The sequence below is a fragment of the Gymnodraco acuticeps genome, unplaced genomic scaffold (assembly GCF_902827175.1).
Source record: "Gymnodraco acuticeps unplaced genomic scaffold, fGymAcu1.1, whole genome shotgun sequence".
Taxonomy (NCBI): Eukaryota; Metazoa; Chordata; class Actinopteri; order Perciformes; family Bathydraconidae; genus Gymnodraco; species Gymnodraco acuticeps.
The window spans coordinates 309,395-431,915 of NW_022992186.1; the positions used below are offsets into that span (position 1 = coordinate 309,395).

At 41.9% G+C, this 122,521-nt stretch overlaps 7 protein-coding genes and 1 long non-coding RNA gene across 13 annotated transcripts; 4 read left to right on the forward strand and 4 right to left on the reverse strand.

Annotated features, from left to right (window-relative positions):
- Nucleotides 1-10,629: 10,629 nt before the first annotated feature.
- On the reverse strand, nt 10,630-12,546 carry LOC117539081 (mucin-5AC-like). The gene is made up of 3 exons (XM_034205107.1): nt 12,495-12,546; nt 12,100-12,165; nt 10,630-11,998 (listed from the first exon to the last, which is right to left on the reverse strand). The coding sequence occupies exons 2-3, from the start codon at nt 12,146-12,148 to the stop codon at nt 11,076-11,078; spliced, it is 972 nt and encodes a 323-aa protein (XP_034060998.1). The 5' UTR covers nt 12,149-12,165; nt 12,495-12,546; the 3' UTR covers nt 10,630-11,075.
- A 39,408-nt stretch (nt 12,547-51,954) lies between these two features.
- LOC117539088 (E3 ubiquitin-protein ligase RING2-A-like) lies at nt 51,955-61,865 on the forward strand. Of its 4 annotated transcripts, XR_004567937.1 has the most exons (8): nt 51,955-52,202; nt 53,231-53,328; nt 53,995-54,155; nt 54,227-54,442; nt 58,662-58,961; nt 60,009-60,276; nt 61,065-61,324; nt 61,700-61,865. XR_004567937.1 is itself a non-coding variant. In XM_034205114.1 (7 exons), exons 2-7 carry the CDS (start codon nt 53,251-53,253, stop codon nt 61,209-61,211), a joined length of 1,170 nt encoding a protein of 389 aa, XP_034061005.1. In that variant the 5' UTR covers nt 51,955-52,202; nt 53,231-53,250; the 3' UTR covers nt 61,212-61,865. The 4 variants fall into 4 exon arrangements, 3 of the variants coding, with proteins under 3 accessions (XP_034061005.1, XP_034061007.1, XP_034061008.1); XM_034205114.1 differs by having other exon boundaries at nt 61,065-61,865; XM_034205116.1 differs by having other exon boundaries at nt 53,236-53,328; nt 61,065-61,865.
- Nucleotides 61,866-64,206: 2,341 nt separating this feature from the next.
- Nucleotides 64,207-68,554, reverse strand: rps18 (ribosomal protein S18). Its single transcript, XM_034205120.1, has 6 exons — nt 68,266-68,554; nt 67,149-67,247; nt 66,865-66,951; nt 65,454-65,555; nt 64,708-64,799; nt 64,207-64,324 (listed from the first exon to the last, which is right to left on the reverse strand). The coding sequence occupies exons 1-6, from the start codon at nt 68,266-68,268 to the stop codon at nt 64,249-64,251; spliced, it is 459 nt and encodes a 152-aa protein (XP_034061011.1). The 5' UTR covers nt 68,269-68,554; the 3' UTR covers nt 64,207-64,248.
- Nucleotides 68,348-96,097, forward strand: vps52 (VPS52 subunit of GARP complex). 2 transcript variants are annotated; one of them, XM_034205118.1, is made up of 20 exons: nt 68,348-68,683; nt 69,596-69,677; nt 69,976-70,028; nt 71,537-71,612; nt 72,604-72,671; nt 72,960-73,135; nt 73,865-74,015; nt 75,917-76,017; nt 76,283-76,415; nt 79,454-79,511; nt 82,979-83,112; nt 86,331-86,486; nt 86,609-86,727; nt 87,398-87,521; nt 87,602-87,697; nt 88,737-88,844; nt 89,921-89,986; nt 90,594-90,705; nt 91,206-91,324; nt 94,173-96,097. In XM_034205118.1, the coding sequence occupies exons 1-20, from the start codon at nt 68,591-68,593 to the stop codon at nt 94,317-94,319; spliced, it is 2,172 nt and encodes a 723-aa protein (XP_034061009.1). In that variant the 5' UTR covers nt 68,348-68,590; the 3' UTR covers nt 94,320-96,097. The 2 variants fall into 2 exon arrangements, with proteins under 2 accessions (XP_034061009.1, XP_034061010.1); XM_034205119.1 differs by having other exon boundaries at nt 69,599-69,677.
- A 1,250-nt stretch (nt 96,098-97,347) lies between these two features.
- On the reverse strand, nt 97,348-106,435 carry lgals17 (galectin 17). Its single transcript, XM_034205109.1, is given in 10 exon segments — nt 97,348-97,352; nt 97,479-97,586; nt 97,710-97,763; nt 99,580-99,758; nt 101,163-101,253; nt 102,345-102,401; nt 102,404-102,491; nt 102,493-102,710; nt 105,281-105,324; nt 106,301-106,435. Coding segments are annotated over 10 exon segments (864 nt in total). The 5' UTR covers nt 106,321-106,435.
- Nucleotides 106,436-107,204: 769 nt separating this feature from the next.
- LOC117539091 lies at nt 107,205-108,064 on the forward strand. The gene is made up of 3 exons (XR_004567938.1): nt 107,205-107,482; nt 107,607-107,687; nt 107,911-108,064. It is a non-coding gene; the product is annotated as an uncharacterized LOC117539091 (long non-coding RNA).
- A 1,206-nt stretch (nt 108,065-109,270) lies between these two features.
- LOC117539094 lies at nt 109,271-112,374 on the forward strand. Its single transcript, XM_034205123.1, has 8 exons — nt 109,271-109,326; nt 109,433-109,630; nt 109,724-109,810; nt 110,102-110,352; nt 110,696-110,824; nt 111,026-111,166; nt 111,463-111,574; nt 111,763-112,374. The coding sequence occupies exons 2-8, from the start codon at nt 109,471-109,473 to the stop codon at nt 111,981-111,983; spliced, it is 1,101 nt and encodes a 366-aa protein (XP_034061014.1). The 5' UTR covers nt 109,271-109,326; nt 109,433-109,470; the 3' UTR covers nt 111,984-112,374.
- On the reverse strand, nt 112,319-116,191 carry LOC117539092. Of its 2 annotated transcripts, none has more exons than XM_034205121.1 (6): nt 115,738-116,191; nt 115,124-115,257; nt 114,823-114,970; nt 114,118-114,366; nt 113,135-113,402; nt 112,319-112,682 (listed from the first exon to the last, which is right to left on the reverse strand). In XM_034205121.1, the coding sequence occupies exons 1-6, from the start codon at nt 116,094-116,096 to the stop codon at nt 112,485-112,487; spliced, it is 1,356 nt and encodes a 451-aa protein (XP_034061012.1). In that variant the 5' UTR covers nt 116,097-116,191; the 3' UTR covers nt 112,319-112,484. The 2 variants fall into 2 exon arrangements, with proteins under 2 accessions (XP_034061012.1, XP_034061013.1); XM_034205122.1 differs by having other exon boundaries at nt 112,463-112,682; nt 113,161-113,402.
- Between the last annotated feature and the right edge of the window lie 6,330 nt (nt 116,192-122,521).

A 122,521-nucleotide genomic window follows, 5' to 3' on the forward strand; every position in this document is an offset into this window, starting at 1 on the left:
TTTAATTTTTTTATAGTCCTGCCTGAGTTTCTTTATTTTTACCCGGCATCCGTGTGCACTGTGCACGATTCCCAGCTCAAGTAGCTTTTGCGAACATCGCTCAAAACATTTGGAGTTGGGAACTGCTTTCTGTAGAAGCTGCTGCATCCCGTCCTCTGAGTAAATTGCCAGAAGCGCCGACACTTCCTCATCATTCCACCGCTCCGGTGTTGTAGTACGTGTGGTCATAACTGCTTTAAAGTACAAACAAACTACTCGCTCAGGTGTGGATGTGGTTTTGTAGCGAGGAAAAAAATGGCTGCCTAACATAAAAAATTCAGAGTCTAACGGGGCGTGGTTTGCAATTCGCCCAGCCAATAGAAATAGAATAGAAATTGGCACTCTTTTATCACCAGGTTCGTACCACCTCTCTAGCAGGGACTGAAATGGCCAAAAGAGTTCCCGGCACTGAGTAGTCCCGCGGTGTGAACGCGACATTATTGGTACTAACGGAACTAAAGAACCAAAGTACCAGGGAAAGTCCTGCGGTGTGAATGCGGCTTATGTTTGGTGGATGCAGTTTGACCAGAGTAGCAGCATGGAGGTCGAATCGTCACAAAATAAATAAATAAGTGGTCCGAAAAAGGTTAATGACAAAAAAAATACACATAGCCTTCCTCAGGCAGTGGTGTTTGTACCGGGGACAGGAGACACCCCCTTGATGAGAGACTGTAAGAAGTGATCGGGGAATCCCTCCGGAAGTGGAGTCATGACGACTGGATCTGAATTATGTTTTTGTATTTTGTGGTTTGTGTCCCAGCTGTCGATCAGCTGTGCGCAGCGTCTCCACTGCAGCCTGTGCATATCTCAACCCTCCCCCGCAGCAACTCTATACCACCAGTTAAATGAAATTACAACTAATGTGTTGTGTTATATTAGCTGTACAATTTACCACATATGGTGTTCTTAGTTTCCGTACCTCCTGTGTTTTACGAGCGACTTATCAAGTCTTGGCAACCGGCATAAAACACGATTAAACGTGATTAGTATATAAAACCATGCTCGTAACCTATAGAAATGCAAAATGGCGCCAGTCTAGACGTAATTCTGTCCTCCTGCTTACTGCATCATTTATGAGAAAACATTTCATAACATTAACACAACATATTCGAGGTGGTTTTAAATAACATTTCCGTATTTATTTATTTCTCCAAGTTATGTTTTTGTGTGCGCCGAGGAGTCTCAAACAGGCGTTTGTTTAATCTTTTAAGATTGGCTTTAATCAATGTTTGAAAATGAATTCTTCATATATGATAAATGAGAGGTAACATTTTATTTATGGTATTATTTCCACATATTTCTCTCCATTCTTCCTTCTGCCAACGGTGTCGCAGTTTCTCGTCTCTCCCGTTTTGTGCTTAGTGCGTACACATGGGTTAGAGTTTGCGTGGAGGAACCGCACATTTTTCCCGTAAAGTTAGTATTTTTATAAATCACAAACATAGCGTAGAAACTGGCGTACGCCATTTTCTGAGCGTATATCCCTTTATAAATGAGGCCCCTGATCCCATTTATTGTGTCCTGATTTATTAGCTAGTTTATAGGTGTTTCTTCACTTGGCCTTTTTATTTGTGTCCTTGTTTGGATTGTGTAAGAATTAAGGCTTCTGTACACTGTAAGCCACATGGCTCTATGAAAGGTGCTGTGTTATTATTAATAATATATATTTGTTTTATCTTACAGGTGATCGTCAAAGACATGAGACCTTTGCCATAGCTGGCAAATAAAGCTCCCAGAATAGTAGTTAAGAGAGTCAGTTTCATTGTGCATCAGGTTCTGTGTTGGGACTGTTATAATTGTGTTAAACACTCAGGCATTTCTGTACTGTACACGGTAGGGGGTGTAACGTTCACAGTAGTCACGGTTCGGTTCGTACCTCGGTTTGGGGGTCACGGTTCGGTACGGTTCGGTACACAAGAAAAAGCAAAAAAAAAGTCCCCAAATGCATAATTTCAGGTTTGTTGTTATTTATTTTTTAATAGTGCAAGTTTCAGTTTAAAAATAAGGAACTCTGGCATTTTGAATACTTAACTGTATTAAACAGTTAAAAACAAATCACAAACAGCACCACACACACTCAGATGGCCATATTATCTATAATGACTGATGTCAAACAAAAAGGTTTCATTAAGCTGTAAACTAAAAAGAATGTCTTGAAAAATATTACATCATAAATAATAAGAAAGTGTTTCAAGAGTGCAAAGTCGTTGAAAAACATATGCCAAAAGCTTCCGTTATTTATTTTGGTCTCACGGCTCTCATGTCTATTGGCTTCTTAAAAACAGCGGGGATAAGCTGTTGAACTGCTGTTGTCTTTTGCCGGGCTCCGGTGATTGGCAAATCTGGGTGATGCCTTCTGATATGATTTAGCATGTTTGGCGTGTGTTACCATTAGCATACCGCACCACTGTCTAACAACGCCGACACACCGTCCTCGTCCGATCCACCACTCGCACACTTCATCGTTATTGCAGTCCACAGGGAACCCAAAATGTTCCCACACAGCTGATTTAAAAGAAGCAGGTGGGTTCTAGCTCCTGTGTGTTATCTGAAATCGCCATACTAACTTTTCTTCTTCTTGTATTTTGTTCTTTTTGTTGTTGTGTTTCTTCTTGTTCTTCATTTGTTGTTTAAGGGCGGCTGGCAAACAGCTTTTAGGCACAATACCGCCCCCTGGACTATAAATAGTGTAGTGGATACTGCCCTGAATGACAGACTTTTTTCCCACTCGTAAAAAAAAAGGTGTATTCGTCGTGTGACTGCATGTGCCGAACCGTGACGTCCGAACCGTGACGTCAGAACCGTGACGGTACGGGACGAATACGGATACCGTTACACCCCTAGTACACGGCACAGTTTGTTTTTGCACTACATTTTTTATCTTTTGTAATTTTTTACAGAAGAGATTTTTTGTTGGGCTGTAATGGCGCGTTTCCACTGCAGGCCTCGCTCGGTTTGGTTAGGCCTTATTAGGCCCGGCTCACTGCCCGGCCCGGCCCAGACAGGCCCGGCCCGGCCCGGCTGCGCTTCCATTACAGTTTAGGAAGTGGGGTAGTTACTATAGTAACGCAGTGTAGGCGGAGCCGTGACGTCATCTTCAATGAGAGCCCCAGAAAAACAACACAGCCGTTAGCTCTTAGCACTCAGAGCTCACAGCTCTTCATATCTGTTCAGAAACTAGACAAAAGTTAAACAAGTACAAACCACAGACTGCCTGTGTCATGGTGAATACAGTCGCTAGTTTATTTACGTCTGTATAGGCCGTTGTTGTGAGTGTGGACGGTCGGAGCATATATAACGTTAGCTTAGCCAAGCTCCATTTAGAAAACACGCATTTTAAAAGGGTTTTTCGCCTGCCGTCTGTCTGCAGACTTGTAAAAGCATTAATTCATGGTTTTACTAACCGGTATCAGTATGTTGTTACTTCGGCATCATTTTGAAACGTGTATTACAATTAAATCACGGTCAAATATGTTCATCTTGTTGTAGTTGTAGCCCCCTTGCCAGCGATTCTCCTCTCTAGTTTAGCATACTCAGCCCGACTCAGCCTGGTTGTTTCCTGGCCCTAGAACCACGATTTAGTCGGGCAGAAAAAAGGTGAAAAAAGTAGCCCCGGTCCAAAACGAGGCCAAGTGGAAATGCAACCAAAAACGGGCCCCGCACGGCTCGGCACGCTTAAAGCGAGCTACCCGCTGCAGTGGAAACGTGCCATAAGAGTAAACAGGCTGTGTTATGTTTTTGCATGGGGTTTTTGTTGTTGTGTTTTTCTTGTTGTTTGCTACCTTTTATCCCTCACTACTCTGTCTCTCCGTCTCTGCAGGGCTGGTGTGTGACAGGGGGCGTGGCTGGTAGACTCCTGGCTGCAGATGAGGCACACCTGTCCCCACTCACATGATCAACCTGCTCTTTAAGAGCCTGGCCCTCACCTCACTTCTCTGCCAGAGAATTACATACTGTTCCGCGGTCCGGAGTAGTGCCTTTCTGCAGCCTGGAGTCTGTTTTGTTCAACTTCACAGTTTGTTAAGGAGTTTTCTTTTGAGTTTTTGACGGGAAACGTTTCTTCCCGCAGCTTTGTTTTTGGACTTACTACGGCCAGCCAGCTCCCTGTCGTCAGTACCTGCCTTGGACTACCTCGTTTATTAAACACATTGAAACTTTATTTTAGTCAGTCTCTGCTTTGGGGTCCAAGTAATATCCAAACGTCACAGAATTCTCTGGCCAAATGGACCCCACAGAGAATGAGAGACTAAGGGAAGCGCTTGCTGCTCAAGGGGTAATGATAGGGCAACATGACAGAGCTCTGCAGAAACTTATGGAAGCGATTCGGTATTTAACCTCCGGTGTGACCAACATCGGAGGCCGTATGGATCAGGTCGCAGCACTCTCCACGCTCCCGCTGACTGCCGATGCTCAAGCTACAGACCCTGCTCCTCCACCTCAAGCTGATCCGGAACGACAGCCCGGCAATCCTCGTGAGCCCTTTACCCCCACACCCGTCAGGTATTCAGGAGATTTAGGGTCTTGTAGTCAGTTCTTACGCCAGTGTAGTCTTGTTTTTGAGCAACAACCATTCACTTATTCCACTGATAGAACTAGGGTTGCTTTCATTATGAGCCTACTGAGTGATAAAGCAGCAGCATGGGCCCTTGCCATATCTAACAGCAACTCGCCTATCAGTCAGTCTCTGTCGTCTTTTACTGCAGAGATGCGTAAGGTTTTGATCATCCAGTGAGGGGGAAGGAGGCTGGTAAAACTCCTTTCACTCCACCAGGGTTCAGGCTCTGTTGCTATTTTGCTATTGATTTCCCGCATTCTTGCAGCTGAGAGCGGTTGGGAGGACATGGCTTTGCCTGGGAATTTTTTTGTAAGGGCTTAATGATGAGTTAAAGGATGAACTAGCTGCTAGGGATGAAACCTCCTCCTTAGAGGAGTTGATTTCTCTAGCGACACGACTAGATAACCGCCTCCGCGAGAGGCGCAGGGAGAGATCAGGAAAGCATAGCTCCACCCCTTTCCCCCTCCGTCCAAGTTTCCTAGTCGGCCGGCATTCTCTGGACCTTCTCGCCATCCTCCTGACTCCGGCCTCCCAGACCTTCTCCAGCTACCCAGGTCTCTCCCTTCTTTATGGAGGAGCCCATGCAGCTGGGAAGGATGACGCTTACTCCATCAGAACGTCAACGCCGTCTTCGTCAGAGACTCTGCTTCTACTGTGGCCAGGCTGGTCACGTCAGCGCCGGTTGTCTCTCTCAGCCAAAAGACCTGGCTCATCAGCGACAGGGGGAGCACTGATGAGCCATACATCTATCAACTCAGCCTCCTCCAACCGCATCCCAGTCAAAGGTACTATTTCCTGGTCTCAGAACTCTGTTCCGCTGCAGGTCTTGATTGATTCTGGTGCGGATGACAATTTCATTGACTCTGACTTTGTGATGCAGTCTAAACTCCCTTTTGAGCCTCTTCCAGAACCTAAGGATGTGTTTGCCTTAGATGGGAGACTCCTAGCCCAAGTCACTCACCGTACTGCTCCAGTTTCCCTCAAGATCTCTGGCAACCATCACGAGATAATCTCCCTGTACCTTATCCCCTCACCCATGTCGCCACTCGTTTTAGGTTTTCCGTGGTTGAAGCTCCATAACCCCCACATAGATTGGGCCAACTCGTCTATCGTTAACTGGAGTTATTCTGTCACTCACATTGCTTACACTCTGCTGTACCCCCCACAGTTACTACATTACATGTTACTTGTTAGACACTTTTATCCAAAGCGACTTACATACTCATTACTGTTGGCAATCCCCACAGGAGCAATTTGGGGTGAAGTGTCTTGTCCAGGGACACAACGACATGCTGACTGCAGTGGGGTTTGAACCTGTGACCTCCTGATCCCAACACCAAGGCTCACTTTTTGTGGACAAGAAGGATAAGACCCTACGCCCTTGCATAGACTACAGAGGTCTAAATGAGATCACAGTCAAGAACAAGTACCCCCTTCCACTCATAGACTCAGCCTTTGTCCCCCTCCATGAAGCCACCATCTTCACAAAGTTGGATCTTCGCAATGCATACCACTTGGTGAGAATAAAGGAGGGGGATGAGTGGAAGACTGCATTCAATACTCCCCGGGGACATTTTGAGTATTTAGTAATGCCTTTTGGGTTAACGAATGCACCAGGTGTTTTTCAAGCTATGATTAATGATGTCTTGGATGACATGTTAAACAGGTTTGTTTTTGTGTACCTTGATGACATCCTAATCTTCTCTCGCACTCTTCAGGAGCATGTCCAGCATGTAAGGCTGGTACTACAGTGACTTCTTGAGAACAGACTGTATGTTAAGGCTGAGAAGTGCGAGTTTCATGCCTCTTCTGTGAGTTTCCTGGGTTTTATTCTCGACAAGGGACAATTAAGGACTGACCCCGCCAAAGTCCAAGCAGTGACCGAGTGGCCCACTCCCTCTAACAGGAAGCAGTTGCAAAGGTTTCTGGGCTTTGCCAACTTTTATAGGAGGTTTATTCGGGACTATAGTAGGGTAGCAGTACCTCTGACTAAACTAACCTCTGTCAAGTTGCCTTTTGAGTGGTCTCCTGCAGCTGAGGCAGCTTTTGTAAGACTGAAATGTTTGTTTTCCACTGCTCCTGTGCTCTCTCATTCTGATCCATGGGTCCAGTTTGTGGTGGAGGTGGATGCCTCTGATTCTGGAGTGGGGGCAGTATTATCCCAGCGTTCCCCTCAGACCAGAAGCTCCACCTTTGTGCGCAAGCCCGCCTTAACCTGCCATCAGGCCCTGGGGCTGATTTTGTAGGCCCCCTATTTAAACAACAAATCAAAGTCATTTATAGCCTCGGCAGGCTCTGTGATCGCACTTCTCCACTCTGCTCTACGCGCGCCTGGTCCTCTCCTCCAGATGAGTGACGTATCGGGCCTCCCTCATGTATTTGTCCGGTTGCCGTTGGCTCCCCTCCACGTAGCAAGTCCTCGTCGTCCTCTCTATCTCCTCCAACATCCCTCCTGTCTCTTTTTCCTCTCTCGCTACTCCATCGCTATCAGAACCAGACGGTCTACTTGGCTCCGAGGCCCCGCGGCCGGCACCGCTGCCGCTCGGTACAGAACTCATCTGTCCTTCCTCCTCATCCTGGAATGCCGAAGCCTACAGGTTTAAAATAACCTGTAAGCTTCGGCATGTTTTGTAATAGCTGCTTGTCTCGAAACTCCTTTTTCCCTCAACAATTTCCTTTCCCGAGCGCCACTCTCAAACTTTTTCTTCTCCGACATTTTCTCCTAAACAACCTTCATCTGTCACTCAATCACTCGGAATTTGAATAAGTCACATGTGAAACATATTCTCATTCTGATTGGCTGTTAAGTGGTGCCCACTGACTGTTTTCAGAGTCATCATTTTTGAGAAAAATCTCTGGAATCCATCGATCTGATTGATTAGCGGAGCAAATGATCAAATACTACGGAGGGAAGATATTTTCCTTGGATTACTGGTCTGGGGGGTAGCTCACCGTGTGTGTGTGTTTGTGTAATTTTGCGTTTGTGTGTATTGTGTTTGTTTCCTCCCGGGGAAAACACTCACGAGAAAACACCGGCTGTTGTTATGCCTGCTGTGACGTCAAGTTACTCCGTTCTCCGCTTGTAATTATGGCCGTTACAAGCGAAGAAGTTGTATTTATCATCTGAATTTGCCGAAACAAGTTAATATTCTGAAAGCCAAGACTTTGTTTATTTGAAACCAGATGAAAACAAACTAACGGACCCTGCCGTGTTATCTATGATTACTATCAGGGGCGGCGGGTTACTGTAGGCTAGGGAAGGGCTAAGCCTTCCCAAATATTTGTGCCACTGCATTCTGGTAAAATAAAAATGTGATGTATAATGTTTGTGTCTTTGACATTAGCGCTGCTATGCAGCCACCTGTGCCCTGTACTACGAAGCCAGTTTCAACAGAACCCTGGATATGTTTGAGTTATCTAACTAACCCTAACAAACGAGATCTCGCTAAGCGGTCCTACGACGCTGGTTATCAACTCGGTAAATCAAGCCAGGGTTTCTCTCTCCTCCAAGCTGAGAGCGCATTCCATGACAGGGGCGGGGTTAGCAACATTTGACCAATCACAAACGGGGGACAAAGACGGCACAGCGTCCTACTTCATTAATGAAAGTAAAACTATTATTAGACAAATATGAACTTTAACCATCCCTGACGTAAACATATAATCCAGGATACAAGCCACATAGTTGCACCTGCAAGGAGAATTACAGAACAACTGGTCGGCGTCTTCTAGCATACGGCAGTTTAAACTGTATTTCCTTTATCCTGTAATATGACTTGAGATATTTAAACTCCCCACACTGAGCTCTGATTGGTCAGCAGGCGGTGCTTTCACTGAAAGTTGATCTCTTTTTCTATAGACGCCGGAGGCGCGCAGCGTCATGGTAAAAAAAAAGTGATTTAGCCTTCCCAACCTGAGCCTCACGCGCCGCCTATGATTACTATACGCCTTACATTCATAATTTCAGCGGAGGGAGGGGAGCAGCAGAGTGGCGAGTGGAGAGCTGTCTTCTTCCCTTTACAAGCTTCAAAAATGTATATATCGTGTGATTTTGGAAATAAAGTTTCATATCTGAAGCGCAAGACTTTGTTTATTTACCCAGCTTCCCCAAATGTCTTTCTTTTTGGTGTCTATCTACGGCGGGATTCCTGAGTCGTGGCTGTGCCTGTTGCTGTGGTCCTGTGATCATAGGTCCTGGATGCGTCTATCGTTTTTCCAACCCAGTTTAGATTTAACCACGCCCACTTCCGCATTACGCAAGGATCGACATACCTCTACGCTATAGCGTCATAGACGCGGCACACCTCGCAAAATCTGAATCTGACAAGCGAAATACCGTCCTTTAAACGCCGCATAATAATTATACAATATACAATATAATTAGTGCTTCTTTGTCAATATGACTGACGACCACACTTATGCAGTTGCTGAGGTAATGTTAATTACAGTACAGACAGTAATACAATCTCAGGACTCTTCGATATGGCTTTGATTACAGGATCAAACAAATCCTTTGGAAAGACAGAAAACAACTATTCAATATCCTGCTTTACCGCGACCGCTAAACTGCAGAAGAAGAAGTCTATGACGCTATCGCGTAGAGCTACGTTGATCCTTGCGTAATGCGGAAGTGGGCGTGGTTAAATCTAAAACTGGGTTGGAAAAACGATAGACGCGCCTGGATGGATATCCTCCGTGGATTCATCTCCTATTACAGACCACATGCCATTTCCAAACATTTAGACTACCCTATGTTGCAAATGTATTATATCTTTTCAATTTACACACGGCATCTATTGCACGTCTGTCCGTCCTGGGAGAGGGATCCCTCCTCTGTTGCTCTCCTGAGGTTTCTTCTCCCATGTTCCCCTTAAACTGTGGGCTTTTCTCCAGAAGTTTTTCCTTGTACGATGTGAGAGTCTAAGGACAGAGGGTCTAAGGACGAGAGGTCTAAGGACAGAGGGTGTCGTATTGTCATACTGATATTCTGTACAAACTGTGAAGTCCACTGAGACAAATGTACATTTGTGATATTGGGCTATATAAATAAACATTGATTGATGGATTGATAATGTCTTAACATATCTTACAAATTACTGTAACAATTTTCTGATATGACATTTCACATTTTAAACTGACGGACCAGGATCTTGAGTTTTGTTAGCTTTGATTACTGTTCTTTGTTACTATTGTACTGGTATTATTTGAGTCATCAGAATATTTCAAATGTACTTCCTTACTGAAATCTGCAGGCAAAACTTAAAATGGGATGAAAAGTTTCCTCTTCCCTTGTTCAGTATCTGTCAGATTCAGAATTGTGAGTGATGATATAAAACATCTCAAATCAGTGTATCTTTAGCTTAGAATTAAAGGTTTTTAAAGGGGTGGCTGTGCTTTGGGGGTTAAATGGGCTACTAGGATACTTACTAGGATGTAATTAAAGGTAGACTTGAGGAATTTGTCAGTGGCTCCTAATAACATTCAAAGTTGGCCCCTCCTTCCACACTCAACCAGATATTGAATGAAGTGAGGGAACAGCGTTACAGGGACAGAGCAGTGACTCAGAGGAATCAAATGTAATGTTCTACATACATAACCAGTTATGTATCAGCTTACATATATACACCACCACACCTCTACCCCACCCTGCCATATATTGTGTGAAAGCACAGACCTTATTAAAAAGGTGCCATTGTCGAATAAAGTGTGTGTGGCTCAACCCCGCCCTCGGTTAAATAGACCACAAAATGGCAGCCTCTGGGCCTTAAAAGGGAAACCATTGCGTAAGGACCTTGCATTCTCTCTGATGGCCAGATGGTTATAATCCAAATATGTAGGAGTCTATGAAACATGTGCAGAGACTATGTCTACTAGGAGTCTGTAGTTTGACCCCCAGCTCTTACAGTCAACAAGTGTCCTTGGGCAGGTACATAACCACAAATTGTTTATTTTTTTATGGCTGAATCATCAGCCCAAGACATATGTCCCACCCTGTGGTACAATAAAGATTGATCTTGTATCACTCACATGTTCTAGATGTAGCGGGTGATTTTGTTGATATAGTTATATATTTTAGCCAAAAGCAAAAGGTTTTCTTCAGGTTTGAACCTGTGACCCCCTGATCCCAACACCTACGCACAACCCACTGCGCAACATGCCTCCTATACTTATTGATCTGTCAGACACAGCTTTGGTACGGCATTGAACATGGAGACAATCTGTTCATGACACTTCTCTGTAGCCTAAACTAAAACATATCAAGTGTTTCACGCAATGCCATTATACAGGTACAACACGCTTTTTTTATGACAAACAACTATCATCCTGCATTAAAAAAAAGAGGTACACTTCCGTTCTTTGAATTTAAAACTTTAAAGTCAATCAGTGCATAATAAGGTCTGTTATAAAATACATGTGTGTTTAGAGCAAGATCAGTCAAAGAATGCTCAAATGCAAGACATCCACTTAGGTATATGATCAATTATGAAACAATGAATAATACATTACAGGTTAAGTTAAATCCTTCATAAATACTCAGTGTGTGTTTTGAGTCTCTTGTTCCAGTTCTTAACTCAAAGCCGCAGTGAGAGCTGCAACCACTGACAGGAAGCAGGTTCTGATGACCGCTGCAGAGGAGGCCGCCGTGGCAGCTGCAGGGGCCACAGGGATCACTCCTTGGGCCATTGTGGTTTTGACTGGAGCCATTGTTGTTTTGGCAGGGGCCAATGTGGTCTTTGCTGCAGGGGCCACTGTGGTAACTGCTGCTGGGGCCACTGTGGTAACTGCTGCAGGGGCCATTGTGGTAACTGCTGCAGGGGCCACTGTGGTTACTGCTGCAGGAGCCACTGTGGTAACTGCTGCAGGGGCCATTGTGGTAACTGCTGCTGGGGCCCACTGTTGGTAACTGCTGCTGGGGCCACTGTGGTAACTGCATGCAGGGGCCACTGTGGTAACTGCTGCTGGGGCCACTGTGGTAACTGCTGCTGGGGCCACTGTGGTAACTGCTGCAGGGGCCACTGTGGTAACTGCTGCAGGGCACTGTGGTAAACTGCTGGCTGGGGCCACTGTGGGTAACTGCTACAGGGGCCACTGTGGTAACTGCTGCAGGGCCACTGTGGTAACTGCTGCTGGGGCCACGTGTGGTAACTGCTGCAGGGGCCACTGTGGTAACTGCTGCTGGGGCCACTGTGGTAACTGCTGCAGGGGCCATTGTGGTAACTGCTGCGGGGGCCACTGTGGTAACTGCTGCTGGGGCCACTGTGGTAACTGCTGCAGGGGCCATTGTGGTAACTGCTGCTGGGGCCATTGTGGTAACTGCTGCTGGGGCCATTGTGGTAACTGCTGCAGGGGCCACTGTGGTAACTGCTGCAGGGGCCACTGTGGTTGTCTGTGCGATGCCTGAGGCTGTTGAGATGTTTTGGATGATCAGTATAACATTCAGATTGTGATTCTTCATTTTAAACTCATTGTTTGTGAATTTCTGTGCGTTAATTACTCAAACTTACCAACACACAGCAGAAAGACGACACAGATCTTCATCATCATCATCATCATTATGGCAAAGTGTTATGCTGTCAAAAAAAGACATGATTTTAGTTAGATTCCATTAAGTAAAGGCAACTACTTGCTTCATTAACTACATTTGTTATGGTCTCTTCTTATATTCAGAGTCCTATTCTAAAACGCTAAATTCCTCACAACTGTATTAGGTTAGTTCAAATAAAAGTAAAATATCAAGTTGAACCAAACCAATTTTTACTTAATTGTACCTAAACGTTATATTATTGCTTTCAACCAACCTAATACAGTCATGTGAAATCTCTTGACATGATAGATTTAATTAAAGTCATCGTTTCAGTTTTTCAGTAATTAAATAATAAATTCAGCATTAAACACTTACTTTTGTATTGTGAGGCGTTCAGGTGTCTTCTCTGATCAGCTTTCTCTACCCTCTGCTGCTTGGTGATCTCTGATGAAACACACAGCAGCTTTTATATCCTCACAAAGCAGGTGAGATGACATCAGGCGGTGAACGGAGACGTAGATGATCTGATGAGTAATGCTTATCCCCTCTAAGGTGTGGCCATACCTTTAATAGTTCATGCATGCTACTTTTTAGGTTTCATATATTTAGAGAACCTGTCAAGTGACATTGTTCTTAGACAGGACATGTACTTATTTCTGTGGGGAAATATGTGGTGTCATCGTAACACTGTTTGTTTTCGTGCAGTTGTTTTTTGTTGAATTCTTATTTGTTTATGGATAAGAAGAAGAGATAAGCAAGTTTTCACGCGTTCACAAACAGAAGGGGATTAACTCTAATTCAGAACAGCCAAATGTTTATTTGGTCTGGAGTTGAATAAATATTACTTTCTACAGCATTTATTGAAAAAACCATTTGATACTTTACCTAAGTTAATACAACTCCATTATGAAGTAAAAGTCCTAAGTTGAACAATGTTACTTCAGTCAAGTACAAAAGTATTATCACATAAAAGGGTTACAATGTACTTAATACATCAAAAGATAGTACTCAGTATGCAGATGGCTCTTTTGACACTATTATAATAGATTATTCTATCTTTTATTACTAACAAAAACATGTGAGAGCATTTTACTGTGTAGTCAATTGTATATACTTTGTTAAATAGTGGTTTGATCACTAGTACAGTTTCTACATCATACTTAACTTAGCTTATTTAGCTTATTATATTACTGTGTGTTTCTATATGTAAAAGGTAATATGAGTGTTGAATAAATGTAGTGGAGCACAATACACGCTGAAAAGGCTTTTGTAATTATGGCTAAAGTAAACACATTGTGTGCCTCCAGTACACTGATTCAATATTGAATTAAGATAAAGTTGTATAGCCATTGTTTAGCAAAATGATTATAGGTTGGTCAACACAAATATATTAAAAATATTTTTTCATTATATCCACACAAAGCAGGGCTCTGAAAAGAGTCGTAGATGATCTGATGAGTAATGTTTATCTGCTCTATGTGAGGATGGCCATCCCTTTAAAAGCTCATTCAAACCACTGTTATATCTAGAAACCTGTTGCTTAACATTCTATTTGGATGATTGGATTTTACTGCACCCAGCTGTTTTGTCCTTGCACAGATTATGATCTGTCTTATATTCAAGGGGCTGGTCCTCTTTTATCTTTAGGCAAGGCAAGGCAAGGCAAGGCAAGGCAAGGCAAGGCAAGGCAAGGCAAGGCAAGGCAAGTTTATTTATATAGCACTTTTCAACACAAGGCAATTCAAAGTGCTTACAAAAAATGAAAGAGATTAAGAAAATGGCATTTAAAATCAGTCATTAAAAAGAAAAGCTAATAAAATAAACATTAAAAGAAAAAATACATGGGATAAAAGTTACGGTGCAGTCTAAGATATGAATAGTTCAATTAAAAGCAGGCGACAAAAGAAAAGTCTTCAGCCTGGATTTAAAAGTAGTCAGAGTTGCAGCGGACCTAGCAGGTTTCTGGGAGTTTGTTCCAGATATTGGAGCATAATAACTGAACGCTGCTTTACCATGTTTAGTTCTGACTCTAGGGACAGAAAGCTGACCAGTCCCTGAAGACCTGAAGAGGATCTGGATGGTTTCATATTTAGCAGGAGGTCAGAAAATGTATTTTGGGCCTAAACCATTCAGTGCTTTATAAACCAGCAGCAGTATTTTGAAATCTATTCTTTGACACACAGGAAGCCAGTGTAAAGACTTCGAGAACTGGAGCGATGTGATCCACTTTCTTAGTGTTAGTGAGGACTCGAGCAGCAGCGTTCTGAATTAGCTGCAGCTTCCTAATAGATTTTTTAGTGAGACCTGCACAGACACCAATGCAGTAGTCCAGTCTACTGAAGATAAAAGCATGGACAAGTTTTTCCAAATCCTGCTGTGACATTAGTCTTTTAATCCTAGATATATTCTTTAGGTGATAGTAGGCTGATTTAGTAACAGTTTAATGTGACTGTTGAAACTCAGGTCAGAGTCCATGACTACACCTAGATTTCTGGCTTTATCTGTTGTTTTGAACATTGCACACTGAATCTCAGCGCTAACTTTATACGTTCTGACTTGGCTCCAAAAACCATTACCCGTCAGTTTTATCTTTGTTTAATTGGAGAAAGTTCTGACACATCCAGTCATTGATTTGTTCAATGCACTTACTCAGTGTTTGAATTGGAGCATAGTCTCCTGGTGAAATTGTTACGTAAATTTGTGTGTCATCTGCATAGCTATGGTAAAGAGAAGAGGCCCCAAGATGGAGCCTTGAGGAACCCCACATGTCATATTTGTCAACTCAGATGTGTATTTACCTATAGAAACAAAGTTGTTTCTGTCCTTTAAGTAGGATTCAAACCAATTCAGAACTGTTTCCGAAAGTCCCACCCAGTTTTCCAGTCGGTCTAGTAATATGCTGTGGTCAACAGTGTCAAACGCAGCACTGAGATCTAATAATACTAACACTGAAGTTCTGCCACTGTCTGTGTTTAAGTGGATGTCATTAAAGACCTTTACAAGAGCAGTCTCAGTGCTGTGGTTTGGACGAAAGCCTGACTGGAACACATCAAAACAGTTATTTAAATGCAAGAAATTACTCAACTGTTGAAAACAAACTTTTTCAATGATTTTACCTAGAAATGGCAGGTTTGATTTGGGCCTGTAATTGTTCATTACTGAAGCATCTAGATTATTCTTTTTTAAGAGCGGTTTAATGACTGCAGTTTTCAGGGCCTGTGGAAAAATACCTGAGTGAAGAGATTTGTTTACTATATGAAGTAGATCTGAGGCCATGCAAGGCAAAACATCTTTGAAAAATCCTGTTGGAATAATATCAAGGCAGAAAGAGGAGGATTTCAGAAGTTGAATAATGTCCTCTAGGTTTTTATCATTAATCTGATGGAATTGTGTCAGATGTCTGAATTGATGTTAAGTGGAGATAGGGACAACACATTTGCTGTTCCTGATGCAGAGGCACTGACTGCTTGTCTGATTTTCTGAATTTTGTCAGTGAAAAAGGATGGCAAAATCATTGCACGCCCTGGTGGATAGAAATTCAGAGGCTACTGACACTGGGGGGTTAGTTAGTCTTTCGACGGTAGCAAACAAGGCACGTGCGTTGTTTTTGTTTTTGATAATGATGTCAGAGAAGAACGATTGTCGTGCGTTTTTCAATTCCAAATTATAAAGGCCAAGTCTCTCTTTATAGATTTCAAAGTGAACCTGGAGATTTGTTTTTCGCCACCTGCGTTCAGCTTTCGACATTCTCTTTTTTCTGTTTTCACGGTCATGGCCTTTCTCCATGGAGATATTTTCTTGCCAGACACTTCCTTTACCTTAGTTGGAGCAATGGCATCTATAACATTTTTAATTTTTGAATTAAAATGATCTACTAGCTCATTTACTGAGATGTTGGCAGGGGCAAGTGTGGAAGAGAAATTCTGAGTAAATATTTCCCTAGTATTTTCAGTTAAATATCGCTTTGTGATTACCTCTTTTTGAACATTTTTGTGAACAGAAATAGAGCTCTCAAAGAAAACACAGGAATGGTCAGAGTGCAACATCAGTCACCACAACCTTAGAGATATTCAGACCCTTTGAGATAATTAAGTCCAGAGTGTGCCCCTTATTGTGCGTGGGCTCCGTCACATGCTGAGTCAGTCCATAGCTATCAAGAACACAAAACAGTTCTTTAGCCCCTCTGTCCTGGGGGTTGTCAACATGGATGTTAAAATCACCAACAATGACAAGACGGTCAAAGTCAATACACACTATAGACAGCAGTTCAGTAAAGTCATCAAAAAGCTTGCACAGTATTTGGGTGGTCTATAGATATTTAGGAACAGAGCTCGAGAGGAGCATTTCAGCCGAAGGGCACATATTCAAAAGAATCAAAGTTTCCATACGATTGTCTTCCTGCATTGAAGGGAATCATTGAACAGAATAGCAACTCCACCCCCTTTCTTATGCATTCTTTCCTGACTCATAAAACTAAAGTTGGGAGGGGTTGATTCGATAAGAACAGCTGCACTGTTATTTTGTTCAATCCAAGTTTCTGTTAAAACATAAAATCGAGATTGTGCTCAGTGATTAAATCATTGATTAAAAATGTTTTTCCTGCCAAAGACCTGACATTTAATAAAGCTAGTTTAAGTTTGTTAAACACACTATCAGTCATGTTTTTTTGTAACAAGCTGTGGCTGACATGGAATCACTGCTAATTAGATACACTCACACAAACGTTTGAGCGCTTCCTGTTTCTATGATTCACCGCTCTTAATCTATTACCTATCAACACAGATATCGGCAAAAGCTACTGGCAGGCAGGGCCCCGACATGTCCTGGAAAGAGTTGAGAGTGCCATACGCCCTTGAGCCTGGACCCATCACATATCAGTAAGAGTTGTTGTGTTTTGTACACACACATCCTTATCAGGCCTTCGGAGGACTGGCAGATGCCCCTCGAAAGGAGGGGAGGTGGTCGACGTAGGCACGGTGATGGAGACGGGCTAGATGGTGCAGGGGTAGAGGACATGCTGCCAGGGGGGGGAGGTGGTTGACGTAGGCGCGGTGATGAGGACGGGGGAGATGGTTCGCGTCTCCGCGGTGATTTTGGTGGGGGCGTCGTTGAGGAGCGGGGGTAAAGGACATGGTGCCAGCCCTGCGTATCGCCTTCGTTGGTCTTTGAACTCCAGGAAGGAATCGGTGCCAACCCTCTGTATCTCCTTTGTGTGTTCATCGATCTCCAGGAGGGTGGGCGAGGGTGAAAGGGTGAACGGAGTATCCTCAAAGGCGTTGACAGGGGGGGGGGGGCAGTGGAGACTCCTTCCATGTGTCTCATATGTCTCCATAATCAGAACATTCCTCAGGCGGGTGCAGTGATAATTCTTCAGGGTTTTCTGCGTGATGTGTTGTGTCTTTCTCGTGATTTGATTCCTCTTGCCACTTGTCCTTGGCAGAGGGAACAGATTGATGACGCAGGCAGTTGAATATGTAGAGATAAACAATTTCACTCCTGACTTGTTCAGGCAAACTCCATTTGCCTTGAAAAGATGTCTGCGATCCCAGAAAAAGTTAAAATTGTCAATAAAATGAACAGAATGGTCAGTTACAGGCTGTTGAAAGCCAGGTGTTCAGTGCAAACAATCTGCTGAATCTCTCACTCCTCTTCTGACTGGCGGGTTAGAGGGCCACTGATGAACACCTCTGCATTTAGAGAGCTGTCAGTTTCCAACAAACATTTAAGTCTTCTTTCAGCACTTCTGACTGTTGTTTCACAACATCATTTGTTCCAATGTGCAGTACCACATTCTTCACAATCGGATGTTCAGCCCCAATATGCAGGATCTTCTCAGCCAAGTCAGAGACCCACATCCTTGGGAAAACAGAGTACTTTGGTGTTGTTCTTATTACACAGACCTTTTACATCTCTTACAGCAGAGTCACCCACAATCAGAGTTTCAGGCCCAGTCGTTAGCTTTCCCTCTAGCTTTTTACTTTTAGAGTAGCTATTGGTCCTTACCCTGCTGCGTGAAGAGGACAGGTTATCCAGGTCATCAGATCTCCGGTTCTCGGTCAGCGGAGCGTATCTGTTCTGGATTGGCACATTTGGTGGTTTAGGAGGATTGTTTGTAATTCTCCCTTTAGCAGCTGTCCACTGCTGTTTCCTAGTATGAATAGGGGTTGAAGAGGCGCTCTTCCTGGGTGATAACAATGCAGGCCAGCCGGTCGCATCACAGATTTCGGAGCTCTGGGCTCTGCCTGTTATCCGTCCTCCCAAATCCCATGGAAATGATTTACTCTTAGGCTTTGCACCCAGAGAGTTCCAGGGAGGACTACCACTTGTAGATTTATTACCCGGTACACAGCCCTCCTGTTCCTTGGAATCCTTGTAGCTGCTAACTAGCTGTGAGTTAGCATACCCTTCTCCATTACTTTGCAACACTGGTAAAGTCGTGTCATTCCCACGCCATAGTCCATTCACTTCCACGTTAACTTCCAACCGTTGCATTTTCATTTCCAACACAGCCATCTTCTGTATAAGTTTCTGGAAGTCATCTGTAGAGAACGGAGGCATTTTGCTACCAACTAGCTTAAGCTAAATAGCAGTAGCCTACCAGGCTTTAGCTGTAGTATCTTTGAGACTCGTTACCTTCACATTGTCCAACCCCATGTTTTATACATGGTCTCTTTTTTTCAATTTACATCTAACTAGGGCTGTCAAGTTAACGCGTTAATAACAAAAAAAAATTAAAAAAATTAACGCCACTAATTATTTTAACGCGATTAACGCATGTGTATTTTTTTTCCTCGGCCGCCCCGTAGTTTCAGAGCGCATCGAGTTTAAAATACCATCTACAAGCTGATGCTGACAGCCCCTCTCCTGCCGCCCGCTTGTGGCAGACCACACTTCCACGCTCACCGGCAGGCACCGACTGGCCATCTGGAGGACCGGGAGGGTGTGTGTATGTGTGGCCCGAGCGAGCGAGAGAGAGACCTTACGTGCATTGTTGTTGTTAGCATCTGGTGCTAGCTAGCTGCGCTAACGGATATAAGGAGCTGTTTAAATGAAAACAGAGGAGCGACATTTCGCCACAACTGCGCCAAGCACTTGACTTTATGCAGGAAGCCAGACAGTGGGACATTGTACGAAAAGTCAGCACACTCAGCACAGATAGTGCGCAACATGATTGCAGCGTCCAGGCAGCTCCCGTTCGAGCATATGCCTTGAGTTGCACATAGCTCCAACGATCCATCACACACACACATACACACACACACACACACACACACACACACCACACACACACACACACACACACACACACACACACACACACACACACACACAAGCACGCACACCATTTGTATTGTATTATTGTATGAGAGAGGTTCCAGGTTGAATTGAGGCGAATATTTGTAATGTTCAGAGGTTGTTGTGTTTAATATTCATGAGAATAGTTGTCATTGTTCAAATGATAATAAACATTAGCATAAAGCATATTTGTCCACTCATATGTTGATAAGAGTATTAAAACTTGAAAAAATATTCCTCTAAGGTACATTTAGAACAGATCAAAAATGTGCGATTAATTTGCGATTAATCGCGATTAACTATGGACAATCATGCGATTAATCGCGATTAAATATTTTAATCGACTGACAGCCCTACATCTAACACATGCATATTTTTATTTGTCATTGAATATTGTGTGACGCTTCCGATGCCTTGCTTTGTAACAAAGATATAAATGATTCGTATGTGTAATGTTTTTTCCCATATGTGTAAGATGTGGCCACCCCTTTAATAGCTGATTCATACTTTACGGTTTCCACTAGAGAAAGAAACCTGTGGAGTTACATTCTATTAGATATGACGTATGATGTTTTTGTTAGGAATATCTAGGGTGTAATTGTAAACCTTTGACGGCATTGCAGACGCAAGGTATTAACTTGCTTCATATCTATTCTGACAAACAGGGTCAAAATGAGTCAGTCGTATCTTCTAACTTCAGTGTCTCATTTACAGATAGGAAATGTGTGTGACCGTTTATCAGACTTTGTGAAACCCAGTGTGGTGCAAGTTTAATACATTTAAAAACTGTTTTAATATTTCTGAAAGGAAAACTAAATCATACCATCTATCTACTACTAGACTTAGGTATTCACTGTTTTAGTGAATTTGAATAACAAAATAGCTAACGTACAGTAAGTGTTTTTCAAACTTGCAAAATTCTGACATTAACCTGTGGGGTATTTACTGACATATTTGATGACAACGATCAAAACAGCAACAATCTCCTCAGCTCGTATTAACCACAACACTTATTATAGGCATTCAACCAAAAACACATTCAAGAAACAGTTGACTTCGAGAAGAGGGAACTTGCGATGCGATGTGGTAAAATGCTGACTCACTCCTGTTCCGCTCTGATAAGGTGGTAAGGGAGCATGCGGCGAGATAATTTATTTGTAGGGTGTGCCTAGAATTAATGTAATCTTACTGATACAAAATAATTGTAAGTAAGGGTACTTAAAATGTCAATAAAAAGATCTGCCCAGAAATGCTGAAGGCTCTGGGTGTTGAGGGACTGTCATGGTTGACACATCTCATCAACATTGCGTGGAAGTCGGAAACAGTACCGAAGGAGTGGCAGACCGGGGTGGTGGTTCCCCTTTTTAAAAAGGGGGATCAGAGGGTGTGTGCCAATTACAGAGGCATCACACTACTCAGCCTCCCCGGGAAAGTTTACTCTAAGGTACTCGAAAGGAGGGTCAGGCCGATTGTCGAACCTCAGATTAAGGAGGAACAATGCGGATTCCGTCCTGGTCGTGGAACGACGGATCAGCTTTTTACTCTCGCAAGGATCCTGGAGGGGGCCTGGGAGTACGCTTATTCGGTCTACATGTGTTTTGTAGACTTGTAGAAGGCGTATGACCGAGTTCCCAGGGAGTTACTGTGGGAGGTGCTGCGGGAATATGGAGTGAGGGGGTCTCTACTCAGGGCCATCCAATCTCTGTACTCCCAAAGCGAGAGCTGTGTCCGGGTCCTCTGCAGTAAGTTGGACCCATTTCCGGTGAGGGTTGGCCTCCGCCAGGGCTGCGCTTTGTCACCAATCCTGTTTGTAATATACATGGATTGGATTTCGAGGCGTAGTCGCGGGGGGGGGGGGGGGTCTGCAGTTCGGTGGGACTAAGGATTGCACCACTGCTTTTTGCAGATGATGTGGTTCTAATGGCTTCATCGGTCTGCGACCTTCAGCACTCACTGAATCGGTTCGCAACCGAGTGTGAAGCGGCTGGGATGAGGATCAGCACCTCCAAATCTGAGGCCATGGTTCTCAGCAGGAAAACCGATGGACTGTCCACTCCAAATGGGAATGAGTCCTTACCCCAAGTGAAGGAGTTCAAGTATCTCGGGGTCTTGTTCTCGAGTGAGGGAACAATGGAGCGTGAGATGGGCCGGAGAATCGGAGCAGCGGGAGCGGTACTGCAGTCGCTTTACCGCACCGTTGTGACGAAAAGGGAGCTGAGCCAGAAGGCAAAGCTCTCTGTCTACCGGGCCATTTTCGTTCCTACCTTCACCTATGGTCATGAAGGATGGGTCAAGACCGAAAGAACGAGATCGCGGATACAAGCGGCCGAGATGGATTTTCTCCGCAGGGTGGCTGGTGTCTCCCTTAGGGATAAGGTGAGAAGTTCGGTCATCTGGGAGGGACTCGGAATTCAACCGCTAATCCTTTGCGTCGAAAGGAGCCAGTTGAGGTGGTTCGGGCACCTAGTTAGGATGCCACCTGGGCGCCTCCCTAGGGAGGTGTTCCAGGCATGTCCAGCTGGGAAGAGACCAAGGGGTAGACCTAGGACCAGGTGGAGGGATTATATCTCTTTGCTGGCCTGGGAGCGCCTTGGGATCCCCCAGTCAGAGCTGGTTGATGTGGCCAGGGAAAAGAAAGTTTGGGGCTCTCTGTTGGAACTTCTACCCCCGCGACCCGACCACGGATAAGCGGGAGAAGATGGATGGATGGAGGATGTGTGGTGAACATGGAAACCTCACTATTGAAAATATCCCAGCATTAATTCTCTGTACACAAACAAAGATTGACCTCGTCTCTGTCAGGTCTCCAAAAAACAATAACAACTAAATAGGGTGTAAAAGGGAGGAGTATGTCCAACCATGACGTGTGCAGACAGTCTGACTCACGGCGAACTGTTGGACAAACATCTGTTGCATTATAATTTGTGCAGCGTTGAGATATTCGCAAACTGCTGCCAATCCAACTTGCATCCTGTACTTATCTCAGTAATGTATTTGTTTTGTCAGACACAGACTTATAAACTCATAAATCAAGTCTGTCTGTGAGTTGAGTCATTATGGAGGTCCTTTATGTTTATGGTGTGTGCTGGTTTTTTTTGTTGATTAATTTAGTTTAACTTGTTAATGCCTGCTCATAAAAACAAGCTATTAACAGTTTTGGACAGTTGGACATCTTGTCAGTAAATACCCCACTGTTGAATGTTCAACTATTACGTGGTGAATAATGTAGAGATTATCTTGCTGCAATAAAACGCAATATTCAAAAATCCAAGAAAATCCATCATCCCTGCACCACACACTTTATGACTGACAGAACATCAAGAAGTGACGCTGATTGCTGAACAACAACAACACAAACATAAACACAGGGAGCAGATTGTGTGTACAGTATGTGCGTGTGAACTACAGGTGTGCCTACAGAGATACACTATGTTCAGAATCCCATCTGACTCAGCTCTGTGGCGTTTGTCCATGAGCGTTCTGGTTCCATTCTTACCTCATATTTCCTCTTCTTTTCCTGTTGATCCTTTGTTGTATTTATTATTTACTATAATATTCATGTTTGTATTCCACTAATCTGTAGCAGCAAAAAAGTGTTTTAAACATAATGAACCCAGGATTACATGCATTGTTAGTTATTAAAGGTCTCCTATTATACTATTTTCATCAATATATTACAGTTCTCAGATATATACAAAACATGTCTCTGAAGTGTTTGTATGAAACTCCAAACAGATCATTGCAGCATTACCCATAATCCCCTCTGTTTCAGCCCTGTTTCCAAAGTGCTGATTCTCTGTCTGTTACTTTAGATGAAAATAAGAAGCCCCTCCCCACGCCCCTCTGAGAGAGATTTGGTTACATAGAACTCAATGGTGCTCTAGGAGGAGATTCAGGTGATAAGGGGGGGGGGGGGTTACCTTGGTTGCTGATTGGCTAATGGTTACACAAGACAAAACATCGTTATGACATCATAAAGTGGCCAAAATCTGATCAGCTCATTTTCAGACAGGTTTTTATAGAAATTGATCAAAAAGAAAGAGAATCGTTGTTCCTGAAACTTTCAGTCTCTTTCCACGGAGGGGACACATGTTGATGTAGAAGAGACATGAAGAAGAGGGGACACATGTTGATGTAGAAGAGACATGAAGAAGAGGGGACACATGTTGATGTCGAAGAGACATGAAGAAGAGGGGACACATGTTGATGTAGAAGAGACATGAAGAAGAGGGGACACATGTTGATGTAGAAGAGACATGGAGAAGAGGGGACACATGTTGATGTAGAAGAGACATGGAGAAGAGGGGACACATGTTGATTGTAGAAGAAACATGAAGAAGAGGGGACACATGTTGATGTAGAAGAGACATGAAGAAGAGGGGACACATGTTGATGTAGAAGAGACATGAAGAAGAGGGGACACATGTTGATGTAGAAGAGACATGAAGAAGAGGGGACACATGTTGATGTAGAAGAGACATGAAGAAGAGGGGACACATATTGATGTAGAAGAGACATGAAGAAGAGGGGACACATGTTGATGTAGAAGAGACATGGAGAAGAGGGGACACATGTTGATGTAGAAGAGACATGAAGAAGAGGGGACACATGTTGATGTAGAAGAGACATGGAGAAGAGGGGACACATGTTGATGTAGAAGAGACATGAAGAAGAGGGGACACATGTTGATGTAGAAGAGACATGAAGAAGAGGGGACACATGTTGATGAAGAAGAGACATGAAGAAGAGGGGACACATGTTGATGTAGAAGAGACATGAAGAAGAGGGGACACATGTTGATGGAGAAGAGACATGAAGAAGAGGGGACACATGTTGATGTAGAAGAGACATGAAGAAGACGCTCTCCCGACCACATGAGAGCACCACAGACCATGGATGCTTTTAAAAAAGGCCTCAAAACCCATCTGTTCAATAGAGCCTTTTCCTAGACCTTTTATTTGATTCATTACTACCCTTTTATTTATTTTGTATAGTTTGTTTTTACTGCTTTTTATTCACTTCTACCGTGTTGTGTACTGTTTTATATTGTTCCACGCTCATTGCTTGTAGCACTTCGGGATTTGAAATCAAATATGAAGTGCTTTATAAATGAAACGCATTATTATTATTACTCTGCTAAAGTTCTTGCTTCAACTATTTAATTTGATTGAATACTAAAAAGTGTACAGTAACTGGAGAAACAATATATGTACTTCAGACATTATAACACATCTGTAAAACTCACTTTGCCTGGGCACATAATCCATCAGGCGATTAGGTTTTTTCAAAAAGTGTTTATTCAGTAATAGCGTAAAGCACTGGGGATAAAATGTAACCTGCTTCAACAGCTGGTGCTTATCCCATACAGTGCTTAGTGCTAAAGGAGTGCCCTATCGTTGGTAATCATTTATTAAAAGTACAAAATCTGCTCTCCCCTCTGACAGCTGTCATTTCAGGTGACTCGACAAAACACACATACGAGTGTTATGAACCGAGACACAGGACGCAGGACCCAAAAGCAGGACTCGGAGACAGTTGTCCAAAAATAGAATGTTCTTTAATAACAAAAATTAAATCGTACTTTCAAAAAATAGAAAGTAGTTAAACAGCCAAAACTAAGTTGTACAGCAACACAAAAACTCACTTGGCAAAAGGTCTAAATCGCAAGGTAGGTATCAAGAGTCAAAAGGCCTAGGTGCTCACGACATGACACATAACAAACTGACAAAGGAACAAAGAAACAGCAGGGCTATATATAGGTGAGGGGGATGGGCACAGGTGAAAACAATCAGGGCAGGGCCAAGCAATCTCACGGGTGGGAAACACACAAAGGCAGGAAATGTGGGATCTGGAATGAGAGGAAAGATTACTTTCAAAATAAAAACAGGAAGTGACAAGATCAAAACACAAAACTAGAGTAAAAACATAACTAAACCTAACATATCTGTCGAGTCACAACAACGAGGGGCCGTTAGGGACATTATTCCGAAATACCGTTCACATGAAATCCAAAGTTATTTACATGTGAAACACTCTCTCACACACATATGAAATGCTCTCACACACACATGAAACTCTCTCTCACACACACATGAAACGCTCTCACACACACATGTGAAATGCTGTCATTTACACATGTGAAATGCTCTCACACACACATGTGAAACTCTCTCACACACATGTGAAACTCTCTCACACACATGTGAAACGCTCTCACCACCATGTGAAACGCTCTCACACACACATGAAACTCTCTCTCACACACACATGAAACGCTCTCACACCACACACGTGAAACGCTGTCCATTTACACATGTTGAACGCTCTCACACACACATGTGAAAACGCTCTCACACACCACACGTGGAAACGCTCTCTCACACACACGTGAAACGCTCTCACACACACGTGAAACGCTCTCACACACACACGTGAAACGCTCTCACACACACACGTGAAACGCTCTCACAAACACACGTGAAACGCTCTCACACACCACGTGAAACCGCTCTCACACACACACGTGAAACGCTCTCACACACGTGAAACGCTCTCACACACACGTGAAACGCTCTCACACACATGTGAAACGCTCTCACACACACATGTGAAACGCTCTCATACAACATGTGAAACCTCTCACACACAATGTGAAACGCTCTCACACACACATGTGAAACGCTCTCATACACATGTGAAACGCTCTCACACACACATGTGAAACGCTCACATACACATGTGAAACGCTCTCACACACACATGTGAAACGCTCTCATACACATGTGAAACGCTCTCACACACCATGTGAAACGCTCTCATACAAACATGTGAAACGCTCTCATACAAACATGTGAAACGCTCTCACACACACATGTGAAACGCTCTCACACACACATGTGAAACGCTCTCACATACACTGTGAAACGCTCTCATATACACATCTGAACACGCTCTCACACACACATGTGAAATGCTCTCACACACACATGTGAAACGCTCTCACACACACATGTGAAATGCTCTCATACACACATGTGAAATGCTCTCCATACAAACATGTGAAATGCTCTCACAAACATCCATGTGAAACGCTCTCACACCACATGTGAAATTGCTCTCATACACACATGTGAAATCCTTCACACACACATGTGAAATGCTCTCACACACACATGTGACATGCTCTCACACACACATGTGAAACGCTCTCACACACCACATGTGAAACGCTCTCATACAAACATGTGAAACGCTCTCACACACATTGAAACGCTCTCACACACACATGTGAAACGCTCTCTCACACACACATGTGAAACGCTCTCATACACACATGTGAAATGCTCTCATACAAAACATGTGAAATGCTCTCACACAACACATGTGAAACGCTCTCACACACACATGTGAAATGCTCTCATACACACATGTGAAATCCTCTCACACACACATGTGAAATGCTCTCACACACACATGTGAAATGCTCTCACACACACATGTGAAACGCTCTCACACACACATGTGAAACGCTCTCACACACACATGTGAAACGCTCTCACACACACATGTGAAACGCTCTCATACAAACACATGTGAAACGCTCTCATACAAACATGTGAAACGCTCTCACACACACATGTGAAACGCTCTCACACACACATGTGAAACGCTCTCATATACACATGTGAAACGCTCTCACACACACATGTGAAACGCTCTCATACAAACATGTGAAACGCTCTCACACACATGTGAAACGCTCTCACACACACATGTGAAACGCTCTCATACAAACATGTGAAACACTCTCACACACACATGTGAAACGCTCTCACACACACATGTGAAACGCTCTCATACAAACATGTGAAACGCTCTCACACACACATGTGAAACGCTCTCATATACACATGTGAAACGCTCTCACACACACATGTGAAACGCTCTCATATACACATGTGAAACGCTCTCACACACACATGTGAAACGCTCTCATACAAACATGTGAAACGCTCTCATACAAACATGTGAAACGCTCTCACACACACATGTGAAACGCTCTCACACACACATGTGAAACGCTCTCACACACACATGTGAAACGCTCTCACATACACATGTGAAACGCTCTCACATACACATGTGAAACGCTCTCACACACACATGTGAAATGCTCTCACACACACATGTGAAATGCTCTCATACACACATGTGAAATGCTCTCATACAAACATGTGAAATGCTCTCACACACACATGTGAAACGCTCTCACACACACATGTGAAATGCTCTCATACACACATGTGAAATCCTCTCATACACACATGTGAAATCCTCTCACACACACATGTGAAATGCTCTCACACACACATGTGAAATGCTCTCACACACACATGTGAAACGCTCTCACACACACATGTGAAACGCTCTCATACAAACATGTGAAACGCTCTCACACACATGTGAAACGCTCTCACACACACATGTGAAACGCTCTCACACACACATGTGAAACGCTCTCACACACACATGTGAAACGCTCTCATACAAACATGTGAAACGCTCTCACACACACATGTGAAACGCTCTCACATACACATGTGAAACGCTCTCACACACATGTGAAACGCTCTCACACACACATGTGAAACGCTCTCATACAAACATGTGAAATGCTCTCACACACACATGTGAAACGCTCTCATACAAACATGTGAAACGCTCTCACACACACATGTGAAACGCTCTCACACACATGTGAAACGCTCTCACACACACATGTGAAACGCTCACATATACACATGTGAAACGCTCTCACACACACATGTGAAACGCTCTCATATACACATGTGAAACGCTCTCACACACACATGTGAAACGCTCTCATATACACATGTGAAACGCTCTCATATACACATGTGAAACGCTCTCACACACACATGTGAAACGCTCTCATATACACATGTGAAACGCTCTCACACACACATGTGAAACGCTCTCATATACACATGTGAAACGCTCTCATATACACATGTGAAACGCTGAGTTCAGTGTTGAATTAATTTGCTTTTCAGTTAAAAAAGGAAGGCCTTCCTGTCACATGAAGGAAACAGGAAGACTTCACTTTATGAATAGCATGACATTGCTAACATTTCAAAGAGCCCTTCATAAACCAAATTGAATTTTCATCTGTTCCTCGTTGTGTTTCAAGTACAAACTTTATTTTTTGCGGTGGAAGGAAATGAAGAGGACGTTTTACGTTTTTTTACTAGTGCTTTGCAATGCATTGAGTCACTGCAAATAGAAGAATCCAACAACTTTGATCAGGAGAGGCTGTATAGAATGTTTGATGACCACACAATGACTCTATCTGCATATTTTACTGTTTCGAGGTATGGTGAGTGTTACAGCCGCTGGCTCCCTGGTGTCATTAACTCTGTTCTGTGTGTATGCAAATGAGCTGTGAGGTTCCTTAGATGTCATTGGCTGTCCCGCCTGCGTTTCCGGAGAGGGGATTGGATCGACGTCCTCCAATCCCTGCACCCATCCAGCACACCTTCCGGGGGAGGAGTACAAAGGCCGCGGACTGACATCATTCGGGAGGGTCTGCTGTGCTAATCAGACGCCTCACACTTCTGCTCTCGCTGCGATATTTACGTCAACGGTGGTTGACTTGTACCTTTTGTTTGTTAGAGTGTTCCTGTTAGCTTAGCATTGTGTTGACTGGGGTCACATGATATAGTGTGTTTTCTATTAGTATAGCGTTGTGTTGATTGTTTTCTCCATGTACAGCTGTGTTTCTTAAACAGCCTTCTTTTGTTATTTTTGTTCCCTTCTTATAGACAGGGTTGATTTATTACTTTCTGTTCAGCCTAATCATGTTATTGTAGGCTACTTATCAAGGCTCTTTTGTTGAGCTTCATTTAACTTTGTACTCTTTTGCCTTTTGTTTGTGCCAGGCTGCCTGCCTCATTATTTTCTACCTATATATTAGATATAAATAAACGCTTGTAATATACCTAATTCCATACTGGGGTGTGTTATTTCCTTCTACCCTAGAGAGGACGTAACATACATGGGGGCTCGTCCGGGATAATTGACTTAATTCCTGGGGTTATAAGTGGGGTTATTATAGCTGAAAATAAAGTGTGCAGATTTAGCTGAGTATGGCATCTTTCAACCTAGAGTCGTTCCTAGTCTGGCCGTCCTATGAGGAGCTGGACCGGTGTCGTAAGGACGATTTGACGGAGATCGCGCAGCACTTCAGTCATGTCGTGAGTTGGCAATTATTAAAGAAGGAGTTGAAGGCATTGGTAGTGGATGAGATGGTGAGAAGAGAGTTACTTGTATTGGCTGTACCAGCTGAGCTCCCAGTGTCCAATGTTCTCACTGAAGATCTTTTACGTCCGAGGCCTGAGGCGGAGTTTACATTTACTAAAGGAAGGGGTAGTGACAGCGAGGGGGGCGAGCCGTGTGAGGCACCGCTCACGCCGTCTCGCAAATGTCCACCATCTCCTGTTGGTAGTACAGATTCCCGGGAGGGGAGTAAACTCAAAGTCCGTCTCGCCCGGCTTCAGTTGGAAGCTAAAGACAGGCAGCTTCAGTGGGAAGCTAAAGACAGGGAGCAAGACAGGCAGTTACAGTTGGATATACGAAAGTTGGAAATGGACAAGGAAGTCCGGATACGTCAGTTGGAGCTAGACTCCGAGCTGCGCGCCTCCGGTGCTTTTGGCCATGTCGGAGGAAGTTCCTCACTTCATTCTCATCCACCGGCCTTCAACATAGGTAAGAATATCTCATTAGTGCCGGTTTTTCGTGAGACTGAAGTGGATGCATATTTTGGTGCGTTTGAACGCATTGCAGCGGCACTACAGTGGCCGGCTGAGGCCTGGGCTCTGTTAGTGCAGTGTAAACTTCACGGGAGAGCTCAGGAGGCGGTTGCTGCTCTTTCGCTGGAGGACAGTCTGGATTACGACTTGGTGAAGGGGGCCATACTTAGGGTGTACGAGTTAGTCCCCGAAGCTTATCGGCAGAAGTTTAGGAACCACAGAAAGGGTTCTAATCAAACACATGTCGAGTTTGCCAGGGAGAAGGGGATGTTGTTTACTAAGTGGATTGATTCGTGTAACGCTGTAAGAGTATTCTGCTTTGAAAGAATTAATCCTTATGGAGGAATTTAAGAGGGGTTTGCCTGATCGTATTGTGGGGTAAACGAACAGAAAGTAACTTCTCTCTCTGCTGCTGCTGTACTGGCTGACGAATATGTGTTAACCCATAAATCGGTGTTTTCTCCGGCTGTTGCTGAGAAATCTCGCCGTATGCCAGGTGCACCTGTTGGTCAGCCAGCGAAAGTATTTACGATGAACAAAGAGGAGAGAGAGTGTTACTATTGTCATCAGCCTGGACATGTTATTGCTAACTGCATGATTCTTAAGCGTAAGGAGCAGCCACAAAACATGACCCGGCCGAAAGACATCGGCTTAATTAACACTGAGTCACTCAGTATTTCCGCATCTGACAATGATGAGGAAAGAGATCCCTGTTTTAAGCCCTTTGTGTTTAATGGATTTATATCGTTAACAGGTGAGTCAGACGATCAGAGACCCGTCCGCATTCTACGAGACACTGGAGGCTCACAGTCAGTGATTGTTGCATCTGCCCTGCCATTTTCCGAACAATCAGCGTGTGGGTATGGATCGATATTATGTGGCATTGAAATGGGTTATGTGCCCCGGCCCGTACACAATGTACATGTACAATCTATAAGCTAATTACTGGATTTTCCCCTGTTGCTGTGTGCCCAGCATTACCTATACGGGGTATAGTTTTCCTAATGGGAAATGACATTGCAGGAGGTAAGGTAACTCCTGCACTTGAAATATTGGATTCTCCTCAGCCTGTATTGCCTGAAGTAACACATGCCCACATTTTCCCTATTTGTGCTGTCACTCACACGCAGGCGCGTAAGAGTGATTCGGAGGTGTCTTTAAATGATACTATGTTTGGGACATTGCTTATAGATGACAAGATGCCGGAGGAAAAGCCAGAAGTGGTGGTTTCCGCTTTGCCTGCCGTGACCGCTGCGCCAGTGCAACCTGCCAGCCTAGCTGTTGACGGTTCAACACTCCCGGTAACCCGAGAGCGTTTACTCGCTGCGCAGAGGGTGGATCCGACGCTTGGGAAGTGTTTCGAGCAGGTGGTGAGTAATAACAAAGCAAGGGGTGAGAAGGTAGCTTATGTGTTGGATAAGGAGATATTAGTGCGCCAATGGTCCCTCACTGCTACTGCTGAAGCTGACTGGAGTGTAGTGCATCAGGTAGTCGTGCCGGCGCCATACCGTCAACATGTACTATTCGTAGCGCATGAGAGCCAATGGTCAGGACACTTGGGCGTGACTAAAACTTATCAGATCATTCTCAAACATTTCTTTTGGCCAGGTTTAAAGAAGGATGTCTCTAACTTTTGGAACGGTGGCATCAGACACTAAAAAGTATGCTGCGAAAGTATTGTATGGAGACGGAGAAAAACTGGGATGAGGGAATTCCCTCCGTATTGTTCGCAGCCCATGAAGCTATTCAGGAATCGTTAGGATTCAGCCCCGCAGAGCTTGTTTTCGGCCACACGCCCCGCGGTCCCCTCAAAATCAAAACCAGGTTTTCCCCAGAAGGCTGTCCAATTATTTACGAAGCCCACATTGTTTGCTGGGCACCACCAAGACAACCAGCGCTGAAATGATGACATGCGGCTATACATGTCGTCATTGATCAGATTGGGGAGGGGACCAGAGAAGATTACGCTGTCCGACATTGTTTTAGCATAACTACACACCGACTCTACATTAAGTTAGGTGCATTCTGATTGGCGTAAACGAACATCATTACCACCGACGTGAATAACAATCCTACTGTATTTACATTTATTTTTAGCCAGCAGTTTAAGATGCACCTCAACGTCGCCCGCTCTGGCCCCCGGAATGCATGTGACTGTGGAGGCTTCGGTCTCTAAATTCACGTGTCTCATAATAGAGCTATCAATAACCAGAGTTGGCTTCTCAGCGGGTGTCTCGCTGAGTGGGGAATATCTGTTAGATACGTGAATGGGTTGGTGGGGACCTGCGGGTTTCGCGTTATGCCCCTTCTGAACAGTCACCCAGTCTCCCTGCTGCTCGGGAGTTGCCGGGGGACGGCTAATAAGAGCTACCTTTTTCCGGTCCGCACCGGCTAACATGGGCTTTACTGTAGCTGAGTTACTTTCTAAGATGCGGAGCCGGGCTTCTATGGCTATGATTCCCGCCTCCAACCTAACAACTATACTACATTTAACACATGTATCGGTACCAGTAAAGGAGGTAGGGAAGTAACCAAACATGAGACAGGTAGAGCAGGAAATAGCACCCGAGGGTGGGGAAAGAGCCATGGCTAGCTATCAAGCTAAAGTAGCTACCGTTAGCAAACCCGAAAAGAGTGTAGGCAACTGTGGAGTTACAGTCGCTAAGAGAAGGAGAGTTGTGAGTGCTTAAGCTGTAGTAACGTGTGATTACAACGTCAGGCAGTTGCCGTGATCAAGAGTTTTAAAACGATCGATTAAGTTAAGATAATAAGCTATCAGCAACAGAACAGGCACACAGGATACCCGGAGGTGACAACAACAACCGGAAGTTACAACATGCTTACTGCAATAGTGGTCCGTGTAGAAACATGAACTACAACTCTGGTCTTGCATACGTCACCAACACAAGTGGAGGACCGCACATTTTCCCGTAAAGTTGGTTTTTTATAAATCGCAAACAGTGCGTAGAAACTGGCGTACGCCATCTTTTGTGCGTACACACCATTTATAAATGAGGCCCCAGGTCCTGATCTAAAACCACTATACCTACACTCATCAAATCTGGACTGGATTATCCCAGAGAGTCTCAAAATTATTTATAACACAGTTTTAGATTTGTGAAACCTTTATTCTATTTCAGTGGCGAGCCGTGACTTTTATACCTAGGCCCTCTGACCCCCCCCCTTCCCTCGAAAGAAAAGAAGAGATATTACTGTTGATAGAGTCCAATATATAGCAATAAACTGGTCATGACGACGAGGTCTTTGTTAGCCTTAACTGGCGTGGTTTATTTTCATATGTGCATTGCACCACTTGACCTGCTCTCCATGAGAGCTAGAGAGAGAGAGATAGAAGGGGAGGGAACAATCCCTTATACCTGATACCTGACGTCAGCTACAATAGCTGCGCCTCCTTACGCCTATAGCGCCCTCTTACTGTGGAACAGTTATAGTGCAGTTACATGCCGACATATTAATACTTACACTTAACACTCCCACTTATGAATGACGTGTATACTGTACAACTTTTCCAAGAAAAATAACAGTTCAAAACATCAAAAGAACATGGCAGTCAATATTACATAATAGGCAATATTTTACAAACCGAACATGACCCCTGCAAATGTTTTCAATTTCAGTTTGGAGACAGGCTTGGTCATAGCATCTGCAACCATGTCATCTGTGGGACAGTAAACCAGTGTCATCTTTTCTTCTCTGATGACAGATCTAATGAAGTGATATTTTATATCCACATGTTTACACCTCTGTCGGCACACAGGGTTTCTTGCAAGTGCAATGGTTCCCTGGTTGTCTTCATAAACAACAGTTTTCTTATACATAGGTGTCCATTCCTTCGAGCAGTTGTTCCAGATAAATACATTCCTGTATTGTCAAGGCTAGAGCCACATATTCGGCTTCACAAGTTGATAGTGCCACTGTGGGCTGTTTCTTTGTTTTCCATGAAACCAGTGAGCTGTCTGTACCCATACTCACACAATACCCTGTGGTACTTCTCCTGTCTGTGGCGTCTGCCGCCCAATCTGCGTCACTATAGGCTTGAAGCCCTAAGCCCTCGCTGCTCTTCCTGAAACAAAGCTGTTTATCTGCTGTACCTTTAAGATAACGGAAAACATGTTTTGCTGTAATCCAGTGCTCTTCTGTGGGATCAGCAAAATGCTGTGATAACTTACTCACTACAAAACATAGGTCAGGGCGAGTACATGTTGTCAAATAAATGAGGCTGCCTACAGCTTCTCTATACATTTTTACATCCGTCCATTTTTGTGCATCCTCATTGTAGTCTAGCTTTTGATCACAAGGTGTTTCCCTAGTTCTACACTCCTGCATGTCAAAAACGATTCAGGATCTTTTCCACATATCTCTTCTGGGATATTTTTACACAACTGGCAGACTGTTCGAAGTCCATGCCTAGAAAATGTTTTAACCTGCCCAGGTCCTTCATCTTGAATCTGGTGGAGAGCATACCTTTCACCTGCTCTAGGTTTCTAGTAGGGATGCCAGTGATTATTCGATTCGATCGGGGGGGGGGGGGGTATGCGGTCGGTCTAATAATCGATTATTATTCGCCAGGGCTGCCGAATAATCGATTTTGATCATGGTCAGTTTCTGGCAACCCTCTTTCTAGTGTTGTCTGCTGCGATGATCAAATCATCCACCCAAATCACAATTATCACTTTTCCTGACTCTTTTGACTCCTTTGTGTAAACACAGGGGTCTACTGGGTTCTGTATGAAGTGGTCTTCAATTAGACATGTATGAAGCATCTCATTCCAATTTCGCCCAGACTGTTTCAGGCCGTAAATGGATTTTTCTAGCTTGCACACTAGCTTCTCTCCTTTCTTCTCGTAACCTTCAGGTTGTTCCATATGTCCCTATCAATGGGTGCGTGCAGGTAGGCTGTCTTCACATCCATCTGGTGTCAAATCAAGTCGTCTTCGGCTGCCTTCTGCATAACTACCCGTACACTGGTCAGATTAGCTGTAGGCAAGGGCGCCGGAAGCGGGGGGGCCAGGGGGCCAGGGGGCCATTGCCCCCCCCACTTTTCAGCCCTGCCCCACATTTTCGCAGCAGCAGATTTATTTTTAATTTTTTTCGGCCTTTATTTCGAACAGATTAAAAAATAACAAATAAAAAATAACAAATGTGAAAAACAGAATACCATATTGTATTTATCCACATTCATGGTACTATTTGTATATTCAACAAAAAAACAAAAAAAAGGGAGTAGGAGGAAGCAAATGCTTATTAATTCCCACCCCTTACTTGATCAATGATTGTCCTTTAAATCATTATGCAAGTTATTCCTACTTAGATTTACATTTATACATACATATACAATAATTTCTCATCTTCAATCACCTTTCTTCATTCTCATATTTTTCCAAAAAAGTGTTTCTGTACATCCTTTTAAACTGAATTATGCTTGTGCTTTGTTTGAACTCCTGCTCCAAACCATTCCATAAAATCACCCTGCAGATTGTTATACTCATACTTCTCAGAGTTGTTCTGACCTTGAGTTGTTTAAAATGTAGATTTCCTCTCAAATTATACCCACCCTCTCTGTCTATGAACAATGCTTTTAATTTCCTAGGAAGTAGATTATGTCTTGCTCTGTACATGATTTGTGCCGTTTTAAATGTAACCAGATCAATGAACTTCAATATGTGTGACTTCAAAAATAATACATTAGTGTGTTCAAGATATCCAACATTATTGATAACTCTTACAGCCCTTTTTTGTAATGTGCATAACGGCTGTAGGTTGGTTTTGTACGTGTTTCCCCAAATCTCCACACAGTAAATCAGATATGGCAATATTAGTGTGTTATATAGAGTATACAATGAGTTATAGTCCAGAATGTATCTGGCTTTTCCCAATATTGCGATAGTTTTAGCCAGTTTTGCTTTTACATGAGTGATATGAGGTTTCCAGCTGATTTTGTGGTCTAAAACCACACCAAGGAACTTAATTGCATATACTCTTTCTATGTGTATGTGATCTAGTATTAATTGTATCTGTGGATTTGTTTTATGTTTTCCAAATAACATAATCTTTGTTTTGCTTATATTTAATGATAATTTGTTTGTGTCAAACCAATGTTTTACTTTAATCATTTCTGCTGTTATCACTTCTATTAGCTCTTTCAAATTGTCACTGGAACAAAAAAATATTAGTGTCATCTGCAAATAAAATAAATTTCAATATATTTGATACTCTGCAAATGTCGTTGATGTATATTATGAACAGCTTTGGACCCAACACGGACCCCTGAGGTACTCCACAAGTTATGTTCATGTATTCTGATTTATGTTCACCAATTTCAACAAATTGTTGTCTGTTGCTTAAATAATCTCTCACCCAGTTTAATCCCACCCCTCTGATGCCATACCGTCAAATGCTTTTTGTAAGTCTATAAATATTCCCAATGCTTGTTTTTTATTGTCCATGCAGTTTGCTATTTCCTCACTTAATTCCATTAGTGCCTGTTACGTCCCCACTAAGGTCTAGGGGACCTGGACACAATAACATACAACCAATAATGAATGAGGGAGTCAGCGTAACAGTTTACAAAAGATTTATTTTGTAAACCCAGAACCGAACAGACATGTAACTGAAACCTTAGTTGGTGAGGAGGAGGAGGAGTCAAAGGATTGCGCCAAACAAAAGAAACAAGCATAACAAAACCAGGCCTATCTCTACATCTATCCTTTGAAACCAAAACTCAAACAAAAAACCCTCACTAACTAAACTACAAAGACTTTGACAAAACAATATACAGGGGTGGCAACAATCGGCTAACCTAGTGTGTCTAAACATTAGTTAGCTACGTGGTGAGAAATGTACAGGGTACCCCAGACTTACCTAACTCCTCCACCTCTCAACACACACACTTATAAAAAGGTCTGACAATACAAAGTGAATTAGTGGCTAAACACTGCAGGCTCCTTCATCAGCAACAGGCCCAGAGTGAGAGAGCGAGAAGACTTCCTGGGTGCCTCCTTTATGGTCGGCCCTGGCTGCTGATAGGCCAGCTGAGGGGGAGAGGATCCAATCAGCCATCAGACTCAGGTGCACAGGCAGATACCGATCAGCTGCTGATTAGCTGTGCAGAAGACAGGGAGAAGAGAGAAACACAGGAGGGAAGGAAAACCACACCAGTACAGCCTGCCTGGCACGTAACAGTGCCATAGATGTTGATCTATCTTTCCTGAATCCATATTGACTGTCGTCCAAAAGCTGATGTGTTTCCATGAAACTGTGCCGCGGAAAACTGTACAAATCCCGTTTCAATAATTCCCCTACTCTAAAGTCGCATCTAAAACGTGATCTGATCTAGCTGTGTATATTTTGTTATTTTTGATTGTTATATTCAATCTCACTAGCTACAGGCATGTTTGAAGCTTGTAAAGGGAAGATGACAGCTCTCGCCACTCTGCTGTTCCTCAACGCCGTCCCCCTTCCCTCCCGCTAAAATTATGAATGTAAGGTGTATAGTAATCATAGATAACACGGAAGGGTCCGTTACAGTTTGTTTTTATCTGATTTAAAATAAGCAAAGTCTTGGCTTTCAGAATATTAAACTTGTTTCGGCAAATTCAGATGATAAATAGGCCTACAACTTTGAAGCTTGTAACGGCATAATTACAAGCGGAGAACGGAGTAATTTAACGTCACAGCAGGCATAACAACAGCTGGTGTTTCTCGTGAGTGTTTTCCCCAGGAAACAAACACAATATACACAAACGCAAAAATACACAAACACACACGTATATACACGCGGCGCGGAACACTGTACAAATCCCGTTTCAATAATTCCCTTCTACTCTAAAGTCGCATCTAAAACGCGATGTGATCTAGCTGTGTATATATATTTTTTTTAATTGTTATATTCAATCTTATTTGCTACACGCATTTTTTAAGCTTGTAAAGGGAAGACCACAGCTCGCCTCTCACTGGCCACTCTGCTCTTCCGCAGCGCCGCTCCCCCTCCCTCCGGCTGAAATTATGAATGTAAGGCGTGAAGTAAAGATAACACGGCAGGGTCCGTTACAGTTTGTTTTCATCCGATTTCAAATAAACAAAGTCTTGGCTTTCAGAATATTAAACTTGTTTCGGCAAATTCAGATGATAAATACAACTTTGAAGCTTCGGCATAATTACAAGCGGAGAACGGAGTAGCTTAACGTCACAGCAGGCATAACAACAGCCGGTGTTTCTCGTGAGTGCAGTAATCCAAACGAAAATATCTTCCCTCCGTAGTATTTTGATCATTTGCTCCGCTAATAATCATCATGATGATTGATGATGAGAAATGATGGATTCCAGAGAAGAGAACACTTTAAAGGCCTTTTTCTCAAAATGATGACTGTAACAGTCATATGACATATTTTGCTTAATATTTGGAGTACAAAAACAATCCTGATATTAGAAAGCTAGGAATCAAAATGTGTCTTCGGGTCAATGCGATTGATTTCGATGGAGCTGGTCACTTTGCATTAGGTAAAAATAAAGCAGGCAGACATAACAGGAAGAATATGTACATTTTAACCCAATCAAATAGGACATTGTCACACCATTCAAATGTATGCATGTTAATTACAACCAATAAAAAAGCTTAGATTTGTTTATTTGTTACGTTGTTTACTTTATTTGTTACGTTGTTCTGTGTGTCAACCGTTAACCTAGAAATAATATATACACTTGCAAACATGTCAGAAGAACCAGCGCAGAAGAAAACTAAATACAGTCAATCTAAACTTAAATGTAACAACTGGAAGGTCACATCCCTGACATCCACATCTCCGGAGCCTGGACCTTCATCAATCATAGAAACAGCAAAGCCAGATGAACCCAAAAGCAGCACCTCTGCGGCCGCAGAAACTGTCAAAACCGCCGCCGCCCCCGCCGCCGCCCCCACCGCCGCCCCCACCGCCGCCGTCGTTGAACACAATTAAAGATGTTTGGAGTTTTATTTGAGTTATTCATTTACATTTTTTGTCAAAGAGATGCTGATTTGAACCCGTTGTTACATACAGTTACGGCATTTCCTGTTTCTGCCGGAGAGAGGGGAGTTTGTCTCAAAGCTTGCTGCTGTATTTACTCCCTCCATCTGACAGGAGGGAGCCTCATGTGTCACTCCACGGAGTTCACTCCGTCACGGAGGGGGAGTGTGTAGGGCGTGGTTTGGGATTGGGCCATACACACGCACTTTTTTTGCCCCCCCACTTCTAAAATGAATCCGGCGCGCCTGGCTGTAGGGGAGAATGTCTCACCGTAGTCTATTCCTTCCCTCTGACTGTAGCCTTTAGCTACAAACCTGGCCTTGTACCTGTCGTGCCCTTCAATACCCTCCTTGATTGAGTACACCCACTTGCCTCCCACTGTCTGTCGACCCTCGGGTAACTTTGTTAGAGTAAAAGTATGATTGTCCTCCAGAGACCTCATCTCCTCATCCATCGCTCTCTCCCATTTTCCTGACTCAGGGGATATCATGGCCTCTTTAAAGGTCTGAGGTACACCACTCACTACTCTGTAGCAGTAATCTATGCTGGTAAGTGTACTGTCATCCTCGTCACTTTCTCTCTGGGCATAGTCTTTCAGATACTTTGGGGGTTTATGTTCCCAGGGGGGATATCTCCCACTGCATGAGGCACGTGACATCACCCTAGGGTGCTTCTCGCCATCATCCTCCGGTGGCTGTTGACCGTCTATCTGCATGTCTTGCTCAGTACACTAGGCTGTGGCGTCTCTCTTTTCTAACACCCTACTCTGGAGTCCAGCTCTGGCTCCTGTGTCTGTGTCTCGTTCTCACATGTTGTCTTTGTGACAACTTTACTAACCTGTGATTTTACACTTTCCCCTTACCGGGATAATAGACTAGAAAAGCGGGGCTGCCCTTGTCATGCCCTACAAAAAGTCCTTTCTCACACCTGGACTCGAGTTTTCCTCTGTCCTGTTGGTAAGCATAACACACTGACCCAAACTTGTGCATCCTGGCTAGATCACACCTTTTTCCTGTCAGTGCTGTATATGGGGTGGTGCCCGTGTGCTTGTTAAAACACCGATTTCTGGTGTAAACTGCTTCTTGGACCGCATAATGCCATAGACTCTTAGGTAAGTAGTCTATTAGCTTCCACCTAGCCATTTCGAAAAGAGTGCGCCCTTCCCTCTCAGCTATCCCGTTCTGGCACGGGGAGTAAGGACAGGAGTCAGGACGTCTCGTGTCTGATCTTGTTCCTTCTCAGCAGTGACTGAAACTCTCTATTTGTAAACTCTGTTCCGTTGTCGGACCTCAGGCATTTTACGCTGCCATACGGAGCTACATCTGCAAGGAATTTCTCTGTGGCCTGAACTGCGTCACTCTTTGCTTTGAGAAAGTAAACAAACACTGCCCCTGTATACACATCTGTGAAAGACTGCATATATTTAAAGCCACCTATGGACTCATTATTTACTGGACCGGCTAGATCTGTGTTAACTAGCTCAAGTGGTGTCTTTACTTTTTCTGTGGGACCTCTGTTCCTTGTTTGAGTGAACTTTCCCTTTATACACACATCACATTCTTTGTTAGGTCTATGCTTTTCACTGTTAATGTGCATGCCTACTGTTACCGCCTGCAGCTTCAGTATATCCTCGTAATTACAATGACCCATGATCTCATGCCATGTCTGAATATCATGACTGACATTACACACATCATTTTCATTACATTCTGTTTGTAGATAATACATTCTCTTGAACACCTCAATGTTAAATCTCGTACCATCAGGCTCCACAAGAACATCGTTACCTTAATTGAAGAACACCTTGGCACCATTTGCAGTAGCAGATTTTACAGAAAATAGTTCTTGGGGGAACGAGGGTATGTAGTAGGGCTGTGCATCTTCACTGGTCTCACGATTCGATTAAATTACGATTATCCTGTCAACGATTCGATTCAATTCGATATCCCGATGCATCCCGATGCATCACGATTCATACCAATGTGTTGCATCCTCAATTTTCTATATTACTGCCCATGGCTTATTTTTCATCAATGCATACATGCAGTAAATACATATGAACTCTATTTTTATTATTTAGAAAGTGCTTCAGAAATCAATAACATAAATGTCTTGACATTCATTTATAAACCAAAATAAATGAATTGTATAGGTCTAGCCTCCCTATATCTGTGTGTGAAGTTGTTCCATCCTCAAAAACAAAACAAATAATGCTTCTGCAATCTAGCTGCATCTTCTAGCAACGGTCTTCTGTTAAAAAAAGGACACTGAATGTGGCATCACACACAGGACTTGAGTCTGAACACAGCAGACAAAAGGAGTATTTACAATAGCATATACAAACAAAAATACTGCATGTGGGTGCACACTTACATTCTCTGTCTTACTGTTACATAAATCCCATGAATGTATGAGATTAAATTAGCTTCATTATATCTCAGTGATTAAGTGAATAATAAAGTTTCTATCGGGTCACTATCAGCCTGTCACTCATTATTTTCAGGGAGGGGGCGGGGTTTGGAGGAACGGAGAGGAGACGGTGATCGCGGAAGCTTTTTTCCTCCTGCCTTCACAAACTTTACACACGTATAGATCGTCTGAAAATTGCTAGAGGACATTCATACTCTGCAATCCAAGACTTAATTAAATCCACCAAAAACCTGACTTGATTGTAACGCCAGTATTTCTTTAAAACATAAATCCCTGTGTGTCTGAGCCGCAGCGACATGGAGTGATTCAGAGCGGGTCCTTCTGCTGTTGGTTCTGGACTGGTGGTGTTGTGTTGGTGGATAAAGCAGACTGCTCCGTGTTTGGTGTTGCTGTGCCGCTGTCACGTCTGTTCCCTGATCTCTGCGTCACCGACCGATTTGATATTAAAGTGACAGAAAAAAAAAACGTTATAGTAAAGCCGCGGCCGGAAAATCAGGAAGCAACGTTACTACGCTATAACCGATTATCTTCCGTCACTGCATCGAGACCGAATCGTCCACGTTCGCATCGCAATGCATCGTAGAAACGATTATTTTCAACACCCCTAGTATGTAGAGGGCGTTCTTCAACGTCACTGTACACCGGCACCCCTCACCGTCTATGAGGCATACCTGTGCGTCTCCTCTCCCGTGCGCCAACCCGAAAGTGCTCTTCCCGTCTGCCAGCTCCATGCTGTGTCTCTCCGGCTCGAAGGTGCTGTCAAAGTTCTTGAATCGGTTCCTGTCGTTGATAATGTGGGACGACGCACCTGTGTCCACGATCAGTCCCTTTCTTTGGGCCTGCTGCTGCTGCGCTGACCGGCTGGCGTATGCTGTCTGCGCCCCGAAGGTGAAGTCCTCTCTTCCCGCTGCTCTCCGGGCGTCGTCTCGACTCGCCTCACGTCCACCGCTGCCGCCATCTTGTCCACAGCCGCCATCTTGCACGCGCGCATACCGAGCGCTCTGTTCGCGCTTCTTTCTACACACTCTGTCTGCGTGTCCCGAAGTTTTACAGAAACTACACCAAACAGTTTTTGTGCAATTATCTTTTCGGTGACCCTTTTCTCCACATCGCCAACACGCCATCTCCGTCGGGGGTCCGGTCTTTTTCTTCTTCATTACCCTTTCTCCCGCCTCCTCGGCGACCAGGTCTGAGTCTTCTGAGGCCTCGAAGTTCCGCAACTTGGCCTTGAACTCCCCCAGCGACATGTCCGCTGAACCGTGCGTCACCAACAGTGTGAACGGTTTATACATCTCCGGTAGTCCCCTCATAACCATCGCCATCATTAGTCCATCGCTCGGTGCTTCTCCTGCACTTTTGAGCGCCGTGATGATTTGCTCCGTCCTGATGACGTATTCAGTCACAGTCTCTGTGTTAGCTTTCTTCAGCGCGGTCAATGTTATATACAGGGATACAATCCGGGGCCTACCTCTGCCGATGTAGTGTTCTCTTAACACTTTTATGGCGCTTTTCCACTGCAGCGGGTAGCCCTGTTTAAGCGTCCTTAATCGTCCTCAAGCGGCCAGGCCAGTTTTTGGTGGCCTTTCCATATAGCGTAGCACCGGCTAGCGGGTACTTTTTCCCTCTTTTTCCGGCCCCATAAAATCGTGGTTCTATCAGGCCAGGGCCAGGGCTGAACTAGTGACGTCAACACTCTCGACTGCTGATTGGTCAGAGAGAATCGTCACAAGATCGCGCACGAGATCATCCCTAGCGTCGCATATCTAGAAGCAAGCTTGCAGCATTTTTATACACAGCATTTTTGTAAACGGAGGAGCTACAAAATGGCAACGTCAAAGAAAAGCACACCGTGGTCGACCGAGGAGGTGACGACGTTCCTACATCTCATTGGGGATGATAAAATCCAGCGGGAGCTCGACGGAACAACTCAAAATGTAAAGCCGATCGCCCCGCCTACACTGCGTTGCTACCCCAGGTCCTAAACTGTAATGGAAATGCGCCACGGCCTCGGACGGCCAGCGAGGCAGCCCGAAGCCTGAGCGAGGACGCGTAGGGACGCTTAAACAGGGCTACCCCGCTGCAGTGGAAATGTGCCATTAGACTCTCTCGGCCTTTGTCCTTTGTGTCCCGGAATATCAGCCCCAAGCTTGTGTTGTCTAGGAGTGGTGCTAGTTCGCAGTATGCGTCGGCATTCAGCTTAGTATCCAGGGCTCGCGCGGCCTCCATTATTTCTCCTGTGAGGCCCGTCAAAATTGTCTTTTTCAGCCCCACTCCGTGCATACAGCACAACATCCGCTCTTCCCAGAGCTCGTATTCTTCTGCCCTTCCGTCAAACGTGGGCCACTTGCTTGTTGCTTCTAACTCTGGTCGCCATCTTTTGATTGTAGCTTAGCTTAGCTGCCCGTTAGCTTTAGCGTCCCGCGGTTTTCCCGCCGCTAAACTAGCCTAAACTTTTCAGCTAACTAGCTATCGTTATTTCGCTCTTCCGTGATCTGGGCCCATAACCTGTTGACAGAGTCACATGTATAGCAATAAACTGGTCATGACGACGGGGTCTTCTTTAGCCTTAACTGGCGTGGTTTATTTTCATATGTGCATTGCACCACTTGACCTGCTCTCCATGAGAGCTAGAGAGAGAGAGATAGAAGGGGAGGGAACAATCCCTCCGTATTGTTCGCAGCCCATGAAGCTATTCAGGAATCGTTAGGATTCAGCCCCGCAGAGCTTGTTTTCGGCCACACGCCCCGCGGTCCCCTCAAAATCAAAACCAGGTTTTCCCCAGAAGGCTGTCCAATTATTTACGAAGCCCACATTGTTTGCTGGGCACCACCAAGACAACCAGCGCTGAAATGATGACATGCGGCTATACATGTCGTCATTGATCAGATTGGGGAGGGGACCAGAGAAGATTACGCTGTCCGACATTGTTTTAGCATAACTACACACCGACTCCACATTAAGTTAGGTGCATTCTGATTGGCGTAAACGAACATCATTACCACCGACATGAATAACAATCCTACTGTATTTACATTTATTTTTAGCCAGCAGTTTAAGATGCACCTCAACGTCGCCCGCTCTGGCCCCCGGAATGCATGTGACTGTGGAGGCTTCGGTCTCTAAATTCACGTGTCTCATAATAGAGCTATCAATAACCAGAGTTGGCTTCTCAGCGGGTGTCTCGCTGAGTGGGGAATATCTGTTAGATACGTGAATGGGTTGGTGGGGACCTGCGGGTTTCGCGTTATGCCCCTTCTGAACAGTCACCCAGTCTCCCTGCTGCTCGGGAGTTGCCGGGGGACGGCTAATAAGAGCTACCTTTTTCCGGTCCGCACCGGCTAACATGGGCTTTACTGTAGCTGAGTTACTTTCTAAGATGCGGAGCCGGGCTTGTATGGCTATGATTCCCGCCTCCAACCTAACAACTATACTACATTTAACACATGTATCGGTACCAGTAAAGGAGGTAGGGAAGTAACCAAACATGAGACAGGTAGAGCAGGAAATAGCACCCGAGGGTGGGGAAAGAGCCATGGCTAGCTATCAAGCTAAAGTAGCTACCGTTAGCAAACCCGAAAAGAGTGTAGGCAACTGTGGAGTTACAGTCGCTAAGAGAAGGAGAGTTGTGAGTGCTTAAGCTGTAGTAACGTGTGATTACAACGTCAGGCAGTTGCCGTGATCAAGAGTTTTAAAACGATCGATTAAGTTAAGATAATAAGCTATCAGCAACAGAACAGGCACACAGGATACCCGGAGGTGACAACAACAACCGGAAGTTACAACATGCTTACTGCAATAGTGGTCCGTGTAGAAACATGAACTACAACTCTGGTCTTGCATACGTCACCAACACAAGTGGAGGACCGCACATTTTCCCGTAAAGTTGTTTTTTTATAAATCGCAAACAGTGCGTAGAAACTGGCGTACGCCATCTTTTGTGCGTACACACCATTTATAAATGAGGCCCCAGGTCCTGATCTAAAACCACTATACCTACACTCATCAAATCTGGACTGGATTATCCCAGAGAGTCTCAAAATTATTTATAACACAGTTTTAGATTTGTGAAACCTTTATTCTATTTCAGTGGCGAGCCGTGACTTTTATACCTAGGCCCTCTGACCCCCCCCCTTCCCTCGAAAGAAAAGAAGAGATATTACTGTTGATAGAGTCCAATATATAGCAATAAACTGGTCATGACGACGAGGTCTTCGTTAGCCTTAACTGGCGTGGTTTATTTTCATATGTGCATTGCACCACTTGACCTGCTCTCCATGAGAGCTAGAGAGAGAGAGATAGAAGGGGAGGGAACAATCCCTTATACCTGATACCTGACGTCAGCTACAATAGCTGCGCCTCCTTACGCCTATAGCGCCCTCTTACTGTGGAACAGTTATAGTGCAGTTACATGCAGACATATTAATACTTACACTTAACAATTACGTCACAGCGTATACTTCAGCGGAATATCAAAACAGCAGCCGGGGTGCAAAACGCATCAATGACAGCGACCCTCTACCACACAAAACAACACAATTTATATAAATACCTATCATGACAGGGCACCCACAGCCAAGTAACAATTAAAAATGAATTCAGTCGGCACGGCGGCCCACATTGAAAATGACTTAGGCGTACCTTTGATGATCAAATCACTTAAACACAAAGTCCATCCTCCTGTGCTTTTGGATGAAGCACTTGCGGGTCATTCAGCTGATCCTTTGCCACTCCAGTTTATCATTGTAACTCAATCTTGAAAATGACTCGGTTAATAATTTCGCAACGATGTCATCACTATCACTGAATTGAGCAATCATGAACGAATTAATGCTAATCATAAATCTATCCATCATAAATCTATCGATTAGATTTATGATTCGAAAAAAATAAAAGTAGGGTAGACATGTGGATATTATCCGGCTGAACAAAACGTGCATTTATCTAACAGGTTCGTTTTCCACAGACCTTATTTCAAGCTATTTTCCAAAACCCTATGTAGAAATCCCGTTGCTTTCTGTCGAGGGAATCCGAGCGAAGCTTACTTCCGGGTTTTAGGACGCGTCACTGCACCACTTGCATAGACCTCACAGCGGGCGGAACTTGTCATAAAGTCCGCGAAAATAAAGCCCGCCCATTTAGAGGGAAGATATGATTGGTCAATTGAACTGTCATTTGACATTACTCTCTCATTGAGTTACTATCGCTGGCCCTCTGTGAATGTAGAGAGGGACCAACAGACGGCATTTAACCCTTCACATTCCAACAGAAACTGAACAGGCAGATTCGAAGGATTTTTTCTTTGGAAATGTTATTTTATATACAATTAAATCAAGTTATTTCGGTAAAACTAATGAAAAATGTAACGACAACAAAATATTTAAAATAATATTAAAATAAAAATGTTTTTTTTAATATTTTCAAATATTATTTTTTAGAATATATTAGGCCCTCACAGAGGGCCTAGAGGGCCCTGACGGCTCGCCACTGTTCTATTTGTGAAAATACAAAAAAGGGAGATTTTGCTGCTTTTTTCGCATCTAGACCACATTAGACCAGGTCCTGATCTAAAACCACTATACCTACACTCATCTAATCTGGACTGGATTATCCCAGAGAGGCTATTCTTTATAACACAGTTTTAGATTTGTGAAACCTTTATTCTATTTGTGAAAATACAAAAAAGGGAGATTTCGCTGCTTTTTTCACAACTAGACCACAGTGGACCGGGTCCTGATATATTAACTAGGTAAAGCACTCTTCCAATTGTTCTTTCTAAATAAATAGGAAAGACTGCGGCGGAACTGTCCACAGAGTGCCTGCAGACAGACCCCATAGGCAAAGTTTGCGGGGAGGCATTGTCTAGTGGCCAAGCTATGTCACTACACATTGACTCAAAATAGGTAAATTAAATGAGTTCAATAAATAAATCTGGATTCTGTTAGGTTAGGTTTTGTAGGCTACAAAAAAAAATGCCTAATACATTTGTTTTGCCATGCACGAAAGACGTGTGTGAGAGAGAGAGCGCAGCAGCGCACCCGCCGTGGTGTTTTATTATGATGACATATTAACCTAACACTGTGGTGCTTTTTGTGTGCATAACATCGTTATTTTATTCCCCCTGGTATCTATTCATTTTAATAACAATTGTAGCTACACAAAAACCTTGTAACTTGTAAGTGCGCCGGATTAGATTTCCCAGCGCAACAAGTTGTATTTTTTTAGTACACAGGAAATATTGGTGAGTATTTTTTCCAGAGTAATTACTATTTTGCTCTGAAATAGTGATATTTAATCATTTTGGAGTGTATTTATTACTCATAGCTTCTAGAGTGCGATCAAAAATGCAGAGTCAATTCTATTGGAGTCAAACCATGACCACGCTGTAACGGAGGTGATCTCTGGGGCCGTAGATCTCGGTCTCTTATATTAGCTTCATTATTGGCGAAGTATACTACTTTGTTCCACGCTAAAACATTGCAGGAAGCATGTGAATCTATGTCATTTATGCATCTATTTGTCACGATCTGTCTATGTTTTAGTTTGTCTGTCTCTGTTTCCTGTTGTAGTTTGAAAAGTGTTCCCCCTCCCGTCTTATCTGTTGCTGGTGATTGTGTTCACCTGGTGCCCTGTGTTTCTCCTCCCTCCTCACCTGTGTCTTGTTGGTTTGATTAGTCCTGTGTGTATTTAGGTTCTGTTTTCCTGTTAGTGTGTGTGTGATCCTTGTTGCTGGTGACTGTGTTCACGTGAGACAGTCATATTGAGGCTGTGTATCATGAACCACAGCGATGAATAAATGCCCACACCGGGTTGTATTTTAACTCTCTGCCTCTGCCTCCTTGCTTGGTCGGGCCGCTCAATGGTCAGCTTCACACGCCCACTCGTGTTACTTAAGCACTTTGGTTTATTGACCTTTTTTATTATAAAGATCATTATGGTTCATTTATTCTATTCTGAGTAAAATTACCTTCTAGTGGGAGTAAAATTACCTTCTATTTGGAGTAAAATGACATTCGATTGGGAGTAAAATGACCTTCTAGTTGGAGTGAAATGACGTTCGATTGGGAGTAAAATTACCTTCTATTATGACTAAAAATGGCAGTAGAATTGTTTTTAATATACACTACATAGAGTAAATAACCATTAAGTAGAGTCAAATCTAAGCACATAATAGAGTAAAATGAACTCTAAAAATACAACTCTGAACAAAGAGTACATTTTACTCTATATAGGTTGGGACCAAATGTAATATTTTTAGAGTAACATTTTCTTCAATTTGAGTCAATTTTACTCAGAGAAATTTACTGTGATTGGGCAGTGATGCGAATAAACAGATTGTTTTGTCCAGTATTTTGAGTGTTTGTTTGTACAATGACTCCAGTGGTTTTTATTGGGGAAATATTTTCCAAGGCCCATAACTTTGACCCAGTTTATCAGTTCTTACTCTCCTGACTGAGCACACACACCTGTAACCTTGGCTGCTTTGCTCTCAGTGTTTTGTCTCCCTGTTCCTGCCTGTTGGCGTCAGCTGATAGAGGTGTTATGATTCTATCTTGTTATGCACAATGTTGATTATTCTCTCTGAACTAGCTAAATACATGGGTCTGGGGTTCTTCAGAATTGACGTGGCAACTCTACCGTGCAGTCAGAACCTCTGGCTCTTGGACTTGTTTTGTGAATTCTCCGGCCGAAGCTCCAAAATAAACCATCAGTGTTTGACATCAAAACTCCAGCTCTCCCTGTGTCTCCTTTTGAGTCGGTGACTCCTCCTGCATTGCTACACAGAAATTTCCCCCACAAATTGGCGTTGTCGGCAGGATACCAACAAATCTTCAGAACCGATAAGTGTAATTTCAAATCCACATTTGGACATTGCCTTACCAGAATCTGTGATTGACGGTATCCTAAAATTATCTGTGAAGCTGAGCGTCTGTGTTTCGTTTTTGGTTAATGAACATTTGGGGATAAAAAACCCAGGGGATCAGTGTCTGGGGACTTTGTCCTGGCTGATTTCCTCTGTGTATGCTGCTAGGGACGGAAGTGCCATACAAGCATGCACAGCTCATGTTTAGAGAAACCTTAATGAAGGGCATCAGTAAAGTGGAACTTCTGTATGAAAGTAAAGATTTGTATTGGACAAATTGCCGAATTCTCGGGGTTTCAGCGGCCAACACTAGCAGTTAGGAACAAGCAGCCAGAGATATTACCACTATCACCTCTATAAACACGGCTCCAGCTGCAGCTCGGGGTGTGTGTGTAAATACACGGGGAAAAACAAACTTAGCGGGAGTATTTACGTGTTCGGTGTAATGACGTACAACGGCCTCGACAACTTCTGTAGTCCTATTCAGCCACTTGTTAACAACCATCTTTTTTCAGACACGTAAACTCTTAAAAAATCAGTGGGGTCACTGCTGATGTATTTAATGTCGTAGAACAAAACGTGATCCGTCTCTTCAATTTGTGTCAACCACAGACCTTATTTCCGAGCTATTTTCCAAAATCTATCCTATGGAGAAATTGCATTGCTTTTTGGCGAAGGAACCGGAAGTGGTAAAATTCTAACTTACTTCCGGGTTTTAGGACTGTGCTACTCTATAAAGCTTCTTCACCATTGTTCCTACTCTTCCTGTTTAACATTTCACTTTCAAGTTTTCAACAGTCATTGCAAAGCATTTGAGCTGTAACAATTGTGATTCAAATCATTTCACTTTTCTGCATTTCTCCGCTAAGTTCACCAACACATTTACTTGTTTTTTGTAGTTAAAAGCTGCTACAGAGACTGTAAAAAAATTAACGCATTTTAATCGCACTTATTTTTGCACCGCGGAACGTTTCTCACTGGATGAGTTTCAGGCGTACCGATTATACTGGAGCACCAACTAACGTTCATGACTTCAGACAACAACAAACCACAGTGAACAACAGTGGGAAATGTTGTTTTAAAAAACGGACGGATGGAAGCGTCGATAAGAGCACGGTTGTGTGCAAATTATGCAAAAAGGAATTCGCATATCACCGCAGCACATCAAGCCTCAAGTATCACCTCAATGCAAAACATATAGCAGCTAGCGTGGAAGCTAGCGTGGACGTTAGCCTCTTTTATCGCGTTCACACCAAAAAGAGCCGGTACTAAAATTAGTTAATGAGAACCTTTTTACCACCACGAAAGTCCCTGCTAGAGAGCAGAGAGCTGCTAGAGAGCAGGGACTTTCGTGCGGCTCTCTTGTGAGAAAAGAGCTATATTTCTGATTGGCTGGGCGGATTGCAAACCACGCCCCGTAAAACTCCCAAAAAGTTTTGTGAAGCCGCCATTTATTATCCTCGCATTAGCATTATTAGCATTAGCCCAGCGCAGAAACGCAGAGAGACTAACTTATGGCAACACAAAATAAAACATGGGAGCGGTGGAGATGAGGAGGTGTCGGCGTTCTGGCGATTTACTCGGAAGGCTGCTGGGACTCCCAGCAGCTTCTACTGAAGCCAGTCCCCAACTCCGGGGACTTCCGGCCGGGGACTTTGGGCGGCAGTATACGCCGTGAAGTGGTTTGCGGCCTGCCAGTAAACCCAAAGCAGAAGAAGAAGAAGTGACGTCAGCGGCTTCATTTGCCTAATCCTCCCCCAGGTTCAAAGAGTTCTCATGAACTAAGTTCTCATGAACCTTTGTGGGAAAAGTACTGCGGTGTGAATGCGCCTAATGGTATACTAAAATCCATGTGAAAAAAATTGCTTCTCACTGTTCTCAGGTCAAATATTTACATGTGATTAAAAATGCGATTAATTTCGATTAATTAATTACAAAGCCTCTAATTAATTAGATTAATTTTTTTAATCGAGTCCCGGCCCTAATAAATACATGATAATAATAAACACTATAAACAGCAAGAAAATAAATGTTAAACTATTAAATAATATAAAGATATATATATATAGCTCCAACAAAGATCATTCAACTAATAACATATTCAGCTTTTTCTGCATTTTCAGCTAAATTCAGCAACAAATGTTCACAGTTTACAGCATTTGCACGCATTTTCTGCAGGAAATGCATTTTTTAGTTATTGATGCATTAAAGTGTTCTCAAAACTTGTAAAGGTGCAGCTAGTTTTAATGACTTTGTATACTGCAGGGTATCTATCCATCCATCCATCTATTTATCGATATTTATATTGTAATGAAACGGCTGGCCGCTAGAGGGCAGTGGCGCTGAAAGGGGCAATTCGTCAACCGAGAAAGCGAGTTGTTCTGGGAGAAGAAGAAGAAAGATGGCCATATGTTAGCTAGCCTCTTCCTGCAGGGGCTCAACAAACGCTTCGATCTTCATCTTATTGTCTTCTGTTCCCTTTGAGCGGCACACAGCCATGACATAAATCATTTTATCGACATCGTAAAGAAATAATGACGAGAGTGTGTGTTTAAAGGGATTTCTCTAGTAGTTTTTGGAGCCTGTGTGTGTTTGTGAAGGGGGGGGGGTCTCTTCAGGTCAACTGTCAACAGTTTAACGTCAGGTGAGTTTGTAGTTTATTCCCTGCTTTTTCTACACTTTTGTTTAAAACATTCAATAGAAGAATAGGATTATGTTGTTATTTATTTGTAAACCCTGCTCGCAAGTACAACTTTGCAAACGTGTTAAATGTGTTATTAACCGTGATGAAGATCGACTGTCTGGTCCGTGCGGAGTTTTCTCTTCACTGTTAGCAAGTGTCAGTTAGGGTGGTCCCGCTGTGTGCGCGACTGCACAGCATTGTGATCATCTGTCCCACGCATTTTGCCGATGTCCCGCATTTGATTGACAGTCGCCCGTCTTAAACAAGGCTTTTTTACAAAGGTGTGTAGAAAACGAGAGGACTATCATCACCATTAGCTGTGTCAGATGTCAATCAATCAACAGAGACATTGATTAATTTATGGGCAGCCCCACACACTGCGTGTGTCAGAGTGTGCACTTGCATAGTTTGTGCAAACAATTAAACCAAAGTAAAGCATTGTTATTAATATGTTGAAACTTATAGTTTAATAGAAATGTTCTTCTTAAGGGTTAGATAGACATTATATAAACATCTAATCTAGCTCTTAAGCAACGCAGTAATATATCCCGCAAAAAAGTCCTATTTGTCCCACATGTGGCTTGTTGGCACCTGGTCACCCTAGTGTCAGTACTGTTTACATTTTTACATCAAAACTACGGAATCAACCATCATAATGTCAATATAATTTCACCTGATAATCTGATCCTGTTGCTGTCATGAAATGTCTTCTTCTGATTTTCTCCATATGTTTCTAGGTAATAATCGATGCCCAAAATGGCAAAACATGCACTTGTTGTGTTGAATATACTTCTCTGACAAAATGTAAATACAGTTGTAGAAAAATTGGTATCAAAATATCATTTAAATATCAAACAGCTCATGAGCCCCCCCCCCCTGATTATTTTAAAGACAATTGTAGGCAAAATGGAGCAATTGCAAAGAGTAAGAAGATATGTCTGGCATTGATACATGCTATACAAATGTTTTGAGGTACTCCTTTCTCTCAGTGCAGTGAGGAGCAGTCGTCATGGCAGCTCCGGTGAACATCCAGACTCCCAGTAAGAGCTGGGAGCTGAGTCTGTATGAACTCCACAGGAGCCCTCAGGTAAAGGATTACGTAAACACATATTTTCTGAAAAAAGGCATACATACATAGACAAAGCACTCAAAGGAAAACAAAAAAGGAACTAAAAATCCAATTTATACGGGAAAAAGTCACTTTTGGTGCCAGGTGAAATAAAAAACAGTGACATTTTAGGGAACCTTCCTCTAATACAGCGTTTCTCAAAGTGTGGGGCGCAGAGATGTGATAGGTGCGACGCGATGTATGGGAGATTTTTTTTTTTTTTTAAAGCTCCCATGTCACGGCCATTTCTACTGATGATTCCATTGTTGAGGTCTACGAGAATAGATTGACATTGTTCAATCAATGTTCCAAACTCACATTGGTTTCTCAAACAGCATCTCTGTGTAGTATGTGTATTCACTCTCTGTCCTACACGGCTTGTTGGAGCTCCTGCCCCCCTCCTGATACTATATTACATCATATGCTTGTTTGTTGGCTAGTGCACAGTAGGTGTCATTAATGGAAATGTACAGTATAATATAGTAATGATGCCAACTTGGTGTTACTATAGCACCGTTGAGATATTAATGCAGTTTAATTCATTAGTTTTGAGAAGTAGAATTATTGGCCAAGTTATATTTCCATTTCAGGATCCTTTTTTAACAGGACTTGCATAAAAACACAATATAACATGTGTGTGTGCAGGAGGCAATCATGGATGGGACGGAGGTGACGGTGTCTCCTCGCTTCCTGCACAGAGACATCAGGTGTCCCATCTGTCTGGATATGCTGAAGAACACCATGACGGCCAAAGAGTGTCTGCACCGCTTCTGCTCCGACTGCATTGTCACCGCGCTGAGATCAGGGTGAGCCTTTTCTATCCACCTACCTTAACCTGAAGCAGAGCTCAGAGTAACACCACACCTCCCCCCCCCAGGAACAAAGAGTGTCCCACCTGCAGGCAGAAGCTGGTCTCCAGACGCTCGCTGCGCCGGGACTCAAACTTCGACGCTCTGATCTCCAAGATCTACCCGAGCCGGGACGAGTATGAGGCCCACCAGCGCAGCGTCCTGGAGCGCCTCAACCGGCTTCACAACAAGGAGGCGCTGAGCTCAAGCATCGAGGAGGGGCTCCGGCAGCAGGCCCGCTACAGGTTCGAGAGCTGGGGGCCACAGGGTGACACCACAGATCATGATGCATCAGGGTTACTAGAGACCCCTTAAAGGAGACCTATCATGCTATATTTAAATGATATAGTGTATGACCATACCTATATAAGGTATATTTATACATTTTATTTTTCAAAATACCAAACAGATCATTTTTTAGCCATGCCTCGTTTCGCTCATTTTCGCTCTATTCCAAGCCTGTCTTTGAAAATTCTGAGCAGCAGCTGACCACGCCCCCCTGCAGAAGAGCGGGGCATGAGCCGGCGAGAGTCACGTTAACATGCTTGCTGTGATTACGAGTGTGGAATAAACATGTCATCTCAGAGCAATGCATGTGTTCAAGCGTATTATCAATTTGATCCAGAGACTGACCCTGAAGCAGCGGAGGTTTTGGTGGAGGTGGAAACATCTCGGTTGCAGCAGGACGTTTCTGAATGGTTAGTTGACAAGCTGTTGTCCCTATTTATTTTACTCCGTTACGATGCGTGCTACTTATTCCGTTCATATTTTGGCTAATTAGCAAGAATGCAATGTGTACAGTTTATAACTTAGAGCTTGTAACGCAAAAACAGCAATACATATATATATATATATATTTATAAAGGGAGACATTCATATTTTCAGCATATATACAATGGCCTCATTGCATTTATTAATAGTTTACAGCCCTTTTCTTCCAACATCGTGCAACAACCGTTGGAAAGTTCAATAACTTAGGGTGATAAAAAGTATAACTCCAACAACACCTCAGTTGTCAGCAGTGTGTGTAGTTTCATGTGTTTTTAAAAGCTCAGTTATTGACTTCTTTCTACAAGTTTACATGTGCAAATTGCGCCACGATGCCTTCTGAACGGAGAATGTGCTGCATGGCGATACCACAGGTAACATTTTTGATAGCTTCACTAAGTTGTCTGTTTAGAGAATACATTTTTCACATGTCATTCAACATATGTTTATCACACTAGGTGTCAAGACGGATGCAGGAACTTGATGACTCTGTAACCTGTATGGTGGAGCATCCTGGATTGGAGCCTGTGTGCCTGAATGTGTTCTCCCTGCAGAATGCATTGAATATTTACAGAGCTGAACATGGTGGACTACAGTTGAGGCAAATAGAGCAGTGAGTGGTTTGTTTCTTTTGACTGAAATTGTAAAACGAATGCTAATATTGTTCATGGAAATAAATACTGGTGTATATGGCTTTATGCAATCTTTCATTCTGTCATTGTACATGTACTATTACAGCAATGGCATAACACACCCATGTGTACGACAACAAAAGTCCACACACAACCTTATGCTTTTGAAATCAGAATATTCTTTACCCATCCAAACATGAATAATCACGACACATTTGATATCAACTCGGAACTTTATTGTCAAAATCAACGGTTCTTTGAACCCATAAAAAAAAACTAAATGTACTTGTATTTTGTATAAATGACACTAAATATTTTTTTTAATGATTTCAGGCGTCACAGGTATCTAGCCTACAGAAGCTTTGTGAGCTGGTGCTGGGGCTTCCTTGGACGCAGGATCAGAGTGGTGATTCCGGCCTGCGTTGTCCTCAAGGAGGCAGGAGTTTCCTGATCCGCAAAATGTTGATGTTGGGTTCAGACAGCAGCCAAATTGAACCGTGTAGCATACCCGGCGATGACCTCCTCCCTGTCAGGTCGCTCATAATGGTGCAGGGTCCACAAAGACTTGGTCGAAGATGAGGTCCATCAAGTTGGCCACGTAGCCTGTGCAATGTTAAAAAAAGCACAACAAAAAATGTGGTTTAGATTAGTATATGCATGTAAAAAACTGAAAGTTCTTTCTAATTTTATATTTGTAAATAGTTGTATAATAAATATTTAAAAAACTTACGGAATGTGGGGTCAGTCTTTACTGGTTTTGCTCTGCATTCTCCCTTCCTGGCCTTTGGGAACTGCAGTTTATATAGAGGGTTTCCAGTGGATGTAGTGGCTTGTGCACGCTCAGCGTTTTCATTGTGGTGCAGGGCTGCCAGGTACAGTCTTTCATTTCCGCCATGATAAAAAAAAATGTAAATAATAGCAAAGGATGTACAAATTGTCACTAATTAGTAAGTATGTGAGGTGCTGGCCTGTAAAGAAGAAAACATAGTTAGAACAAAATCATCTCAATTTAGTATTCAGGATGAGAAAATACTATTTGGATAAATATCGTCTGAAATCCCAAAAGATGGGGCTTAAAACTCTCTATTTAGCAAAGCTCTTTGCTTAGCCTTTTCCAATCTGAGTTTTGAACCGTAACGTGCATGCTGTGTTTCTGACTCAATACAGATGATGTGTTGGAGAGGGGCTGAGCTCAGTAGACTGACTGTAATGAGTGCTAGCCACTAATTAGCATGTTGCTAGAGGTAAGGCCTCGTCAACAACAACAGACCAACGGGGCTTTATCTCCGTTTTACTCGTGGTGTGTGTCCCCCCTCGCATACATACACACAGTGTTGTATCCTCCTAACACACCCCCATTTATATTCATGTGCGCAAACAAGTAAACACACAAAAGCTTTTACATATAACGCTGCAAAAAACGGCACTTGCCTACAGAAGATTACGTTTGTTATTATAACTTACTCAATATAATTTTAGAGGATACAAAATACTAATAAATAGGAGAATAAATACTTGTGTTATCGGCTAGGGCGTGGCTTTACAGCCTTCACACAGATCGCCATTACGGCAGTATGTCTGAACATGTTAGCAAATGCCTGATAATTAAAATAAAAGACAAAGCAAAGACTGCGGAGCGTACAAAATAAAATGTTACAAAAACATATAAACACCTAACCGATTACTATTTGGGTTTGAGGCGACATTGATACGGTGAAGCTACATACTACAAGCTAGAGATAGCTTTATCAGGAAAAACACCGCTAAATAAAAACTTACAGCTTCAAAATTGGATGTGTCCTCACTGGCCTGGTCCCGAAAGGTTGGTATTGATCCCAGGTTTAGCATTAGTTTGGAGGCATATCCGTGTTGGACTTGAGAGAAGTTCATAAACATGTCCGTCGTAAAATGTTTGGAACACAGTCACACGAGTCACACCAACAGAAATCTGCCGTGGTCTTCTGGCACATGTCCCTTGAAAATGAAGTCTAGCCACAGATTATTTTCTTTTTCAAATGATTGCATGCAGTCCCCTGTCCCGAGTCTTGCAACCAACAACAGCACAACGTTTAACTGGCTTAGACATCCTGGCAAGAGCAGGCAAAAACACAGATGTGACTGGGGTTGATTTAGCCTGCCGATAGCCTATATGCGAATGAGAGGTTTGGCAATGCACGTGGCCGTGGCTCATTCCCCTGATAGGTGGAGAGTTGACCAATAAGCGGAGCACGTCTTTGTGACGTAGAAAAGTGTTGAAATCTGGATCAATTTTTTTCAGATCCGTTGCAGCCCCTTTTTTAGAGATTTGGCTAAGGAGGAAAATAGAGAGGGTTGTGTTTTCTGACACTTGGTGAGTTCCCTGGAACACCGGGGACACATATTCATGTATAAAAGACGTACAAAGGTGCATTTTGCATGATAGGTCCCCTTTAAAGAAGTCTGAAAAGACATTGTCAATAATCTAACCATAAGGCTAAGTCTTGAATCAATGTGCTACTTCACAAGAAATAAGATTTTTATAAACTCCCCTTCTTTTCGGACCATTATATAATCATTTTCCATGCTCGTTTTTATTTCCTAAAATAGTCCAAAGTTTATCTGAAGGCAATATAGGGTACTACAAGTTCTGGATATCTCCAAATAGTGTATCTCCAAAAGTAACATTTTCATATAGACTATTGTTTTTGAGAAAATAAGTCATTTATTTCAAAATAAATTGTAAACAAAAGATTAGATATACTTTATATTTAGTAATATTGACTTAATATAGTATATCTTATATGATCTTTTCTTTACTTTCTTTGACTTATTTGTTTCTGCCCACAAAAGAAGAATACAAAAATAATATTATTTTCCTTTTTTTATTTGCGTAATTTTTTGGTAATTTTTTTTCTTTATTGAAAACAGTATTAAGTGACACAATACACAGTTTTAACCGCTTTCCCTTTAAAATAATACGATGGCCTCCCTCACATTGATAAAAACACCAGTTTTTTACACCTTACACTTTATTATAACTTATATTATTTCACTCCCATTCATTCAGTTGTCCCCCCCCCCGCAGGAACCACCGGATGAAGAAGCCGATCCAGGAGAGTAACAACACCACTTTCAGCGGGGGGGAGGACAACGGCGACGCTCGCTCCCACCTGTCTCATGACTCCGCCCCCACCCCCGGGCAGACCCCCTCAGCAGCCGGGCCGAGCAGGAAGCGGCCGCGGGCTTCAGACGAGGGGCCTGAGGCAGACAGCGGCAACCCCACCCCCCCGCCACGCCACCACAAAGAGGGGCCGGCCTCCAAAATCGAGCTGATGTTCAAACCCCACCCCGAGCTGGTCCGCGGCCAGGACTACAACCAGACCAGGTGAGACCGGACCATTCAGAGGTTTCTTTATTTCGATTTTTAGATTTAGTACAGGCAAAACACTCACAGAAATGACTCGGCAGTCAGATGACAATACCAACTCGTACACACAAAAAACACAACATTAAATACAAAACAAAACACAAAACAGAGTTACTAGGATGCCTTCAACATTTTAAATAACTAGGTCAAGAGTTCAATTGACACAAGAACCAGAAACACACACATAACAATCCGAATCTGTACTGCCTCTCTTCGTTAGAGCTAATCATGTCTCATGTTGTGTTGTGCCACCTTGTAATGGGATTTAACAATCGTTTTTCCAAAACAAATTGTATTTTTGAATAAACTTCAACAGGAATAACTTGTTGAATGTGCTTTGAATTCCCTCAACAGAATATTTGTATGAAAAATGTTTTAGTGGAATCGAAAAATGTAACTCAATCTCCCCTGAAGGAGCGTACTGTAAGAAGAGGGAAAGCAGTAAGGCCTCTGATCTGTGAGCTCAAATGATATTGTATTTCATGTTATCTTTCTTTTAGTGAAAGAAACCCTGTAAATATGTTCCTATAGCCAACGAAGGTTATTGACCATTTTAGTCTAAAATAGTCCAGTCTATAATATTTTCTTTCCTCTTTTTTGTTCACAGTAAAGAAAATCAAGTATTTAAGAAACATTGAACTACAGTTGATTTTCTTTCTGTATTGTAGTTTGGTTTCTTTTCATCAACGATATAGATTGCGGCAGGGAAGACAGAATTTATAGGCAAACCCACATTTTGTATTTGAAATGTCTATCTCTTTATATTTGGTGTACTATCTGCAGACAGGTATTGTGTCACTACAATAGTCACACCAACAACTTTGCTAACCGTGTCAGTTTACAGAAAAGGTTAAACCTTCACAGATGAGAAACTGCCTTTTAACTTGAATTCAAATCAGATTGAAATGATTTAAACATTAATTTTAAGCGGTGAATGCTTCAGTAGTGTATATGAATATCTGTCTTTGCTTTCTACTCATTGTTTATCAAACGTTCTCCCTGCAGGTTGTTGAGCACGACGGTCAATGCCACTGTGGACCACATTTCCAAATACCTGACTCTGCGCATCGCCCTGGACGACAGACAGACCGACGCAGAGATGGAGGACAGAGGGAGGGAGGAGGGAGGGGGAAGAAGAGGAGAGGAAACAGGAGCAGCAGGGGGAGGAGGAGAGAGTGGAGGAAGAGCAGGAAATGGAGAGGGCTCGGCTCTGAAAACCATCAGTGAGAAACATCACACCATCTACATCCTGACGAGAGGAGGACAGTTCTCTGTGAGTCATCCAACCAGCACTCTGCCACGCCATCACACGAGCTTAACATGGGCTTAATATAAGAATTATATTCAACAAAGTCCTCGTCTGACTTTGGACAGGAATGCTAGTAACCGTTCACTGGCTGTCCATTTAGCACTCGTAGTGCCCGACTGTTATTTAAAAAGAAATGTGGTAGTGTTTGCTAATACCAGTGCATAGACTAACAACTATTTTCATTATATTATAAATTGATCTACAAAAGCATCTTTAAAAATTTTTTAAAAATAGTGCAAATGTCGTAGAACATGTACGTTTTGTTCCAGCACTGGAAAAAAAAGTCTAAAAAAACTATAATTTAAGCATGAACAAAAAAAATGCACATCTTTATCAAGACTAACTATATATTTATATAACACATAACATACACACAAAAGAGTGATGCATAAACATAGAAAACAAATCAGAAAATAAGAACAATTATTTTTATTTATAACGATTTAAACATTTCTACAATGTAAGAATCCGTAAGTATAAAATGCAACATCGTTAAGTGGTACCTTTTGGTATTTCACAATGAATCTAGAACATAATCTGCAGCTAAATCATTAACAACAATCATTTTAATTTGCAGCCCTAAACACAAACAACATACAGAAATACATTTCAGCTTCGGTCCGAACACAAATCCAGAAAAACATCTACTGCTTCAGAGCACACTTAGCTAGCATCTACTGTAGCTTTTAATCACTACAGTTTCATTGTCTTCATTATTTCCCATTCATTCAACCCCCCTCCCCCTCCCTCAGACGCTGAACGGCTCTCTGACTCTGGAGTTGGTCGAGGAGAAATACTGGAAGGTGAGGAAGCCTCTGGAGATTCACTACGCTCCCACCAGGGACCAGCAGCAGGCAGCCCCGCAGCCACAGCAGAAGTCCAGTGTGGTTCCAGAATGAGGCCTAAACTCTGGGTTCACTTGCTTTTAAAGTCGTTTTTTTAATGTATTAGATTTGGTTAGATGCCTGGAATAAGGTGTGTGGTTAACGGAAGCTAAGGATATGATTTGTTTTACGACATGAGATGTCAGTAAACGCCTCGGCCTACAAAACAAAATGTCCTCACTGCACCACTCTTTTAGCGTTTCTTTTTCAAATGTACTGGCATTAAGACAGTCTTGATCACTTTTGGATCTTACGAAATCTGATCTGAGACCTGATATTTGGAGGATACATCAAGAAGAAGAAAAAACACAAACCTCTTAATAACAGCAAAAAGAGTCGTGGCTTGTGTTCTGGTGAATAATCAGGCTGCGTCCGAACATTTAACAGCCGACCACGTTTATAAAGACAAAGCTGTGCAGTCGGGGTGTTTGAAATGTGAATGAATTATTTTTAGGTAACAGGGTACAAAATAAAAACACAATTGAATGTCTCTTAATAGGAAATGACATCAATCTATTAAGGTTAATACATGTGGCAGCCAGCCAGGAAAAGTTCAATATATTGGGTCATAAATGTGAGTCGTTGTTTTTTGTTGACACTTCCTTTGTAAAATCTATGGATCACTTAGTTAGAATTTTCAAACATTAAAATTAAGGGATTTCATTTCAAGTCAAAAGTATTAGATTATAATTCCAAGAAGTTCATTTGTTGTAATTCAAAGTGTGTCCGATCAAATACTTTTAAATTCCACACTTGTTTTCTTTCTTCATACTGATATAGTTGTCCATAAATGTATTGCTCAAGTTAATGAGATTCATCATCTGTTTTAACTTTGACTTTCAGACTAAAAGTCTGCATTATTCATGTATGATTGTCTAATGGGCATACTTGTTCTACAGTGACTTGTTTTTATGCCGCCAGTCAGAACTACACACACGGCTGTACTGAACATTTCCGTTTCTGCGAATGCATCTTATACATTTCCGAGAACTGCTTAATATATCAAAGGCTGGAGCCTATCCCAGCATGCACTGGGGTAGGACAGGGTGACTACACATTTTATGAGCAATATTATTCATGGAGTTGTTTTTTTTCTTAAAGGATAAGTGCAGGGTTGCGTTCCGATAATCCAAAAATCAGCTCCTAACGTCTAACCCTATCTCCTATTCCTTGACCTCTGAGTGAAAGGTCACAGGGTTAAGGGATAGTGGATAGGAGAATTCAAAAGGACTTAGGAGAAGAGACTGCGGTACTTTAGAGAATCGACTGCACTTTCACTATCCGACGTGTTTATGATGCGCCAGCGGACGTCATGAATGTGCGTCTGCTGCTGTGGGGAAACTATGGAAACTACAGTTTTCTATACAGCGGACTACAACATGGATGTTTAATAAGAACGAGGGACTACTGTAAACTCATCTAGAGACTCTGCACCGTGCTCTGATGCTGTTGCTTTATGCTTTATGAACGTGGACAACAGAGAAACATATTCTTCAGGACCAAAGTTGGAATTGAAATAAAAAAGGAAAGTGAAACTTCTGCTCGTCACCCTCTCCCTCCGGTCCACATTAATACAAATGATCCCAATACGTATGATTGTATGAACTATGAAAATATCTTAAAATCAATACAGATGTATTTATTATAAACGTTAGTCCTTAACATCTATCACTGTATATATCACCATTCAAACATCTTTTAAAAGTTGAACAAACCCACACAGCTCAGTAAAGACTGTGAGATGTTGACTTTATTTGATCATTTCAGTAAAAACTAACGTTCATATTTCTCTTTTTGATTATAATACTGATGAACGTTCAAAACAAAGCACTTTGGCAACTTACCACATACGTTTTAAAAAGCTTAATAAGCACCGTAACGTTCATGTCATAATCGGTTGTTTCCGTGAACGGCCGAATGTTGTGCGACGGCAAATGCTGCGGCTGCAATACATTGTGGGGCAGCATTTTCTCCTCTCCTTTCGGTTAGGGAGGTCCAGTGGTTCCTAAGCTAAAGGAGGTTATAAAGGAAGTTTGAAACCTCCTTTCCTTTCATTTGGAGAATTGGAACGGCACTTATCATGGCTGCCACTGAGGGACTTCCGGGTCATTTCATTCCGTTAGGAAGGTTCCTAAGCTAGATGGACTATTGGAATGCAACCTAGGTTCCCTATTGGATTGATTTTTTAAAAATTACTTTCAGGTGTGACTTAAGACTTAATTTGCAAGTGTAGACCATGTTCCACCTTAACATATGTAGCTTTGAAACCCACCAACATCTCACTTTATGGTTTCCACACTCCACAGGGGGTCATTGTCTCCTTATAGGCCATTAAGACTAGTTTGATTTAACCATTTATATCTTAATTTCGTTTTAATGCATATTACATTTCCTGCAGCCATAACTTTGCCTAGCTTATGATAAAGATTGATGATTAAGAAATGTTTTCTTCAGTTATACTCTCACAGTAATGTGGCAGTGTTTAGTTTTGACTGCACTGATTCAGAATTGTTCATGTGGCGTTAGGTAGAGCTTTGCTGGGAGGCATTTCTAAAGTGTCAGTTGCTTTAAGCTGCGACTACAGAAGAGTCAGAGGGTGTTTTTCAATGTCTTCCGAGCGTCTTGCTTCAGAAGCGAGGCAAGAATACTTCCTGGCATTCGGAAAACTGAGTGGAACAGGCTAGCCGGTGTCCGGCACAGATTTGGGGAAATTGGTCCGTGCGCAAAGCATTGTGGGGATTGTAAGACCGGAGTCTACACATGTGCAGCCTCAAAATGTCTCCAAACGAAGTACGCCGGGCTCGGTAGAATTCCAAGTATGCTGGACATTGGATCAGGCCTTCGGCGGCACTCCATGACGTAGTATGCTTGAAATAGTGGCTCTGGAGCAGCTTTACTCGACATTAAGAAACACCCAGGGACTTGCATTAAATGTTGACTTTTTCTCTCATGAGCTTTAATGAAGCCGGTCCCTTCAGCAGTATCAAGAGAAACATGACGCTACAACAGATCTGTCCAGTGACTTTTATTGAAACAAGGGGAAGCAGGGGGTTTACTTCTTCTTGGACACACCAACGGTGCGACCACGACGGCCGGTGGTCTTGGTGTGCTGACCACGCACACGCAGACTGGAAGGAGAGAGGATAAAGTTTAGTTTAAAAAAACATAGCTTATAAAAAACAGTTAGATCCAGCGGTACAACCTTCCAGATTGATCTGATAGTATGTCATGTACTAAAGCCCTGAGATGCTAAATGTACAACTTTAATACAATGCGCTATTAGTTAGCATCCCACTGAAATAATTAAAACTACTTCAGCTTTTTGAATTAGCCCTTAACAAAATGTAATGTCATCGACACCAAGACTGAGCAGCTTCAACCTGCAGCTCAAGGAGAAGATGCACCCTGACGGCTTTGCTAAACGCTGTAGTCAACCTAACTTCATCGCTTTGATTTAACAGTGCTCTCTGGCAAACAGGACGAACAATGCAGACGCCAACAGAAGTCTTACCCCCAGAAGTGCCTGAGACCCCGGTGAGCCCTGATCTTCTTCAGCCTCTCCAGATCTTCTCTCAGTTTGTTGTCCAGACCGTTAGCAAGGACCTGCAAACACGCAGCAATAGTTAACAGGTTTGTTAAGGATTGCATAGAGTTCACCTTTGAACTACTTCACTAGTGTCTTTCAAATATAAAAGTTCATTTGACATGTCACTAAACCATTAACACAACATGTTATTCAAAACCTTTATTTATCCAGGTAAAATCCCATTGAGATCAATGATCTCTTTTTCAAGGGAGACCTGCAGCAGTATAGCAAACTACCCCTGTGAATTCCTGCAGCTTGTCTTTAAGACACGTGAAGACAAGTAAAAAGGAAATCTGCTAAACACACAAGGGACAAAACTATTCCAAAACAAGCTGGAGCCCTGGCTTTCAACTTTTGATTCATGACACGTCACTTGTTAGACGCTTTTATCCAAAGAGACTTAAATACTCAGTACTGTGGGCAATCTCTACAGGAGCACTTTGGGGTGACGTGTCTCAGGGACACAACAACATGCTGACTGCAGTGGGGTTTGAACCTGTGCCCCCTGATCCCAACACCAAGGCTCTATCCACTGCGCCACACGCCTCCATTCAGACGTTTGTGATAAAGACATGTAAAGTCTGCTCAAATGACTTGACGTTTTAGGTTTAATATAACTATTAATGCTAAAAACGTTTTGGAATGATTTAGAATGCTTTACTGTCACCCACCTGGCTGTATTTGCCATCCTTCACGTCCTTCTGCCTGTTGAGGAACCAGTCAGGGATTTTGTACTGGCGAGGGTTCTGCATGATGGTCACAACACGCTCCACCTGACAACACACACAGCTGTTAGATCACAAGAACAATAATAGAGTGGAACCAAGTAAAATCACAATCTGATACAGAATGTTGCCACAGATACATGACTGTAAAACACATGACTGTGTAGCCTCTGCACACATACATATTGATGCACACAGACTAGGGGTGCAACAACTAATCGACGACCAAATTAGTTGCCAACTAATTCGGTCGTCGATTCGTTGGTGACGTCATCACGTGTGTTTTACGCGCCGTTAAGCTCCAACGTTATCGGTCTTTTTATCGGTACTGGAGACATTAAAACAATATATGTCATGTATTATTGATACAAGAACATTATCTCGTAGTCTTAGTGTCGCCAACTCGTTTCTAAAATGCAAAAAGACAAAAATATGCATCTATGGTCGGTGTATTTTTTATCTTTCCGATCCAGACGCAGCTGCTACATGCAGCAACACACGGCGGGGATGGTGGAGAGAAGCGCTCCAAGGTGTGGTTAAATGTTACCCGTCTTGAGGTGGACAATGCTCCTTGCCAAGAGAGTTCAGCATGTGAGGGCGGTAACACGAGCAATGTGTCTAAACATTTATCAAAAGTGCTCCACATTCAGACGGAGGAATGCACCGGGTTCCACTGTCTTTCTAGTAGCTCTGCAGCCCCATCCAGAGTAACGTTTCCACGTCAGGTGTTATGTATGCTAGCAGCAACACACGGAGTTAACTCAATGATACAAACATGGGGTAATGATGAGAGGAAACTGAGTTACTCTTTATTTTGTTAAAGTTTCAGCTATTCTGTTTACAGTTCTGTCATCAGATTATTTAATACCATTTGTTAAAACATTGTTGTTTCTTTTGATGTGAAATATTATTTCTTTAATTTAAATAAAAAGCAATGTTAGTTTTGTTCACAATTTGTTTAGTTAATTTAATAATATATGTATTTTTGAATCAAGTATTCATCTTTATTGTCTTCATTGTTAGTTTCCACATGCCTAAAACAACCTCAAGCTAAATCTAAAAGTTGATGGCTAAATAAGAGCGTTTGAGAAATTGTGCAAGCCATACAGTAATAGTCTGAATAGTTGATTCATCGTTTCATTAATCGATAGATTAATCGATTATCAAATGAGTCGTTTGTTGCAGCCCTAACACAGAATCAGGAAACATTTGGCATTATATATTGTCAAAAATGTTTGAAGTATTTCTCACTCATTTATCTGCAAAGCTATGGAAAATTAAAACATTCCATTTTGACAAGAGTTTAACATGTTTTCCCATTTGCTGCCAGGACCCTGTGAACAGCCCCAGCTCTCACCTCATCGTCGGTCAGCTCTCCCGCCCTCTTGCTGAGGTCGATGTCGGCCTTCCTCAGGACGACATGAGCATAACGTCTGCCAACACCCTGCGAAGAACAAGGACTTAAGGATCAGGCAATTTCACAAATGAGATGTAATAAATATGATAAAGTATGATCTAACACTTCAAATCAAGAATAACCCACAAGGTGCATATCTCAAATTAAGATGTAAATAAAAAGAAATAACCTGTGAGGGCATGTTAAAACCACAACACAAAGCACTTCATTTTCTAAAACCATACCTTGATGGCAGTGATGGCGAAGGCGATCTTCCTCCTACCATCGATGTTCGTGTTGAGAACACGAAGAATGTGCTGGAACTTCTCAGGGATGACAAGAGACTGAAAACAGAACATTTCAGAACATTAGGAGGCAGGAATCTCAAGTTCAGACATTGTTCATTTTAAATACGTGCTTGAAATGCTTGATCAATATTAGCCTGATAACCCTTATTGAAGTGGGAGATACTTAAAATCAGGGTAGCAGTAATGGCAGTGGGACTAGAACATTATGGATGGCTGTTTTTTCTACAGGTGGCTGTTTCCGTCCATTACTCCTCATTTCAGCAGCATGTTTACCTTCAAACGGCTGCAGGCTAACTTCATTTACAAGAAACACTGCTATTGCTGACTGCTAGCATGCTTGCAATGGCCAAAATAAAAGTTCTTAAGTTAAAAACGGTGTATTGTTATGTTATTTTCTCTCTCAAGTCTGAATTGTATATGGATTTTTGGCTCTGATCAGTAGTACATGGTCAAATAACGTTCTGGAAGTATAGTATGTGTGCATCTGAAGCTAATAGTTTTGGCTCCAGTTAGCATAGCTATTATTACTCAAAGCACAACTTCTGTGCCCCTTTAGAACCTTCAAAACTACTCAGACCAATGGGTTACCCATTCCAAAGCAACTCAACCTTCAATATGATATGAACCGGCGAAACATGTACCGTGCCTCCAGACATGCTACTACATAAGTCAGGAGGTTTCAAGCTAGTTAGCGTATACAGGTAGCCGCCTAAATGTGAGTGTTTCTGTAACTTTAACGACGCCGGTAACTTGGAATATACCTTGCGGTTGTAAAGCTTTGCTTTAAACGGAGCACAAAAACAACATCCATACAATTACGTTGTATCAATAGATGGAAAAGCCTCCATGCTAGTTAGCTGCACCTCAGCTCGGCGTTGACAGTAAATCGAGTTACTATGTCAATTTCTGTGACCAATACGCAAACAATTCAACATCACTCCACTTGCACAGAGCATCTAATATTCAATAAACGTATGTTTGTAGTAAATAACAGCGATTAAAGCCTGATGATTGCAGATTTCCAAGTATTCCAGGTTGACAAAAATGTACTCACCATCTTGGAAGTAGGTTCCGTGCGAAGAGGAAGCTGAAAGGCTCTCGCGAGAGTTTGATACTGTCCGTGAACGGAAGTCGGTTCACCGATTTTATACACCGGTTAGATACAAATATATAATAAACACAAATACATATAATTAGCCATGTTTACGTTGTCCGACGGAGTACTTATTAACCAATGTAGTTTACCTTTATTTAGTTGAGACTGTCATTGTGACATATATTTATGTTCATAAACGCAAGGACGCTTCTTCCGTATCTGGGAACGACGAGGCGGAACTTTACATCTGTACTTCTTTTTACGTTAGCGTAAATTCGCTTCAATGGCGGAGGTGGCTGCAGCTGGGGGAGCTGGTCCCGATGTCAACACAACTGGAAACCCGACAGAAATGGCCATGGCGTACTTACAAGACGAGGTGACATTTTATAACTTCTATTTGAATCTTAGCAGTTGTGAACAACTGTAATATGTGTTTATGGTCTCTCATTTCTGTATCCTGTTAGCATTCAGAACCAGAGACAGTCATTATCAATGAACTGCAACTGTACATAGCTGACTGCAGTGCATATTGCTATATGGACAGATACATAGCTTTGAGTGTTAATCAGAACTTTTTTCAAATTGGGTATTTTTGACGAAGTTGCTTGAAGTTTAAGCCAATGTAGCTGTTAGCACCCTGTCAAAACACTGGAAAGCTGAATGATTTCCTGGATGAAAAATGTGACGTCATATGCGTTGCAATAATCGGCCGATAATTCAATTAACTTCACATTTCTGACCCAACTTCAGGAAATATAATTAGCACATGCCATTTAAAAGCAAAATCTCTAGAAACCTATGATGGAAATGTTTCCTTCTTCACTAATACTTTATTGACAATTGATGAATCAGTCGATCATGAAAACAACATGTAATTGCAGTTAAATTGAGTTGGCTCAAGTTAGCACAGCAATTATTATTCTTACCACCAACTTATATTCAAAGCCTTCAAAATGACTCAGTCCAAAGGACCCTAAACATCCATTACTTGTTTTTAAAAGTGTGACCCTCCTCTGGGAAATGCAGTATGCACCTGCCACCTGCCAAAGCCATGTTTTCTGAGGCAGACACAAGTTCAGGTCATATGACACTTTCGTAAATACGTTTTCCTTATATTAGGGGGAACAAATCCTTACTTACAAAAAATAGTGGGAAAATATGTATTTATAGCCCGTGGAAATGTTTGGTGATCCGTCACAGTGACAAAGGAGAACAATGAAATCATTCCAGAGACCTTTCAGCACATTAAATAATTATTTGTTTATAATTATGTCTGTTTTTATTCTAGAAGACTGATGGAGACATCCCAGACATCAACCTGGGAGAATTAGACCTCACCACTGATGAGTTCATCCTGGATGAAGTGGACAGTAAGGCAACATTTAGCATTTGAATGTCTCATAATGAGATCTGGATACAAAGGAGATCAGCACAGATGAATTTAGCTTTCTTCTTGGCCTGACATTACATCTTTTACATTTTGACAACGTGCATCAACTACTTGCATTCCTTAATGACAACTAGATCCTATGAAACCTTCTGTACTGCATCAACTACAGATTGAAGTTCATAACTCAACGCTGCAGCCTGGTAGAGACAATCTGTGGTCCAGAGTTTCTGTTTGAAGTTGTATTTGTCATGACTGCCCTTCGTCTCTTTCTCCTAAAGTTCATATCCAGGCCAATCTGGAGGATGACCTTGTGAAGGAGGCGCTCAAAACGGTAGGCGCATTGTGGCTCTGATGTTTAAACATGGAGGTCTAAGAGAGCAATGAAAGTATTTCTCTAAACAAATACTACCTGTCGTCAAAAAAAACACGCTCGGCACCTGTTGTTGTTACTATTGTAATATGTCATCTGTCATTGCTATTAGGGCTGTGCATCTTCACTGGTCTCACGATTCGATTCGATTACGATTATCCTGTCAACGATTCGATTCAATTCGATATCCCGATGCATCCCGATGCATCACGATTCATACCAATGCGTTGCATCCTCAATTTTCTATATTACTGCACATGGCTTATTTTTCATCAATGCATACATGCAGTAAATACATATGAACTCTCTTTTTATTATTTAGAAAGTGCTTCAGAAATCAATAACATAAATGTCTTGACATTCATTTATAAACCAAAATAAATGAATTGTATAGGTCTAGCCTCCCTATATCTGTGTGTGAAGTTGTTCCATCCTCAAAAACTAATGCTTCTGCAGTCTAGCTGCAGCTTCTAGCAACGGCCTTCTGTTAAAGAAAGGACACTGAATGTCCTGAATGTGGCATCACACACAGGACTTGAGTCTGAACACAGCAGACAACAGGAGTATTTACAATAGCATATACAAACAAAAATAGTGCATGTGGGTGCACACTTACATTCTCTGTCTTACTGTTACATAAATCCCATGAATGTATGAGATTAAATTAGCTTCATTATATCTCAGTGATTAAGTGAATAATAAAGTTTCTATCGGGTCAGCCTGTCACTCATTATTTTCAGGGAGGGGGCGGGGCTTAGAGGAACAGAGGAGACGGTGATCACGGAAGCTTTTTTCCTCCTGCCTTCACAAACTTTACACACGTATAGATCGTCTGAAAATTGCTAGAGGACATTCATACTCTGCAATCCAAGACTTAATTAAATCCACCAAAAACCTGACTTGATTGTAACGCCAGTATTTTTTAAAAACATAAATCCCTGTGTCTCTGAGCCGCAGCGACACGGAGTGATTCAGAGCGGGTCCTTCTGCTGTTGGTTCTGGACTGGTGGTGTTGTGTTGGTGGATAAAGCAGACTGCTCCGTGTTTGGTGTTGCTGTGCCGCTGTGCCGCTGTCACGTCTGTTCCCTGATCTCTGCGTCACCGACCGATTTGATATTAAAGTGACAGAAAAAAAAACGTTATAGTAAAGCCGCGGCCGGAAAATCAGGAAGCAACGTTACTACGCTATAACCGATTATCTTCCGTCACTGCATCGAGACCGAATCGTCCACGTCCGCATCGCAATGCATCGTAGAAACGATTATTTTCAACACCCCTAGTTGCTATCTCCCTTCATTCATTAAGAACATATTAGGGGAGTGAGATTCAATAAGAGATATTAAACCAAATACAAGTCTATTCAATTAGGTGAAAACTGCATTTATATTAGCCAATTGATGGCATGTTTTCCTCAGTACACTGTGTTTGATAAAAGTGTGACAGTGTTCCCTCCTCCTGTCTGTATTCAGGGTGTTGACCTCCGTCAGTACTCCAAGCAGGTGGAGTCAGAGCTGCAGAGGATTGAACAAGCCTCCATTAAAGACTGTATCCTTTGAATGTTACGGTCTACACTTCATTTATATTACAGCTTCAAAAGAGATCAACATTGGCATCAGTCCATTGTTTTGGGGTATTTTCTATATGTGTCTTTTCTAATGCAACAGTCCCAAATACAGAAGGAATAGAAATAAATCAATGCATCGTAAAAATAGAATCAATCAATCAATCAATGTTTATTTATATAGCCCTATTTCACAAATGTTACATTTGTCTCAGAGGACTTCACAGTGTGTACAGAATATCAGTATGACAATACGACACCCTCTGTCCTTAGACCCTCTGTCCTTAGACCCTCTGTCCTTAGACCCTCTGTCCTTAGACCCTCTGTCCTTAGACCCTCTGTCCTTAGACCCTCTGTCCTTAGACCCTCACATCGTACAAGGAAACACTTCCGGAGAAAACCCACAGTTTAAGGGGAACATGGGAGAAACCTCAGGGAGAGCAACAGAGGAGGGATCCCTCTCCCAGGACGGACAGACGTGCAATAGATGCCGTGTGTAAATTAAAAAGATAATACATTTGCAACATAGGTAGTCCAAATGTTTGGAAATGCATGTGTGTATAATAGGAAGATGAATCCACGAGGATGTCAGCAATCGTGTGGAAGCCATCAGGGAAGCAGCACGATGAGTCAGGCAGGATCACAGAGACAGGTTCAGCCAGGAGAAGAATTGTTATTCTTTATTAGGTGCCAAATTACATTTTTAATGTGCATTGTCAACAAAGACAAAAAAAAAGCTTATATATGACGCTGATATAAAATATGAATGTAAACAAATGATGCATATTGATATGAGTATTACCACAAACATCTTGGTTCCTTTCAGTGATGTCTTCAAATACAAACATTGTAATCACTCATTTCACTTTGTTCGTGATCTAAAACAAATGGCATATTTCCTTTTGTTGTTGTTGTTTTTTTTAATGCTTTATCATTATTAAATGATTGTTATTTTCCTGACTGCTGATCTGTCAGACATCAAGGAGAGTCAGAACATCGCTCTGCTGCACAACCAGATCACTGCCTGTGACTCCATACTGGAGGTAAGAGATCCCACAATGCACTGCATGTGGAGTCAGTAGAAGATAATGTATAACGAATACAGGGTGTTAGATCTCAGGAGGCCTTGTCAGCTCAGTTTTCTCCATCTCAAAGATCCACAGAGAATTCCTTCTGTCGATATGACAATCTGCGACCACACTCCCAGTTGTATCGTCCCCTTAAAACCCAGGATTTAAAACAAATTCAATTCAAATAGAACTTCAATCGTCCAGGAGGAAATTAGTTATGATTTCAACCCTTGTTTTCCGTGTGTTGTTCCGCCCTTCCAGCGTATGGAGGGCATGCTGAGCGGCTTCCAGTGCGACCTGTCCTCCATCAGCAGTGAGATCCAGACTCTGCAGCAGCAGTCGGTCAGCATGAACGTGCGGCTGAAGAACCGGCAGGCGGTGCGCAGCCACCTCAGCCAGCTGGTGGACGAGCTGGTGGTGCCCGGAGCCATGATCTCGTGAGTGGGGGGGGAGAGCTGGGGCTCCAAACAGCTGTTAAGGGATAGTTTTGATTAAAGTAAGGTTGTCCATAGTCAGTGACCACCTCCAGTTTAAGAAGCCGACAGGAGCACTAACAGTAAGCCTAGCAATGTACTGCTGTGGACATAGCCCCCAGTAAATGAGGCGGGGGGGCAGAGCGCTGCAGCAAATTTCGCAGTGGTTAAAGGGTGGTACTGCCCCTTTATGCTGCATGTTGAAATAGCATAGTTCAAACCAATTTTCTAAACTTTGCTATTCAGCATTAATAGCTTATTAATACTAATAAACCACTGTATGTTGTAATATTCATGTTATATTTGTCGTACAATGTTACATTTTTCTACTTTAACCTCTTGTTAGATACATTTTTTTATTTTATCGGACATTTTACTTAACTTCGTATTTTTATATTAATATTTGATTGTATTATATATTTGTATTGCGCACTTCCTTTAATATATTATTCTTAGATGGATCAACGGTCCTGAAACCCTATTTGACCTGGGATAAACAAGGTTTTCTGATTATATACATGTAAAGGAACTTACAACTGCTTTACTTCCTTGCTAGTATTCTTGTTTATAAAACTGAAGGCTAGCCAACTGCCATCTACTGTAGATAAAACCCAATGGTTAAGTACCTGATACATCCCTCTTAGCGTGTCCATGAGGAGAGTGTTGATCTGATGTTATCTCTTGTCTGCGCAGCACCATCCTGGACAGCCCTGTGACGGAGCAGGGCTTTCTGGAGCAGCTACACGAGCTCAACAACAAGATCAACTTTGCCAAAGAGCTGAGCTTCAGAGAGACGCTGGCCTGCTCCGACATCCAGGACATCGTGGACCGCCTCAAACTCAAGGTGAGACGGAAAGGGGAGGGTCTAAGAAACTCCATGGTGATATATATTCATATATTTCTACTGCCGGGTACCATTTACAAGTGTTAACATTTCAATTGTTCTACATGGATTCCAGAAGTGGCATGTTTTTTTAGTTAGAGATTCAAAGGTTTATTGTCATAACATACCTTATTTCAAACCATGTTTCTGCAAGAGTTTCAGAAGGAGCGCTGAATAATGAAACCTGATAATAAAGCAATTAGGAACTAAATTATTTTTAAACCTGTTAGTGGCACACACGTCAACCACCTGAACTCGTGCCTAAAGCACCTTCATAATGATATCAACTGTGGTGCCATACAAAAGATAGAAAAGGAGAAAAACAGCAGTCCTTCTTCTAAAATGTGTCCCTGAAAATAACTTAGAAGAATATCATGTCATCACTTGTTGGATTTGAACTTGGCAGGGTTTCTCACACGTATATCTATAGTATGGCAGCAACAACAACAACAACAACAACAACAAAACAAGGTTCACAATTTGCTACAACCCACAATGACTACATCAGTTGTCTTGTTTTGGCCAACAAACAGCCACAACATATTCAGTGTACTACACAGAAAGCTGCAAAGTCTCACATTTAAGAATCACATTGTTGGTATATCGTCTTCGATGTGACTTAAAGGTCACATGTCATGGCCATTTCTACTGATGATTCCATTGTTGAGGTCTACTAGAATAGAGAAACCAATGTTCCAAACTCACATTGGTTTCTCACAGCATCTCTGTATAGTATGTGTATTCACTCTCTGTCCTAAACGGCTTGTTGGAGCTCCTGCCCCCCCTCCCCGTGAGCCCACTGTGCTCTGATTGGTCAGCTCGCCCACTCTGTTCTGATGAGTCCACCACCGTTACAGCGGAACATCAGTGTTTATGTGTTACAATGGCGTTTGTTAGCAACCAGAAAATGACACCAGTAATGACAAACAGATGAGAATGCTGCGTGGGGTCTGGGTGCCGTGTTGGCGGGACGTTGTGGGGCTCGCTGCTCCGCCCTTTGAGGCTCGAGGAGCGGAGAGTGTGAGCTGGATTACTGGGGTCGTTTCCTGGTTGCTGCATGGGGTCTGCGAGACAGCGAGACACCGCGGAACTCAGCCTGAGAAAAGATAAGGCTGAGTGAGTGTGTGTGTGAGAGGAACTCCACGGAGCCGTTACGTCACTATGACCAGGAAGAAAACAATGGAAAAAGAGAAATGTCCAACGAGGCGTTCTGGGGCAGCACAGACAGGTCTTTTCTGTGTTAGAGTTTTACTCGCTACAGGGGGTTTGAGGGTTTGTGACTCTGCAGACCGTTTACATGCAGAAAAAGCTACATAACACACAAGGGGACGGGTGATAACTGGAAAAGCATCACATGGGACCTTTAAACCCTTAGTTGATGAATAAAATATTCACAGATGAATTTTCTGTCTGTATTTATCCACTAAGTGTTGCAACTCTGAAAAACCATCAGTACAGGAAAGTGCATTAACATTCTGTCGATTGATTTCAATGAAATCTTTCTTTTCTTTAAAGATTTGGAGAAACAAGTACACAAATATCCTTCAAAGGTACTCTTCCTCCATTTCTCTTTTTAATACATAACCAACTCTATGCGCTCAATGGAGCAAATCACTTTAACTCTCCGACTCCAAAAGAAGAGGGTGGATACATATTTGGAAAAATGGGATTGTTACAAACATCTAGGATCTAAACAGTGTCTTAGTATTTGTCTGCCCTCTTCACATGTACTGTGAACTCTAACTGGTAGAGTAGAAAGGTAAACGGTTCTATGTTAAATAAATTAAAAGTATAACAAATGTTATCCTTTTAAATGACTTTGTTGCTGACGTGAAACGATCTTTCTTCCTTCCTCACTTCAGGCGGTGTCAAAGATCCGAGAGTTCATCCTCCAGAAGATTTACTCCTTCAGGAAGCCAATGACAAACTACCAGATCCCCCAGAACACTCTGCTCAAGTACAGGTGAGAGCAAGACATTTCATACCACTTAGGAATATATCAATCTTCTTCTCCATTTAAGTTCTTTATTGGAGGTTTTATTGTGTAGAAAAACAAACATGAAAAGTCCACCATAATAATTACAAGTACGCATCAAAAAATTAAGTATTTTTTAATAGTCATTTTGATTGAATTCAAGCACACTGTACTGTCTGTTTTAAAGATGCTATAAATGAGTGAACATTTAAACTTCGGCTCTTTAACTCTGTTTTATTTCTTCTCGCTGTAGATTTTTCTATCAGTTCCTCTTGGCCAATGAGAGAACCGTTGCTAAGGAGATCAGAGATGAGTATGTGGACACGATGAGTAAGATTTACTACAGCTACTTCAAGTCGTACAGCGGCCGGCTGCTCAAAGTGCAGGTCAGTGGCTCCACACAGGACATGCAGTATGTGCCAAACAAATACACTCTATTGCCAGCATAGGCAACCTGGAAGTGTTGAGTACACCAAAGTGTTGTGATATAAATGTATAGTACGGGTCCCCAGCACAAAGAAACTGACTAATGCCTACTTGTATATGTTGGGAAATTTGCGCAATTGGCATAAGTTGCATTAGTTGGCATGAGAAAAGCTAAAAAATGGCTTGGATGATTTTGCCATTTTGAGTGGTTTTTTAGGTATATTGAGGATCGAAAATGGCAGTTTTGAGTCCCCTGAAACTTTAAAATCAACCAAAAAATTCATTGAAATCAGCCAACCAGGAGAACAAATATGGCCACTTTGTGGTTAAACTGCCATTTCTGATCCTGAAAATGGCAGGAATCCTCAATAACCCCCAAAACGGGTCCAAATGGCCAAGCCTTTTTTTCCCACTATTGTCTGCATATTACATTACATTGCATTTAGCTGACGCTTTTATCCAAAGCGACTTACAATAAGTACATTCGACCAGGAAGACACAACCTTGAAGAAAACAGAATCATATAAGTACATCAGGTTTCATAGAGCCAAACATTTCAAGAGCTACTCAACTGGCTTTAGATAAGCCAGTCCTTTATTAGTATATAAGTGCTTTGTTAGCAGTTCTATCGCTCGAAGTGGAGTCGAAAGAGATGAGTTTTCAGTCTGCGCCGGAAGGTGTGTAAGCTTTCTGCTGTCCTGATGTCAATGGGGAGCTCATTCCACCATCTTGGAGCCAGGACAGCAAACCCACGTGTTTTTGCTGATGGGAACTTGGGTCCCCCTTGCAGCGAGCCGTTTGGCTGATGCAGAGCGTAGTGCACGCGCTGGGGTGTACGGTTTAACCATGTCCTGGATGTAGGAAGGGCCAGATCCATTCGCAGCATGGTACGCAAGTACCAGTGTCTTGAAGTGGATTCTAGCAGTTACCGGAAGCCAGTGAAGGGAGCGGAGGAGCGGAGTGGTGTGGGAGAATTTAGGAAGGTTGAAGACCAGACGAGCCGCTGCATTCTGGATGAGCTGCAGAGGTCGGATGGCACATGCAAGTAGACCAGCCAGGAGGGAGTTGCAGTAGTCTAGGCGTGAGATGACGAGAGCCTGGACCAGAACCTGCGTGGCTTTCTGGGTCAGCTGGGGACGTATCTTCCTGATGTTGTAAAGCGTGTATCTGCAGCAGCGGGTTGTAGCAGCGATGTTTGCAGTGAAGGACAGGTTGTTATCTAGGGTCACACCCAGATTCCTTGCAGTCTGAGTTGGGGAAACAACAGAGGTGCCGATGTTGATTGTTAGTTCAAGAGTGGGACAATCTTTTCCCGGAAGGAAAAGCAGTTCAGTCTTGTCAAGGTTGAGCTTGAGGTGGTGAGCAGACATCCACTGAGAGATGTCAGCTAGACAAGCAGAGATGCGTGCGACGACCTGGGTCTCTGAGCGGGGAAAGGACCGAATTAATTGGGTGTCGTCAGCGTAGCAGTGGTATGAAAAACCATGCGGGCTAATGACTGATCCGAGCGAGTTTGTGTACAAGGAGAAGAGGAGGGGACCAAGAACAGAGCCCTGAGGGACCCCTGTAGCAGGGTTTCCGCTAGGATTTTTTTCTCGCCGGTCAAATGTCCGGGCAGAATTTATTTTACCGGACACATTTGAAAATTACCGGTCATATTTCAATAATAATAATAAGAGTTGTGTAGCAGAGTTTCCGTTAGCAGGTAATTACCGGACTATGAGCAGATATGCTTCAGTTTAAAACTCAGTTCACGGGGCTCATTTTTATATTGCTTCAGTTTATAATCGTAACAGATCGAAAAATTCAGATTCATTTTTCAATAAATTATTCCACAAACAACATAATTATTACATTCAAACAAACTACTTGTAGTAGATAACGTACATTATTCAAAAGTTTACATTAACTTTGAATAATAACACGGGAGAAACGGATCCTCTCTTTTCCCCTCTCCCTCTCTCTCTCTCCTGACAGCCCGTCAGTTTCTCATGCAGCTCGCTAAACAGAGGGCGGGGCTTCAGGTGATTATGCAGAGCTGCGTGTCTCGGTCTGACTCAGCAGCTGATCTGATCTCTCTCTCGGGTCCGGTTACACTTCACTCGCGTTTATGTCCATATCGATCAGATCCAGCTCTCCTGATCGGCCTTTATAGAGATCACCGATCAAACTATTAAGAGTGAATATCGGCCGATAATGACCGGCGGCCGATCTATTGGAGCCTCCCTAATTATTACCAGACATTTTGACCGGCAGGTTTTGAATTTACCGGTTTTTAATACATTTTACCAGCTAAAAACCGGTAATTACCGGCTAACGGAAACCCTGCCCTGTAGTTAATTGACAAGGGTCGGACTCGGACCCTCTCCAAGTAACCCTGTAGGTACGATCTTTCAGATATGAGGTGAGGAGGGAAAGTGCAGAGCCTGAAACTCCAAGTTCTTGGAGTGTGCGAAGGAGGATCTGATGGTTCACCGTGTCGAATGCAGCAGACAGGTCCAACGGGATGATGACAGAGGAGAGGGATGCATATGCTAATTAATGCTAATTAACACAACTTATGCTGATTGTGCAAATTGCCCAACATATGCAGGTAAGCATCTGGTAGTTTCTATGTGCTGGGGAGGACCCGTACTGTAAATGTCTACATAAAGCTTTGGGGTCCTCAACATTTCCAGGTTTCCAAAAGGACCCTATGAGCTGGCAAACAGACTAAATCTGTGTTGTTGAGTATGAGGAATATGACTTGTAGATCAGAATATCTCTGCAGCTCACCAATACTGCACTATATGGCTCTAGTCCATATTGCAATTTCGATACACTTTGGATTCATTTTGGACTAGTAATAAAGAAGCATTGGGCTTTTGTCAATTGAAATGAAGAGATGATTTTGTCTGACAGGGATGTTGTATCAGCAGTAGGAGCTCTGCATTTCTATCACAGTGTTGTTGCTCTCTCAGTTTACATGGTCAATAACGTGTCTCTGTCCTGTGTGCAGTATGAGGAGGTTGCAGACAAAGATGACCTGATGGGAGTAGAAGACACTGCCAAGAAAGGTGTGTGTGTGTGTGTGTGTGTGTGTGTGTGTGTGTGTGTGTGTGTGTGTGTGTGTGTGTAGGTGTGTGTGTGTGTGTGTGTGTGTGTGTGTGTGTGTGTGTGTGTGTGTGTGTGTGTGTGTGTGTGTGTGTGTGTGTGTGTGTGTGTGTGTGTGTGTGTGTGTGTGTGTGTGTGTGTGTGTGTGTGTGTGTGTGTGTGTGTGTGTGTGTGTGTGTGTGTGTGTGTGTGTGTGTGTGTGTGTGTGTGTGTGTGTGTGTGTGTGTGTGTGTGTGTGTGTGTGTGTGTGTGTGTGTGTGTGTGTGTGTGTGTGTGTGTGTGTGTGTGTGTGTGTGTGTGTGTGTGTGTGTGTGTGTGTGTGTGTGTGTGTGTGTGTGTGTGTGTGTGTGTGTGTGTGTGTGTGTGTGTGTGTGTGTGTGTGTGTGACGCAAACATATTATGGAAACAGTTCAGGATTGAAATTACTTAAAGCTATGGTTTAGATGTTTTGAAGTGGGGCTGTATGAAATACTTAATAATAATAGATTTAATTTGTTAGCGCTTTTACAGGTGCTCAAAGATGCTTTACAGATATAGTGAAGAGAAAATAAAGGAACAACAAATAAATATATAGTTAAAGTCAAATAATACAAAAACAATCACACATTAAAAGCCAGATTGAAGAGGTGAGTTTTTTGAAGGTGGTGAGGTCAGTGCAGTCTCTGATGGGTTGGGGGAGTGAGTTCCAGAGGGAGGGGGCAGCGACGGAGAAGGCTCTGTCCCCCCAGGTCCGGTGATTGATGCGGGTGGGGATGGATAGGAGGTTGGCTTCTGATGAGCGGAGGCAGCGGGAAGGGGTGTGGTGGTGCAGCAGGTCTGTGAGGTAGGGGGGGGCCTGATTGTTGAGGGCTTTGTGAGTAATCAGGAGGACTTTGAAGTTGATTATTTGACGGACGGGGAGCCGGTGGAGGTTCTGGAGGACGGGAGTGATGTGGTCTCGGGAGCGGGTGTGGGTGTGGGTGAGGAGGCGGGCAGCAGAGTTCTGGATATGTTGGAGTTTATTGAGGAGGTTGGATGGTATGCCGTAGAGCAGTGGTTCCCAAACTTTTTGTGCCCAAGGCACACCAAAGGACAAGTAAAGATCTCAAGGCACACCTATTGTGCAAAATAGCCCTTATAACACGTGTTATCACTCATATCATGTAAAATATCTGTAAATGTGCATAATTATTTACTAATGCCAAATAAAATGTGACAAAGACAACTATATTACTCATGAAATATTTATTAACGAAATATTTCAGAAATTAATTTGAAACTTTACCAAATTAGGCTTCATCAAAGCAACAACACACTCATTTAAACCAGACAGGTCACACAATTAAAAATGAGGCAAAGGAAACTCAGCAGAAATTCAGCACAGAGAACTGTCAATGCAAGGAAGCTGCATTGTCCATGGTCCTGAACTACAAATTATAAATGTAACATTTCAGCAATCAGCATTGAAACATGTGCTATTGTAAATATTTTTGACGACTTACAAATTAGTGAGATACATGTGCCTGTCGGGGCGCGCAGAATGTTTTAATCCTTGGTGGCACTGAGGAGAGGGCCACTCGCTTGTCCTGTTCAACAGAGAGCCGTGACCTCCTGTTGTTCTTCATGTAAACCAGAGTAGAGAACGCCAACTCCAGAGATGGGGTCGTTATATATTACATATTACTTTAAAAAAAAAAAGTAATATATTACACTACTTCGTTACTATCTACATAAAGTAACTCGTTACTTTACTCGCCGAGCACGTACGAACTGCGCATGCGTGAGTGGCAATAACTTTCCTTACCAGCAGGCGGCGTTAGTGTGTATTTGTCATTCAAAACATGCGCCAACCGGAAGACAGAGAAGAAGAACAGACTCCGTGATATAAACAAAAAAGCATGTGTTCTTTGCAGGTGTTTGACGTGGTGTTTCCAGCAGTGGATAACAGCTTCTGGCCTGGACACAGTTTGCACCTCACCGTCACATTCCTGTCTATTCTTCGGACGAACTCAAAATAATGGGCATACCTCCAATCCTCGAAAGTTATCGCTGATTTTGCACGTTGAGATGTGGACGCGCAAATCGCGCAGATAACGTACATATAAACCTACAAAGTACTGATATAGTACATTTTAAAATAATTATTTTGTTGTAGTTGTATATTGCAATAATAACGTATGGTTGTCACAAAATCCCACGGCACACCCGGACTTGCCTCACGGCACACCGTTTGGGAACCACTGCCGTAGAGGATGCTATTGCAGTAGTCGAGTCGTGATGTGATGAATCAGGGTTTCAGCAGCAGAGGAGGAGAGTGATGGGCGGAGACGGGCAATGTTTTACTTAACCATCATTAGTCATATGCTAATTGTCATGTTCATATGACACAGTGTTTCCCCTACCATTGTCTTGGAGGGGTGCTATATATTTTTTTATATATATATACAGTGGCGGTGCCAGAGTATTTTTGTTGGGTAATCCATGGTAGGGCTAACCCATACAAGTCAGTATTGCAATGTAATTACATACACGTTCCCCTTGACAGTGAAACGCCACGTGTGAGGGTTAGATTATTTCCCTGTCTCAATCCAAATGAAACTGTATGAAATAAAAAGGCACATTTGTCTTGTAGTAAATAAAAAGGGCGACCTGGAGCCAATCCTGCAATTTACCCACAAGTGAAAGAGTTGACATGCTGAAAACCCAACCCCTGCAGGGGGGTCTGGGGGGAATCTCCCATGTGTACATTAAATACACATTCTGGTACTTGTAGCAAGTGTATTAGCTGTAATTAAATGAGTGATATTCACTCATACTCTCTTGAGAAGAAAAATAAATACATCTATTACTACACGGCATATTTAAAAAAATGAATGCCATTTTAGTTTTTGGTTACTTTGTTCGGAAAGCTGAACCTGCTGCTCCTCACAGAGAGAAGAGGGAAGAGGCTGTGTGAATTACTTTACATTTTTCATGGTGGGGCTAAGCCATTTCTTGGTATGGCTGTAGCCTACCCCAGCCATACCCTGGCGCCGCCACTGTATATCCAACATTGAATGTTGGATTTCATTTACCGATCCTGCAGACACCCGCTACACGGGGAGGGCCAGCTCACAGAGGAGAGGAGACACAATATAATGCTATGTATTGAGTGCATTGAGCTTTTTTAAAAAACATTTACAAATGGTTTATCACAGTGGATATCAAAAGTATTCACGATACAAAAAGCTAATAAATTAGTACATCCCGCAGCGGGGAACATTTACAGCATTTCAAAATGTAAAATAATAAAAAGTACATTTTGATTAAAGAGGCCAGCATTACATTAATAGATGGGAAACATAAATTGCAGTGGTATTGCGAGAAGAGTGAAGAAAGGATATGGGTGGTAATTTATCATTTACAATGGTTCTATGGTGTGAGACAGATGCTCATTGTCCTCCTGCTGCAGGTTTCTTCTCCAAGCCGTCTCTGAAGAGCAGGAACACCATCTTCACTGTGGGCCAGCGGGGGGCCATCCTGAGTCCTGTCGAGCTGGAGGGGCCCATCCTGGTTCCACACACAGCTCAGAGAGGAGACAGCAGGGTGAGACGTCACTAACACTCCTAAACATCTTTACATTTCCTGCTTGGTGCAAGTTTTTAGTCTTTTCAATTGATGGATAAGGTCTAAGTCCTTAGAAGGTATATACATTTCGCAGGGATATATAGAAACAGTGTTAATTTTGGCAGATTTTTTTTAGTAGTGTTTGTCATTAGATGACATCTCCTAGATATGTATTTGTAGGTACATTTTTTGTAATTATTAGTAAAAAGAATCTCCTAAATTTGAACTTTTTTCAGTGCTAGTCTAATGCTGCGTTCACACCGGACGCGATGCGATGTTTGGGGGTGGTGCGATTACATGTAAAGTCAATGAAGAGATGCGGACAGTGGCGAAATTGCTCTGACGGCGAGCATGAAGCGGTTGATTCAAATTTCGCGGCGCGATTGAGGCGATGGGAGGGGGCATCGATACCCGCTAGAGTTACGGCCCGTCCACACACAGGCATGAAAAAAATCTTGATGCTGGGCGTGTCTGAAGCTTGCCGATTTTTTGCGAGCAATGCGACCAACAACCAATCACCTGAATCTCCCGCCCCCGACATACAAAGCAATAGCAATGTTAAAACGAAGTAAACTGGATATAAAATCCCCAAACAGGCGAAAACCTACCAGTTTCACCCACTGTCTCTGCCACCTCCCTCCATGCCTGGTTCCTCCGGTTTGTATCCCGGTAGATAGTTCTGGTCGTAAAGAACCGGGTGATTTGCTACCGTCATTTCTCGTTTGGAATATGAGGAAATGAACTGCGGTCTGGCTCTCCCAGCTTGCACGCGGTTTGATTGGCTAGCGCTTGTACTGGCGGGATTTGCATAAACGGGATTTGATTGGCTGATGCCAGCTGCGAAAGCATCGGGAGCATCAAAAGTTGAACATTGCTCAACTTTTGATGCTCACGATGCTTGCAAAGCCATGCTCCGCTCCCCATAATGCAGTTCGGCGAAGATTCAAAATCTTCTACGTCACCCCATTTAAGTGAATGGGCGAAGCTTTGAAAGATTTTTTTCATGCCTGTGTGTGGACGGGCCGTTAACTCCAGCGTCAAATTCCCGTGACACGATCTCGTGGTAGCCAATCAGCGGTGAAGATCTCAGCCTGCCTTCACTGACGTTGAACCACAAAACCAAAACATCAGCCGTTAGCTCTTAGCACTCAGAGCTCACAGCTCCTCATATCTGTTCAGAAACTAGACAAAAGTTAAACAAGTACAAACCACAGACTGCCTGTGTCATGGCGAATACAGTCGCTGGTTTATTTATGTCTGTATAGGCCGTTGTTGTGAGTGTGGACGGTCGGAGCATATAACGTTAGCTTAGCCAAGCTCCATTTAGAAAACACGCATTTTAAAAGGGTTTTCCGCCTGCCGTCTGTCTGCAGACTTTTCAAAGCATTAATTCATGGTTTTTACTAACCGGTATCAGTATGTTGTTACTTCGGCATCACTTTGAAACGTGTATTACAATTAAATCACGGTCAAATATGTTCATTTTTGTTGTAGTTGTAGCCCCCTTGCCAGCGCGTCTTGTTTGAATGATGCGAATAAACACAGCTGACAATCGCGGTGAAACTCGAGCGATTAGAGCGAAGCGAATATTCGCATTGCGTCCGGTGTGAACGCAGCAAAACATGTGCCAAATGGACGGTGGCTGACAGGTGCAAACACGCTAAAACTTTCAAAAACATTTAAATTAGGAGAAACACGCTTACTAAAAGCGCTGAATAAACAAAGAGCTGCAAGAAGCTAAAAACATTTAGCAGCATGTTAGCAAGGCATTGCCAGAAGCCATTCATAAAATAAGCATTGATGGATGACACAACATGCGATAAACAGAATAAGTTAGCATACAGTGTAGTAGACGAACATCTTACACAAATATAATATATACAGAAATAGAATTCTATAAACATACATTATACATTTTGCAGCTTTTTTTATAAATGTAAATGCATGAGGTAGAGTTTGAGAACAAAATGCACAAATTATTATGAGTTATTGAAAGAAAAAAAAGGGAAATCTGTTTTTAAAAAACAAACATACAGCAGGGAGAATATATTGAACATTTCAGTCCATCTCGCCTAGTACGCCAAGTTGTAGAAGAACATGTATTCCAGAAACGCTGATGTGAAGCTTCACTTATTGTGAAGGTAAACTTCTGTTGTTGCAATGTTGAGGTAGAATGAAGGAGTCTGGAACCGTTGTTAGCCAAAAGCACTGAAGAGTTTATTGATCACAGTACATTAATTACATACGGCCGGGGAGATCATCTAAGTTTCACACATGCCCAGTGCTCCACCAGCGATCTCTGAACCAAAAGACACAAAACATCTAACCAACACGAGGAGAGGCGGGCTTCCAGAAAGCCCGCGTATAATCAATAGCCGATGCAAGACAATGATCTGCTTGTCTCAAAGAGATGCTGCCAGGTCAACCCTCGGACATAGGAGACGCGTTTGACCTGTGACCTCAACCCACAGAGAAGTCTCTGACTGACTACAAGCAGATGTTTGCAGTATCACAGACTCTAAGGAACCATAAAAGACTCTATAAACAGATCAGATGAAAATATTCTCTTACACTTATCACCATGTACTGAGGTGGAGGTCAACACTGACATCTTGTGACAGATATTTGTTTTGGTATTTAAAATAATATTTATTAAAAACAATGTTCTGCCAACAAACCTTTTACAGCTACTGATTGACAGTAATCATACAACAAGTCAAAGTTGTTTCAAGCAATAATCAGTTATATGTTGATACATCCCACAGAAATGCCAGTTTTATATATTATTGTATGTAGAATAAAATGTTAACAGGGTAAGAAAGTAAAAACTAGTGGTAAATGTACCATTGCAATTTATATAACGGGCTGTATTTTTATTTGTATGCAACGTGAACTTTGTATTGTTTTTTGTGCAAGTTAGGAATACATAAATATTACGATGTGTCCTAGGTTTACCTTTGTATGTGATTGTCATAAATTGAAATGGGTGTTTAAAATATAAATATTCCATAATCTTTCACACACTTGACTTTGCTTTCATGCCATCATTGCCTTTGTAAGCTCAGAATATTTAAGTATATCTTTAGTACTATGTACTAAATGTAATTCATTTTAAACTGAGTCATGGCGACAAGAATCCAAATCAAATTGTGCAATAGATTTTGTGTATGATGTAAACACATATGTTCCTCCCGCAGTATCCCTATGAGACGCTGTTCCGCAGCCAGCACTACGCTCTGCTGGACAACGGCTGCAGGGAGTTCCTCTTCCTCTCCGACTTCTTCATGGTGACAGGAAACTCTGCCCTCGACCTCTTCAACAGCATCATGGGAAAAACTCTCAGCATGTTCCTGGTACGACCAAGAAACCTTCTCTGTTGTGCTCAAACCTTCAGCTCCTCTTATCTCTACATTAGAGACAACATGGTGGCATATTGTGATATTCAGTGTATTGTGTGTGTGCTCCCTCCCTGCAGAAGAGCATGTCCACTTATGTGTCCGACTGCTACGACAGCATCGCTGTCTTCCTCTGCATCCACATCATCCTCCGCTTCAGAGCCATCACCGTCAAGAGGACCATCCCCGCTCTCGACAAGTCAGTGTCATCAGTTAGTCATTTCAAAAGCAAACTATGCCTGAGAAGCATTTCCACCCAGCAGGGGGAAGACACAGCTTGGTTGTGTCTGCAGACATTATCCTACCGGTGCAGTGATGACATATCTTTGTAGGATAACCTGAAAGTTAGCATCATAAGGGCTTCCTCATCAAAAAACTTGATTTGGAGAAAATAAGATCCGTGACAAACACACGTTTTGTTCAGCAAAATAATCTCCACATATTAACACTGCTGTTAACATTGGGCTATAAACAAACCACATCACAGTCGCTTGACTTCACGTCACCACCGCTAAGCTAAAGCTAAAGTTCTGCACGATGACGTTTAGTAGTCTCATTTAGACTTTTGTAGCAACCGCCATTTTGATGAGCTTCAGACATTCACCAGTGCGGTATTTACTGACATATTTTAGTTGTAGAACAAAACGTAAACATATCTAAAGCTCGTGTTAACCTCAGGCCTTATTTCTGGCTTCTAACAAAAACGTCAAAAAAACGTTGACATCCAGATGAGGGAGACATAAGTGGTGAAATCTTAACTACTGTCTGGGACTCATTCCTGCACCACTCAGTTGAGCTCTAGTTTCCTCCACCATCTGCTCTCTGCATTATATCCTAGATTAGTGTGTGTGTGTGTGTGTGTGTGTCAGGTACTGGGAGGCGGTGTTGGAGCTGCTGTGGCCGAGGTTTGAACTGATCCTGGAGATGAACATCCACAGCATCAGAAACACAGACCCTCAGAAACTGGGAGTACTGGATACCAGACCGCACTATGTAGGTCTACACACACACACACACCCACACCCACCCTGCATATCACCGCTTTCAACAGTGTGTGTGTTTGTTGGTTTCAGATCACTCGTCGTTACGCAGAGTTCTCGTCGGCCATCGTCAGCATCAACCAGACGTTTACCAACGAGAAAACACACACTCTGCTCGGACAGCTGCAGGTACACACACACACACACACACACTCACACACACACACACACACACACACACACACACACACACACACACACACACACACGTTTATAGACAGTTTTGTCTGAAATTACAATGGGCTTCAATGGAGGAATGTTGAAAGTTTTTGTCACTTCATGCCCTCAAGAGGCATTTTGTTGAATTATTTTTTGCTTAATTATTTGTCATTTTTCAAGCTATGAGATGTTTTCCTACGTTTGTCATGAAAAATTATGTCTCAAGAATGTAGGGTTTGGGAATTATGGCAGTTTAAAAAAAACATTTCAAGATTTCTCACCCTCTAGCTGTGACATCATGCACTCTAGTTAATGTTAAAATCTGAAGAAAACCTCTAAAACAAGGTCTGAACAAATGTTAATATCTCTAAAAGTAAGAATCAGATTTAAAAGTTGTATTACACAAATAATGTCAGAAAGATTTGTAACATTTTAAAGTTGGAATGAGGTTTCTGAGTGAAAGTATGAATGAACAGTTTGCAGTTGAAGTCGCATGAAGATTTGTTGAAGTCTGAAGATTTCCTCCATTGACTTCAATGTTAAAAATGTGATGTATTATGGGATGTATCTCTGGAATTATGAAAGTTATGAATGAGAAAAGTAATAGCCATCGATTCCCGACCGAGCTGAACGTTTTGATGTTTGAACGGAGTTTCTGCGATGTTCAATGCGGGAGGAGAAGAGGGCCAAAATACCGGCGGAATAATAATAATACACTTTTATTAACAGCATTCCCACTAACTGACTTTGATAACAAATGAAGTTACTAGGGCAGAAAATATATGCAAAAAATAACCAATTACGTACTTAAAGGGAAAATTGAAGAAACAATCTGAAATGCATATCTTTCCTCTCACCCTTAGTGCTATGTAACAATCTAGATTTGTGTAAGAGCTGCTGAGTCTCTGGTTTCTCCTTTAGAAGAGATACTGTATTCGCTGCAGGGATGTCTGGCTCTTCTTAAAGGAAATCAGTCGTACAAAATGAAACCTGAGTGTTTGTTTTCCAGGTGGAGGTGGAAAACTTTGTTCTGAAGATGGCGGCAGAGTTTCCCTCCAGAAGAGACCAGCTCATCTTCCTCATCAACAACTACGACATGATGCTCAGCGTCCTCATGGTCAGCCTCACATGCTGCTCCATCTCCTGTTTTCATTCTGATCTACTCTGATTTCCTGTTGTCATGTGAAAACGTTTATCAAAGGTGTCCTCATTCCTGCTCCGTGTCCTCATTCCTGCTCCGTGTCCTCATTCCTGCTCCGTGTCTTCATTCCTGCTCCGTGTCCTCATTCCTGCTCCGTGTCCTCATTCCTGCTCCGTGTCCTCATTCCTGCTCCGTGTCTTCATTCCTGCTCCGTGTCCTCATTCCTGCTCCGTGTCCTCATTCCTGCTCCGTGTCTTCATTCCTGCTCCGTGTCCTCATTCCTGCTCCGTGTCCTCATTCCTGCTCCGTGTCCTCATTCCTGCTCCGTGTCCTCATTCCTGCTCCGTGTCCTCATTCCTGTCCTCATTCCTGCTCCGTGTCTTCATTCCTGCTCCGTGTCTTCATTCCTGCTCCGTGTCCTCATTCCTGCTCCGTGTCCTCATTCCTGCTCCGTGTCTTCATTCCTGCTCCGTGTCTTCATTCCTGCTCCGTGTCTTCATTCCTGCTCCGTGTCTTCATTCCTGCTCCGTGTCTTCATTCCTGCTCCGTGTCTTCATTCCTGCTCCGTGTCCTCATTCCTGCTCCGTGTCCTCATTCCTGCTCCGTGTCCTCATTCCTGCTCCGTGTCCTCATTCCTGCTCCGTGTCCTCATTCCTGCTCCGTGTCTTCATTCCTGCTCCGTGTCCTCATTCCTGCTCCGTGTCCTCATTCCTGCTCCGTGTCATCATTCCTGCTCCGTGTCCTCATTCCTGCTCCGTGTCCTCATTCCTGCTCCGTGTCATCATTCCTGCTCCGTGTCCTCATTCCTGCTCCGTGTCCTCATTCCTGCTCCGTGTCATCATTCCTGCTCCGTGTCATCATTCCTGCTCCGTGTCTTCATTCCTGCTCCGTGTCTTCATTCCTGCTCCGTGTCATCATTCCTGCTCCGTGTCTTCATTCCTGCTCCGTGTCTTCATTCCTGCTCCGTGTCATCATTCCTGCTCCGTGTCATCATTCCTGCTCCGTGTCCTCTTAGATGATGGAAATTCAAATCTTTGTTTTTCTGTGTCCAGGAGAGGGCAGCAGACGACAGTAAGGAGGTGGAAGGTTTCCAGCAGCTGCTCCTGGCCAGGACCCAGGTAAATACCACAGAGGGTTGCTTTTATTCTCTATCAGTCCCATTCAGATGAAATATCTCTTGTACAATGAGACATCTGAAACTACGTTACCCTTCCTCCTTTCTCTGTCCTCTTTGTGCTCAGGGCTACAAGTGTGACTACAACCGGTTTTTAAAATAAGGTGTTAACTATGTTAAGCTATATACCCAAGGCACATATGGAAATGAAATAAATGAAAACATGTTACCAGGGATCCTTATGAATTACAAGAAAATACCACTTAATTGGGAGGGAAATGTATTCATTTGTTATTATTATTATTACTACCCTTTTTTATGAAAACTGTTTTAATGAATGATTCCTGCATTTGTAATTTTAATCTCAGAGGATCTTCTTTCCAAGGTTCTTTTTCTTTCTTTCTTTTTTTACCCACAATGACTTATTACGCCATTATATATATTTCCTTTTATTTAACTTCAGGAATAAATACATAATACATGTATATAAATTAAAACTTTCAAAGTATGAATTCTTAACGTTTAAAAAGCTGTGAAATAAAGCAGATTAACTGTCAAATCTTTCCAAATGTTCACATTTACTAAAACTGTGGGACCCTGACTTCCTCCAGGAGTTTATCGAGGAGATTCTGTCCCCCCCCTTCGGAGGGATGATCGCCTTTGTGAAGGAGGCCGAGGCTCTGATGGAGAAAGGGCAGCTGGACCGACTGAAGAACGATGAAGGTGAGAAGAGTCCATTTGATTCAGCTTGATCCCTCTCCTCCAGTGTGTTCCAGAGCTTTGTGTGCATGTCAATGCTCTGCAAAGGCTGCAACCCCTGTGTTCCCTCCAGAGGCTAGTGGGGCCCTTTGAAAACATTTTTTTTTAAAACGCGTAATTGAAAACTATATTAAGTATGTTTTAAAGAAATAAGGAATACAAATATATCTGGAATAAGCCAAAGCTCAGAAATAATATATATATATAACCTCATTAAAGCTGAACAGAGCTGCCACTTCAACTCAGACGCGCCAGCGTGAGCCGGATTCTTTCACTTCCCGCTTCAGTTTCTTTTTACTGATGTATTCATCAGTTTTGTTTCCTCTCTTTCTGGCTCAAAGATTCAGCTGCCCACATCCTATTTTTCAGATAGCACACTTCTCGCTGTTTCCTCTCTCACTCACCATATTATGCCTGTGTCACATAAGTCATATATGTGTGTGTGTGTGTGTCTTTGTGTGCAGCTCGTATCACTCAGCTGATTCGGGGCTTTTCCAGCTCGTGGAAACAGTCTGTGGAGGCGATGAGTCAGGATGTGATGAGGTCCTTCACCAACTTCAAGAATGGAACCAGCATCATACAGGTGAGACCCCCCCACCCCCCAGAAATGACATTACAACATCCAATACGAAAGTGCATCTGAAACAAGCTCTAATAACATAATGAGAAATCTATGAATCCACTGATTATTATTATCATTATCATTATTATTATTATTTAAAAAATTAGATTTGAGTCCTGCAAACACAGGACCCAAAACCATGAATAAAAAGAGATGGACAAATGAATTACAATAAATATGTCAAAACTAAATTACACAGGTTTGAAGGGATTGATTTATTTCATTTTTCATTGAATCGTTTATTTAGCAGGGAAAACGCACATTAATGAACACTTAAAACCAAAAAATGCAAATAGTGTAAATATGCCGGATTTTAGCTTGAACAAAGAACATGACAATTATAAACATAGCAAAAACAAAATACATGATATGCAAAAAGTGCAAAAGAGCAAGAGCAGCACACAAGTATTTACAACATGGAGGTACAATATAGCAGCTACAACATATAAAGTGCAAGAGAAGACAAAAGAGCTACCTAAAGTGCAGGAGGAGATACCCCTGTGTTAAAGTGCATTTAGCGGTGATTGCACGTCTGTTTGTTTCTCATCTATTCTTTGAGTTGACCTTTAAAGCTATTGAGAGTGGGACAATCCCGTATCTCAGTTGGGAGGCTGTTCCACAAAGAGCTGCCTTTAATTAGAGGACATGGCGTCCAAAAGTGGTCCGTCTGCGGTGGACTTCAGTCTCCTCTGGTTTATGACCTAGTGCAGCGTCCAGTGTGTTTTCTGTGGATGAATTCCCCTAAGGGGGGGGGGGGGGGGGGGGCTGTCCATGTAAACATTTATAAAAAAGCACATAGGCCTATGGTCAAAACTCAAGACATTGCGTTTATCAAGGATGGTACAGTGGTGGTATGAATGTGGCTGTCTGTCAAACACCTGGATAGCTCTCTCGTACAGCTGTTCTATGGGTGTCAGGGTTGTGGCATTTATAAAAGCTAAGACTATTGCAACAAAAACAAAAGAAAGACAATATTACACACATATATACACATCATATAGTTATGTAGGAAACTGAGTGCAGTCGGCCAGCAGAAATGGGTTGTTTAAAAGTGATGATGGGGTGAACGAGGACATCCCAACTCATACCGGAGGACTCCTCTGTCCTCGCGTCTTATGGGGGCGGAGCTAAGACGTGAGGAAGAGACGCTCGTGAAGGAAATGAGGAGGCCAGATAGGCAATTGGGATGAACCTGTAGTGTTCTTCTCTCCCCATGTTCCTCCTGCACAAAGCTCCTTTATCTAGATATGGAGTCCTTGTGATGGCTTCTCAAATGTTAGTCTAAACACTCACATACCGAAGAGCACTGTGAACTCTGATCAGCTATGAGCAGCTCATGGCATACACATATATATACATTTTAGGGTTTGAATTGATTTAAAAACAGGTAAGAAATAGCAAAAGAATGACTTAATAATATTATATAATATTCACAAAGACCTCTTGTCAATGTGAACGGGTCTCCGTGCTGAGTAGCAAGCCTCCTCAAAATAACACCCATCATTGAGTGTGTTATTTGTATATCCAATGCAGCCCCCTCCATAATACTCGTACGGGAAACATGCAGAGAACAAGCAAGGAGAATAAAGACATGAGTCCTGGGCTGTGGACTCCCACGAGGCGACATTCACCACATGACTGTTTTTAGAGGTTACATTTTTATCATTTTTACAATTCATGGACGAGGCTCATGGTCCTTTAAAACACTGAATAATCTCTCCTGAGGGAAACATGACAATTATTGTTTTGTTTTCACGTTGGCTCTGAGTAACATCTAGTCCTTCTGAGATCTGAAACTCATCAACACATTCTCCAGAAAAGGAAAGTATGATGTCTGACGTGCTGCTGTGTCCTCACTGAATCGTATCTCAGAGTAACTCATGTTTTCCTGAAGTATTGATGCTTTTGTTTGAATTCTGTAAGCTTTATTACCAGTAGATCTGTGTTCTGTCCAAGTGTAAATAAAGGTTCATTGATTGAAAGTGATGATAATAATCAGTAATGGTTAATGGAGCTGCATCCATTATTAGACTAATCATTTAGTCTATCAACAAAAACATTAAATTAGGTTTATAGCCCTTCAAATATGGAGATGTTTTGCTTTTCTTTGTTCTATATAAATCAATAATTTGGGTCTTGCACTGAGCAAACTTGATTATAGACATCTCATTGGACATTTATCTCTATTTTATGATATATTGTGAACAATTTAATCTGGCAGATAATTAGTTGCAGCCTTTCTCTGGAATCTATCAAAAGAATCTTTATTTTAATATTGCTACAACAAATCTAATTTCTCACCCATTAAGTCCAACCAACATGACCAAAAGTCATACCACAGGGAGAAGCGTACCCTGGGCCACTGAAATCTTATTTATAAATGTATTTTATTATTACAATTTATCAGATTATCAGATTACTGAAAAGTAAATATTTGGAAAAATATATTTTAGTTAGTTCAAAACTGTAAAGTGTCAGTTAGGTGTTTTTCTTTTGTTATGTTAAAAGCATGATTTTGTTTTCAGTCAAATGGCAAAACATGAAAATCTGTTTGACTAAATGTTTAACCTAGCATTCCCATAATGCAATGGTTTTATCCAACATGAATTCAATGGAATACATTTAGTTTTCATTCACAGCTAATAATTACATTAGTCAATGATCTTTTTTTGGGTTAGGGCTCACTTTCTGTGTTTTGAAATGATATATATTTTTGTCTGATCATTATCACAAAGGGAAGTAGGAAGAGGAAATAGACTAACCGAGAAGAGAGGAAGCGAGTGGTATTAAAGTCATGACTCTGTTGCAGGGCGCTCTGACCCAGCTGATCCAGTACTACCACGGCTTCCACAAGGTCCTGAACCAGCCCAGCTTCAGGAGCCTGGCCGTCCGCTCGGAGCTCATCAACCTGCACCACCTCATGGTGGAGGTGAAGAAGCACAAACCCAACTTCTAACAGGAAGCTGCGTCAGCGGGGACACACACCTGGAGTCTCCTCTAGTCTCCGCCTCTGACGTTTATTCTGTAAAGCATTAACAAAACACACTTTGCTGCATATTCCCTCCAGCTGCAGATCATATCAGTCGGTATCCATATGGACCAAGTTATTGAATGTTTCTATTTATTTCATCTCTTTAGAGATGTGGGGGATAATCGATTACCCTAATAATAACAATCAAGCTGTGCATTTAGACTTACGATGTATGCAAACAATATTACTTATGATAGATGAACATATGTTAACGTCCACTCAGTTCTGCTGCTTATAGTTTTCTGCTGAAATTCAAAACATGTTAAAATAAATGAAAGGAAATGCTCTTTTATTTAACAAATTAAACATTGATGTGAACACAAACGCACCGATGCAAAAAGGTATGACAGTTGCAGTTTTCTACTGGCGCTCTCTTTGAAATAATTCCGATCCCTGACAAGAGTCGCAGTATGGCGTTGCAGTTAAGTGACGTCTAGTGGGTACCTCTTTCTTAACAGTTGTATGGACGGTAATAGAGCTCTCAAAGAAAATACATGAATGGTCTGAGAGCGCAACATCAGTCACCACAAGCTTAGAGATGTTCAGACCCTTGGATACATGTAAGTCCAGAGTGTGCCCCTTATTGTGCGTCGGACCCTTCACATGCTGAGTCAGTCCATAATTATCGATAACAAAAAACAGTTCTTTAGCCCCTCTGTCCTGGGGGTTGTCAACATGGATATTAAAATCGCCAACAATGATTAAATGGTCAAAGTCAATACAAACTATAGACAGCAACTCGGTAAAATCATCAAAAAAGCTTGCACAGTATTTAGGTGGTCTGTAGATGTTTAGGAAAAGAGCTCGAGAGGAGAATTTCAACAGAAGGGCAACATATTCAAAAGAAGCAAAGTTTCCAAACATAGTCTGCTTGCATTGAAATAAGTCATTAAACAAAATAGCTACTCCACCCCCTTTCTTATGTAGTCTTGCCTGACTCATAAAACTAAAGTTGGAAGGAGTTGATTCTATAAGAACAGCTGTGCTGTTGTTTTGGTCTAACCAAGTTTCAGTTAAAAACATAAAATCCAGGTTGTGCTTGGTGATAAAATCATTGATTAAAAATGATTTACCTGCTAAAGACCTGACATTTAATAGAGCCAGTTTAAGTGTGTTCGATATACTATCACTCTGATTGCTTGTGATAGACCGTGGAGTGCATGGAATCACTGTTAAATTCCATACATTTAAACAGATGCTTTTGGATTTTCTGTTTTTAACCTGAGTCACCAACCTTCTGTGTATGTTGGTTATAACAGAAATGGGTCGCTGCACTGGCATAGAAGCATCTGGTCGTTGGGTGGCGCCAGAGAACAGAAGGAAATAATGGCTGGCCTGGGGACTATTTTCAGCGGTGGATTAATCCACACAAAGCGTTTCAAAGACAAAACAATATCAGAATTGGATTCAGAATATCTTAGAAACAATAAACAGAAGAAAGCATGAAAGCAGCAGAGAGAAGAATACAAAATAGAAGGGACTAAATTATTAATGTAATTAATCATACAGAACACCACCACACTGACCCCTTTACAGACTCATTCCCTCACTTAATTGGAGTGAGTATGGAAGATCTGGTGTGCCTTTTCTTATTTATTTAGCTGTGCAAAATTAATATTTTTGCACTTATTTGCGTAAAAAGTCATTCCAGTGGAAACAAATGTAGGCTATGTGGCGTTTAACAATAAATAATGGAAATATGACATGGTTGTGTTAGATGGCTTTATTTTTATTTATTCATGAACTCAATGAATTTCAACACTGGGGGCTAAATACAAATATCCCACAAACAGGTGACTCAATCTTTATAGAAATTAATCAGTAGTATTTACAACAACAAAAAGTTCTTATTAAATACATACACACACACACACACACACACACACAAACATACATCCCATATACATGCATAAACAGTCTTGTGTTGTATTATTCGCCAAACATTTTCACAGTTTTTCCACTCTCTGATTTGAGAAATTGTTGTACTTCGTATTTTTTTTTCTTTACTCCTGAAATATTTTTGGCACTATATTTTTCCCAGTCATGAAACAATCCTACATCTCTCTCCAAAACACTTCCATTAGGAGAAAGGCGCTGCACTTTCAAAAACGATGCAAATAGAAAACCACAGGTGTTCCAAAACACATGGAGAAACATCTTCACAAACTTGACAACACATGCGCAGCGTTTAGGAAACATTCACCAACCTGACTAAACGTGTGCAGCATTTACCGTAAGCGCTGCGTAAAAGAAACGCAAGAAGCTCAAAACACAACGGAAACCAGGGGACACTAAAAGGTGACGCACACAGGTGGGACTGGAGCGCTTGGTGACTGACGTTCAGAATTATAAAGTTGGACAACTGTCTCTGTTTGCAGAGTTAGTCTGTTTCATAACTAAGTGTTCTTTTCAGTATATTTGAAATGACTAAGCTAGCTAGCTACCATAGCTAGCTAGCTCACAGCAGATCTGCAATAATATCAGCAGGATCATGATATCACATTTGATCAAATAAGCCGATAAAACATTTTAGGACATGTGGCCAATTTACAAACCACGAAGGTCACCAAGCGCTCCGGTCCCAGCTGTGTGCGTCACTTTTGAGTGTCCCCTGGTTTCCGTTGTGTTGCAGCGGTTCCTTTATGCAGCACATTTAGTAAACCCTGCACATGTTTCCTCAAGTTGGTGAATATTTTCTCAATGCTGCACATCTGCTGTCAAGTTGGTGAAGATATATTTATTCATTTACATGTGTTTCGGCACATTTGTAATTTTTTGCATAATTTTTTTTAATTGCAAGGCGTTTGTCCTAACACAAGTGTTTAAGGCTGTTGTAGCACGTGTGCCTGTGTCGGCCACCGTAGGTTTGGATTGTTGTTAACATAGAGCATGACTCCAAATTATTGTAAAACATGTTTTGTTCCAACATTTGATACCATATTGGTTTTAGTGGTCAGCCTGTTGAAGACAAATGCAAACTTAACTTAAATTCACTGCAATCCAACAAAGGTCCGATCTAACTCATTAGCTTGTAGGTTAAAGTTCAGAAACACTACGATAATATCTAGGAAAAACAGAACTTACATTGTTTGCTGGCTATAGTGTATAGTCTTTTGAGATGAAGCATTTAGAAAACTGTGATAAGAACAGACAAGAGAAGAAGAGCCGAACAGCTGCCTCTGACAGCACCATCTGGAACACATCAGAGGGCGGAGATAGAGGTTATTTCAGATCACTTTTTATTGGAGTTACTTCAAGTGAATTGTCTTTTGGTCTGGTTCTTGTCCCAGAATATGCCAAAAGATGATTCCTCACCTGTTGGTACTTGATGTTCCATTGTCTGGGCGAGTTTGACAGCTTTGGAGCCTTCTGTCAAAACACATAACATTAAAATCAGTTTCATGTGATAGAGATGGAAATTCATCTAACATTTGTGTGAAAGAAACATTTGATGCAGAAAAAAGGGACAAGACAGAGGCGTGACAGTTTTGAAATGACAAGAGAATATTTAGAGACATCTTCTTGGATTTAGAGAAGCTGGAATGGACATTTTATCTGCAGAACAACATTGCAAAAACCCAATGGTGAAGTTAGGAACTTTTAGTCAAAAAGGGCTATCAGTTTGATATCTGAATGAAATAATGCAGGTGGGATAAAATGACTTTAAACATCTCAAGTCAAACAATATCTGCATTAACCCTCATGTGCCCACGCTTTATTCACCCATCACTGCAGCAGCACACACAGTCCGGGGTGTGGGGTATAATCATTTGTATCATTCTTTAAATAATTTGAACATTGTATTCCAATAAAAATCCTTTGGATTTGGGAGGAATAGTAATGGCATTTTGCCCAACTAGATGCTTCCATTAACATGACGGGTATACAATGTGGTTGCAGTGTCGAGTGATGCAGGTATGATGTACTTTTTAGGGCAACCCGTTAGTTAGCATAGCAAGGGCTCCCTCGACAATTAGCAAGGGGATTTACCGTTGGATTATTGTAGAAAATACGATCTGTGGCTAACAAACCTTCATGGTACTTATACATTTTGTTCAGCAAGATAATCTCCACATATTAACACCACTTTTAGAATAGTTGAAGCAATGCAATTTCCGGAAATGTAAAGCTAATGTTAGGCTATAAACCGTCTACATGAGCGTCAAATGACTTAATGACACCACCGCTAAACTAAAGGCGGCTAATCTTTAGCTAGTAGTAGTCTCCTTTAGCTACTTGTTAGCAACCACCATTTTTAAGACACATAGGAGCATCAAACATTCACCAGCGGGGTATTTACTGACATACAACATAAAATGAAAATCTCTATAGCTTGCGTTAACCACAGAGCTCATTTCGGGCATCGAACCAAAAACTAATTCATCGATGTATTGGTATTACAACTTTCAAGATACGGGTAATGTATTTTTCAAAAGGATACCCAGCCTACCAAATAAACGTATCCAGCTAGAAAGCAGGGGAGGAGTCAAAAAAGGAGAGCAGGGGTCCAAACATATGCATGGGAATACGTGGATATATACAAGGCTTAGGCAAGTAAGGACAAGTGAACAGGTGTGCAGCTGGGTGGGGGGGGGTTGAGGAGAACACAAGAGTTACTGGAGACCAGTAGAAGGGTCTGGATGAAAGTGAATGTATGGTAAAAGCAGACTAGCAAAGAGATCAGTGTGACATTTGTAGAAACATGGGATATGTTCTTGCTATATTTAAAGTTAATTAAGTAAAACCATGAAGAGAAGAGAAACTTTTTCAACAAAACATTTCTTGGTTCAGGACTGTGGTTTTAATCCTTATTCAGAGTGGATTGGAATTACCTGTGGACATTGTGAGATATTCAATCTGGATACCTGTGTTTCCAGAAGGAGAAGATCTTCACATTCCAGCCTGGTCTCCTAAAAATTACGTTCTTAAACAACCAAACTGCCTTCTCCATTAGGTTTCGAGGGGCCACAGATTGCTCTCCCTGATTAAAACTGTGTTCGTAATCCAGGAGAAAAAATCAGTTTCCCTCGAAACCGGCTGAGAATGGAGTTTAGTTGTATCAGAACTTAATTTATATGGTTGCGCATTTCAGAAGCTGGAATCAGAGAGCATTTTGCGTTTCTTTAAGCTTGATGAAAGACTCAAATAGTGAAATATAAGAAAAGTAGGAGAATGAGCCTCTCACCATTAACAGACAGCAGCACGGTGCTGACACCGAGGCCCTGCTCGTCCATAACTTTGTACATTCCTTCGTCCGAGCTCTTTAAGTTCTTTATTGTCAGCCGCTCATTTGCCACATCTTGCTCCATTCGTTCACTGTCTTCCTCCCCCCTCATCCACACAACCAACCACTCTGAGCTGTTCCTGTGGAGCACAGAGCACTTCTGTTAGAGGCAAAAATAATAAAACAATGATGAAAGGTTTGTATGCTACGCTAGAACAGTGATTATTTCATGATCCTATGCTGAAAATCTATTTGGACACTTTTCTTTGCACACTGCCATGTTGTACCATGAACACTTGCACAGTGAATGAATTTCGCCCATGTATCGTTGGCTTAATCAACATGGCTGTTTGCCCTCACAGGAAGTAACCTCTGTTAGCCAGCTAGCAATGTTATTGTTTGCCGTAGAAAATCATTACAGATCGCTAGATTAACCCAATAAAGTATTTGCATTGAGACTTAAAACCGAACATAATAAGAGTGGTGCCGTGACACGTCCTAAAACCCGGAAGTAAGCTGCGATCGGGTTCCCTCGACAAAAAAGCAATGGGATTTCTCCATAGGGTTTTGGAAAATAGCTGGAGATAAATGCACGTTTTGTTCAGCCGGATAATCTCCACATGTCTACCCTACTTTTATAATCATAAATCTATCGATTAGATTTATGATGTGCCGCTTACTTCCGGGTTTTAGGACGTGTCACTGCACCACTCTATTGAGACACAAAACTAGTTCTTATTTGATATTGTTCGTCGTTTATTTGGACGTTTTCAGTGGTATGTATGTTTTTTTGTTTTTGTTTCTTCTTCTTTTCTCGCCTGTTTTGATTGTCTGTCCTGGCCTTATTAGTTGTTGTTGTTCCCCATCAGCCCAGCAATCACCTGACCTCCTGTGCACATATCCCCTCTATAGTTCACATTATATTTCAGTTCTTCTTTTCCCTTTAGTCATTATCGGATTCCTGTAGGTTGTTTTACAGGAAGTTCTGTTCTCTTTGTCTTTCCTTTATTACACCTAAGAATGAAAGTATTTTCGGTTAAAAGATTCCATTCTCCTACATTTGAGTCCATACAACTCCACTTCCTGTGAAAGTCATTTTCTCAGAGGGCAAAAAGCCTTAAAGTTTACTCTGCATCAAACAGTCTGATGTGTAAATACTACCTGGCTCCTGTGTCTCCGTGGAGCTTAAACTAAACTAAAGTACAGCACATGTTCCAGCACCGCCTCATGACAAAACTCAATACTAAATATAATAGGGAGAAACCAATGAAACATTTTATTAAGAAATTAGATCTTCCTACTTTCGAAAGTTCTACGTCAAGTGTTTTTTCTAAAACCCACGATTCATTCTCTGTTGAGCTTTCATCCGGTGAATCATATTTTCACTTGCAGCCTGTAATCTGTGTTACTCTGACGCAAACAGCCATTTCGTAGGAGTGTGGGGAGTGGAAGCAGAGACCAAAGGAGCAAATAATAGATGAGAGAAATGTGAAATGAAAAGAGTACACGTGAAATGTAGGATGATGTGAAGGGGAGCAGCTTACCTGCCCTGGAACACTACCTTCACAGAGTGTTGGGTGTACAGATCCAGAACTAAATCCTCACCTGGACCTCGAGACAGAATGGATTTATAGTCTAAGAGGAAAAAGAAAACAATATTCAAAAGAGTAAAGACCTAAGCATCATTAAAGACTAAATAAATGCGATCACATAAGAATATATGAGAGAAGATATAAGACAAAAACTGGAAAAAACTGAAGTACAAAGCAGAATGAGAACAGTAAATGAAAAGAGTATTACGTTTGAGATTAGAATTGGGGCAGAAAGAAAAATTAGACGCGAAGAGAAAGCAGAAGATGAGAAAAAATTGAAATAGTGATGGAGAAAGAATAATATGAGAACATTAGGTAACATTGAATGATAGAATAGGAAAAGAGTTATTCGTTATTATTAAATCTACAGGCAAAGTAATAAGAGATAAAGATAAAATCCTGGAAGAAGACGATGTGAGATGCAGTGGTGGGCCGTCAGGGCCAGCAAGGCCTTCTCTGCTGGCTCAAACACTATCCATGACTAACCTTTTAATATCGTTTTTTCATTAACATGTATTACATTATTTCCAACAGTCTATTCTCTTCATGTCATAGCTTTTCTCTGTAGCGCTCGGTTGCGCTGCGTCCAGTAACAGTTATTAATGTTGGAGCTTTTATCCAATCATATTTCAGTCAGAATGTGTTGCTGGGTCAAATCAATCTGCCTGAGGCCTTCAGACTCAACAGTGCGGGCATTGCAGCTTAAAACGAATGGCAATGAAACTGTTGCATTGACCAATCAGATTTGGAGTTGTATAGGCTATAATGACTTATATTTAAATGTTTTTATATTTTCTTGTCATTTATTAAGTAAACATTGATGCTTCTCCTAGAGATGATGTATGTGGCGCAGCTGTGGCTGCAGTGAAAGGAGACTTGTTGAATTGTGTTATTTTGGTTTCTTGCTTTAGTAACGGCATTCATTCTCGCAACATTAGATACCTGTCTGTGATGCAACGCTCTGTTTATACTGCATTTCTGTATGATATTATGGTTTCTATAGGCGTGACGTCGTAATAATGGTATTAACAGGTGGATTTGTTCAGGTAGGAAACTACTGAAGTCCTAGGTGTGAAATTCACGGCCCAATACTGATGAGATGAAATAAAGAATAGAAAGATAAGCCCAACTCACCGGATACAGACAGCTTGACACTCTGAATGAAGACCTTGGTTTTGGCGGACCTCACTCATCCACCAGCATGAAGCTCTCGTATCTCCCCGTGTCTCCAATCTGCACGTCACTGATGACCAGAGAACAGTCCCCGGACTTCAGCTTCTCCCTCTGGAACCTCCATCCGGCCCTGAAACTCTTCCGCCTGCACTTCTTCTTCCCCCTGCATCTCAAATACGGTGTCGGCAGGGCTGGTCCACTGGATGTAGCAGGTGGAGGGCGCCCCCTCCCCCAGGCGCTGCTTCCAGCTGCAGGGAAGCACCGCCTGGTTTCCTACCTTGAAGGTGACGGACAGGGAGCTCGTGGCGGAGGACAGGGAAAAGGAGTCTGGAAGACATGGAGGAAAGTGTCCTCAACACGGGGTGGGAAGAAGTGAAGTACAAATACTTTGTTACTGTACTTAAGAAGATATTTCTGGTATCAATACCACTATTTCTTTTTATGACAACTTTTTACTTTTACTTCTTACATTTTCCAAACAGTGCTTGTTACCTTAGATTTAATCTGCATATGGTGGCGTGATCATTATTATTTAGAGTCATTGCGCGCCTATTTCAACCTAATGTCATACAGGAAACACATTTGGTGTATCCATCATTTCTTGGTGTTCTCTAAAGAAGAGGCACAATCGAGAACTCAGCTCAAGGCATTTCCCATAATCCCTGAAGCTGTGCAGACGGCCTCAGTCAGCAGGAAGCAATACATGGCGCCTTATCTCAAACCAGTAGCCTACGAAGCTATTTCAACGAAGCAAGGAAGAAGACAGCAAGAAAACTGGAGCGAATTATGTGTATACTTTTGCCATCTCTGTCAACATCATGGTGGTCCAAAGAGGATATGTTTTGAATGGTAAGGTGACCCTAGAAAGTGTGTCCCAGTCCTTACCAGAGTCATCCACAAACGTCTGCAGCATCTTCTCATGCTTCTGGTTTAATCTTTCAACCGCACCGTCGTAGGGCGTGGTCTTGCTCACTGAGGTGCCGCGTTTTGTCTATAGAAGAAGGGCTGGGGTGGTTGGAGTTTTTGTCTCTGTGTGCTGCACTGGTGGAGCATTTAATTTGTCCTCCTCTGCAAACCATAAGGGTGCTATTAGAGCCAGCTTGGCAGCGGCATGCCCCTCCGCTGGGATCATGCTCCCTTTCTCAAAGGCCCATTACCTTCCAAAGGGAGTATCTGCTACAAGTTGCTGGCCTCTCAAACCTCCTCCTTCGTATTCTTCTATGGCTGAATCCAGTGCTGTTGAGACCCTCAATGCGGTGGTATAGGTCTTGGAGGGCTTCTTGGCAGGTGGGTACGGTTTATGGAATTAGAACTGCTGTCCATACATCTCTGGGGACATGTCGAATTTGGTCAGCAATCTTGCAGGTCTGTGTAGCAGCGGACTCTCTCATTGTCCTTCGTGGTGTTGGTCTCCACTGCCCTCCATGACAGCAGCGGAATGACTCGACATGCCCACTCCACTCATTGTTCAATGTCCTTAACCCACTGATATTGTGGAATTTTGGCTATTTTAGTGCCTCCACTCCTGACTTGGCTGGTCAGGTCTTTGCTAAAGTCATAAAAACAGGACAGATGGTGCCTCTTATGGGGCATACTTGGGCATATGCAGGGTCGCTTGCTTTCTGGGACGATTTGCAGTCGCTGTGTTCTGAGATGCAGCAGCGACTGGTGGATCTGGGGCATGTCGTGTCTGGACCATATTTGGGTGTGACTGGATTGCAGGTTGAGGCAACTGATCAGGCAGTGTAAGAGAAGTCTTGAGGCCTCGGTGCTCTGCCAACAGGGCCTCTTGAAAAGTATCTCATCAAGGTGAGTCGTTTCCCCTTGGTTCAGGTGTCAGGGCTGATGCTGCTGGAGCTGCTGGGGGTTCCTGTCCTCCCCAACGCTGTCCTCTGATAACACTGCTGTCTCCCAAGCCAGCTCTAAGCAGGCGGTCGAAATCCCATCATGCTGTTGACGCTGCTGGGAACGCAGTCCTGATCCACAAGGCATTACGATAAAATGTGGTCAGTCCAATCTATATTTTAATTCAGACTTTCTTTTGTATATAACTGGTTATTTTCCGGACATATTAATCAATATTTGAATGCATCTCAGTGGATCTTGAGATCACCTGAGATGCAATGTTTGTTCAGAGAGTGCCCTGGGGTGTGCTTATGCCTCCGATGTATCCGACTCTCGGCTCTTGGTGCCACCCAGGTAAATACTTAGTGCCAAGTTGAACCTACATTGTGGGCTGAGAACCAGCACGGCTGCAGTGGAAACACGGAAATTGGGTTCTTAATCAGGCCGTGGTTGCCAACAGACCCAGTAAACGCTTCTTTGGAAAATAGTATTGTGTGGTTTAAGGGACAATACAAATATTTGCACAGTGGCCAATCCCAACTATGTCATGTGGCAGGTTGTGCATGTTCCTTGTCATATGTTAGATGTCGATCAGTCTTTAGCAGTTTCACGGTAGAGGCTTTGTCCATCTATACATGTCAGATGATTTCACTAAAATGTTTAAGTCCCAAAAGGTCCAATTATATTTCTGTCTTAATTCCTTCTCTGTGTGCAGGGGCTTGAACTAAAGTTCATCGACTGTAACACTGAGGAGAGAATTGAAATATGCCACCGGAAAAACTAACAGAGTGTGATTTGTCCTCCCGAGAATAAAAATAGCCTTGATCCGACGACATTTATGTGATTTCTGCAGAGAACAGCAACTGTTTTTTGTCTAAACAACTGGCTCTGTCTCTGCCCACACACTGGTAGCGCTTAAGAGTGTGTGCTATTCAATTCCGGACAGCACATGATAAGATTGCTTTTAATCCTTGAAACTAAGGTAGCAAGCAAACACTACACCTTTGAGGAGGAACTAACTGTGTTTGAGTTCAACCCAGGCTGATACTCACCAACTAAACTGCCAATCAGGAAACACTGTAGTTGTAGGAAAAACCTGAAAGAATCAAAGTTTTTATGAGAAACACATACTTTTTATTTTCATAATCTGTCACACCAACATAATAAAGATGACATAAGATTGTGTATTTGTGTTAGAAATCCACAACACAATACATATTTCACACTAAGTCAACACTGTAACCTCGTTACTTTCTGTTGGTTTATTTAATAAATGCTATACATTTAAATTCTGGAAAATCTTACAAACTATACCTTTAAAGTAAAAATATATGTAAAACTGAATCCTAATGATATAGACTGACTAACAGACATTATTGAAATATCCATCATTTATTCAAAGTGTGTTCAGAAGCTTTCCACTTACAGTAATGCAGGGTGGCACAGCTGATTACTGGCTAATTAGTTGGCTATTTTATACTGTATATAATTAAGTATATATAGATATTTTAACAGTTACAATTATTTTCAATATATGCTTTGGAAACAGAATACTTTAATATATTATTATAAATAACATCATGAGTCAGTAAGCAATACGAAATGGTATACTTGAGAATATTCTGTGTATTTAATGCTTAAGAACAGAAGTGTCTTCATCTGAGCTAGCAAACAGTATGATTAAGTATTTGTCATATTAAATTGTAAATCGAAACTCATTTGACAGCACTGTCCCCAGTGAGCATCATAGACTATAATCTAATTCAGTGGAATAGGTTTCGTTTAATCACTGGCTTGTTTAGTTTCTTCAGAAACGAAACAGCTGCCACCTGCAGGTCAGCAGCATGAAGCAGGTCACAGGGGGAAGGACACAATCATACTGAATATTGGTTTTATTCTGCAGATATATTCAATCCAGCAGCATTACACCTTATTAACTGACATATACAATTACATATGTGGGTTATCATTGTATGAACATATGACAAAATAATCGAACTAAATTAAACTGTTAACAATTAAATGTGCTGTAAATTAAGGTTTTAGTTTATAAATGAAGTAATGTTTCTTACCATTGTCTGAAGTATTTCATGATTTTCGCTGTTTGGAAACTTAGTTCACTCCTTCTCTCTCCTTCTGTGAAGCACGTTGTTAAATGTCTGTGTTTACACTCTGTGAGAGGACACTTTATCAGCTGAGCGCGTTACTTTTCGACTTCCGGTGGAGCCTTCAAAATAAAACCGATTTGACGGATGACAAGTGATAATGAAACACAAGTTAAAAATAAAGAGGTCCTTAGAGACTTTACATATTCCATGTTATTTAATCAAAGTGTCATTCTGGTATTGTAAATGTTTTAAAGTAAAAATAAATGTGTTAATATAATTCGTGTTTCAGTCTTTTGTCTGTTGTAAGGACATCATTTTGTTAAGGATGATTATTTGTATCTAAATTAAATATTAAAATAACAACGAATTACTTATTATAATAATAACATGTAGCCTAGGCCTAATGGACATTGTAATACCTGATTGTTAGATGAAGAAAGAACCAGGCATTACAATTAAAATAATCATGCTATTTATATATATATATAGTGTGTGTGTGTGTGGGGGTGGGGGGGGAAGAGGGAGGGAGTGAGTGTGTGTGTGGAGGGGATTTCTCGCCGCTTAATACGTTCTTGCTTTATACGCCCTTTTGAAGTATTGTTTATTTTGTATGAGGACGGAACATGACTTAAGTATAAATAAATAAATGTATGAAGAAATACAGGAATAAATAAATAAATACGTAAATAAATAAATAAATACAGGAATAAATAAATACAGGAATAAATAAATGACGAAATAAATACAGAAATAAATAAATGTTGAAATTAATACACAAATAAATAAATAAAAGAATAAATGCATAAATAAATATGGAAATAAATACATCAATGTATAAATAAATAAATAAAAGTCGAAAATAAAACAGAACACACGTTATTATATATCTTTCATTTATTTCTACATTTACGCGACATACATTTATTTATTTATGTATTTATGTGTCCGTATGCTAATGAGGTGGGCGGTCCTAACCTCAGTCTGAAGCAGGATTCGCCAATTGTTGGAGCCAGGCAGAAGCAATAGATTCGTGGCAAGTCACATCTGTACATTCTGTGTACATTGTCGGCAACTCGCTAATAATGGCTTCGGCTGGAAGGGCGCTGGCAGACCTTCTGCGGGATGCGGCTAACCAGCTTGAAAACTGTAAGTGACTCATGTTTTGGTCTAGTGTAAGACTGATATGACAATGTAAAAAAACTGATCTGTGTGTTAAAATGCCAATGTACAGTTTTGTACCCAATGTGGCGCTATGTTATGTTTTGTGCAGCACCAAGGACCGCTAACGCGCCAGTTTCGTCTCCTCCTCCTCATCCGTTACATAACGGGACTCCCAGACACCCAGTGGACGGTAGGTCTTTGCATCAAATTATTTGTAATGCAAATCCGATCAGTTTACTAAGTTTATATCGCCAATGACAAGTTATTTGATTCAGTTTCTGTCCACCAGCTTGAAGGGATCATTATATTTATAGTGTGTGATGCTAACGCTAACCAACATTTCCCCCCTGGATTCTCGTTGAATCATTATTTCCTTGCACTCAATATTGCTTATCTTCTTAACTTGATCCTAGCCGAAGTTTCAAGACTGTTTGGCCCCTACATGGGAGGGAGGAGGACGGCAGGGCGGCAAACCCTTTCTGGTCCTGCACACCTGCATTCTTATACCCATTTATTCTGTTGCCTTGAGGACAAGAATGCAGCCTTAGTCCCCAACCGATACGCCAAAGAAAGACTAGCTGCTGCTGGCTTTGGTGAAAAACGGCTCACATTTAAAGGTCTGTCAGTCATTAGAATGACGATTATCAATCGCTCTTTCCTTTTCTGTCTATTTTTTATGGTAAATGTACATTTGTGATATATAAATATATTGAGTTACCCTTACAATCATAACATTATCTTTATGTTAGATCTCTTATGTGTATCATCTATTTCTAGGCAGCCATACAGATTCAAATGAATTCCTCGAATTCTTGATGGATGCCTATCCAAAACTGCGGAACGGTGGCGGTTTCGAGTTGCTAAAAATATCTGGCACTACGAGAAGTCGCCACTTGATTGTGATCCCCTGTCCCAATGAGGGTTACTATGTCAGATATTTGAAGGACCCTCAGACCCAGATTGGCCATTCTACGGTTTTCATTAGACCAATGCAAAGAACCCTGAATTGGACCCTGTAAGTTCCTCACTTCTATAGTGGTGTCACAATATTAAAGTGGAATCTGTGACTTACAGTAACATAATTGTTCGCTTGTGATGTAGTTTAAAACTATTTTGTTTACAGGCATGTCGATCAGAAGGCGACAACGTGTTAATTGGACCAAATCAGAAATGTGTCATCTGTGGAGAGGAGTTCCCCTTTTCCAGAATCAAGGATCACAGCAATAACTGCACGAGGTATTACTCTCTACAGAACTAAACATCACATTCGCCAGGCACACTGCAACTGCATGTGTAGACACACAATAACCAATAAGCATAAGGCTGTGGGATGCTGCAAATGGATGTAAAATATTTTGACATATCAGCACATCTGAGGTTTTATAATTATGGGGCCAGATATTAGTACTTTTTGTTCCAACAATCCCTCTGTAACACCATATTCTGCTGTCCTCTATAATACATTTAAATATGAAAGATATACATTCTGGATGTTGGTTTTGAGGAAAAGTAACATTTGGTTTACTTTTCATTCTATGTATAAGCCCATCTTTTTCTAGAGTGTGATATGTAATGTAAAGTATACTAGACCAAATAACAGAAATAACCTCTTTTTACACTAGACCATCACAGAGCAGCGGTGAGGTACAGATTGAGTTGACAACTGAAAGGGCCTCCGGAAGTCAAGTTAGATTTGAAAGCACGTTCACAGGAGCACAGGGAAATGAGACAACAAGGGCCAGGAACACAAGACACTCGGTGCCACCAGGAAATGTTGCCTTCTCCTGAGGTAGTTGACATCGATCCCACTGAGGAAAGTGGCTTCTCTGGTGTGTAACATCCTTTATTAAGTACATCATGTATTGCAATAAGTTGTTGCTCTCTACATTTCACTTGATCCAATATTAATTTGGAAACCTTTTAAACTATTTTTAGATTGGAGAATAGCGCCAGATCCCACAGAGGCAGCAAAGATGTTTAAAGAAGACATTTTAAGCCAGCATGCAACTGGAAAATCCTTGTGTCTTACTATGGATCTTGGAGACAGTGCAGCGGAAAGGGAAAGAGCAGTCCTTACTTTTTATAAGAAGGCAAATGTTGAGTGGGCTTGCCCCTTGACATGCACACTTAAGGGTAATTCGGTTACAAACAAAATCCAAGATAAAAAAATGAACAAACCATATTTTCGTTAAACTGATGTCTGTAGTGTGTGTTTACATTTTTAAGGAGATCCAGCCATTGGTGATGGTGTGACTCGGCATTTCTTTGCAACCATCATGTCAAAACTTCAGGCTGGTTTTGAGATGAAGTTTGGTAAGTAAATATTTACTATGGCTGATCGCTGGGTCTCAGCCACTAAGTTATGTGTGTTTTTGTACCAGTTCCAGGCTGAACACAGATCTGTCCCTTAACCCCAGAAAACAAAACGTATTCCTAAAACCTGAGTGATGTGATTGTAGCTGCTGTGAACATGTAGGTTTCTACAGGATCAACCAGTATCCAGTGGCGGTTTGATCATTCCTTTACTAATGCTTTGTGATAGTTGAATATCTATGTCCTTTACTTTACTATCAATTTACTTTGACTGTTTTCCTATATTTGCAGTGCCTGGAGGAACTCTTCTTTTTGAAGGAGAACAAGATCATCTGATTCCCTCCACTTCTCATCTCCTTTTGGAGAGTGACTTCTTTGTTGTTGCTGGCCGAATGATTGGACATTCATTCCTCCATGATGGGCCATGCCTAGGTGGACTGAGCCCAGCTGTCCTGCATGTGCTCTTTGGTGGATCCCCAGAAGAAGCCACAATAGATATTAAGGACTGTGTTGACCTTGATATCCGTGAGACAATCAAGTTGGTATGTTCAATGTTTTTCTAACCTATTTTATTATTCAACCTTTGGATATTATTTATTTAGCTGATCTACTTTCAGATACTGTTAACATCAAGTGGCTACACTTTGCACCAGCAGGAGTTACTGAAGCATTATAAAACACCATGCACTGATATATTAAATATCATTAGAACACTTACAGATGTCCTCCTATAAGATGTTTTTTGACAAAACATAGCTTTTACAGGTTACCAACTAACATGCTGATTATAAGTTAAACTTCTTATGTTGTATCAAAGTTGAATGTTTATACAAGTATTGAGAAATTAACGATTCTTATCAAATTCATTCTACTTGCCATTATTAGCTGGAGGGAACAGCAGAGTTATCATCAGAAGAAAAAAAGCTCATCAATGAGTTGGCACTGTCCTGGGATTTGCCTCTAGTCACATGTGACAACAGGAGATGGCTATTTGATAAACTGATCCTCCATGCTGTGAGTATTCTTAACAGGTCATATGAATCAGACTGACTAATCAGAGTTGAAGTTTTGAAGTAGGACCTCATTTTGGCATATCACATTTGAGCTTTTTTTAAAAAATATATTGGATGTTAATAGTGTATTAAAACATGCTTATTGGGCTATTAGATCAATCAGGCTGCTTTGCTTTTCTACTGTGATGCAAATATTGTGCAGGTCCTTGGAAGAACCTCCAGACAAGTCAAGCAGTTACGAAGGGGTTTAAAAGAGACACTGATCTGGCCTCTGCTGACGGAGAGGAAAGACACGATTCCCCTTCTCTTTCCAAGAGCATCTGATTTGCAGTGCACACCACGGGTAAGTGATCTCATGCTGCTCAGTCAAATCCTTCCTCCTAACTCACAGGAGTTAGAAATTGGGTTTATTTACTACTCTCAGACCTACATTGCTTTAAGTTTATTAAAACAAACATTCACCTACGCAAACATATTTTGAAATGAAATGATGCTACTTGCTGCTTAAAAGGAGCTAAACCAATAGAACAACTGTATCTTTAGACTACTCTGCTGCTACACAGCAAAACCTGCAGTTTCTTGTATGTTCTGTTTATTATTGTGCTTTCACTGGGCTCCTTTCAAAACGAAATCTGTCAGATGGTGTTGGAGAAGATAAACTGGCCCACACAGGATGAGGATGAAGACAGTGAAGTCTCTTTGGAGGATTCCTGTAGGCTCACAGGATTCCTGCGCACATTTATTGAGATGGGTAAAACAACGTCTTCAAGCTTTGTTTACTGAAAGTTTGTAATTATTATAACGAAAGCTGCGCTTCCTCTGTTTTTATCTTTAAAGCTACAGTAACAATCCAAGGCGTAATTTAAGTAACATTATTGTTATTTAACTATTAACTGAAAGCAATTATAATAAAATGAATTTATTCTCTGTTTTATAAAGCATCTCCCGTTATCCTTGGGAAACTTGTGCAGTTCTGGATAGGATGGAATGTGCTTCCTAGACATGGCCTGGATGTGACCGTGGTGGAGAGCAACTTCCCCAGCTCTTCCACATGCTTTCACCAGCTGAAACTTCCAGGACATTACAAAGAGTACTGTATGTTTGAAAGGGACATTCTTGCTGCTATTTGGAGCACTGAAACTGGGTTCGGGATGGTCTGAAGAGACGGACACACCTTAGTACTAGATTTGTTGTCTTTTGTTTGGCCGGCCAAAAATGTATGTTTTCAGAGAGGAAAAAAAACTCAGTTAATGCCTATACTCCGGCCAGTTTGTGTAACACTGAAAATATATAAAGATAAACATGCTTTCCTTGTTATTGCACATAACAAAGAAAGCATGTTTATCTTTATATATTTTCAAAGTTTTAAATTGATATTCGTTACAAAATGTTCATTAACTGTAACAAATGTATATTTCTTGATGCATTACAGTAAGTGTTGATTCACAACAAGCATATGTTCAGTGCAACACATGTTTCAAATGACTACTGAACGTAACTTCATTACCATCTAATTTTTATTGTATTAAAATCGAAATATACTGAATCTTGGTACCAGCGTCTTCATGTAACTCAGTCAAATATTGTCACCTAATCGTCCTAGTCGAAACTTTAAAAGACTACATTTCCCACAGCAACAGACTTTTGATACACACACACATTTACTGTAGCATTTCAGTCAATAAGCCCACAGTTTGTACATAGACATTCCACACATTGGACAGAGGGCCATCAGGGTCTGGAAGTCTTTCCACTTCCTGGTCAGTCAGTGAACGTTGCAGCTGAACTTCAGGAACCATAACATGAGGCAGGCGATGAGCACATGGTCCAGTCCAGTCAACTCCAAACTCAATGTCAACCTGCAATTGCAAGAGCTAAAGTTAGAGTCAACCAAAATCAAAGTTTTAATATATTTGTCAGTTAATTCATTTTATATAACCGTTTTGTATCATCTCCTGGAATTCCTGATTAATGTCTCATGAACAGCTGACATCAATCAAATCATTAGAGAGCAGAAAGCCCTGATGTATCATTATATTCCTTAACCGCTTGTTCTGGTTGATCACAGCATTTTAGGAATACCTCATAGAAGTGTTTAAAGTGCCGATGATATGCAGAATAAAATAATTCCATCACATTCAGTTTCCTCGACAACAGGCCACTATTTGTTACATTGTGAAACTATACTCACTTGTATTATTTGTTTTAAACAGTTTGTGTAATGACAGAAAAAGTGGGTATTAGTGTTAACATGGTCCCATGTAGGAAAGTAAAGTCAAAGTCAAAATAAAACTATTGAATACAATCAAACCTGTATATGTTCCTGCTGGGCCTCACGCTCATGGCGAGTCCACAGTTGCAGTGGGGACCGGTTTCCCTCAGTGCTTAGTCGGTGGCAGTTCCAGCCTTGCTGGAAAAACTGCAGGTGCTTCTGTATGTGGGGCACAAAGCACCAGTGCAGAGCATAGAGATGCACTTCACAGTCAGGATTGAGAAGGCCTTCTCTCTCTAGGTTGAAAAACATTGTGTAGAAGAGATCCAGCACTCCTACATAAACGTCTCTCCAGAGCCTTTCTATCCTTTTGAGGAAAAAGGAAGGAAAATATTTAGTCTGCTCAGTGAACAAAAAAAAAAAACTTACAAATATCACCTTTCACCTACCATAAATGGTAAGTAAATTTAGAATTGAATTACATTAATTAGAAGCTAAGTATTAACATTTTTGCCGATTTCAATAGGAAAATGTTCCTGATTAAGTGGCAAGTGCACAATAATGCCTCTGGAAAAAAGCTGGAAATTGGATTTAGCAAAAATCATTTTGCTTGAGCAAAGTTCATCAAACTTGGGTGAGGTTTTTATACTGTAAGCTTTGTTGAAACTGGATCAGGAAATATATCAGCTGAACATACTATGGATGTATAAAAAAAGACGGACTAATGCCATATTTATGCCACATTAACTGTTGTTGTTCAATATTAATGTAAGGTTCTCTTGACTGGAAAATACATTCAAAATCCAAGTTCCAACAGTAATTTGCCCGGTCATGCAACGTGCTGGGACTTCCACTAAATAGATGTTTGAAAAATATTGTTATCCTTCTTGTCAAATTATACAGTTGGTGTCATAATTATAGTGTTTGTATTATAGAAATATAACTTTTTTAGTTCTATGGTTTTATCTCACAGAGGAAGACGAACAAAAATACAATTAATAATAGCTAAAGACATATAGTTGACATTGCAATCTTTACCAAGGACTTAATTTGATAAAAGTTTGACTTGAAGTTTAAGGTACCTTTGATTATGGACACTCCTGCCAGCAATGTGTGAATTCCTGTTCTCTCCTCGGTTTGCCACCATGTAGCGTGCAACGTCAACATTTTCTCCACCTTTATCTGACCTCACACGTGATGGCACACCGTAGACATTGGCGGCTTCCAAAAAGCTTCTTAAAACTGTTGCTGCCCGATTGTTGGTGGCAGCACTCAAGTACACGATGAGACGACTAAAGCCGTCAATACCACCATGCACAACAAAACGCCACCTAAAGGGATATGTATAGGCACACATTAAGGTCAATCCACTAATGTATGTACAAACATTTACACATTTTAAAAGGTGCCTTATCCTACTAAAAGTTATAATTACAAAACATAAATCATCTTAATTTTGATAGTAAAAGTAATTTGCATGCAGAGGAATTTGGTGCAATTAATCATTTGATACATTTCATTTATATTTCTTCTTGCAGTGTTTTAACTTGTTTTTATGTCTACAGAATATTGTATGTTGCATTGTTAGAGGAGACTGAGACTTCAGATTTTCATAACCAACCAATAAAAAAAGCTATCATGCATATGACAATATAGCCTTTGAATCTTGAAGTCTGGTTTGCATTGAAGCTGATTGATTATAAGAACACTTTAGATGGTCCCATCTTTTGTAACTGTAGTGAAGTGGATGTTTGAGCAATGCTTGAGTGTTAATGATTATACTATACCTAATCAGTTTGTGATTTCCGTCGATGTGCCATAAACTGTTCGGTGCTGGTACAAAGTACTTCCTACGCCTTCTTGGGTTCAGCTGCAGAGTGCGAATCAAGACTCCACCTGGATCAACACGCCGCATGGATTCCTGGACACGCTGTCCTGTTATATTCGGGGAAATGCAGAGATATGGTGTACTGCAAGTAACATAATGAAAAGTAAAGCATTCCTAAATATGCCAGAATAATGTGATTCATTATCAAGTAGTAAAAAAAAAACACTGCATGGAGGATTATTATTATAATAATCCTTTACTTTGTATGCGTATCCCTCGTGCATTCAGGTACCCCACCATCATTTTGTATCCAGAGTTGGGATGATGCTGTAGAATTTGGGTAACAGTTTCATCCAAACTGTTGTCATCTAACAGAGTTAATAGATCTTGGACCCTGATCATCAAAAATAACGAAACAATAGTAAGTCACAATAAACAATAGTCACCTTTTGCACTGTACAATCAAAACACATCAGAATGAGTGTGTTGCTCTGTACTAACCTGCATTGAAAGATGTAGGTGTCATCTGAAACAAATGAGCTGGTCTCTTAAACCTCATTACTATTATTAGGCCTACATCATGTCTGAGGTAATGGTACCTTTGCTTTGTGTACAAAGCATGTTTGTATCTTTGCCCCGACACATGTCTATCTGATGTATTGGTTTCAACATATAAATGGCCTATTACCATTTTAATAAATATGTAAACAAGTAGGCTAATTTGGATGGAGAAAATGTAGGCTAATGAAACGTTATCATTACTAAACACAAGTTAATGCGTCTAACAAATGTGTACACTGATATAGCCTACGCCAAAACAATAAAAGTAAGGAAATCCAGACAAAAAACGTGAAAGAATGCGGATTAAACCTACCGTATCCCGTTCTGTGTCATCCTCCGACGAATTGTTCTTTCGCACACCCCGAACACCTGCGCGATGTCCCCAGCGGTGTGGCCCCAACGAAGATGTGCTTCAATAACGTTTAGGGGCAACATGTAAGATGGACGCCCAAGGGTCGCCTCCTCTGTTTCCGAGAGGATTTCAAGTTGGCGGGCAACCTCTTGAAGACTCTCAAACACAGCTGGGTTAACATCCACATCCATGTCGAGCTGAGCCAAGTCCTCTATACATCGTTCCACACGAAACTGGACATAGTCTTTTGGTTCTCCATTCTCTAAATGGTCCGCTAATGATCGTAAATGATCTCCAATGGCTCTTAAATCAATATCCATAAATAAACCTTACAACTGTGGATAAACCATGGATGTATAAAGATAAGGGCTAAACAGTAAAGCTCCTGCATTCGAATCAGCGCGGTTATCCAGGCTAGTAGTAGAGCCCTCTGCCAGAAATGATCACACACTCCTGTAACCAATCCTGCTTCAGATTGAGGTTAGGACCGCCCACCTCATTAGCATACGGACACATAAATACATAAATAAATAAATGTATGTCGCGTAAATGTAGAAATAAATGAAAGATATATAATAACGTGTGTTCTGTTTTATTTTCGACTTTTATTTATTTATTTATACATTGATGTATTTATTTCCATATTTATTTATGCATTTATTTATGCATTTATTCTTTTATTTATTTATTTGTGTATTCATTTCAACATTTATTTATTTCTGTATTTATTTCGTCAATTATTTATTCCTGTATTTATTTATTCCTGTATTTATTTATTTATTTACGTATTTATTTATTTATTCCTGTATTTCTTCATACATTTATTTATTTATACTTAAGTCATGTTCCGTCCTCCATAATTTTGAAGTATTTCCGGTTTTGTTCCATATGCAGATACATTGACGGATCTCCGCAGAAACGAAACCCAAGGACTGCAGCTCCATCACTTTCAGTCTGTGGAAGAGTGTGTGTGTGTGTGTGTGTGTGTGTGTGTGTGTGTGTGTGGTGTGTGTGTGTGTGTGTGTGTGTGTGTGTGTGTGTGTGTGTGTGTGTGTGTGTGTGTGTGTGTGTGTGTGTGTGTGTGTGTGTGTGTGTGTGTGTGTGTGTGTGTTTGCGTGCGTGTTTGTGCGTGTGTCAGGGAAATCATTCACTCTTCCGCTTTCTGCTATAATAAAGATGTTGGTGGTCTCTCAGCGTGCCCTGCATGGAAATAAAGTCCCCTCTCACTTCCTCCCAATGAAATGTTACTTATTGAACAGATCAGTCCTCCTGCAGCCAGCTGTATTTGTTATTAGATGATGGCAGGTGTCATACGGATCCTCACCTTCATTTGTGAGTTAACTTCATATTTTAATATTTATTTTCTGGTTTAAATTCAAGCATGGCTCCAGCTTCACATGTTCTCTATACATCAAATTCAAGGGCATGTGAATTACTTCCCAGGTGCTTTATAGAGCAATTCAAGGTATTTGGAATTAGATGAGCCTTAACTTGAGAGATTTGGTTTTTACGTATGACTGTTTTGTTTATGATGTTTATGCTCATGATGTTGACTCATAATATTTGGAGTCAGGTGGTTGCTGTGAAGTCACAGCCAAAATAACCAAAGCTAAACTGAAAGAAAAACAATTGGCAGGACTGAATCAGAAATCCTTTATTCGTGCCACAGCGGGAACATGGTTTAATGTATGGACCCTCAGTGATTCAGAGGGCATGACCAGAACAGAAGGGTCGTGACCCCAGGTTGGGAGCTACTAGTGATCTTAAATGTTATTGTATTTTTTCTGTGGGTAACGTATTATGAAACATTTTTTGTTATAATTATTGAAATACTAATATCACAACATCAATCAATGAATCAAATGCTTAAAACGCTACCCCCATTTAAATCAGTTCATCAAGACTTTCTCCATTCTTCTTCTTTGTATGGAGGCATATGAGGAAAAAAGATTTCCTCTCAAATTCAAGGTCACACGGGTGATTGATATACAGATTATTTTTTGGGTGAGAGTTCCCTTATATTGGAACCAAGGGGCCTCAACTATGACCAACAGTACAGCACAGAGGTGTGCACACACTTTTGGCCAGATCTTGTTCTTATAGAGTGGTGCAGTGATGACGTGTTTTGTTGGCTGAACTAGAAGTTAGCATTGGAAGGGGTTCCACGATCTTTGGGGGTATTTAAGGGGACCAGGGACAGTTGTAACACTTTTTGGGTTTTCCCCATTAAGTAAAAAAACATTTACATTAGGATGGCTATTTTGCTATTGTTATGGTTTGGGAAAGGTAGGACCCAAAAGCAGACTGCAAAAAAAAGGTAAGTTTGTCTAGAAAAACAAAAGCGGGCTTTATTTTAAAAGCTGATTGCAAAACATGGCAAAAACACAAAGGAAGCACAAGGAAGATATAATACAAAAAAGCTGACGAAGACTGACATGGAGGGAGACGGGAAAACAAACAATGAACCGACACCGAACACAGGAAGAGACAAGACTAAATACAGGGAGGAGTAATCACGAGACGAGAAACAGCCGGGCAGGGGAGGAGACACATAAGGGCAACAGGTGAACACAATCAGACAATTAGACACACCAGGGAAACTAACGACAGGGAGGAAAACACAGGGAGAACAGAAAAGCAAAATAACCCCACAACTAGACACAACACACTCAAACCCTGACAGCTATATTATACATTCTCAATGTGTCAACTACTGAAACACTGAAACAATGTATTTAAGTGTTTTTATGAAATAAGTACAGGTTGGAAAACGTATTTAAAAACAGTCACTCTGTTACAACCATCCCAGTGTACAGGGAGGGTTGTAACATGTTAATAACGGTTACCTTTTTTCACACTACTTCACAAAAAATAAGAAAAGCTGTCAAATTCCAAGGCAACAAGATGTTTCACACATCCTCCAACAAACAATGCACAATGAACAGAACTTAAAACAGAACACCAGATGGAATGAATCTGATTCACAGTTGTGGCAGGTGTAAAAGTCACTTCCATCGGTGCAGTCCTTGTGTGCCCTTTACAGGAGCAACACTGCAGCCAGATCTCCTTGGACCTGGAGTAGCTCTCCAGGCACACAATGCAGTATTGAGCTTCATCTCCATCAGATGAGACCTGAATCTTCTGCTTCTTCTTGTTGTTTTTTGTTGTTGCAGAAATTCATTTTTCTTTCGCTTTAGACTTGTTTGCGTTAGACTTTTTTTTCTCAGCTTCGAGTAGATTTTTTATAGGAGTGTCTGTGAGGACAGCGGTTTCTCTTCTTTTTCTCCCCTTTGTGGTCCGTGTTACAACCGTCCCATGACCACCAGTCATGTTTTCACCCCAGTGAACCTGCCTGATTGCTAGCTTGACCCATATTTAGCTAGTTTATTTTTAGCTTACAAAACAGTGATTCTAATAATACTAGTTTGGATTCCTAGACATTTGACCTCAAGACAGTATCCAAAAAATACATCATATCATTTTAACATTTTTACCTCAGAAACACACTTTTACTGATATCTTTCGCGAGAGATTTAAACGTGGCTCCTTTTTTTCACAGCATCTTTCGATCTAACTGAGCATGTTGCAGAGTGAGTTTCATCACTCTAGCTTGTTTGTGATTGGAGATATTGAAGGCGTTACAACTGTCCCGTGTTACAACTGTCCCGTGTTACATTACATTAAATTGCATTTAGCTGACGCTTTTATCCAAAGCGACTTACAATAAGTGCGTTCGACCAACAAGATACAAACTTGAAGAAAACAGAATCATATAAGTACATCAGGTTTCATATAGCTAAAATTTCAAGTGCTACTCAACTGGCTTTAGATAAGCCAGTCCTTTATTAGTATATAAGTGCTTTGTTAATAGTTCTATCGCTCGAAGTGGAGTCGAAAGAGATGAGTTTTCAGTCTGCGCCGGAAGGTGTGTAAGCTTTCTGCTGTCCTGGTTTCAATGGGGAGCTCATTCCACCATTTAGGAGCCAGGACAGCAAACCCACGTGTTTTTGCTGATGGGAACTTGGGTCCCCTTTGCAGCGAGGGTGCAATGAGCTGTTAGGCTGATGCAGAGCGGAGTGCACGTGCTGGGGTGTACAGTTTAACCATGTCCTGGATGTAGGAAGGGCCAGATCCATTCGCAGCATGGTATGCAAGTACCATTGTCTTGAAGTGGATTCTAGCAGTTACTGGAAGCCAGTGAAGGGAGCGGAGGAGCGGCGTGGTGTGGGAACATTTAGGAAGGTTAAAGACCAGACGAGCCGCTGCATTCTGGATGAGCTGCAGAGGTCGGATGGCACATGCAGGTAGACCAGCCAGGAGGGAGTTGCAGTAGTCTAGGCGTGAGATGACGAGAGCCTGGACCAGAACCTGCGTCGCTTTCTGGGTCAGCTGGGGACGTATCCTCCTGATGTTGTAAAGCATGTATCTGCAGCAGCGGGTTGTAGCAGCTATGTTTGCAGTGAAGGACAGGTTGTTATCTAGGGTCACACCCAGATTCCTTGCAGTCTGAGTCGGGGAAACAACAGAGGTGCCGATGTTGATTGTTAGGTCAAGAGTGGGACAATCTTTTCCCGGAAGGAAAAGCAGTTCAGTCTTGTCAAGGTTGAGCTTGAGGTGATGAGCAGACATCCACTGAGAGATGTCAGCCAGACAAGCAGAGATGCGAGCGACGACCTGGGTCTCTGAGCGGGAAAGGACAGAATTAATTGGGTGTCGTCAGCGTAGCAGTGGTATGAAAAACCATGCGGGCTAATGACCGATCCGAGCTAGTTTGTGTACAAGGAAGAGGAGGGGACCAAGAACAGAGCCCTGAGGGACCCCTGTAGTTAATTGACAAAGGTCGGACTCGGACCCTCTCCAAGTTACCCTGTAGGTACGGTCTTTGAGGTATGAGGTGAGGAGGGAAGTGCAGAGCCTGAAACTCCAAGTTCTTGGACAGTGCGAAGGAGGATCAGGGGCCTCATTTATAACGCTGTGCGTAGGATTCACGTGGGAAGGTTGCTTACGTAGTAGAAATCCAAAAAATAGGTATAGAAATTTTCCGAAATTTTCCGATTCACCAAACATTGCGCACCGGCGAGGAAAGTGCGTACAGCACTTCCTACGCCGGTTTCCCTTTATAAATCACAACCGACTCGAAATGCGGTGCAGCTTTTGCGGGCTTCACGTAACGCCCATATTGCCTATAAATAGTCAAAGAACGCCCATCCATTCATTCTGACTGACTTTATGAAGAAGATAGCAGGAAATGACGACAGAACAGCTACAAAAGACATCTCACACCGTGTCAGATGTTGGTTATTTTGGGGAGGTCGAGATAAATCATATTGTTTGGTGGATGCAGTTTGAACCAGAGTAGCAGCATGGAGGTCGGATCGTCACCAAAATAATAATAAATAAATGGCCCGAAAAAGGTTAATGACAAAACAATAAACATAGCCTTCCTCAGGCAGTGTGTTTGTACCGGGGACAGGATTAAACGTGATAGTATATAAAACCATGCTCGTATCTACAACCTATAGAAATGCAACACGGCGTCAGTTTAAAGTAATTCTGTCCTCCTGCTTACCGCATCATTTATTAGAACACATTTCATAACATTAACACAACATATTCGAGGTGGTTTTAAATAACATATCCGTATTTATTTATTTCTCCAAGTTATGTTCTTGTGTGCACTGAGGAGTCTCAAACAGGCGTTTGCTTAATCATTTTAAGATTGGCTTTAATCAATGTTTGAAAATGAATTCTTCATATATGATAAATGAGAGGTAACATTTTATTTATGGTATTATTTCCACATATTTCTCTCCATTCTTCCTTCTGCCAACGCGGTGTCGCAGTTTCTCGTCTCTCCCGTTTTTGTGCTTAGTGCGTACGCATGGGTTAGAGTTTGCGTGGAGGACCGCACGTTTTCCCGTCAAGTTAGTATTTTATAAATCGCAAACATTGCGTAGAAACTGGCGGACGCCATTTTTTGAGCGTATATCCCTTTATAAATGAGGCCCCTGATGATTCACTGTGTCAAATGCAGCAGACAGGTCCAGAAGGATGATGACAGAGGAGAGGGATGCAGTTTTAGCAGTGTGCAGTTCCTCAGAGACAACAAGGAGAGCAGTTTCTGTTGAGTGACCTGCCTTGAAACCAGACTGGTGCGGATCCAGAAGGTTGTTCTCAGGGGCGTCGCCTGGACCTGGAAACATTCGGGCTTAGCCCACAGTGGCGGCGCTACAGTCGAATTTTCTACATTTCTACAATTTCACATACACAATTGCGCCATCTGGTGTCACAAACGTGTGCCTGCATTAGCTTTGTTACGGCAATGCATTGTGGGAGATTCTCATAGCACCTGAGGATCACTTGAGGGTAAGGTGCCTGTATTATCTCGGTGGACAAAATGCATGTTTTTATTTTATAAGGACAATAACGTACTGTTGTGTTTGTTTAGTTTAATGTTAATTGTTTAATGCTCACAGTCACACAGCAACATGTTTTTAGTGTGATTGGCTATTTGTTTTATATGATTTATCAACGTGATCATCAATAGCTAATCTGAGCACCAGAACCCAGCTCACGTGTCCTTTTATGCTGTCCATTGAAATGCAGGTATGTGAGTTTTGTACACCGGTTTATTTATGTTTAATGTTTCACATTGCTCCACATGATGCCTCGACTACAAAGTCTTCCATGTTTCTACGCTTCTTCCTCTGTGTCACAGTTTCGGGAATATCAAGATCATTGCACA

Excerpts from the sequence above, each read along its gene's own strand:
- LOC117539081 (XM_034205107.1), bottom strand. The coding sequence starts at position 12,148 with ATGATGATGATGATGATGAAGATCTGTGTCGTCTTTCTGCTGTGTGTT. Across the intron at positions 11,999-12,099 it reads CGTCTTTCTGCTGTGTGTTG|CCTCAGGCATCGCACAGACA; the intron begins GTAAGTTTGAGT and ends ACATCTCAACAG.
- LOC117539088 (XM_034205114.1), top strand. The coding sequence starts at position 53,251 with ATGGCAGCTCCGGTGAACATCCAGACTCCCAGTAAGAGCTGGGAGCTG. Across the intron at positions 53,329-53,994 it reads AACTCCACAGGAGCCCTCAG|GAGGCAATCATGGATGGGAC; the intron begins GTAAAGGATTAC and ends GTGTGTGTGCAG. Across the intron at positions 54,443-58,661 it reads CGGCAGCAGGCCCGCTACAG|GAACCACCGGATGAAGAAGC; the intron begins GTTCGAGAGCTG and ends CCCCCCCCGCAG.
- vps52 (XM_034205118.1), top strand. The coding sequence starts at position 68,591 with ATGGCGGAGGTGGCTGCAGCTGGGGGAGCTGGTCCCGATGTCAACACA. Across the intron at positions 73,136-73,864 it reads GTGCCCGGAGCCATGATCTC|CACCATCCTGGACAGCCCTG; the intron begins GTGAGTGGGGGG and ends TTGTCTGCGCAG. Across the intron at positions 76,416-79,453 it reads GCCGGCTGCTCAAAGTGCAG|TATGAGGAGGTTGCAGACAA; the intron begins GTCAGTGGCTCC and ends TCCTGTGTGCAG.
- rps18 (XM_034205120.1), bottom strand. Across the intron at positions 66,952-67,148 it reads TCGCCATCACTGCCATCAAG|GGTGTTGGCAGACGTTATGC; the intron begins GTATGGTTTTAG and ends TGTTCTTCGCAG. Across the intron at positions 65,556-66,864 it reads GAGAGCTGACCGACGATGAG|GTGGAGCGTGTTGTGACCAT; the intron begins GTGAGAGCTGGG and ends GTGTGTTGTCAG.
- LOC117539094 (XM_034205123.1), top strand. The coding sequence starts at position 109,471 with ATGTTTAAAGAAGACATTTTAAGCCAGCATGCAACTGGAAAATCCTTG. Across the intron at positions 109,811-110,101 it reads TGGTTTTGAGATGAAGTTTG|TGCCTGGAGGAACTCTTCTT; the intron begins GTAAGTAAATAT and ends CTATATTTGCAG. Across the intron at positions 111,167-111,462 it reads ATTTGCAGTGCACACCACGG|ATGGTGTTGGAGAAGATAAA; the intron begins GTAAGTGATCTC and ends GAAATCTGTCAG.
- LOC117539092 (XM_034205121.1), bottom strand. The coding sequence starts at position 116,096 with ATGGATATTGATTTAAGAGCCATTGGAGATCATTTACGATCATTAGCG. Across the intron at positions 114,367-114,822 it reads GGAAATCACAAACTGATTAG|GTGGCGTTTTGTTGTGCATG; the intron begins GTATAGTATAAT and ends ATATCCCTTTAG. Across the intron at positions 112,683-113,134 it reads CCCAGCAGGAACATATACAG|GTTGACATTGAGTTTGGAGT; the intron begins GTTTGATTGTAT and ends TTGCAATTGCAG.